Here is a 121,501-nt window from a genome sequence, read left to right as displayed (position 1 = left end):
ATTATAAATTCTGTACCTGCGTTACGCGTGGCGGGAGATGTAAAATCAAAAATAATTGTTAGCATGATAAGTTCGTCTTTGATATTTTTTTTTTCAACATTGATGTCTTACAGTTTTTGTAAATTGTTAAGGAAAAAGAAGCATATATATATATATATATAACCGAAGGCTGACAATATATGGATTAGGAAAGAAGAGAGAGGAAAGGGTAATTACAATTTTGTCCATTATTAACGGGCATAAATTTATTTGACATTGTCTAATTGAGGGCATTTCCAAGGCTTATCTTGAATTGTCAAACGGAGACACTAAATCCATCCCTTATGGGAAGTACTATGGAAAAAAAAATGGCGAAATAATTGATTTTCCTCCTTTTTTATATTTATTTATTATTTATTAATCCACTAACTTTTATGATAAATTATAAACAATTGATTAAAGATTTGATTTTCGTGATAAAACTATTTATATTTCATATCATTTATTAATTATTAAAATTTTTATTTTATTATATCAGATTTCACACGACTCTTTACCGTCGAAAAAAAAAGCATTATTAGATAGCCTAAAATAAGTGCATACCGATTTTCGTAATGGGTATTAAGCAATATTTGCTTATCCATAAAAAATTAAATTTAAGCTACGGTTTCCCTCCATTATCCACTATTTTTTGTCACCTGGCTCACTTTCTTTTCTCCTTATTCTCACATTGATCGACAAAGTTTAGTTCGCCATTTTGAACAGATGGATATAATTCCATTTATTTGAGCTAACATTCAATAAAACATGACATTTTTTTTTTGGGGATAAATTATTTAAAACGTGATGGGAGTAATTATATCTTATCCTGTTAGAGCAACCGATCTTGGTGGGTCCCACCGTGCGGGTGTCTCGTTGTTCTCTCCAACTATTGGTCTAAATCTAGTGCCCATCTTTTAGCAGATGCAGATGAACTTTCCTCCTCTGAGAGAAGGAAGAAAAGGATGAGATGAGATCGATTGATAGTCCCAAGGCTCACACATTACGAGGTGATCGCCTAATGATTCCACCGAAATTAATTTATCCTAATGAAATATATATATATATATATGTATATTTCTTTTTTGGGCCCTTGAGTTTCATTTCAATCCAATTTTTTTACCAAGGATTTCCTGTGTAGCCAATTTGAGGGGTTGGAGTTTCAAAGGCGGCCTCGCCTCATATTTTCACACCAAAAGCCTACATTTGCATCCCCTGAGTTTAGATTTTGTCTTCATTTCATATCAGACCAGCCTCTAACACGGTCCCTCAAAACCTCGACGGAGAAGATTAAGTTGAATGCACGTAACTTGTGTTTTTGAATGCCATATCATACTCCATGATCTTTGTTTCGTCACAATCATGTGCAGAGTCAGTTGGCTTCCACATGCGAACATTAGATGGGAGTTTTACTATATTATTTATATTTTTGCAAAATTGATTAGTTGAGATATATAAATTTATTAGTTATGTTGTTATTATATATATATAATATATAATTAATGTTTTTTGGTTAAAAAAAGAAAAGACATAGGAAAGAATTGTGGGGTTGGTTACAATCCAAGATATTACAAAGGACAAATACTCTGACGTTTCACTAATGCCCAATTCACGAGTATACTACTATTGTCGCTCCCCATTTATTTATTTTCTACCATTTTTATTCATGATATATTTTTGCCACCAGTTAGCCCAAAACTTTAGTATTCCGTCTAATATTTATACCTTTCCGTTAATTTCCGTGACGAAAAATTCATGGACAACGTTTTATGTCGTGTTACTTTTCCGTCACGGAAGAGTATAAATGTTAGACGGAATGGAAACGTTTACGGCTAATTGGTGATAAAAATATGTCAGTGACAAAAGTGGTGACAATTTAATAAGTGGAGGATGATAGTAATAATCTACTCTCAATTCATCATTATTTTTTTCACAATTTTTATGAGAAGAAAGGTTGCACTTAAATACATGTGTATATCAAAATGATATTATTCTTCACTTTTTATAAGATGTGACAATTTTTTCGATGTGCACACTGATATCTAAAAATTCAAATAAATTCAATTCGAGCTCGATAATTTTCCACTAAGAGAATAAAAATCTCTCAAATACAGATGTAATCTGTTTTAATTAATTGTATATATAGATGGATGGATGGATGAGACATGCTAAGTTTGAAATTCTTTGGCTGAATGTGAGAAACGAAAAAGAATCGATAAAAACGAAAAAGAATCAAAGTTCGTAGGTGATTTAAAAAAGGAAAAAAAAAATAAAATTGTTGAAAATGAAGAGAGAGAGAGAGAGAGAGAGAAGGATAACATGTGGCTGATAGTCTTTTGCATGGACAGATTTATATTATTACTATAATATAACATAACTTGACAAAATACGGGAAGTCTTGCAGCACATCTCAATCTCCCTCATTCTTGCCGTTCACGCAAAATCGGGTCGGGCTCAATAAGCCAAGTTGGATCCAGGATACCTGCAAGCTGAATCCTTTCTTGTGCTGCTGCCACACTCCCCTTTCTTGGTCCCAAATAATGAGCTAGGACCAGTAATCACCATCGTGGGATTCGATGAAATCATGCCATGTTGGCGATACATTGAGCCTCTACTCTTAGGCTACGTTTGGTCGTCGGGTTTAGAATAAGAATAGGGGTAAGATGGAGTGGGATTTTAAATCCCGTATATCTTAAATCCCATAGAATTACAATATTCTAATCAAGTATTTGGAGAACGATTATGATATTAAAGAAAAATGACTAATACATCCTTTAGAATAAATATAATAAATTTTTAAAAATAAAAATAAATTCTGAAAAATTAAAAAACTTTAATAAAAAATCAAAATAAAATAAAAAAGAAAGAAAGAAGGTTTCCAAAAGAAGCAACAAAGGGAGAAGTAGCAGCAATAGTCGCCCCGCACCAACAACTATCGCCTCGGAGAGGTCGCCGGCAATCTTTGTGGGCATCGACAACCTCGCCTCGCTGCCCGGAATTTAAAAAAAATAATAATAATAATAATAACACGAGAGAGAGAGAGATTGGGACTGTGGTGACTCGAAGCCAACCACCACCGCCCCAATCGAGGTCGTTGAAGACCACAGAAGCCACCGATTACTCGACTGGGGCAGTGGTGGCCGAAGTAAAGCCCCCACAGCCCCTATCTCTTCCCCCTCTCTTTTTTTCAATTTTGGGCGGTGGTGACCAACGCCATGAGAGAGAGAGAGATCGGGACTGCGATGGCTCGACACCGGCCACCACTGCCCCAATCGAGGTCGTTGAAGACCACAGAGGCCACCGGTTACTTGATTAGGGTAGTCTCCTCTCCCTCTTTTTTTTTTTTTTAATTTTAGGCTATGATAGCCAACGCGCACAAAGGTCACTGGCGACTTTGCCGCCGCCTCTCTCATTGCTATCCATAGTTTTGCCATGTCAAAGGCATTTTTCGTAAATTAGAAACAAAATTGGGGGTATTTCAGTCCTTTTTGTAATAATTATATCCCAATCCGGATCTAACTCACTACTCCTCGCTGCTTAATGTTATACGTGGACATATCCCAATTCCGTTGTTACCAAACACCATATTAGGATTTCAGAAATCTAATCCTCCTTCTAATCTGTTCAACCAAACGTGGCCTTACAGTCTATTTTGTAACACGCCACAAGTTCATAATTCAGCGAAGTGCGAAAAATAACGTAGACGGTTTGAAAGAAGGAATTTTGCTTACTCTGAATACTCATTTTCCTTTTCCTTGAAAATGAGTATTTAGAGTAAGTTTTACGCTCTATGAGTATTTCTAAGAGCTTTCGTTTGCAATAATTGTAATCGAGTAAGTTTTACGCTCACTTTAGAGGGCCACGCAGTTAGTTGTATTCTTAGTAAATCTTTTAGTCGATGTGAGAAACTTGTTTCAGATTGAAACTAAAGCCTAATCTTCAATGAGCGCCAGAGACCTGACGTAAAACCATCAGGGGTGCAATTTTGGCACAAAATATATACTCTAGGGGGCAAATTGCACGAATTGTAGAACTTTGAAGGGGCAAGCTGATGACTGCCTGCGGTCCATCGGTCCATCTTCAGGGAGACCGCAAACCCATGAAGCCCATCCAAACGTATGGGCCGGTCTAGGCCCTACAAGTGGAGCAAAGGGCCTAAAAGTCAAGCACATATGTAGCCCACATAACGTCCAAATGGTGAAACTTGGGTTTATTAGGCCCAAAGAGTTTTGGCCCAACAAGAAAGTTTTGAGGGAGTTAGTGGCCCCTGATGTAGCTGAGCCCTTATATTATGTTGGACCTTCGTTCAGTCCGACGATCCAGTTGACCAATTATGTTTCCTATCATCCTATGAAAAAGAGTGCGTTGGATGTGGCAAAGAGAATTTGCAACATATGTATCCATAAGAGCCTACTATTGCGAACAATGATATCGCATTTTCGATGCGATTGAAAGGACAAGATTAACCATTTTTATGATGATGCAGAGTGTAGGCTCTAGGGATCGAGAAATATCACTTCTTGAAGGAAAAATTGGCCGGTACAATGGGCAGGATGAGTCTTAATCCACAGGGTCGTTTATATATGATGGTACCAAGCTATATATAATATATAATAGCGAAACGAAAATGCATGTTCAATGTGACTGTATCATATGTCATCACAGGATTAATAAATAATGCCAAATGTAAAGGCTTTACCTCTTTATTGCATGACTTCACCCGTAAGAAAGTCTCATTCCAGTTAATTATAAAAACAATCCCTAAAAATATTAAATAACCATTTAAGAAGTTGATATTTTTAAATTTATATAAAAAACTTTAGAGATGTTAGAGAAAATTAAAGAAGTGGAAATCTCTCATCACATAGAATTTGCGACAATTCCCTCCCTCTCTGTCTCTCTATTTTCTCTTTTTTCTTTTTTATAATTCTCTCTCCATCTTCAATTTATTCATTATTTGTTCATCCAATAATATTTTTCGTAATTTTCCATGAAAATAATTAAGCACCGAAGAGTTTTTGGTTGGGGGAGATGGTGTTTTGTCTTTTGATGCAAAAACATAAAACGCTTCACCAAAAAAAAAAGGAACCCCTAAAATGAGAACAAAAAGATAAAAGATAACGAAAAATAATTAATTAGCTCAATAATTAAGAGGGTCATTTTCCAAAAATGAGAACAAAAAATAATTTGAAATAAAAACCAATGAAATATGTGAATGTATATATAATAATTAATTTCCAAAGACAACAAGTAAAAAAATGTTAACGCAAACTATTTTTTAATATATATATATAAATATATGTATGGATTTTTCTGAATATATATTTTGCCACCCTAATGTTAATGGGTAAGATATCATAAATGGATCTAAAATGGCAGCCACAATTCATCACTTTTTTTCTAAAAATTAACTTGCATGCCTTTAAAAAAACCATTTTCATGGATTATTGAGGAAAAAAACACTATATTTCTCATTTTTTATCAATTTAAAACGAGTATTTCTTTGATGTTAAATTAATTAATACACGTATTCATCATGATAAGCTATGTCCATTAAACTTACTATTTTACTAAGGGCATTGGCCAAAAATAAAATTCTTAGTTGATATATTTTCTTTCATATCTCAACATGATTTTCTCTATTTGGATTTCTCTCTGACATTTTCATTAGCATAACTCTCTTAATAACTAACTACTATCATGTCCCGGACACCATACAGGTGGATACTCCCTATTGGGCCACCTGCATGGCTTGTGATCGGACTTACCTGTTCTGTGGGCTTACATGGTGTTCACATAGACCGTAGGATTTAGTCGGACGAACCCCGGACGCTCTAGTTATCAAAAAAAAAAACTATTATCTGTTGCTTAATTTTTTTTCATCCATTTTTTTATACGTGTGCCGTTGTCAAATGGAAAAAAGAAAGACCATTAACCACTAAAGATTATTGTGATGTCGACTCTAAGTTACACCTATATATATCTGTATATTCTATACAATATCTATATATCTATATATTCTATACAATATGAATATGGCCAAATACAAGCCTCTACATATAATGCCACCTAAATTTTAAACTCAGAGTTCCAAATGCGTTGATCCTTTCACTTGGTTGAAATTTATCTTTTATTGGTCATGCAATTAGTTACTTTTATTATTTAATTATTTTTTTGAAAAATATATTAAATTAAAATCAAATTTTCATAAAAATTAAAATAATCTAAAACAACTTTAAAAAATTCAATATTAAAACTAGCCTTACTTTTCGATATAATTTAAGTTTTATAATATATAATAGCGAGCGATTCCTCATTCATCATCACATATTCTAAAATCTCAAATCATTAACTTCTCATTAGTCCATTCCTCACAAACCTGCACTTAGGATTAAATCAACACCAATAATAATTAGATAGGCCTTCAAATTAATAATCCACAAAGTACAATGAGTTTTTCCAACTTTTTGTTTCTCATATTTTGTTGGTTTGCATTGGAATTGCCCAGTATGACCATAGTAGAGCTTCTTTCATATTCCTCATTTTCTCTTTCTCCCTGCAAGCATCATGTTAAACAAGACTCTTCAAAATTTTATATCAATAGAGCAAACTCAATATGATGAATTTAATATTCTTTTAATATGGCTTAGATTAAATTATGGAAATAGAAAATTTTTGACATTATTTAAAGGTATTATGACAACACAAACTAAATAATATTTTCAAATTTTAGGCAACAAGTTGCATAATATATAATATATATGAAAGTAACTCTTAGATAATAATTAATTCGGCGCAATGCGAGTGTAACTGGCTGGTTATATGTAATCTTTCTTTATCCTCATGAGACTGACAATGATGTTGCGAGGGGATTTACGTGAGAAATGAAACATGGAGGAACGAAACCCGCCTCCATCAAAATTTTTTGTTTTCAGTACTAATAAGGATTTCATTCATTAGCGGAAGGTATAAGGAAAAATGCTAAAAGAAATTTCAAAACAAGAACAATTGGTGGAACCGCCTGGTCTAACCACAAGGAAAATACAAGACGAAAATCCCCTAACAACTCAGGTCAAACTGCACAGTTAAGCCCACTAAAGCATTGGTCTGAACCTATTGTTGGCCAAAAGGATCCCTTCTAAAGACTGGGAAGGGTCTTCAGATGATCCATAAATTATTCTTCAATCTCAAGATTCTGCTCTAGATCTTCAAGGAATTTCTACAGTAGAGCTAAACAGTAGGGGCCTTGAGCATACCTCAGGCCATATTGAGCTTACCATACCATCACAAGAAGACAACGACAAAGGCGCCTCGAGTTCTTGCACCCCAACCACTAGACTTCGTCCTATGTAGTCATTTGCCTCCATCGAGATATGTACGTACATATCTCATTTCAGTTGGTATGAGAAGATAATTTCAGTCCCTCTAACTTGTAAGATTCACAATCGCATAGATCAAACCTAAGTTATTTTGGTAGTAAAATAATATTTTTAAATCAGCATATGAACGCTAGAACCTAGAAAGGTAAACGTAAATAACTCGAATATCACTAATTTTTTTGAACTTTCCACCCGACAGTTACCTGAAAACAGCAAAGAATATATAAGATTGATCACAAGATCCTTCCAAAGAGAAACAATGAGTACATATTAGCTGTAGAAACACACTGTAAATATCATTTATTATTATTATTATTATTATTATTATTATTATATATTATTATATAAGCTAAAGGAAAGTCCTAAAAACTCTCCTTAACTTGCCACGTGTCATGCTTAAATGGGTTTATAGATTACATGCATATAAAATTGATATGATATTTTATTTGAGACCTCTATCACTGCCATTCCCGAATTTTTTCGAAACCAGCACTTTAGTCCTCAAATTACAATTTGCATCGATTTAGTCCACTAAGTTGCATTCTGTCTCTTAGTTTGGTCTTGGCGTTAAATGCCGAGACGAAAAATCGACATGGCACTTGAGAATTATTTAGTGATTGAATGAGTTTAGTTGTTCTTGCAGGGAGTAGGATATGTGTGGTAATCCTTGTAGTCATGTAGTGGCTTGTATATCCCACAATGGATTACAGCCATAAAGATTTATTCATGCATAGTACTCAAAGGATGCATGGGAACGTATTTATAAACCTTTCATTCAGCCAGTTAGGGGACATATCCATTGGGACAAGATTGGAGAGGAGCCAATCCTACCACCACAGTTTGGCAAGGGCTGTGGTAGACTTAAACAAAAAAGAAATAAGTATAAGGATGTCTTTCCTGATCCTTTCAAGGCCAAAAGAAAGTATAAAGCCACCACATGCTCCAAGTGTGGTCAAAAAGGTCATAATAAGACTTCATGTACTGGTACAATGGACAAGCAGAAGAAGCAAATAAAGAATAAGGTATCACAATCACTAAGAAGCTAGATTGATGGTTCATACCCTATGGACATAACCTTTCCTTTTTGTTCATTTTAGGCAAGGCAAATATGTGGTTGGATCAAACGAAGCTCAAGGACAAAATAGAGTTGCTAATGAGCTAATTATGCAGTCACAACAGGTTTGTGAGCCAATGGTGCAGACCAATGAGATCTCAAGACCAACTCCAACCATTCATACTTAGAGTACAGGGCAACCATCAGAGTACATACAAGTTTTCATACCAACTCCTACCATTAATGCTCAACGTGTGGTATAACTTATATTTTGTGCTCAACAAACCAGTTTCCATTGGACATGTAATATTAAACTAGGTTTATGTTCACTGTACCTTTAGTTGAAGGCAAACAGGGCTCATCTAGTACCTACTGTAGCAAACAGGGTCAAAGCTCTTCTAGCTTTATTAGTAGAGCTACTGTAAGGCCACCTCCATGCAAGCCTCCAACATGTGCACCAGTCCCACAGCTACCAGTGCCACCTCTAGCTCATGTCCCAACAACAATGCGATCTCTAGCACCATTTGTTTCAATTGGTGCATGATAGACATTCCAAGGAGCTTCAAGGGTGACAAGGAGCATCAAAGCAAAAAAGAACATCTTAACTCAGGAGTCATGCAACAAAGAAGTTCAGAGGAAGCAAAAGTAGAACGATAAAGTGAATGAACACTTTTTTGGTTACTTTTCGGTATAAATTGCAGACTTTGATGTGCAGACAATTTTGGTATTCTCAGGATGAAGTGACTGAAAGTGCTTTTGTATACTTCTGATTACTTTTTCTTTTGTATAGGTCACTATCTATTACTTGGTGAAAGTGCAACTATAGTGATGGTCATGTGGTCATTTGTAGATTAGTTGGTGCTTCATTTTGTGGTCTTGTGAATGGTTATCTGACCGTTTGAACACTTCTATTTGTGACTATCAATATATAAAAACAGGTTAGTTTGAACACTTATATTTGTAAATGTTGTGTAGTCAAAACATGTTGATGCCAAGTACAGTTGTAATGTTCAGTTTGCCAAGTTGTAATGTTCAATTTGCCAAGTAAAGTTGATGCCAAATGTTTTGGCTAACAAAACGATAAACCAAACACAATGATATTGAACAAATGATGCCAACCCAAACTTCATTACATATAGCTACAAGGTTTACACAACAATCAATTCATTTCAGCAACTAACAAACCGCTATCATCACCAATCCTCCTGTAATTGCTTTAACACAACATACCTTTGTCTCCACCACTGCCAAAAGACCAAACTCCATCTAATTTCATAATTTCATAGCTAATACAATAACAAACATTGACAAAATTAAACATAGAACCATAAGCCCCTTCAGCTCTCTTTCGTTGGCAACATTCTGTTGGGAATTGATGTGTGCCCTAGAGGCAATCTATAATCAGTTCTGTAATATGATATCTATTTCATTATATTACGAGGCATATCTGTTATTGTGTAGATTGCGCTAAATATGATTTTACACAATAATGTCCTTGGAATAGTATGTTCAATAGGCATCAAGTGTGACTTGATTGTGAGATCCTATAATTACCGAACATTATTCCTAAATGTCCATAGTCAAAGTATTATCGTTAATTAGGACAACGATAATACGGTTAGACTAGTGTGGGTGTTGATTGATGACCAAGTCTCACAGGTCATGGATATGGAGATATCAAATCACACCACATGTATACATTAAGAGTAATGTGTATTGGACTGATCCGCCATGAGATTGCTACATGGGTTGTTACGTGACTGTCATTAGCATATCTCAAAGTGACTTTAGTGTAATGGTCCTTTGACTTGAGGTCACCATGGATTCCTACATGTAATGTCGTATATTTTGATACTGTCAAACGCCACCGTAACAGGCTGGTTATAAAGATAGTTATTGGGTATGCCACAAAGCATGGAAAAAGAATGTGAGTGACCAAGATAGGATTTGTCCCTCCTACGAAACGGGAGTGATATCTCATGGCCACTTGGTGGTTAAGTCTAAAAGTGTATGCATACCCAAATGAGTCGATATAACGATATCGAGCTCATTTGTTCTGATAGACTTACCCGGTAAACCAAGAAAGAGAGATATTGAGCCATACAAGGATGTCATCGACCATGCCTTGGGCTCAATAGAGATATAGAGGACAATGGATTATATTACACAGTAATATAGGTCACAAGGTTCGTCGAGAAATTGACTTTCCGATTACTTGAGTAACAGTGATGCATTGCTAGATGCCGCTCACTGTTTATAATATTGAAATAGAGATTTCGATATTATTATCAACGTAATTGGGAACCTACAGGGTCACACACTACGACTAAATTGACGAGATATTTTGAAATAATAAAAACGTCTAATTGAGATTAGATGATTTATGGTGCGACGATTAATCGGATATTTAATGAGATTAAATTTGTCTATTAATTAGACTCGATTTATTAGATTAAATGGACCAAAATTGATGCACGATTAATACGGTGACACATGGCTTTTATGTTAATAGACATGTGTATGGACACATGTCATGTGAGGAGCAATTTAATGCTAATCCCACATCGGTGGGAACTTCAATTTGTTCCCCCCATATTGCTTATATAAAGGGGATAGTGTGCATGTACTGATATATATAATGTGTGTGTGAATGTATGCATGTATGTGTGTATATGCATATACTTTTATATATATAAAAGCACACACATATAATTATATGTGCAGAGACATATATGTGTGCGTGCATATATGTGTATGCATATAAAGTATAAATAATTTGAATTGAATTGTTCAATTCAAATTAGGTCCATTAGTCTAAAAATTTCGGGTGTTGCATCGGTATTTCTTTCGAGTATTGGTCGCTAGCACCGCCGATCTCGAAAACTCGTCGACAAAGTCGGTGTGGATACCAGTAGAGGCGTCACGCGTGGGACGCTCGGTCGACAACTTTAAATATTCCAGGTACGCTTTTATTTACTCTTATTCTTCTAGTAGGTCTTGGAATTAGTTTCACGGGTAGGAAATTTTGAATTTCTGTTCCTTTTCGCTTCCGTTGACCCCGTGGAACTAGCACATTCATCGTTCTAAGCTGACCAATCAACCTCTCATTTGAGAAGCTTAGCTGATCCTCCCAAAGAAAATAGCCGCAGCACAATGCATTGTTTCCCCACAGTGGGCATCTATAAAATGCCCTTCCAGGATTCAATTTTGTCCTAAAAGTAATCCTCAGGTGCTATTCGGCCACAATGACAAATGATACTTTCATTGGAATTGGTCAAACTGCTATAGGGAGTGCTCTTTGATTAGGAGGTCGAATCTCTAGCATAATCATCATACCTGCAAGCTCGATTACAACACTGACACGGTGATTGAGAGTGGCAGCTCATGGTTATCGTCAATTTGTCGATCGCAATGCTCTTCTCTCCCTGCTCTTTGATGTCGGGCTTTGGGGGTTAGGGTTTCTGATTGAACGAAATTTGGGAATTAGGAGAGAGAGAGAGCAACGATGCCGTTTTTGATAGTGTTGGTGTAGCAAAAAACGACGCCGTTTGATGAGGGTGTATGGAAGACCGAGCAATGGTGTCGTTTTGCCTTAGCTACGTGGGCAGGATTATAAAATGTTATATTCTTAACGCCGTGAGTGCCAACTTAGTTGCCATGTCTATTGTAATTTGAGGACTAAAGTGCTGGCTTCAAAAAAATTCGGGGATGACAGTGATAGTGGTCTCTATTTTATTTCCTTCCCTTTCAACTACTATATTGATACAATATTTTATTTTTTTCTCCCCTTTAACCAGTTTCTTTTCTTCTATATTTTTTTAATCACTTTAGCTATTATAAAGCCTAAATTTGAGAAAATATATAGTATGGCTAATTATTAAATAAAAATTTCCATACTTGATTAGTTCTTAAATCCTTAGCGATTCAAATTTTATCCACAACTCCTAAACTTTTCTCTCAGTATCTTATTTATGAAATTACATTGTTACATCTTTTTGTCGTGTGAACTTTCAAAATTATGAAAGACATTACTCTTGCAATTCCGAAAGATTTAGTATTAAATGTTATTTTCTCTCTCAATAAGTATACTTTCCGGGACTTGAATTCCCAGAATACTATACGTCATTATATTTTTAACATTATTCTTATTGAAGCATTTTATAAGTCAATATAAAAATTGCCTAAATTCGATAATAAACACATTTAGAATTCTTTTATATTTTTCTATATAAATTTGACTCTCATTTTTAGTTATACCAATTTAATCTATCGTACTCTAAGAATATATTGCGAACTCCTACTTTATCAAATGTCTTCAATTTAAAATTTATTTTATATGTAAGTTTAATTTATCTTAAAAGTATCATGATATTTGTATACGAGACAAAAATTATGACAAATTTATTCAATTACTTCTTCTCTTTATAATAATAATTGGAGAAGAGTGACATATCAAGTTAACGAATTATGCTGCCACGAAGCGTGGGATCCATAACTAGCAGTACTAAAAATAGAATGAAGAATAAACTTAGACAAGGAAAAGTTGGCCAAACATCCGTTCTTTCTTATATTTCCATTTTTTAATATCTTTCCTAACACAATTGTTTTTATTGAAACGGTCATGAGAATTCTTCATATATCCACTACAAAAACATATACAAGGGAAAAATGCCCAACCGAATATTACAAGAGTGGGATATAACAGTTTATCTACTGGGCAATTTACAAAGGAAAATATACATCGAAAAAAAAATGCAACACAATTGAAGATTATCATCTTGAAATCGTTAATCACAATCATGACCTATTTGTAACATTTCACCATGGATCCCAGTGTACACCAAGAGGGGTCCCCAGCCTTATCCATAATCCATAGAGAAATTCCACTTTCACGAAAAAAAAAAGTAGAACAGACAGGGTGCATTGGGCCGATATCTAAACGCAAGATCTCACAACAGATCACAAATTCTAGACAATCAAACCTTAGGAGCTAGAACAACTAAGCAGTCAGCTAAGAAGCTAGAGCACCTAGATCGGTTCAAACCAGCGACTGTCAATCAATCTTATTAACATAACCTTAACAAGACAAACCAAACCCAAGACAATCGAACCTAGGGAACTAGAGCGACTAAGCAGTTAGAGCTCCCTCAATCGGTTCAAACCAGTGACCGTCAATAGAAGAGGCGAACCTTCTCAAATCAATAATAAAAAGACAAGCCATAAAATAATTGATTTGAACTAGCAAAAGGAAGATCAGACTGAAGGAATCACGATCCTATTCGTGGTGGTAGGGGACGTTATCATTGAGATGAATGACGGAGTTGCGAAGATGAGAAGCCGCCACTGAGGAGAGGAAGAGGCTAGGCTGGAATGGCATGATGTAGGGCGCGCGTCCACTGTACCATTTTATCGTCTCCACCTCCTCTGAATCTTAGCCGCCGTCGTCAAAGAAGAAACAAAGCGACATTTGCACTACCCACAATCTATGCTGTCGGAGAGGGATCGAGCGCGACTTGGAAGGGAAGGGGAGGTCGCCACCATACGTATCCATTGGAGACCGAGAGGAGGAGGGGGGAAGGCCCCTACGATTGTCAGGATGCCATCAACACGACTCTATTTTTGACAGACTCGGCATGCTCTGAATAGATTTGCTCGACCCAACCGAATCGGGTCCAAGTCGGAATCGAGCGGCTTTCCTAACACGGTTTCCTAACAAGAAATATGAAAAATGAAATTTTCATTTTCGCCAGAAAAATAGTTGTTCCCCACTTTCCACCCTTCGACTTCAATTCCCTTTATTTTATTTGGACCTGACGGCCCTGACACATGCTAACATTTTCTTCCGGATCCTTTTGATTAGTTCCCGATCTATTTTTATTCGATGTGTGCGCATATAATCTTTGTACTTTGTGGAGCCTTTACACTATTAATCAAATGCGAAAATCATCGCATCTAAAAAGTTTCACTAGATTTATAACCGAAAAAGAAAATTTTCCCTAGATTTGATATACAGGCAGTGGCGGCGAGGATTTATATACTCAAAAATCACTAACTTATGTGATTTTGATATATGATATTACGAGAAAATAGATATGATATACCGGCAAGGTTGTTTATTAAGTACATATTTTTCAATTACGAGTAAATATCATGAATCTAGTACGATAAAATAGATATTTTAATCCTTATAACTATTTAAGGAACACAAGTAGTCCATAAATCGAATATAAAATTTCTTAATCACTAAGTAACGTGCGCTATATTCTCTTTCTCATTTAGATACACGTATTTAATATGATAAAATCTCTGCTTTAGTCGCATTATATATATTTTTCACTTAATTTAGTTTCTACGATCAAAATGCCAGCAAGCTGGTTAGGTCCTTGTTGGTGCTGAAATTTAACACATCTACCGTCTATTTTGTCCGAGAGGAAGCACTATGTGGAGCAAGGCGAATCGTCCGAATTCAATGGCCAGAATATTACGTACATACCTACATATATATATATATATATGTAGGTATGGGAGCCGGATGATTACATATCAGAAGAAAGAAGAGAAGAAGAGAGAATTATGTGTTGCGGATCTGAGTCCCCCCCTCGATGCTGGAGGAAGAGGCCTCTTATAGGCAGTGGTGGATGCCTTGTCGCTGTGCAGCTTTACACTGTGCACTCACATGCGGGGTACTGTTGACTTCAGTGGAAGAACTGTAGCTACAGTGCCTTTTTTGTCGCAAATAGTGACAGGTTGCTGCTTTATGTCGGGCACGCTCGCCGAAAGGTTTTTTGTCCGTAATGGTACCACTGTGAGTAGTGGTGGGACGCTTCCGGAGATTGCGCTGATTATGTCGGGGCATAGCCTTTTGAGCCGAAAGGTTTTTTGTCCGGTAATGATCCACGTGTTTGAACAGTGGGCGGACGCTCTCGGTTGCTGGGGCTAATCAATAATATCTTTGGGAATCCGACAGAAACTCCTCGTTGAACTGAGAACTGGAGAATATGCTCTGGGTATTTACGCCAGTGCCATTCGTTTACCTGAACCCAAGCTCGCCACTTGCTGATTTGAGTAACAATTTGTCCATCTGCTCGCCAAAACTTCGCCTCTGGGGTGAGAACACTTCTGGAACTTACCGGAGAGATAAAGATGTAATGTATAGCAGGCTGGACTTTTATGGGGGAAATCCACTCTGGTGGAGAAGATTCAATGCCGATGAAGAGGCTAGAAGATCGGTGCAGGGACTTTTTGATGAGGTCCCAAGCTTTGTTCCCAAAAAGGGACTGATACTCTGGCCGATATTCATCCTCTGGTCTCATAATTATGGATTTGAGAACTCCGTATTTCAGGAGATCACAGAAATCGAAATGGTGTTTAAAAAACTTATCTTTGAAAGGAAAAACATAAAAACTTATCCTGGGGATCGAGAATTCCAGGACATGTCTGCAACCATCCATGAGTAAGATGTCAGCCCTTTCAAAAGCATCATCTTCACTGTGTTGATTGCAGGGTTGTGGAAAATTATTTTGAAAATGGTTTTTTCTTTCCCAATTCCAAAACCATCCGTCAATTCCTTTTTGTGAGCAAGCACAGAACTGGAGGAGTCTCTGAAAGAAGGAAATCATGGTTGTAGTAAAATCCTGAAGACTCGTCTCAGAAATTTTTAAGACAATATCATCAGGAAGTTTTGAAAGGAACAGGATTTCTCCTGCTCGAGGGAAAATGCCACTGAGAGTTACCTCAATGGGTTTTTTCGAAAACATTTTTTCAGTCATACTTCCGATGAGGGGAAGTATAGACGACTGATTTATCGATGGAGTTGATAGGGACTCCAAATCCTGCTTTAATTTTTTATTTTCATTATCAAGAGCGTCTTTTTCTCTGAGGCAGGACTCAGAAAACTCTAAGACTTCTATTCTTTCCGCACAGAGGCTTTTGATTTCTTTTTTAAAGCCTTCATTTTCTTTTTCAAGAATACCTCTCCTTTTTTCACTCTTTTTCAATTTTTTCAATAGAGCATGATTTTCTCTCTGCATTTCTGCAAAGTGCTCTGTGAAATTATCGAACTCAACTAACCTGTCTTGAAGGAAAACTTGAGTCTGAGCTTTTTGGAGGGATAGCTCTTGTTGCAGCGAATCGATTTTCAGGCAAAGTTCCTGTTGCAAGGATGCTTTGCTGTTGCCTTGTTCCTCCATGTGAAGGACCAATGCGTTTATGGATTCCTCACCCTTTTGAGGATTCTTTATGGAAGCCCATAAATCATCCAAGATGAGTTGTTGCCTGTGATCAGGCCGCCAAGCCGTGAGGTTGGACTTTATGCAGAATCGCTTTTTTGGAGGCAGATCCTGATGATTATGTTTTTTGCTCCTGGAGGAGGAGCCATTGTCAACCTGGTCGAACCAGGGGAAATCCATGTTCCTGTATGTAGACATGAAACAATCGTTATGGCAAATTTATATTTAAATCGACCACCACTGGTTCTTGGTAGAGATAATGGCCAATGACTAGCCCATAATCTCCCCGGGTTTTTAAAGTGGAGTTTATATGCATAAAACAGGGTTTTTTATCGCAAGGAGGAACTCTCTTGCAATGCCTGTCGAAATATGCACACAACACAGAGGATACAGGATGATTGATGAGGGCACAGATATTATGGATATATGACGTATAAATACGATCCAGACAGTCTGTTTCCCCGTCCTGTATATCATTTTGTATTTTCTCAAGACTGTCGTCCTGCAACAGTTCAAATAGCCAATTGTGTAACCACTCTTGAGCAGATTCCACGGCCATTTCCTGCATTAGATGTATCAGTCTATCTTGTAAACACATTTATCAGAGATGAAATGAAATTTTATTTTGTTTCCAAGCCTGTGCGTCTCAATGCCAGATGCAGTGACAAGAAACGGTTTTAAAAGCTGGATGAATGGGGTTCCTAGTATGACCTTATGATTAAGGTTTTTTACCAGGAGGAATGATGTTTTGTACCGGACTCTATTTTGTTCAACTTCTACCTCGCTCAATTTATGCTGGATGTCGAGCTTAGTACCACTGACCGAAGAAAGTGATTCAGTTGTTTTTTCATAGAATCTGGCAGGAATGAGTTGTTCATTAATGCAGTTTTCATCTGCACCTGTGTCAAACAGAGCAGTTGCATCGATAAACAAATTATGGTTTATGACAAGCGTGATTTTGATCAACCATCTGTTAGGAGAAAATTCTCCTATCATGGTTAGATTTTTATGCTGGTCCAGGGCCAGAGTCTCCTCTGGGTTTTTATCCTGTTTCCTGAGGATTTGTTCAGAGCTTTCTGAGGGTTTTGCTGCCTCAGCAAATAGCTCTTCCAATCTTCCAATTATGGTAGAGTGCTGTTGTTGCTCAAACTTGAGACAGACAATTTCACTCTTCAAGTTATCGATTTCCTTTTGGGCATCAAACGAGGTTTTATGAGCTCGCTTCTGATCATGCCTTTTAAGGATTTCAGAGAGGTTGTAATTAGGGGTTTTGATCTCGCCTTCGAGAGTGCCCTGATTCAACTTCTCAAGATATTGTGTTCTCAACAGAGGGTTCTGGATTTCTTCTGCTATTCCGAGCAGGAATTCTTGATCCCTAGTTAAGACATTTATCGATTTTTCATCTGACGAATGTTCATCAGACGACCAGTCAAGTTCATCCATCTGCAAACTCTCCTCGCTGGCAGTTGAGAAGTCTGTCTCAGAGTCGGAAGACTCTATCAACAGATTGCAGATTTGGTCTTTTATGGCATCATCAATTTCGAGTTGATGAATCTTTTTGTTGAGGTAGCAGTACCTCTGGGTATGGCCAGTTTTCCCGCACTTGAAGCACTTAAAAGAGGAGCTGGATTTTTCTCACTCTTATCAGTGGTTTGTGGTTTTGAGGGAATCCTAGACTTTTTATGAAATGTTTGGGCTTATGTTTTCTGCTGCAGTCCCCACTGCAGGTTTTGGTTTTTTCGACCTTTTTGTTGACCTGAAAAGAGGGATCGAATTGCTGGCAAAAACTGCCAAGTTCTTTCCTGGTCTGGGCCTTTTCCATTTTCAATTGTTTTTGGAGTTTGTGCTGAGTACACATTCGGATACCTTCTTTATGGATGAAGCTGATGAGCTCTCCATAACTCAGTTCTTTGTAAGGTATCTGGCCATGATTTATGGATTTGATTTCGTTTCGGACTTGTTCTCCTAACAAGGTTGGCAGACCTGCTAAGAATTTTTCTTTCCAAAACGGCTGGTTACAATCCTCCCTAGACATGACCCTAGTGAGGAAGGTATCTTTGTACTGTCTAAAATCAGACAGTCTTTTGCATTTTAGATTTGACAGCAGCTCTAGGTTTTTGTCTTTGAGGTGAGAGGGGTCTCCTACGAAGTGTTGGGAGATGGCAAAGACTAGAGTTGCTACGGCGTCAGGGATGTCTTCGTTGTTAGCATCCCAGATGATCTCACCAGATTCATCTGTCTTGACGCTGGTCAGGATTTCATTATGTTGAAAAGGCGATAGGTAATTATCCCACCATCCTTTCAGTTGGCCGGTGAACCCTGCTATAAGCATGTGTGCTATGGCTGGGTCCGACAATCGGGTCTGGGTCTTGTAGGCATTTGACACCATCGTCATTTGCTGCAAGACGCTCAGTATGTTGTACTCAGACTGCCCATCTATGTTCCACTCATAGATGGCATTGGCACTATACCTATTCTGGACAATATTGGGTTTCTCTTCCAAGACTAGGTCTGGTGCACTTATGGTAGTGTAGGAGGGTTTTTGGGGTTCCTTCCACACTAATGTATTTAAATCTCCATTTTTATTGATGGCGTTGACATTCGAGCCCTGAGACTCTTGTGCCTTGATTTTTGTTGCTCTTAATGGGGTTCCTGGCTCTATTCCTGTGAGGGGAGTTTTCGGGATGACCATTTTGGGCAAACTTGTGAATGTGGAATTTTCTTGGAGATTTATGGCTTTTATTCTTCTCTCTATCTCCTGCCTAAACTCTTGTTTCCTAGAGATAGGAATTTCATGAGGTTTAAAGGGAGGTTTTCTGAGAGGCTCTATGGGTGAAGGTCTTGATTGGCTTGGACGACTAGAGGTCCCTACCTGGTAGGCAACAGGCTTGGTGACTTCTTGTTCTATCCTATCCAACTGAGAACCTATGGTGTGGAGACACTGGTTTGTGAAATTATTTTGTTCAAAGACGTTTTTAATATCTTTGGGGTCCAGTGAATTGTCCACTTTTACTTTGAAGGGAGAGGCCTTGACCTCTGCTTTTTGATGGATTATTTGGATGGTACCTAAAGGTGGGTGCGTTGACTCAACCGGGTCTGCGTTCGCAAGATCCCATTTTATGGTTTTCTGAGTTACACATACCATTCTTTTAGGTGCGAAATGATTTTCAAACCAATCCCAAAATAGGATATTATTGGAGTTTTTTAGCACGAATGCTGTCCAATCTGCCCTAATATGAGACTTGGTATATTCTTCAGAGAAAGACTCATGGAGCCATCTCCTTTTATGGTCATTATGGGGTGCTAGGAAGTCACTCCTTAACTTATCGTAATCTATCTTAAATTCCTCAACCACTGTGTCTACCCTAGGGACAACTGACACAGATAGTGCTATCTGGGAATTTATTTCAGATATTTTTTTGTCTAATTCTATCTTGAAAAGATCCTCTTTTATAGACAGAACAATTATCGATTTTATGGTTGGAACCTACGCATGCATATGGAGGAATCACTTTGAATAAACCCATATTTCAAAAACAATAAACCTTCCAGTCTCTCGAACATTTATCAAGACTTTCTATATTTTTGCATATCAGTTCCCTATCCTTAGGGTATTCCATACCTATCCTAGACGAAAGCTCTACAGATCTATAGAACCATTAGCCTAGAAAGCAGTTCAAAGATGCTATACCGTATCAGATACTCCTACCCAGCTTCACTCAAGATCAAGATCGGTCTAAGACATACCTTATTGGCAGAAATCTCACCTCACACAGTGTTTCCCTGCAGCGTACCTTAATCATACCTCGCCCAACTGCTGTACCTGGATTTAACAATAATAGTAGACAGACAAACTCAGCAAGACTCTCTATCGATCTATCTCCTATCCCAACTGCTGTTCCTAGATGAACGATAATGCAAAGGATAACTCTACTCCAGCCGATAACCTCCATCTACTTAGACGGTGTTCATAACACTACCGGGCCATCGCATCCAATTTTTCCCCTGAACACTGCCCTATCCGTCGGGACTTACAAAACGGGGACACCTTAGGACTTCCCCCCGGGTTCCTATGAACGGTGAATGTGTAGGGTCCATTAGAGCGACTGGATGGACATTAGAGCCTATTGCATTACTTCTTATGCTAGTATCAGTTCATTGTGATATTGGATCTAGACTTCTACAGAGTCCTACGCTATGGCTGCCTAATTACTATGTTTACCAGCTTCAGTTCATTGTATAGGATATGCAAGAATACACTATAGGAAGAACACTACATGAGTTTCTACCAGCCATGAAGGCGGTCCTAGATGATATGACCTACGAGTTTTACTGAATCTGAGAATCTTAAAGGAATATACATCCTATCCCTACCCGCTCTTGGCTCTGATACCATTTTAACCCAAGACCTGTCGTAAGGGATAAACACAGGAATACAGAAAGAACAAGGATCTGATATGCATAGACTGTCAAGATAAATATAAGATCAACATGGAAGATTTATTCAAACACTTAGCCCATGATGGGCCGAAGGGAGTACATGATGTTTATGAAAACAAAAGAAAACATGAAAAGAAAAGAAGAAATGAGTCTGAAAGGACTCAATCCATGCTTACACTGAAACTTACACACAGAAAGGGGGGACTCAGATCCGCAACACATAATTCTCTCTTCTTCTCTTCTTTCTTCTGATATGTAATCATCTATATATATATATTGTACCCTCTATTTTCTGAAAACAGACAAAAGATTGTCTCTGTGTTTCAGACTTTCAGCCATCCGCGGGGCTTCCGATTAAGGGCAAATCGACAAATTCGAGATGGGAAATGTGCCTGGTTTGATTCCTACGGCTTTGTCTGCTTTCAACGTCATAATTTTACTCTATTTTACTTTAATTTTTTTAATTTAATAATATAATTATTTTTTTTTATCTTTTTCTTAAATTTAATAATAAATTTTTCCGTATACTTTTTTCTTAACTATTATTATAATTAATTTTTTAATATTAAATTCTTTCAATTATTCATTTTTTACCTTTTCTCTAATTTTATAATATATTTTCTCACATACTTTTCAAACAATTATTAAGATCAATTTTTTAATAATAAATTTATCAAACTATTTTGTCTTCATCCCGTAGAGTAGAGTAATTACCTTATATTTTTCATATTATTTTTTAATTATATATTTTATAATATATACATATTCACCAAATTGTTTCTCGACATATATATAATAATTTCATTTTTTTTCGTTTAGAAAGAATATTCATGAGCATAATACAATGAAAATAAAAATCTTAATAGTTAATAAAGAGGCATGGATATTCCCGCTAAAATCGAACTTGGACCTTCTTAGTTATCAAGAAAGAGTATACATCACTGCACTACCCCTCTCTTTAATGAATAATTTTATTTTTCTACTACAATCAAAAGAAAATTATTTTTGTAAAGGGCATATGGTTTGATGTAAAGACTTTGAATCATATTTTACCGCATTTGCAAAGCTAATCATTATAATCGCTATTCTAAGTCAAAACTTTACATCTGTGATTGATAGATATTTTAAATTCAAAACACGTACAATTTTCGTATTATGATGAGATTATAGTTGTGAGACTCGCATCAATCTTAATTCAGGGAACCAAACACACTCTAAACATAATCGACATCCTCCATAATGTCAATAAATAAAGGACCTGGTAAGTTTTTCAAAAGAACATTCAGTACCCATTTCTTTATTGAAATCGGGCACAATGGTTTTTCAATAAGGTCCCGTTTGGTACGCTGAAATTGAATGGAATGGATTTTATATAGTGCTATGTAATGATATTGAGTGAAAATTTGTAATTCCCTTTAATAACCATTATAAAATGAATGAATATAATTATAATATTGAATGTATTTACCAAGATATCATGTTATATATATTCTTAGATTTATAAATTAAAAGTACATATATGTTACTTCACAACTAATAGTATGAAATGATGGAATGACCATTCCCTTTGTTTTATAAGGGAATGCTCTTTTCATCAAAATGAAGGAAGAATATGATAATGAAGAAATGTTCTTTCCAACTAACACAAGTGATACTATATAAGAGAATGGAGTGAAATAAAGAAATAAGCATTCCATTTCATTCAATTCTATTCTCGCTTACCAAACGGGACCTAACCTATTTGAAAAAGTAAGTTTCATGGCACGAAATCGAAACCAACCACTGTTGCTTAAATTCGGTCGGGTGGTTATTCTAAAGACATAGTAAACTCCAACAAGCTGTGGGGTCGCTTTCATAAAAGAGATTAATATTTCCATTTTTCTATGATTCTCATAAGAAATTAGCGATAATATTCTTAGTCGGGACCATATGCTAATCGGGTTCGATTCCCAAATGCAGGAAATTCTCCCTAACTTCTAATCCATTCAATTGAAGGCATTGTTCTAATTAAAAGGCTGCCTGCCCCCACTACGTAATCTTTGCCAATCCCACCAGCACTTGTAAGATGCCCATCATTTTCTATGAAACTTTGCATCACATATATATATGTGGACATATATATTCGAGTACATTGCTTTTGCGGCTCACTAAAAACTCGAGTATCGATTTAATAATTGAGTTAGGCCTCCTTTGTCCTTTTGAAATTTTGCTAGTTAGCACCATGGTTCTTATATCACATCAAAATTAAAACGTTAACTTTTAAAGAACTTCTAAAAATAATTAGAAAGAAGGAAGTTATTTCTATGCAGAGGTAGTTGTTAAAGGGTTGTTTTCTTTTTTCTTTTTTTTTAAATAAAAATTGCAATGTGATACTAGTGGGTTGATTCAAGTAATTCAACGTTCGTTCCCTTAAGTAAGTTTTTGAGTTTGAGTCTTGTGAATAGAGAAAGTCAACACTGAAAGAGTTTTACCCCTTAGCGGATCGACTTGGCTCGATTAGATTAGTTGTGACTCAATTGGATTTTCTGATATCAGGTTTACATCAAAAAAAATTGCAATGTAATCGATTTTTTAAACTCAAAAAGTGGGAAGTTTTTCTTTTCCAAATTAACCGAATTTTTAGGAGAGAATTTTTTCTCTTTTTTTTTAGAGTAATAAGGTTGATCTTTGGAAACTTTTCTTACGGTTACAATATGAGAAATTCCTTTTTCCCTCTTTACGGAAAATTTCACTGAATATAATAGATATATGTATAGGTGATTATTAAAGTATTCAACTAGAACATTTAATTAATTTAATTGATTGATTTGGTATCTTATGCAAGAAGAAGTACGAAATTCCCACCATTTCTTGTCCCAGATAATTAAATGGACGTTGTCCCCCTTGAACATTAGTCCGATGATTCCCGAGTTGATTGCCCAAAAAGTTTTAGGAAAAAAAAATCCTAGGATGATTATAAGTTATAATCTTTATAGCATGACATTGAGTCATTATAACACATTTGGTATTTTTTGTTCAAGCATTCAGCATTTCAGTTAAAGGATTTCGTATTTTTAGTAATCGTGATTAGTACAAATATTTTTTACTTCTACTTCTGATTTAAGTGTTTAGTATTACAGTTGGAGTGTTTAGTATTTTCTATAATCCATCACAAATAGCAAAAGTACTAAATATTTAAACTAAAATAATAAATATTTGAACTAAAAATACCAAGCGTGTCATTCTAACTCGACGTTTTGTTAGAATTTTTCATAAGTTATGACATCATTCTTCACTAACTTATTATTTATCGAATTTTTTTCAGTGAAATATATGGAACGAAAATTCCAAAAGCGAAAGGAAAAAAATAAAAGGGGAAATATTCATTTGAAACTATGAGAAAAATCTCATCTCACTCGCTCGTCTATCGCATGCAACAGTAAATAATGCAACATCTAAAAATGATGCGCGAAAAATAGAACTTATGACCTTACACGCAATTAAGATTAGTTCATACATGTCCTGTCGCTAATGTAACCGTCAGATATTATTTTTATTTAAAAAACATCATAGGGGAGAAAGAGGTGGATGCATGGGCAAACGCATTGACAAAACCTTTAACTCGAAATATGAATATTCACAGAGAATTAGAACTATGATACTGAAATAGAAAAGGCCATATCCCAATATGACGCCGTGCTCATATGCGTTGCCGCGTCGCAGTCGAACATTTTCGAGCACAGGGTAGGTTATATTTCATTTTAGACATGATTTCACATATGATTCGTAAATTACAGCTTACATTGCTTGAAAGTTGAAACTTCACCTCTTTCAATTGTGCACACAATGAGTATGAACATTATTGTTTTCCTCGGGGAATTTTTTTTTTTGGGGGTGAATTAAGAATTATTATGGAATTGGTGTTGGCGATAAGCAGCAGTCCGCAGTCCGCACACGTGAAATTTAAAAAAAAAAAAAAGAAGAAATTATGAGAGAAGTTTTTTATTTGTTTTAATTTTCTTTTTTGGTTGGTCTAACCATTAAAAAAAAAAAAGAGTCAACCGACCAATAATAAAACCAACGGAGGCTCACACTCAGTCACTAATACAGACAGTCCGTCAGTCAGCAGAAAAAGTTAAAACGTCCTTTTGGCTTCATACCAGGAAGCAGATATTCCGCTAAACGACAAAACAACCTTAGGGGAAAAAAACAAGAAGAGGGCACCGGACTGGGACACCTCCGTCATTACAAAATCATGCCAGGGGTAAAATCGGCAGACCACCTGTTCCTCCGTTCCAATCACAGACGAAACCCCCAAACAAAACAAGCAAAGCCCGAATTTCTCTTTTTGGAGGTATTTCAGAACTCTGATCAAATTTCCTTTGGGTCTCAACTCAAACACTTATATAATCACGCACCGCATCATCAGTAAGCGAAGCCGCCAGGGCGGTGGTTCCTGGCGGGTCTGCGGTGGCGGGAGGACGCCGGGGAGGAGGGAGAAGAGGACGTCGAAGAGGCGGCGGCGGGCTTGATTGCGGCCATGGAGCAGTTCTCCTTCTTCAGGGTCTCCTCCTCGTCCATGAAAATCTGGCGGCACCGGCACTCCACGCTGCAGAACGCCCTGTCCCCTCTGCCCATCCACCCATCAGCAAAAACATCGTAAATCGGTTTCCGGGTTTTCCGTTTCCCATCCCGAAAAGCACGAACGAAGGGTGAAAGGAATGTAAACGGATCACTTACTTGTACATGTAGATGTCCTTGCCGGGCAGGAGCTTGATTTTGCAGAGGAAGCATTTCTCGAGGAAAGCGGGGGCGGGGAAGCTCGGCTGAGAAGGAGAAGAAGATGAAGACGACGATCGAGGAGAGAGTTTTGTGGAGTGAATGGCCATGGCAGACATGGAGGTCTTGTTGATGACCTGCGGGTGGCTGTTGCTGGTGTCGGGCTTCGTGGTCTTGCTAAAATGGCCGCCGCTGGTCTTGTGATGGGGGTGGGGGTGGTGGTGGTGACCTTCCAATACCACGCTCAGTCCGACCATCTTTCATTATCGTCCTGTCCTCTCCCTCCCTCCCGCTCTCAATCCTCCAATCTAATAATCGAAGCAGAAGAAGAGGAAGACGGGGGGTTTTGGGCGAAGAGGGAACCGGACAATTATATATATATAGAGAGAGAGAGGAGAGAGAGTGGGGAATGGGGTTTCTGTGGGTGGGGGTGGTGGGACCCATTAACAGCTATGGTGAGAGAGAGCGAGAGAGCGAAGGGGGCAGTAAAGTAAAGTGAAGGACGATTAGCCATTTAACTTGTACTGCTTGTTAACTGCCACGTACCCCCACACCCACTTCCATTTTCTTTTTTCTTTTTCCTTTTCTCATTTTTCCCCTTATTCCCCCCGCCCCCCGAATTTTCTCCATGTCTTTTCTTTTTCTTTTTTCTCCAATCGCATCCTAATAATCAAAAGTTCGATCAACTTCGATTAAATCAATTCGAATCAGACTCGCCTATTAAAAGATAAAAGTCTTTCAATTATAAATTTTATTCATTTACAAAATCTTACACCCGAAATGATGCTTGAGAGAATAGACGCAAGCTCATTTAAATCGACTCATGTCAGTCTTTCAATTTTTTTTTTCTTTTCTTGTTTCCTTTCTATAATATTATGAAAAGGCCAAAATCTTCCCTTTAATACCAACGGTTCATTTCTTTCTCTTTAATTGCGACCATTATAGGGAAAAAGTATAGATTTAGCCTTCTATCTTTTATTACTTTTCTATTTTCATCATTTTTTTTCCTACTATTCTATTCCTTTACTCCCTTTTCTATTTCAAGCCTTTTGTGACTCATACAGTTACTGATAACAAGTTATACGACCTTAGTTGTCCACATCAGAAAACGCTAATAATTGAAAAATATATGGCATTTTTTAAAATTAATTGCTTGAAAAAATATAAAATTTTCACATTTTATCAATTCTAGCATGAATTTTTTATCTTAACCCAAAAATACATTTAATTTTATATCAATGTTAGCACGATTTTTATTTTTTTTATTGGTGAGCCTCAACGACAGTCACTGTCCACCTAATTGGGGTGCCCATGATGGAAAAGGTCTTCAATGACTCCAATTAGGGGATGGTGACAGCCAATGAAACTTTCACCACCTACCTCTTTAATTTTTTTTCTCGATTTTATTTTTTCTTTCTTCAAATTCGGGCAATGAGGGCCTCATCAGGGCCCACCACTACCCCTATAAGGTCACCAACGACCTCGGCTACCTCGAGGAGAGCGTGTCTATAGATTCTTGTTTAAATTAACGGAAAAGTTGAAGCGTGCTAAAATTATTTTTAAAAAAAAGATAGTTCGTGCATTTTTAGGTCAAAAAAGTTCCTGCTAAAATCGATAAAATGTGAAAATTTTATGCTTTTTTCTGCAATTAACTCTTTTTCAATATATATTATTGTTGAACTGAATCGGCTAGTGGTTCAATGACTTCAATTCCAGCTTTTAGTTGTCTCCTTCTCCCTCCATCGATGGACGGTAAGAAGCTCTCTCCACTCCAGCTCCCGATGACATCTTCCCCCCTCTTCGTTGCTTCGGGCTTCATCGATCCGCATCTCTTCAATTCTCTTTAATTTCTCTTTATTTGTGTTTTAATATCCTATTAGACAAATTTGGGGCCACTTCAAAATCACTAAAAATAGCTGCTAAGGCATGGTTTGTTCTGATGTCGTCGACATCCAGTAAAAAACAAGAGCATTTATGTATTGAAGAGGCCAACATCTCCAAGCTTTTCAGCGAAACTCTCAATTCATGATCGAGTTAAACAAAATCAACCAAACCCTTGGCTCTGGCTGCCTGGGGAAGGAATTAATGCTCAAGAAATTGTTGGTCTTGCCCACTTTGTTTTGGGATATAGAACTCGATGATAGGAGTGAAAAAGAAAGATATAGTTTATATAGATAAGGGAGGAAGAATAGAGAAGGTACGTTTGCAGAGCTCTGTTCTTAATGCAAAGGGCCTATGAATGCGGTGAGAGAAGGAAGAGCTAAATATTCCGACAAAATGATGAAGTAATTTAGGAGGTGTTCATAGTTGATTAGGAAGTTAACACATAATCACTAACACAAGCACAAGTAGTTTTTTTTTCCCCTTCTTCTTGTCTCCTATTATTCTATGCTTTGCTCTTGAGTCAAATGAGCATCCTTATGCTGCGTTGGTTTCAAGATAGAATTTTAAAATTAGATTTTGATCTTGAAAAAAAGTGATATAAATGAAATTCACCATTTGACTTTGTATAAGTTATTTTGTTTCGTTGTGGAAAAATAATGATATAAATAGGGCCCACTATTTAAATTTATATAAATTATTTTATTTTGTTGTGGGTAGAATTAAGTTAAAGTAGAATTTTAAAATTCTATTTTGAAATCAAACAAGTCATTAATGACATATTACATTAATAAAGAAAATCCAATCATGTGTTAACATGAACACAAAGATAAAGCAACGAAAATAAGAAGACGAGGAATCTAACACCTCGAGTGAAGGCAATAAAATGAAACCTCGCACTTTCTTATTTTTCTCCAACCATAAAGAAGGAAAAGAAGACAACGCATTTTGGATTCAATATCATGGGTAAATCGGGTCTGAGCCGGATTTCATTATGGTTCGGTTGGTTCAAAACTCCAAACAACAATTAATCTTATCTGGCAATTTGGTCCATCATGGGGCCCACATATTTCTTCTAAATCAGCTTTTCCTAACGAAAAAAGTTAAGAAGGGCAATAATAGAATAAATATAAAAAATGTAGGTCTGAACCATTGTTATTAGAACCGGACCGAACCGGTTGATCGGTTCGATCGGAAATCGGTATCCTCACTGGTCCGATTCTCAATACAATTGGATATGCAGGATTAAACCGTTAAACCCAAAAAACGGCGGTTTTTAAGCAAAATCCCTTTGAACCGGCATATTTAATGGGTTATGTGGCTTTGCTTTTTGTGTTTGAAAATATTCAAAATTAAGATGTTTGGGGCAAGAGTCGACCTCCCATTACCCGCCATTAATGCACCACTCACTAACCACACAAGCCATGCTTCTTATTTGGTCTACGTACTCGACTTTAAAAGCTTTATAGTCATTGAATAATTATGTTAAACATCAAATTTCTTAATGATATAAATAAAATTTTAATTTTAATTAAATTTACGGTCCGACCAGTCGAACTCCCGGTTGAACCCGTAAATCCATGAACCCATACTCCTTCCGGTTCAACGTTCGATCCGGTTTTGATAATACTGGTCTGAACAGAAAAAGTAATAAAGGAAAATGATGAAAATAGAAAAGTAATGAAAGGTAGAGGATTAAGTCTATGCTTTTCCACCATTATAGTTTGGACAATATAATAATTTTGTTAAATAACTTTTAAGTTTACTAGCTCATTTTTCTCTTAACCTCTCACTCTCTCTCTCTCTCTATTTTTCTCACCTGTCCCTTTTCTAATTCTCCTTTTTTCCTAATCATTTCTTTTTTTTTTGTCCGTGTGTAGTATGGGTCCATTTGCCTAGTACTATTTGATTCCTAAAGACCTAATGAGTTCGACTGATTTGGATTCGAACGCAATTGTCCTATTATGAAGTAAAATTTTTCGAATCATAATATTTTTTTTATTATTTACAATAGAATCTAAAATCTTATTTTGAGGAAAATAGATGCCCAAGCCCAACCACCATCCAGTCTTTTCTATTTTGTCTTTAGTGCCTTTCTCCTTTTATTAATTCTCCTCTTAAAAGGAGTAGGTTGTTGAATCAATAAACAAATCCATATTGGTCGTTTCTTTACTTTTTTTTTTTTTTGCCTTTCTACACTGCTTGGTATCTAAAGACACAATGAGTTTAGACTGATCCAGAATTACACAAAGTCACTCTATCTTAGAGTTTTTCTTTTTTTAGTTACAAGGGTTTAAGGCTAATATAATAAAAGATAAATATTAAATAATTAATAATAGAATACGAATAACCTCATTATGTATCGTACTGTAATATCTAAATTAATAAGTAAGAATACGCTCCATTATATTATACTTTTTTTGAACTGTGAGACTTTTCTTTTATTCACGAGAATTTGAATCCGACTTTCCTCTTTAGGAAAATATGTATTGAATCGGGAAATTCTACCGTCCTCCAGTCCTTTCTATTTTGTCTTTAGTGCCTTGCTCCTTTATTATATTTCATCTTAAATAACCAACGTTAAAAAGTAGAAAAATAAATTTGGTCTGAGAAAATGAAAATTCATTTGCTTACCAAAAAGATTCTCTGACCGTTTTCTCACCTAAAATCATGAATGAATGACTAATATCTGTTTAAATGCCAACTTGATTCTAATTTCAAGAGACGTCCAGTGAGTTTTGAGATTTTTGTATTACAAGTAAATTTTGCTCACAGTGGTGCAATTTACCATCTGCACGGCATATTATAATTAAGTTCTCACTGTTTTATTGAACAAATTTTGACCATTTCTTGCATTTCTCTTAATTCCAATTTTTCGAATGATATTATTATCATATCAGCGTCAAAGGGGTTTCCCATTTAATTAATGGGAAAACAGGGGCAGATCAATCTTGCGTAGGCGGCAAAATGTGCTTCTGCTTAAACATGGTTAGTAGCTTCTGCGATTGTAATAGGATAATTGGAAGTATATAGAATATATTTCACATCCATATATATATATATATATATATATATATCCAACCTGATATCCTGGTCTGTTTATTGTTAAATATTTAATGCCTTATCATTAGCAAAATGTATAATACTCTCAAGACTGATTTAATACAAAATTAATATTATCTATATTATTATAAAAAGATGATAAGGAATTCCTTCGTCTATTTTTTTTTTCATTTTTACTCCGATAATTTATATTATATTATTTAGTAATCATTAGATTAGGACATAATTATAAAGTTACACAAAAAAATGATCCACTCTTCCACTCTCTCCCTCTCCCTTTTCTCTCTCTCTCTTCCCACTAACTCGTCAATCGTGGCTGTGATCTTTTTTTTTATTATTAATGTCGAAAGCTGGCAAATGAATGGATTTCACATAAATTTATTTTATATTAGACGTGCGGCTATATAAAGTTGAACTACATAGAGGAGCTTATTCATGTTATCTGGTTCAACTCATCCTCTTATAAATATGTTTTTTTTTTTCGAGATTTAGATAATTAGAATCGACACTCATGTTCAACTATAAGTCAAATGATAAATATCTGAACAGTTGTAACACTTATACATGTGTAATCAACGTCTGTGAAACCATTAATTTAGAAGTGCGTAGTGTAAGTAATGTTGGTTGTCAGTTTTTACACCGATTGATGATAACTTACTCATTACGTTTTGCCCCTTTTATGTTCGTTTTCCTTCCCCTCCTTCGGTGAGGAAGAAGTAGTATGCGCTTAAGCAAAAGAAGTAAACACCTGTCACCGGAGGTTTTTATTGCAATTACATGGATTTAGGATCATAATAATTGAACGCAACAAGTTAGGAATTCGGAGATGTAATATTTTTCTATGTTCGTTTGTTTTTTTCCCCTGTTTTTCTATTACAAATGAGATGAATTTGATATAAAATTAATAAAGCATTTAATAAAAGAATACAAATAATCTTATTACGAAAATTAAACTTAAAAAAACATTTTGATACAAGACAAGACGAAAACACGTGTGCTGCACTGTACTTCTATTTCTCTCTTATTTTCTTTATTTTTTTCCTATGCCTTGGCTGGATCCATTATCAATTTTCCTTTGGGGTAACGGACTTTTTTGGTTGGCTGCCTCGCCTTCCTGATTGACTGTTAATTGCCCGTCGATTTTTTTTTTTTTAACAATACAATACTCCATTTTCCCACCGGAAAAATCAAGATGGGAGTCAGAAATCAGAATAAATTAGTACAAGGAATTGAAGACGAAGATAGCAAACCGAAAATTTTGTAGTTTCAATTTTTTTCTGGATCCGTCTCCGACCTCTTTAATCATAGTTTGAAAAAGAGTCATCCATTGCCAATTTTGTAACAATCCAAAGTCACAAAAGTCACCCTCAATGAAGCCGGAAGAAAATGGCAGCTGCGCAACACGTAACATCTAGATGCTCTCAAACGCAACTTTGGACCATCCTCCTTCCTTGTTGCCTTCATATTGCTACCTTAGAGTCGATAGATACGTTTGCAGAGCTTACATGATTATCAATCCGGGTCCCTATTAAACGTCACTTCGGGTTATAATGCTGAGATTATGACTCCTCTTATCTAGTGTGTTTATCTCTTAATATCCATTAGCAAAAAGAGCAACAGATGGACGACTCATATGGACAATTGTACAAAGATTAGATCTCATAAGATCAAACCACCTAGCGCATCATCATTTGCCGCCCTCTTTGACCCCAAGACTCTTGGGATTGACAACGCGTACGTACCGACATGAACCAATGCTTTGCATATCTTTCTTATAATTCAACCCATACTGATCTAATCCGCAGAACAAGATTTCTCCTTCTATCAATCTGAACTCGAAAAATCTTAGCCGCAAACACAATCGGAAAAACAAAAAACAAAGAAATATTAGGACTACAATGGAAATGATTGAATTATATGCATACGAGTACGACCAAATTAGTAATATGTAGTACGTGCAAGTAAACTGAGTGGTGAAACCGTTCTTCAATATAGAAGTCTCTTGTAAAAGCACATCTTACTTGGACTACTCAAGTTTAGGATAGACTGATAGTCGACACCCCTATTTGTGCAAAAAAATGTACGCACGTCACTTCCGATTGCATACTAACTGAAATAACGGGGAATAAAGAAGCTCAGTCGCTTCTTCCTTTTTCCTTATTCATTTTTACGTGGGTTATTTGTATGGGAAAAAAAAATATGGTCAAAATATAACTAGAAATGGGACATGGCATTATTTTGAAACAATAAATTGTAGGAATATTCTCCCTCCATCTTCGTCCTACAGCCAGAGTAAAATAATGTTTTAGTTAGGTTACTCGAGAAAGTGCATTGGCGGTTTTTATTTTATTTTGATATTGTTGTATTTATAAGTATGAAATTTATAATAACAAAAGATACGAAATAATAAATCTACTTGAGAACATCCTCTAAATAAATACATTTTGAAAGTTTTAAAAAATATCTAGATATGTATTAATGGGGAGGTTCGAATGAACGATCCATCACGAGTCGAAAATTTATCCAAAATGTTTATGTAACATGCTCTTCTTTATCTCATAAAAGGGAGAATTCCGTACAAGAAATCCAATATATATATATATAATGGGAAAGGGCATCCGTTTATTCTTCGCATTCCATAGAAGGGACCCTTCAGAGGGTCCTTCCAAAATGGAGCGTCACGGTCAAGCAAGCAACAAGACAAAACCACACTAACTCGTCAGTCGTTGTTCTGATCCGATGATCCATTTTTGCCAAAAAAAAAAGATCCATTGAAGTTTAATTATTAATTTTCAAGAACAATTATTGTCAAGGTAAGAATTTTAAAAATACAAATATGAATATATATATATATATATATGCACATATTATTGTATATAAATTGCAATGGCCGTCGATTAAGGTGCTGATCAATAAAACTAAAAGGACCGTCTATTGTACACAGGTGTCGGCGGATGGGAGCAAGCAGTGAATTGTACTGTACGTATCCCCGGAGCTATCCTATCCTATCCTATCCTATCCTAGTGGAAAATGAAAGCGGGAAACGATGCATTTTATATCTAAATCGATTCAAATATGATAATTATCTTGTTCGTCATCAGTGCTAATTCGTTGCTTTTACTATGTCATCGAGGATGAGGCCGGGGATCAATTATTTTTAAAGAGTGGGTTTCGAGACGAGACGATGTGATGTGAGATAAAAAACTCGAACTCCTTTATTTATCTTTTTCATTTTCTATGTTGGGCCCATAATTCTCAAAAAGGAAAACTTTCTGATCAGCATAATCTAGTTATGGAACCAATACTGTCTTCTCATGCATATGTCACGGGCTTGCTATTTTATCTAGCGTTTCCTATCCGTGCGGTCCTAGAATCGCTATTTTAGGCAACCTTTCCCTTCACAGAACTTCTAGAGAGAGAAACTCTGGAGAATGATACTTGTATCGCTTTTTCAAGTGTATCTACAATTGAGAAGGTGATGTCCTTATATAGGCACTCCGTATTTAATGTACATCCAACTACTTCTACCATCTACTGGTATAAATGCAATTATCCTAACTATCGACATTAATTACAGAAGGATCGAGAAACTTCTAGAAGGTTCGGGGACCGAGGCTCTCTAGAAGACTCCATCGCACGCATTCCCTAGCAAACCTCAATAACTTTAGGCTCTCTTGATCATTTTCGATGTTAGGAAGGTCCGTTCGTAACATTCTCCCCCACCTATTCTGGCGACGCCCTCGTCGCATCCTCTGCATAAAAAGCCTCGATCTGCTTTATGAACTACCACAAGTCTTCGACAGGTTCTCAACTTACCTCACTCTCGGGTAATCCCTTCCATTTGATGAGGTACTCATGCTTCGGCTTGCACCAACGTTTCCTCATGACCCGATCAGCCAAGATTTGCTCGACATCCTGGTCGTATGCAGCCTTAGCCCCAATTGGTGCACACGAGGAGTCGGCCCTGCTCGGATCTTCCTTGTCCTCCTGGAACGGCTTCAGCATACTCACGTGGAATACCGGGTGGAGTTTTAGCTTCTTAGGGAGTTCCACCTTGTACGCCACGTTACCTACGCGCTGGAGGACTTGGAATAGGCCCTCGTATCTCCATGTAAGGCCCTTGTGCACGTCCTTGTGTTGGAGAATGTTGTGTAGCTTCACCAATACAAGGTCACCCACACTATACTTGACGTGGTGACGCTTCTTATCGGCCCATTTCTTCATTCGCTTCGTCGCCCTGTTGAGGCAAGACCGTGCCAAGTTCGCCTTTTCTTGTCAACTCTTGGCAAGCTTGTGTGCCCCTGGGCTATTCCCCTTGTAGCCCGATGCCACCGTACTCGGGGTTGATGGCTGCTGGCCCGTTACAATCTCGAAGGTACTTTTGCCGGTGGACTTGCTCCTTTGTAGGTTATAGGAGAATTGGGCTGCATCGATCATCGTCGCCCAATCCTTTTGCGTTGTGCTCACGTAGTGTCATAGGTACAACTCCAAGAGTGCATTCACCCTCTCCGTTGGGCCGTCGATTTGAGGATGGAGACTTGTAGAGAAGTTCAAGCTCGTGCCCAAAAGCTTGAAGAGTTCAGTCCAGAATCGCCCCGTGAATCGAGGATCACGATCACTCACTATCATGGTCGGCACGCCCCAGTACTTGACCACATGCTTCACGAAAAGTCGAGCTGCCTCTTCCGCTGGGCAGTCTTTCTTGGCCGGGATGAACGTCGCATACGTCGAGAATCGATCTACCACGACCATCAACGTTTCACATCCCTCCGACTTCGGAAGATTGACTATGAAATCCATCGAAACACTCTCCCAAGAACGCTCTGGAATGGGGAGAGGCTCGAGGAGTCCTGCGGGCGACTTCTGCTCTGTCTTGTCCTGTTGGCACAAGACAAGTCTTCACGAAAGTCTCCACATCATCCAACAGTTGGGGCCAATAGTACCGCTATTCGACGAGTGCCAAAGTGCGGTGAATCCCCGGGTGACCAGCCCACTTCGAGTCATGGCACACACGTAGAATCTCCCGCCTGAGGTTGTCATAGAGCGGCTCGTAGACTCGACGACCCTTGGTGTAAACAAGGTCGTCCTCGCACCAAAATTGCCGTGACTTCCCTTCGCAAGCAAGCTCCAAGAGAATGCGGGCTTTAGCGTCATGCTGCAGCCCTTCTCTGATCCGACCCAACAATGGACTCTCAAGTAGGCTGATCGCGACGAGTTCCACTCGTCGACTCAGTGCATCAGCCACGGCATTGGTCCTCCCTGGCTTATACTCCATCACGAAATCGAACTCGGCCATGAAATCTTGCCAACGAGCTTGCTTCGGGGATAACTTCTTTTGCGTCTTGAAGTAACTCGTGGCAATATTGTTCGTCCTCACAACGAACTTTGAGCCCAAGAGATAGTGCCTCCAAGTCCGGAGACAATGCACCACCACCATCATTTCCTTCTCTTGGACCATATATCGCCGCTCAACGTCACAAAGCTTTCGGGACTTAAACGCGATGGAGTGGCCATCTTGCATGAGCACCCCGCCGATAGCGAAATCCGAGGCATCCGTCTCCACCTCGAACGGCTTCCCATAACAAGGCAACGTGAGAACGGGCTCATCCGTGACAACCCGCTTCAAGCGATCAAAAGCTGCTTGACATTCGTCTGTCCACTCCCAGGCTCGAGCCTTCTTCAAAAGGTCCGTGAGTGGCACGGTGATGTTTGAGTAGCCCTTGATGAACCGTCGATAATAGTTGGCGAGACCAAGGAACGAACGCAACTCTGTCACCTTGGTTGGCGATTCCCACTCCATGATCGAGGCTACTTTTGATGGATCCATTCGGACCCGACCTCCACCAACATTGTGGCTGAGGAAAGGGACTTCCCTCTTAGCGAATGCACACTTCTCCCTCTTCACGTACAAGGAGTTCTCCCGAAACACCTCGAACACCTGTCTCAAGTGCTCGACGTGGTCCTCGAGTAATCGGCTATACACAATGATATCGTCAAGATAAACCACCACAAATCGATCAAGGAACGGGTGGAGTACCTTATTCATGAAGGTACAAAAAGTGGCCGGTGCATTAGTCAGCCCAAAGGGCATGACGAGGAACTCGTAGGAACTATATCGCGTTACGCATGCGGTCTTAGGCTCGTCCCCTTCCGCGATCCGCACTTGGTAGTACCCCGACTGCAGGTCCAACTTGGAGAACCACTGAGCTTCCCCAAGCTAGTCAAAGAGATCCGCAATCAACGGTATAGGGTACTTGTTCTTGACCGTCAGCTTGTTCAGTGCCCGGTAGTCTATACACATCCACAGCGATCCGTCGTGCTTCTTTTAGAAAAGCACCGGGGCACCGAACGGGGCATTCGAAGGTCGGACATAGCCAACATCAAGCAACTCCTTGAGCTGCCTCCTCAACTCCGCCAACTTTGGCGACGCCATCCGGTAAAGAGCCATGGCGGGTGGCTTAGCATCGAGCACCAACTCGATCCGATGATCCACTTCCCTCTTAGGTGGAAGCTTCTTCGAAAGTTCCGTCGGCATCACATCCTTGAAGGAATAGAGGACTTGGGCGACCTCCGCTGGTACGTCGTCTCTCGAGCCCGCATCCTCATCTACCTTCAAGGCCGCAAGGTACGTGACTTCTCCTTTCTGGATCCCTCGCTTTAGTTGCATGGCTGACAAGGTCTTTTGCCCATTTCCCATCGACCGCTTGACCGGCACCACGCATTGGCACTTAGCATCCAACACACAGATGCAATCCGCGAATGGGATGAGTAGTGTATCGATCCTGTCGAGGAAATCCATCCTCAATAGTTTCCTTTCCGCTCCACTTCTTGATTCGGCTATCCACATCCTTAGCAACACCGTATGTCGGGACTTCTTTGGAATTCACCGTCTTGAGCCACTCCCTTGTCCTTTCAACGCGAAGTCCTAGCTTCTTCGCGCCTTCTTTGGATATGAAGAGGTTGGAGGCTCCTGTGTCAACGAGAGTGCTAAATTCCTTCCCAGCAATTTCAACATCCGCGAACATGAGCCCTTTCGACCGATTGGCCTTCCTGATCGTAATGGAGCTAAGGATATGCAACGAGCCCAACTGCGTCTCCTCTTCCTTATCCTTATCGGCTTTCACTAACGCCGCGAGCTTGGCTTTGGTAGGGCATTCTCGGGCCATGTGCGGACCCGTCACATAAGAAACACTTGAGTATCCACTCATCCTTCCCCTTTGGCTTGCTCGACCCTGCCTTGTCCTTGAAAGTTGATTTGGCCCTTTTGCCGCCATCGGATTGGTGGGACTTCTCTTTATCTCCCCTACCTTTAGGCTTGCCCTTCTCCTTCGAGTCAAACTTGCTTGATGAGCGGAATTCCACCAGCGACTCCGTCGTCGACATAGTCTTGTGCAGATCCTGTACGCCGAGGCATTGCAGCTCCTGCTTAGCCCACGGTTTCAGCCCATCCATGAACTGGAAGAAGGCTTCTTTGTCAGTCAACGACGGAATCTGAAGCGTGAGTTCCGTGAACTGCCACACATACTCCTAGAGTTCACCCTTGTGCTCCAAGCGTCGAAGCTTGGCGCGAGCTTCATCCTCCGCATACTCAGGGTAGAACTGTTGGCGGAATTCAGCCTTAAACTCCTCCCAAGTGTTGACCGTGTTGCAACTTCAATCGTCGCACCTCCGACGCCACCATAGCAAAGCGACATTCACAAGGTACATGGAGACCATCCCCACACGGACAACATCATCCTCTACTCCCGTCGTGTAGAAGTAAGTCTCCATACTCCATATGAAGTTGTCCACGTCCTTGGCCACCCTAGTTCCCTTGAACTCCTTGGGCCTAGGGACATTTGGACGTGCGCTAAGCTGACCCATGCCACCCCCGTCGACACGAGTCCTCCGCACTTGCACGAGCTCGGCCCTGAGCTCATCGATCTCAGCACGCATGGCCGAGACAAGGGCTTCTAGTGTCTCGTCCCGCTTGGTCAGCTCGTCCACTGCAGTGTTCAAGGCGCCCTGCATACCCTCTTGAAGCTCCTCGCCCTTATATAGGCACTCGATATTTAATGTACATCCAATTACTTCTACCATCTACTGGTATAAATGCAATTATCCCAACTACTGATATTAATTGCAGAAGGATCGGGAAACTTCTAGAAGGTTCGGGGACCGAGGCTCTCTAGAAGACTCCATCGCATGCATTCCCTAGCAAACCTCAACAACTTCGGGCTCTCTCGATCATCTTCGATATTATGAAGGTCCGTTCGTAACACATACATGTCAAATATGGATTCAAGACCAAGCTCACTTTAAATATAAAATGAGAGAAATAAATATTCGAGAGCATCGAAATAACACATAGATTAAGATACGATACGATGTCTTTTTCCCTACCTTCAGATAATTTACGACTAGTCATCATCTGCGATTGGCACGTCAAGCTAGTTGTTGCCCGAATACATAAACCTGATGGAACAGTGCATTCAATGAAAGATGGGGAAGCTAGCGGCTCGTGAATTTATTAAGGATCGTAGTCTTACTGTGGTACGATTGTATGTGTGGTTTATTAATTATTCTTTTTCCCCTTAAAAGTGTCCGATAGAAGCAATAATTATTTGTGTTGTGCAGAGCGAAGAGGCCTTTCATAAGAGAGGCAAAAGGCAGTACCAAAAGATTCTTTAAACAAAGCCGACGCCACTAAGGCTTAGACGGCAAACGCCATCTGTGACTCTGGCTCTCTCTGGATCTATGCATATTAATGCTCTCGTTCTTCTTCTTCTTCAAACATTATTATGCTCCGTTTGAATTCAAAATGAGATTTTAAAATCTTACTTTAACTTAATTTTACTCACAATAAAACAAAATAATTCATACAAAATCAAAAGGTGGGCCCCATTTATACCACTCTTTTTCAAAATCAAAATCATATAATTCATACAAAGTTAAAGGGTGTACCACATATATAACCATTTATACCACATTTTTTCAAAATCAAAATCTGATTTTAAAATGTTATTTACAAACCAAACGCACCATAAAAATGTATTTGTAAAACCATTTTTTATTTTTTTACATCGACCTAGTAAAAAATATACTATAGTGCATGGGCAAGCAACCTTCGCGTCCTAACTCATATCGAATAGGAGATTTAAGCCTTAGTAATTTGGTTGAGGCTATCCATAAGCTAAAGTGGATGCCCTCGCTAAAGATGGGGACGGGGTTGCAAGAGCATTTTGTTCTTTTCTTATGAGTTTTCCGTGGATATAAGAGTTCTCTTTGTGAAATTCTGAATTGACCACAACCTCTATTTACGCATGACAAAATTTACTTATTTATTTACTTATTTATTTTTGTCATTTCAAAAAATGACAAAATTTTTATTGAATGAAGCGTTCGGTTTATCATAAAAAAAAAGATAGGAGAAGAGAAATAAAGTAAGGAGTTTTATTGGCTAGAATAGAATTTGAGTCTTCTTATTATAGGCGAGAGCATCTGTCATTAGACTACGACATCCCTCTAATTTTGTTTTTTACTCTATTATTATAAATTTCATTTTGTCTGTTACTTACAGCTTGTTTAGATATGCGAGTTGTTTTGTATAGAAACTCTTATAACCCTCCATGACTCGCTCATTTATAACCTTCCATAAACCTCAATCCAGACAACCAAAGGACTCAACTGGAGAACCAAAAAACATTAAATTTGTTAATGATCAGGAGGGTGAAAAGAGGGACAGCTGGAAAAAAGAGAGCCGGAAAAAGGACAAGATAAAAGAAAAGGACCGTTGGCCCAAAGGAAATTAGACCGGGAGCCCATAAAGCAATATCAGTGGGGCCTGTCCATTAATTTAGGGCCCATTTAACCTGTGGGCCCACCAGGGTCCCACGGGGGAACACTAACTAACAGCTAGCTTCTGCCGGTGACTCATCACCAGAGCTGGTCCACGTGTCCGCCAAGAAGGACAGGAGCTTGAATGGTGGGCCGATGAAGTTGGCGCGGGACCCACAGCTTTACTCGGCGTTTGGCTACCCTGTTCCCGCGCTGGGCTGACAGCTTCAGTTATTACCGATATAAAAGCTTTGCCAACGTAAAAACGAGGAAAGAAACGAACGAGTCCTTGCCCTGATGGCTACAGGGCAGGAATTTTGTCGAGACACTCGCTTGGCAGATGGGGGAAAGCCAAACGATCCCACGGCAAAACATTGGTTCCGTGCAAGTTGTCGGGAAGTCGGGATTCGTCTAGCTATGGACACCTTCAACGCCACCTTCCGATATACTTTAGATTTACCGAATACGCGACACGGATAGAACATTGATATATCATTTGAATAAATTCAGGCTCCACTTCTGAGAATAATAATAATAATAATAAAATCAAGGTCTTAAAAATTTTAATGCATTACTATGTATTTCGGCATGAGTTGTTGATATACTTTGAGAACGTCTGTCTGATGATGTCATGAAATGAACCTTAGTTTAAGATGCTGTGGTGTTTTATCTGGGAGCATAGTTAACATCAATGGCATTGTCTAATTGATTTGAGACATTTGAAGATAGGATTGGCATCGATTTGACGGTGCAAATTGTGATTGACAAGCCGAATATATACCATTACGAAGAAATCCTCTTGGAACCAAAATGGGAATTAATAGTTTGAAGTTGTCTCTCTCCAATTTAAATTATGGGCCTACCCTTAGAGAGTAGTTTGACCCAGTTTCTGAAATTCCGGGCTGGCCCAAGTTTTTTCCTTTCTGGTTATGTTTTTAGAGCAATTCTTTCGATGGGATCGCGAAGTGTTCTTAGTAATTTATTGACTTAAATTAATTTTCATTCCAGCATCGGCTTGGCCCTATATGCTAAGCATTTCGATCAGTTTCAAATCCTTCTACTACAGATAAAGCACGGCCACATTGGGCCACATCTCGTAATTCTTATAAATATATATATATATATATATATATATATATTTATATTTAATGCGATTTAGAAGGTCTCATTGTTGATTTTGAACCAGTCCTATGTTATGATTATATAGCGAACATTTCGTGCTTTTCTCGACATTGGATCCAGTTCAAATTTTCTTTCCAGAAAAACCTATACTTCAAGATGAACTTATAGGATCTGTCTGTATACATGTCATTAGTTCAAGGAAGGCCATACTTCATTGGAAATCTTAAACTTTCACCAAAGGTCTATCCCAGGCCATACTTCATTGAAAATATATGCAAGATGTGTGCTGCAAGAAAGCAACAGGGAAGCGGCAAGGCAAAGGTACTGCGGTGTATGAACAAAATAGTACTACTATATATGATGCTTTATACTGGAGGAATGACTATTATCTATGGTCTGCCTATGTCCAATTTAATTTTCCTGTTCATACAAATGTAATAACCGGACCTTCCTCATCCTTGCCAGCAAATTTTCCGACCAATCCCTTTGCCTTGGCCCATTCGATCTCCCAATTCGTCCTGTAAATGACCACCAGAATCGACACCGCGCAAGCAACTTGGGCTGCCAGAAGCCCATAGCACAGGCCCACGAAGCCCATTTTCCAAACAAAGCCCAGGGCCACAGCCGCCGGCGCACCGACCAAGTAAAATGAGCAGAAGTTGATTGCCGCTCCGGTTCCTGGCCGGGCGCTCCCTCTGAGTACCCCACAGCTGGTGGTCTGTGGGCAGTTCGCGAGCTCGCATAGCCCAATAACTGGTAGAACAGCCATTGTCAAATCCAGAATTTCTCTGTCACTGGTGAAGACTCTGGTCCAAGCCTGCCTCCCCAGAGTTGTCAATATCAGCCCAAGAGAAGAGCCCATCAGGGCTAGCCCTATGGCCACTATCGCTGCCAGACGGGCCAAGTGCGGCCGGCCTGCCCCGAGCTCGCTCCCGACCCGGGTGGAGACGGAGGCGCCCAATGCTGCTGGGAGTGTGTACATAAGTGATGTAGTCTGTATGACAATTGCGGCTGTGGCAAGTGCAACGTGCGGGCTGGGCAGGTAGCCTGCGAGGATGGTCATGAACTCGTACCACCACCATTCCAAGCACACTCCCAGGCAACTCGGAATCGCTAGCCCCAGCAGCCGTTTCCAGTCCTCCATAACCGCACAAGTGCTGGAATGATCGGACACTAATGGTGTCAGGACTGTGTCACTATCAGGCTCATAAGTTGCGACGAGTTTAAGATCAATACTATCTTGTGCCGCCCACGGATTCATCGATTTCCATTGACAGCCGGCCCATGTTGAATCTACTTCGGGGGAAATTGTGCTTATGGAGAAAAGGTATAATACTAGGAAAAGGACGTTGCAGAAGTTGGTGATAAAGTTGGATATTGCGATTCCGGGGACCCCAAGGCGTAAAGTGAAGGATAAGAATACGGCTGTCGGAACGTGCAAAAGCGATGCAAAAAGGGTGCACCACATCAAGGGCCATGTCGCTCCGTTGCTGCGGAGGTATATACGCAGCGGGTGGAGGAGGCTGCTGGCAACGAGGTCAGGCAGGGCGAAACGGCAGTAGACACCCGCCATATTAGCTATATCTGGCCTCTGACGGAGGGCTAGCATTAACGGCTCGAGGTTGGCCCATAAAAGGCCGATCAGGGCCGAGGCAAGGAGAAGCATGAGGATGGTCTGGCACAGTGTATGGCGGGCCAGCTTGGAGTTGCCAGAGCCGATAGCCTGGCTGCAAAGCGGGTCCATCCCCATGGCGAGCCCCGATAGAACAGAGTAACCGGTGATGTTGGTGAAGCCGATGGCGAGGGCGCCGCCAGCAAGCTCGAGAGTCCCGAGCCGACCCATGCAGGCCACAAGCACGAGATTCCTGATGTAGCCCACAAGGCCAGCCGCCAGTCCGGGAACGGCTATGTCGGCTGTCCTTTTCAGCTCCTCTGCTACCTAGTACACGCAAATTAAATAATGCAAAGTGAAAACGGGCCATCCATCTCGCACGCCTTGGGTCGATATAAATTAAGGATCCAGTTGTTCCTCGCACAAAATGTACTTTAATTTCCTTGGGATTTTTTTTCGAGTTTTTGTGATCAATTCAAGTCACACCATCGATCATCGACACAAAAAATGGTGGCTTAAGATATTATTGAACATGGCTTGTCATAGCTAGAAACTATGAAGACCCAATACATGTGATAATCCCCATGCTCTTCGACCGTTGTTAGTAGATTCTTTGGCCAAGGTGTAGAACTGAACATGAGGTCGATGGTTACGCACGTAGATCATTTTATCGGGTAGAATATTTTTTGAACAAATGAGAAAAGTTGATGGGGGTGTGAGGATATAGTGTAGTACCTGTGGCACTTTCAGGTACGGTGGAGACTCTGCGGCTGCGACCATCTTATTGATTTTCTTGCTTTCGTTTTCTCTCTGATATGAGGGATTGACCGTGATTGAGTAATTAAAAGAAAGAGTGTGACGGAGGAGGAGGAAGGATTTCTTCAATGTGTGGGCAAGGGAACTATATGGTCTCACTTTTATAGTGAGGCTGATCATATATTATTGTGTTAATTATAAAATAAATGTAAGAATACACCTTTTAATTTTTGGGTTAAACTTTTGAAATTATTGATGAAATTTTTTTCGGTTATAAGGGAGGTCGGTGGGACTAATACAATGAAGTAAAGATTTTAATAACAAATAAAGGAACACGTGTTTGTATTCTCAAGTTTCGGCTTCTCTTGCTACCGAAAAAAATAAAGGTGCATGAGTAGTCCGAATTTGAAATCTCTCGATTACTATGTAAGAGTGTGCTCCACTGTATTACGCTTTATTTTCATGAAAAATTATGAAGGGAGAAAAAATATCTTCCACCGAAAACAACAATTATGAACGCAAAAGGTTCTTTATGATTTTTCCCTTTCCAGCTGATATATTCAGAAAAAGACATTCTCCATAGCTAAAAATAAGTTTTTCTTCCTAGAAATAATTTGGAAGTATGTTAATATTGGAGTTTGAAGCTGAGACGGTTTGTCTACACACTATCAAATTTTACATTGTAATCCACACTCATCTGGAAGTAGCTTGACGCTGATGTATTTCGTCGATATTTCTTTCCTTTTACGTGGCAACCATTTTAATTCAAGAAGGTATGGTATACCACGTAGTAGTATAACATGTAAATAGTGCAACGGCCAATTAGCGCATAATCGCGTGGATATACTTACTCTGGATCGTACGCATGCATTTTCTAATTGGTCCGTTGCAATACGTGTACCATGCACAAAAAATGAAGATATTTTTTCTTTCAAGATTTCAACTAATTAAGCGGAACAGAATTTTATCTAAATATAAAAAACCAGTACCTAATTTCTGAAAATCAATAAAACATATCGACTAGGCTCATCAAGATGTTTATCATTTATCAGTATTATTGCATGTTAAGATATTTCTATAAGTTCAACGAGGCACCGCCTAAATGATCATAAATAAATTACTTCGCAAAATCATGTCGAGGCTATCGTTACGTTATATTAGTAGAGCAAGCAGTTCAAGCCCACGTTCCACACGGCTGCTTGAATCATACTTTGTCACTTTTCAGCATTTAATGAGAACATGCTCACGTTCCCAGTTGGAAAGATTAATACGCACGTTGTATTTCCTCATTGGCTATCTCCACGTGAGTAAAATGTGTGTTCTGAATGTCCATCGACATTTTAGGTTTTCATGCTTGCTGTCGGGCAGCTCTCTCACTTCTTCACCAATAGCTGGAACTCTGCATGTGGATAAATGTTCTTCTTTTCCGGCTGCGAGGGACTTATAAAGGATAGAGTAACGAGAATCAAATGGAAATAGGGAGTCTCAATGACAAAAATCGAATCCATCTTGCTTCCGCATGCGTTATCCCTTTCTCACTTGTTTTACTTTTAGCTCTTCTTATTTGGAAAAAAATATGTTCAAGAAATTTTTACAACAATTTTCAAAGAAAAATTAGTTGTCAACACAAGGATGGATCAAATCGAGATAAGGGTGACGGTTGATTATGTATATTAGGTTTTTGTTGCTATTTAATTGTTTCCAACCTAGGTCACATTTCATCATGTCATTATTGGGCAGAAACTTAATCAATTTCATTGGTAAATATGACGTAGCACGGCTCTTAATTGGTGAGAGCATTATTCATAATCCAACCGTGTAAATATATGTAGCTAGGGAGACTGGTCTTAATCCTCAAAGTATTTCTAATGGACCGTCTCGAACCATTCCATGCAGAAATATCGCAGTGTTAATTTGTAATCAGACTATCCTTATCTATGGGTGATGAGCATGGAGATACACTCATGCCTGAATAGAGAACAATCATCAACATATGTACCATATTTATCTAACCGAAGAATAACTTCCTCAAAAATATTCATTGAATTTGTTCACTGCATCACTCCACCGAAGTAAGGAATCCGAATATTTGACTTTTTTCTTTTAGCAAAATGCTCTCTACACATGATTCCAATAATAGCATATAACCTGTGCAGATGAATCCAGAAAACTATAATAGGACCAAAGACTACCTTACACGTTTTTTTTTTTAGTGAATCTTAGTGTTCGAAAACTCAATTAGGCCACGATTAATTCAGTCGAGTTAGGTCGGCTCACTAAGAGGTAAATATCTCCCAGCACATATTTTTTGCATTCACAAAAACTCAAATCCGAGACCTTATTTAAGCGGAACAAGCGCTGAACTGCATGAACCAACTCACGTCAGTTGACCCGACTAATTTAGTCGAGTCAGGTTGGCTCACTAAGAGGTAAAGATCTCAGAGTGTAGATTTTTGCATTTACAATGACTCGAATCTGAGACTTTACTTAAACAGAACAAGCGTCGAACTGCTTGAATCAATCCACGTTAGTTTACCTTACGCGCATTTAATAGAGGAGTCACACTCCTTTGTCCATAAAAGCTTTTGCATCTTAATCTTCTTTCTGAGTGTCTGCCTATTTCCTCTTTTAACTTTGATTTTGTTAGATGAAATAGCAAAATCAATCTCTCTCATGCTAGCACATGCTTTATCTCTCCATACCATATCCTCTGACTAGTGATATTATATAGATATGGAGAATATATACATGTACATATCTATACATATATAACTAATCTTCAACTTATTTGGCTTTACGTTATTTCTAAGGATTAATTATTTTTGCGAGGTGAGTAGAAACATAAAGATAGTACCATACTTATTCAAGTGATTGAAAACAACCCTTAACGGAAGGACGTCGTATGAAAATGACTGCGATATTTTAATCGACCATTTCGAGAAAACGAAATGCATTTCCATCTTTTTCTAGATAAAGAAACTTGTCAATGTTGATGTGAGAGACCAGCCCAACTTGAAGTCATTTCTACATGCTCCTTTTCCACACACTAACAATTAAATGGAGCCATATTGCATGTGCGTCCAGTTTTAGGATTTACGCTCCAACTAATTAAAGGAGAAATAATTATAAGACCTTATAAAACACAATTAATCATTATCCCCACTTTTCTAATAATCTCTTTTTTTTTAGAATTTTTTTCCTCAACAGGTAGCATTTCGATCACTTTTTCCCCATGTTATCCCATCTGCCTTTTGGCCCTTTTGCTCTAGAAAATACAATAAAGTTTATTTTCCTTCCCTTCCATCCCCCAACACAGTTCATGATAAATTTAAGCCATTCATTCCTCTTACCGGTCGAAATTTCTGAGATGAACATCAGGATTAAGGTCCCAGCAAGAGAGTCTTAGGGGCTCAAACAACCGACAAGTTCCCTATTGAATTTCTCCCTCAACGTTCGACAAGGGTTTTCCCGTTTCTTACTCTCTCATCACTTCCTTAATTCAGAAGTCTCAAAGCCCAATTATTCATACCTTGACCAAAGGAATTTAAAAGATCTTGATTGGAATTAGTAGAGATTTTCTTTTTTTCCTTTTTCATTGCCAAAGACGCCTATATAGATCTCTTGCTTCTTAGGCGAGAATACGTGCACCGCACTATTTCAGCTTTTAATTAGTAGAGATTTTTTTTTGATGTGAACTATGGTATTCAAAAGCCAAATTGGACCCCGACTAATCAAGTCAAGCTGGGTCGGCCCATTAAGGAGTAAAGTCCTCCCAGCGTGAATTTTTTATATTTACAAGGACTTGAACCCGAGATCTTGTTTAAGCGGAATAAGTATCGAACCGCTTGAACTGACCTATGTTAGTATTAGTAGAGATTTTAGTTATGTTAAAAACAAGCTTATCCTTTTTCTTATCAACAATGAGTTTATTCAATTTATTCAACGCATGTTTCTCTTGAAAAAGATTTCAACTTGGAGAATTGTGGATGGAAAAAATCCACGATTGGAAGAATTTTACTCCTTAGTAGTTAGGTGGTCCCGACTCGAATATAAATTAGTCGTGATTTATTGGACATTTGGATATCAAGTAGTGCACACTGAAAAAAGAAATATTTCTTTTGTTCTTTTTTTGTACGTGGTGAAAAATGCTAGAAACAAATTAGAATTAGTAAAAAGAAATTGAGGAGGACCAACGGGGTTATGAAGACCATATATATGGCCTTGGCCACATATAGAAACTTGATCGTGAAAGCAAAATAATCCGAACTAAGTAAACAGACATAGAGAATGGGGCTTGGAGTTATGCCATGAGTTGGTGACTCCAAATCATGTGGTATGGGATTCAATCCTCATAAGTGGGCCTTCCATATTGTTTATTTAAATTTTATTATTCTTCTATTAAGTCATGGGCATCTTATAATGAGGAAAAAAAAACAAGAAGATATAAACAATCCAAGATATTAATGAAGAAATGATACTCTGGTTTCACAAGATACATACTGTTGTTAACTTTTCTGAACAAATTGGCGGTTTTTCTATTAGAATTATTATAAGTTTATCATTCCAAAGACCATCCATACTCTACGACGACAACTTCATGATATTTTCTTTGTATGGTTCGCATTATAATACATTATTTGTTAGATCTTTTTATTCATTTATAAGGAAGATTCATTCTATAAAAATAGAGAAAGTAAAAAAAAAGAGACATAAGAGTTCCACTAGTAATAATCGAATTCAAAATTTCTTAATTCTGAGTAAACAACTTATACCACTGAGCTAATTTACCTTCCTCTCTTTATTGGGAATTTAATATTGCTATTTGCACGCTGGAAGCTAGTTGGAAGAATTTATATATATATATATATATATATTCTTAACAAATAATTATTTTCTATACTCTTTTCTTTTTCTATTTACATAGTGAGAAATCTAGCTAATTCACGCCAACTGATCCCAGTGATTTGTGTGAATAAATTGATTGGACAAGGTAAGTACGGATATACAGGCCATGCAAGTAGTTCAATAAGAAATACTCTTTTGTATGGATTCGCGGTGACTCGATCTTGGTTAAAGATGTCACACCACATTACTTCTAGGCTGATAAAATAGCAAGTGCATACTCACGGTGGTATGTAATAATAATTAATATATCAGAGCGAGTGCAAGTGCATATTAAAGATGATATCTTTAAGGTCTTAGTACCCAAATTAGGTCAAAGAAAGTTAAAAGAAGGTTGAGTGACTAGTTTGACGTGTTTCATATCAATCAATATATAATATATTAAAGCAAGAAAGTAGGATTGTGAGAGCTCTATTTAAAATCCCTCAGCTCCTTGTAAAATTGGAAAATTTCTCAGCTCCTAGTTGAGCAACCTTTCACTTGCACGTTTAGGAAGAGGTTGCTTCATGCGCAAGAATGAAAAATATTCATCTCTCTGTCTTGGGGAAACAAAAAAATTAATAATTAATAATTAAATTCAGTTTAATTAGCAGCTGAGACGAGATTTTGTTTGGGCTTAGATGAGGGGGTTGTGAGCTTTATCGTGATGATACACAAAGTCGGTATTTAGTGCAAGAGTTCTTTCGTTTCATTTGGTAGCAGACGGCTGATAAATTTACTCATTGCACGTCCTAATCAAGTTAATTCAATCTCACCAAAATTTACTTAATAGCATTTTATGTAATAAAAAAAAAGTAGAAATGAAATGGATTATTTGCTAGAGTTGTGGATGCTTGTGGGGCTATATATTTTTCGGACACACAGAATCACATTGTTGTGCATTCACTTGTGAAAAATTACAAATAATTAACGGAATGATTGCTGTACAATAGTGAAAGTGAATATTATAGCTATAAATAAATGTCACGTGAATATGTATACAAAATTATAATAAATCACTTTATATATCTCAAATCATTCAATGAAGTGTAGATAAAGAATGAAATGAATCTACATATAAATATATAATGACGAGATAAAACAACAAGGATGAACGTGGCTCCTTCAGTTGGATCACTGATGCTGTCTCATTTCCGTTGAATGGCCAAATCCTCAACTTATAGTTGATTGACTTATCATTTGCCTAATGGAGATAATTTGGCTCATAGGAAAAGAAAAATTATTCGTCTCTCTATCATTCTGATTGGGTAAAGATAATTTTTCTTGAGAAGTGACGCACGATCTTTAATTCATCTCTCTCTATCTCGTCTGCATGGATCAACACGAAATGATACATAATGTATTTCATGATTCCGAAATGGAGAAAAAGGACATGGATTGCCGCAGCCTCAAGTCCAAGAAAGCCCCTTCAGATCTCATTTTCTCCACCTCTCTTTTACTGTTCGAACTTCTCGCCGACCTTCAAGAATGAGAAGTTTCATCAACCGAATCTTGCCCGTACAGTTCCATCAGCTTCCTTTCACTCCCTGCAGTCGTGGACTCACCCTATCCTTTTTTTGGCTGAGCAAGGTGATGATCTACTCACCCTCTCCTAATTCCTCTTCAGTGCTTTCCAGCATGAGCACATTTCCGAACAAAGAAAAACAAACAGAATATGGTGATTCCGACGCTAATCTACGTAAATCATTGTGCGGGACTTCGCCATATCCGGGTGCTGGCGTTCTACATCATTGTGATTTGGTCCGCCTATATTTTCGATTCTTCATGACCCTGTGAGTTGCTTGAACATTATTACTTTTTCAGTACTTATTTGAGGATTGGGAGTGATGAAATAGCTGCAGGTAGGTTGATTGCAGTGTTACGTCAACACGCTGAGATCTGGATTACCTTAGTAGGTTCGATTAATGGCCCAAAAATCAATCATTATCGGGGAATTGATCATGGAGTTGAATGGGATTTTATGGGAGTATGTAAGAAATTCCTTCCAAGTTGTGTTGAGGAAAATGAGAAGGTGCAGAGGATACATTGTATTGTAAGAATTCCATTAGAAACATAGCTTGTGTGCATTAATAAAAGATCATTGCGCTACTATTTTTCTTTTTGTTGGATTCATTGCATTTCTATGTTCTACTGTAACCCCATGCATTACTTTCTTAAACAGTTCATGGAAATCATTGGCTTTTAGGAAGGTGAAGAACAAGGATTTCCGAACCACATAGTTCGAGTGGCTCAGTTGGATATGCAGAAACTGTGCTGGCCGAGTGGTTTGGGGAGGGAAGGGAAGGAGACGAGTTGGAAGGTGATATGGTCTGGATGGCAGGAGGGGGAGGAGGTGGGGTTTGCTCAGTGCCAGAGGCTGCAGATTGATCAGTCATGGGAAGAGGGGAAGGTCGGGATAGAGTCGGCAGAAAGGGAGAGAGATTGAGAAAATAGGAATCCTACAAAATCATGGCTCCGATACCATGAGCGATTGAGGCGTGACCCAATATGGTCATTGCGATTTGTATATACAGACACAATTTGGTACATTGAAGTGTTTCGATACACAATGATCTATACAAAGAAATAATATCCCGAAATATATTCTAATAATATCCTTTGTTACTTATATATTCTTATCATCGATGTTGAGAGATCCTCAAATATTTTGATCGTCTTTATGTAATAATGTAGTTGTTCCATGTAATTTGATTATTTGGGAATAGCTTAACCTTTTTGGGACGGTTAGGTCTTGTTAGTTCTCTCATGGGGGTTATGGTAATAATGATGATGATTTTGTTTATAGTTGACTTGGGGCCCGAGTGAATGAAAATTAGCAAATATTCGGTGAGTATTATTCAATTATTTGGTTATATAAAACCCAATTATAATGTTTAAAAGTGAAAATATGTCCTAACAACTGACCCACATATTTCCATTTATAAGCATTCTGATAGATTGTTACTCATTTAAAATGGATGAGGAACACTCAACCAATATTTTTTTAATAAAAAGAGATCTTAGATTCATGTATTTGTTCATTTTTATATTAATATTTCGTTAGTACATTTGTCTATAATCTATGTATGTAAATTACCGAGAAGACATTTTATATATTGAATATATGTAGGATATCGAGAAATTCATTATATGCATAATCTTTCGTGGTTCATGGAACTACCCACCCAATTCTCGAGCAAATGGCCCCCTCTTCTTCTGGTTAAGGAATTCTCTCAATGGACTTCAACAATTTTTATTTGATAGGAAAGGGGCATAATGGCAATAGAACTTCTTGAGATGTTAGTTTATATAATTTATATATTAGAATTCTTTGTCCTTGGAGAATGTCTATATATTTTATTCTTCATAAGGTGTTCGTACTTCAATTCAATTTTTTGTATTTCATATACACACTATATTATTCCTATTATCTCTTAATATATGTGTTTTCGCAAGTAAATATCGCCTATCAATATATTTCTCTCTCTCTCTCTCTCTCTCTCTTTTTAACTCGCTCGCAATTTGTAATAGAATGTTTGTAATATTTATTCTGTAAAATAAATAATTTTGTTATGTATTCTTCTATCTATATTAATCATATTATTATACATGTCGATTTCCCAATTATGTCATAAAAATCAATGTACATTAAGATCCCGTGCAACGCGCGGGTAAAAGACTAGTGTAAATAAATAGCACTACCTTTATGTTTCACTTAAATCTAATTTGCTGCATACCGCAATAAGGAACATTAATGGACAGATATTAAAATTCCTGATCATAGATCATCCACATTATTTTGTCTCACCACCATTTGCTTCATCGCACCAGCTACGATTAAAATAATGCCAACATGTTATCTTCAGTCAAAATCCAAATATCCGTACATGATACACATAATCATATATTGGGGCATACTCTTTAGCTTATGCATTAATAAAAAGGTATTTTAAAGATGAGAAATCACAAGTTGAGGAATTCTGAAAGAATGATTATTGTCACATTCTCGCCACTCCCCAACTTTTATATATTATAATTGATATGATTTGTGAGGATAATATTTTGGAAATTAACAATTACTATGTCAGTGATGAAAATCATCAATTCTATGGATATTATAGTCCGGCCCATTAGGGTCACACAACATAATTGCCTGGAGCCTCTAATGCTGGAATTCATTCTGTCCAATCTGAATCGTGGTGGGCCTAAGGAATTTTACATGTTTTGCACTCTTGCTATATATATAAAGCCCATATGAGGATTACAAACTTTACAATGCTTAGTCTAATTGATGAGGGCACTCTTAACTCTAGGTTAGTATATTTATCATCTTAATTTGTTTTAGGATCCAGAGTCATCGGGATATCAAAATTCAATTCTCATCTTCAATGTTAGTTAAAGGATTTCGATTCCACCCTTCAATTACCAACAAAAGGTGGCATGTTTCAATTACCAACAAAAGGTGGCATGTTTTTTAATGGGGTATTTACCTAAAATGACCCATGATTTATCCGTTTTGTCAAATCTATCATATGTTTTTTTTGTTAAATTTATCCCATGGTTTACTTTTTGCATCAAATTTATCCCGGCGTTATTTTTTCCGTCGACATCTAACGGCCGTGCTGACGTGGCAAGTGTGGCCCACTATCTCTCCACGTACCACGTCAGCACGGCCGTTAGATGTTAACGGAAAAGATAACGCCGGGATAAATTTGATGCAAAAAGTAAACCATGTGATAGATTTGACAAAAAAAAGAGCATATGATAGATTTGACAAAACGAACAAATCATGGGACATTTTAGGTAAAAATCTCTTTTTTTAATTGATGAGGCCTAGTCTAGATATATGTCCGCTTACGCGGATTTCATACACTTGACGAGATCAGCTGGAATTTGCCCCATTTATTTTTCCTGGCTTTTTGTTTATTTATTTAGGGATCAATCCATCACAGGTTCCTTTTCCATTCTAGGGATTGTAGTTTTGCAGAGATATCGGCCTCTGCGATCAACTTGAGGCTGGGGAAGGTGATGGGTGTTCAAATAAGTGCCCTCTTGGTTTCTTGAAGCAATAGCAAATGGATTTTGTTAGGATCTTGGTTTTCGGACCTTAATCACGTGCAGATCACGAGTCTCGAGTGACCTGCAAAAAGGGAGAAGAATGGGAGGAAATTCTGATTTTCCTTTTCAATATTTAAATGAGAATGTATCAACGAAAAGTAGAAGAATTGAACTCAGAGTTTCTAGGTATCTGGAGATGTATTTATAGAAATCCCGAGATATTTATATCGAGATATCATAATCTGTATAGAATATTTGATAACAAATAATAAGTATATATACTTTTCGTATATGTGGTTAGAGATAGGAAATAATATCTCGTAAATAAAATTATATATCAGTAGAATATTCAAGAGACAATATCAAAGGTATTAGGAAATATATGAGAGAAATATCCTCAATAGGATTTAGTTACTCAATCTGAAGTATCAATGTGGTCATAGAACAGTAAGTCGGGGCAAACGAGTCGAATCAATTTTATGATTCTTAATAGGTTTGTTATCTTACACGGAAGAATCGAGCAAATATTTTGTGAATATTACTCAGCAATTTTCTGGTCCATATATTTTCGGTCCTATTAATTTCTTTTATGAAAGTTAACTAAATATATTGAGTAAAAGGGGACAAAAGCAAAACAAAATTTTTTAAAAAAAGATAAGAGAGGTGATGCTGCATGGAGTAGAGAGACAGAGACAGAGACAGAGAGGAGAGAGAAGAAGTGGTGGAGAGAAAATTGTGACAGTTTTTTTTTGTAAAATTACCATAATATCCCAATTCAATTATTGCTATTAATTGTAAATATTTTACTAAGCGTCTTTTTGGAAGTTAAAAGTTAACACCCCTAGAGATTCTCCGGTACAAGTATTATAGATTATAGATATATACACAAACAAAGAGTGGTAGATATACTAATATGTGTTCTTAAAGTGGTTCCACACTTTTTCCCTTTAAACAAGGTTTGAGTTCAAGTTTTGTTAATGGAGAATAGTATCCGAAAGCCTAAAGGCCCTAACTAATCTTGTTCGAGCCGTGTTAGTCCTTTAAGATGTAAAACTTTTCAGCGTAAATCAAAACTATTGTGAATTGAAAGATGCTGTGTAAAATGAATTTTTAAGTTTTCTTTCTTATTTCTAGATGAAAATGCATTGAACTTGGAAAAAAAAGCTTACATGTTACAAGGAGTTCTATTCAATCATCTGAAAAAAAAAAAAAACTTTTTCAAAATTTCTATGTTTAAATATTACCATGTACTAACAATATGGACACGTATATCCAAAATTCATTGAATATGACCCAAACAAAATATAGTGAAGGTTTAGTAATTGGGAATATAAATGTCAATTAACATGGAGCTAAAGATTTTAAATTGGCTTTACATGCCATAACCAATTTTTACTGGTTGACTTTTACAATTATCTACATTCATAAAATCAGTTTTTAAAACTTAATTAGTGCTTCCCCTTTACATATTTCTCTATTTATTGAGATATTTTAAGGCTCCATTTTTTTAAAAAAATAATAATCAAACTTTCCCAACTCAACTCTAATCTTCCTCAAATTCAATAATATAATTATTACTGTTTTATTTTTTTCTATCATTTAATAATGTTTTCTTACTCATATTTTTTCGTAACTATTTTTATAATTAATTTTTAATAATAAATTCACCATTTACTTTCACATATATATATACGTACATATGTATATTCTCACACATTAATATATTTGTCAACACTTGCAATTATTACGCAAAATCAAATTGAGTTGGATCACGATCCAACTCGAAAACCAAACGCAAGCTAAAAGACCTTCTTCTTCACAATAATATTAAACATTATTCACGATTTTTCATATAAGAATTACATCATAATTTCACTTAGATTAAAGTAATCATATTACTTGAGAGATTGTATGAACCGGTGGGTTACCAAATTGAGCTCCCAAATTTCGTGCTTCGATTTTAGACTTATTTTTGCATCACATGCTTCCGTCTGGATTTAGACTTGTTTATCAGGCAGTTCGGAATTGAGGATTAACTTCAGTGACGTGGCAGAGATAAAGCGTCCACATCATCCGACAATACCTCTTTTTTTTTTAAAAAAAAATTATTTATCTTTTATTTTAGCAGTACTTTTACACGTTCCTCTATCAATTTATGAGGAAATTTGTTAACTTTTTTGTCATATTCTCGCACATTTCATAAACACACGGAATTTGAAAAATAAAAAGTAAAGCGGAAATTCAACTATCACTCCGGGACGCACCGCTGAGGGCCCGCTCGGAGGATGATGATCGGCCGGAAGATTTGTCGGAAGGCGCAGCTGATCGCCGCCGCCCAACGGTGGCTGTGCCCGCAAGCCTCGCCGGTTCCGGTGCCGGCGAGTCCTGCGCCTCTGCGGTGCTACTCTCAGCTCAGCTGCTCTCCCTCTGCCATGGCGCCGTCCAGCTTCCCTGCTGCTCGCGTCCGAGTATGTCCACTCTCACCATCATCCGTAAATCAGTTTGCTTTCGATTCAGCACACTGAGTTAGCAAGGGAATCTCAAGTTTTGGTTTTGAATTTATTGTATTACGTTCATTGACATCTTTGGTCTTGTGGAATGGTTACTATCGAGAAATTTTGAGATATATCTGAAGTTCAGACAGACTCAATTGGCTTTAGCAGGAATCTATGAAAAAGCAGAGGACTTTATTCTGTTCTCTGGGCTCTCTAGGTTGTTTAGAAGCAGACAGTCATGTTTACTCGACCAATCATATCTGTGAATGTAAGGATAACGCCTTTAATGCTGGATATGCTGATTTGAACAATGGAGCTAACATAATCTTCTCTGGTCCGAGCCGGCCTTTTCCAAAAGTCCTTTTCGGAGTTATGGTTAATGCTTACTTTTGCCTACCTGTTCAGTCCCTGTCCAACAACCAGTACACAATGAAGAGGATGTGGTTTTCGAGCGATGCGTTGGAAGATGCTTTTTGTGGAGGGATCGTTGATGTTCCATTAGCACAGACAGGTGAAGGCATCGCTGAATGTGAACTGCTTAAATGGTATGTAAAAGAGGTGAGTCTATGGATCATTGTACTATCCTGTTTTGTGCATATAAATTGTCTAATATGTTATTCTCAAAATAGTTCAGAATTTCGATCATTATATCGGGTTGCCTTTTCTGAGAGAATTACAAGACCCGTGGTTTTTGTCCTCGCAGGGGGATCAAATTGAAGAGTTTCAGCCACTTTGCGAAGTTCAGAGCGACAAGGCAACAATAGAAATAACGAGCCGCTACAAAGGAAAAGTTGCTCAGATTCTTTATGCTCCTGGTGACATAGTGAAGGTGAGAATGTTCAGTAAACAAATCGTTTCTGGAATGCCCTGTCGATGGATAGTTGTTAATCATCCTGCACGTTCTGCTGCTACTTTGTGCAAGAATTATCTCTGGAATGGAATGCAGTAAAACAGTGACTCCAGAATGATACAATGAGAAACTTATAGATCGGAATCATAAGTCATAAAGAGAGAGGCTAAATATGTGTCGCTGTATTGTTGTTTTGCTTTTGCTGTTTTATATAACTTTCTTGATTAAGAACTCATCCAAAAAAAAAAAAATCTTGATTCAGCAAAAAAAGCAAAATTCGCCCTGTATGATTTAGGAGGTCAGAGCCAATGATTTGTCCAAAGAATTTATGATTTCTACTATATAAACTGTAGGTTGGTGAGACTCTTCTGAAGATGATTGTTGAGGGATTTCACCTTCAACAGGAGGCTTATGATGGTTTAGAAAGTGTAGATTCTCCCACTTCTGAGACAATAAAGAGCAGAAGTTGTGGAGTGTTGTCCACTCCTGCTGTTCGAAGTCTTGCAAAGGAATATGGTGTAGACATAACTGATGTCCATGGAACTGGTAAAGATGGCAGGGTGCTGAAAGAAGATGTGCTTAGGTATGCTGTTGAAAAGGGAATCTTAGAACATGCTCCACCAGTCACTGCTAAACCAGAGCAGCAATTTTCGGGAGGTTTGCATGATTCCCAATATGAATCAGCTAAATTTGGATATCAGTTCAACGATGAGACACTGCCCTTGAGGTAATTTTCAATTAAACTTTACTTATTTAGTTCCCAGTGTTGTTTCTAATGTAAGAGTTGTTAGAGCTTGCAACGATAGCGCTACTTGATGGGTTTTGTAGCATCTCTCATGAACTGTACATTCTTCTCTCTCTCTGCCTCTGATATTTGTTTCTTTTCAGGGGTTTTAAGCGCACAATGGTCAAAACAATGTCCATGGCAGCAACAGTGCCCCATTTCTATTATGTAGATGAGATAAACTGCGATGCCCTTGTTGAGCTCAAAAAATCTTTTCAGGAGAGTAACAGCGACCCAAATGTTAAGCACACTTTTCTCCCATTGCTGATTAAGTCTCTTTCAATGGCTCTGAGCAAATGTCCCTTGATGAACAGCTGTTTCATTGAGGAATCACTAGAGGTCATTCTCAGAGGTTTGTCAGATACTGAGTTCCTCTAAAAATATGTTCTTGATTCTTACTTTTGAGTTCTCTGGTGTCCATCTACAAAGTTCTTCCGCTCGTGTAGGTTCCCACAATATTGGGATTGCGATGGCTACTCCGAATGGTCTTGTTGTACCAAACATAAAAAATGTTCAGTCACTTTCCATCTTGGAGGTCAGTTTTCAACGATTTCTTATACCTACACAGACATCCACCTTTTAATTCTACAGAATGTTTATCAGTATCTGGAGTGCTCTCTGTTCTTCTGTCTCAGAATGCTAGTCTAGCATTACTTGAAATCATAGATTGGTTCAGTCCGTGAATGTGTTTTTTCTTATGTAATCAGATAACGAAGGAGCTCTCGAGGTTGCAAAAATCAGCTTTAGATAATAAGCTTAGTCCCGATGACTTATCAGGTGGAACAATAACGTTAAGCAACATTGGAGCCATTGGTGGAAAGTTCGGGTCGCCCCTTCTCAACCTGCCTGAAGTTTCCATAATCGCAGTTGGCCGGATCCAAAAGGCGGCACATTTCTCGGATGACGGAAATGTCTATCCTGTATCTATGATGACGGTAACAATTGCAAACTTTCTTCGCATAATTCTGATTTCAGGATCAGTAAAAGAGCAATCCTCAATTGAAGCCCGATTCTGACAGTCTTCTTTCCGCTTCTATCTCTCTTTTGGTTGCAGATAAATATAGGTGCTGATCACAGAGTCCTCGATGGGGCTACGGTTGCTACATTCTGTAATGAGTGGAAGCAATATATCGAAAAGCCAGAGTTGCTTATGTTGCAAATGAGGTGACCCTAGCCTTCTCCTGTTCGCAATGGAGCAAATGGGAAGCTATAGCTTGGGTCGTGAATCGTGGGGGAAAACTTCAGCTCGTTGACGTTGATAAGTAATCAACTTATACTCCGGCATGGCCATTACATTTGGATGTACAGTCAGAAATAAATGTTACCATTTGAATCAAAGAAACGAAAAGAGAAAATGATAATGCCATGTAGAATATGATCGATTTCGATGATCTTCCTAATTCGAATTTTTAAGCTCCATAACTGGAATATGATTGAATTGAACTTCCATGCGATAAAAAATGGGAGCAAATTCAGGATTAGACTTAATTTCTTAACCTTGCCTAGGTACGACCTAATTTTACAATTAGACCTGAAGTCTGCAAGAGTGACCCTGGGAGTTAACCTCTCAATTCTTATAACCGCCAAGACATCCAACGGCCACCATGTGTCTCGCGCCAAAACCATTCCATCGCCACCGTCCGCTCCATCCACCAACCGCACCCTTGAGGAAGAATCATCCAAACAAGAACACAACTTTTCCCCTCAGTTTCTCATTCTCCTCTGTGTCTGCAGAACTCGAAAAATGGCAATTCATTTGCTCCAGCAGCTCCTGCTGGCATCCCTCGCTTCCTCGACTCTCATCAACCCCTGCGTCTCTCAACTCTCGGGTTTGTTCTGTAATCATATGTGGAAACCTCGATTCTGTTTTTGTAGCAATGAATCGTGATGGTAAATAGGTCTGGTTCTTGGCAGAGAACGAAGAAACATTGCCTGCATTCGCTTTTAGTTGGCCGAACAATAACGGCACGTTCAGAGCGGGAGATGTTGCTGTCATTGACATTAAGGTGCTTGGGAATCTAGAGAACATGAGCGATTTCAAGCCCGTTATTAGCGTTAATGAGAAGCCCGGAAACAGTTGCTATGTCTCTGGCGTGGGGTTGGAACATTTTGGGGAGGGTCCAAGTTTCAGCAGTTGGAGGATCGTCTTCACTCCAATTAGGGTAGGCATGTTCAATGTGATCATCACCGAGGACCGATTCAAAGTTCTAGATTCCTCTCTTCATTTTGAAGTCTTACCAGGTTCAGTATCAGGAGCATTCTCTCTCTTCTTTTATGTTCCTTTCGTTGGAAATTTAGTACTGCTATGCTTCACCGTTATTTGCGGTTTTTGCTATCATGTGAAGATTTAATCCGTTTGCGTGTTTTGTTTCATATTTGTTGTTTGACCAAAGGTCGTATCTACTCATCAGTCTGCTCCGTGTCGTGGATTGGCCTCGTGAATGAGTTTGCTGCAGGGACGAAAGCTACTGTTAGGATTCTCCCCAAGGATGCATTTGGGAACAATGTTTCTTCAACAACTGAGCCGCTGGACTCGTACAACTTCACAGTGTCTGCGCTGCTCGAAAACGGTTCAGCTGCAAGCTTGGCAAACACCACTTACATGGGTCAGAATGAGTTTGGATACATTATTATCGAGTTCGTAGCATCTGCTGCTGGAAAGTTCTTCTTACAGGTACTGGGACAAGGAGCAAACCTGGACGGATCCCCCCTCCCGTTCCAGGTGAACCCAGGTACTAAACTAATTGTCAAGCTTTTATAAATGCGGTCACATGCAGTGACTGCTTCCTAGGAATATGTCACGACTGGATTTTCTGTCAGATGCTCTGGAAAAAAAAAAAATGAAATTCTGTGGTTCATACTCTCAAATGTTACTGCGGATCATTAATGAATGCAAACCATCCTGCAACTGCTCCACATCCACATTGGATATCCCATCGGTAATTTATATCGGAAACTTAAATTATATCTGCATCAGGACCTCTAGATGTTCCAAGCTGTACGGCTGAATGGAAGTTTGAGACAAATTCTTGGCAAATATTCTCCAAGGTGGAGATATACATACGTCAGCTCGATCGATATGGGAATCTCATTCCTGGATTGTATGAATTTGATGCCGATGTCATTGAGAAAGAGATGAACCTGTCTATTCCCATTCCCGATCTCTACTTTGAGGAAGTCTCTCCAGGAATTCAGCTCTTCTCCTTCAGCGCAGTGGAGTCGGGCAACTTCTCGCTCACTATATTTGATGAGGAGCACAACAAAAGCATTTCTAATATGCCATATGAATTTACAGTTTTTGTAGGTCGATCACATTTTCCCGAACATTACCCTTTGTGTGTATGTTTTGCTGAGGTTTCAGGATTTACTGGCAGTGGTTTTAATTTGATAGGATACTGTGATGGATCGAACAGTGTTGTCAATGGCTCGGGTTTGAATAGTTCGGCCCCGGGAAAAGTTGCGGAGTTCTCTATCTACTTAATAGACCTTTTCCAGTACCCATCTCCAGTTGAAATTGAAAGAGTTCGAGTCCAAATCATACGGGAAATCGATTCTTCTTATGTAGAATCAAGTATATATCCTCTGCAATTTACTAATGGTATGTACTACGTACCCAACATAGGAATAATTGAATTTCCGGTTCATTTTCTTTGGATTTTTCCGTAATTATACATAATTGTCCTAGGAAGTACACAGAATAGAGCTTTGACAGTGAGCTCCGCGAATGAGACAACTCTCGGTCCGGCACCATCCCCTAACCTCAGAAACAGTGTAAGAATATTGGGCTACAATAATTTGTCGAATTAGCTAATGTTCTTACACTTTTGACAAGATCTCTTTTGGTGTTTTTGAATAATCAGTCAACTGGGGCCTGGAGTGCTTGGGCTAGTGCTTTCATTGTGGTCTATCTACCGGAAAAGAGTGGGACCTATCAAATTAGTGTTTTCTGCGGAAATATATTACTTAACAGCGGAAGTCCCTTCAGAAAGGAAGTCATTGCAGGTATGGTTCTAATTCAACTCGTGCCTTAGTTTGCTGCAACAATTTCTTCTTCTAAAAGAAATCAACTTTGCAAGTGAATGAGATAATTTTGATTCAGGGGAGGTTGATATGACGCTTTCAGGCGTCGTGGAGCTCCATCCCAAGGTTCCTAAGCACATAAAGAACGAAGTGGTAGTGAGGTTAATGGATTCGTTTTATAATCCTGTCCTCGGGCAGCAGTCAAGGCTAAAGCTCGAGATCACTTCAAAGAACAATTCGGATTTTCTGAATTGGGCATTTGTGAACAACAGTGACGGGTCTTACAGTGGACACTACGTGGCTATGGATGTCGGAACTTACGAGCTCTGTGTGTCATTTGATGGAAACCCATTCAAATCTTGCCCTTCCATTGTAAACGCGTATAGCAGTAAGAACCGAACTGATGGTGAAATGATTTTAATGTATCATCAGGATTCTTTCTATATTAATGCTCATTGTTCATTGTCTTCTCAGGTGAATATTTTCCACAAGCTTACAATGATACAGCATCAGTTTGGGAGGATGAGTCAATTGCTTTCGATGCTTTGGAGAACGATTTCTTTGCTGGGGACAATGCAAGTATTCTCAATTTTTCACAGGTAACTTACGAGATTCAAGTTAAACTTCTACAAAATTGGTGCAATTTTCGACAGAAAATTGAGGATAGCAATATACTCATCTTACTTGTCAGCCAAGTCACGGTTCGCTTCTCCAATATGAGCGGCTGCTTAGATACACACCGTTCCGAGATTTTTATGGAAATGATTCTTTCTTGTACACAATCGCCGATGTCAATGGCAATCAAGCCACAGGGTCTGTAAAGATAAACGTTCTCATAATACCGCCCCAGTTCATCTCCTTTCCGACTCTATTGGAAGCTACTGAAGACATCATAAGTCCCAAGTTTGGGTAAGAGATATTTTCCCATTTTTCGGTGTTCTTATGGGGTCTTCGCTGTTTAACAACTTACATCATCTTGTTGACAAAATGACCCTTCATTTTCCATCTGCAGTGGCTATTCAGGTTTGAGGGTCACATATTCAGATCTCAAGGAAAATATATCGGTTGCGCTGAGTGCACAGTCTGGCAGTGTATCTCTCTCCCCCATGATGATGGAGTTGGGCCAATCGGAACTTTCCATCGAGATAGGGGATGGAGAAAAGGATGATTTAGTTCTGCAGGGTCGTGTTGAAGTTGTTAATGCTGCTCTGCAGTCATTCCAGTATCTCGGGTACATCTTCAGCTTATTCAACTTTGCATAACATTGTAACCTTAATAGAATTTTCCTATGCTTTTCTATATTAACACTGCTCATGAATCAGGAACGAGAACTTTAGCGGTGGGGACACCATCCGAGTTTCCAGCTGGAACAAGAATGGAAAAAATGATTTGGATATTCCTATGTTTGTGGAACCCATCAATGATCCTCCCTTCATCTGTGCTCCCGGATTCATCATCCTCAATTACAGGAGTGATGATAAGTCGCTGATATTCGACAGAGAAAGGGATGAGTTTGACTTCTTTGTCGGGGATCCCGACGTTCCTCATTTTCCAGGTACTTGAAATCAATATGCTCTCTCGCACACATCATAGTTTGTCAGGTCACCCTGTTGTCGCCAGAAAGCATGAGGAACGTCAGGCCAATAACTGCAGCAAATGAAGGCATGGCCTGCACAGGGAGCACGTCATTTGTAATTAGGATCCGAATATTTCTTCCTCAAAATTCGGAAATTTTCCTTTAGCACAGTCTACAATAGGCATATCACCGTCGGCAATTCCATTTGGAAAACTTTTTCCTAAAATTCATAGCTCCTTCAATGTGAAAATATGTTTTCCCATTTTCAGGTGGCGACCCCCAATTTCTGGTTGCATTTTCGTTAGAAGTCAGCAACGGTTTCATTGTAACCACTTTGCCTGCACAGCTTGTGAACACGACCGAACTGAAGCTGAAGAGAATCTATCAGTGGCAACCACTTCAGACTTATGTTTCCATCTCGAAACATTTCATGGTTCAAGCAGTCGGGGTTCGGTTCCAAGGAGCAATAAACGAATGCAACGAAGTAATGCAGCAGCTGTACTATCATGTGAGTGATTCTTTACGAAAATAAGATAAACCGTGCAATATGGGACAAAATGAGATATCTTTTCACCTTTGTAGGGTGGGGACGGTGGCGCTGTGTTGACGCTGAAGCTCAATGATTTAGGAAACTACGGCCGCTTTCCCGAATGCACTGAGAAGCTTTCCCAGCCACTGTATGCTGAAGCTTCGGTAAATCTGATTCGGAGAAGTCCCATGAGTTCGCTGCTAGCACATTGTGAGCATTTACCTCACCTTTTTTTTTTTTTCCATGCTTAGTGTTTCTGTTTACTCGGATTCTGAGGAAGATACAATGCAGCACTGGGAACAGCTATTATAATCGAGCTCGTTGTGTTGCTCTTACTCGGGGTCCTACTACTGTTTTTCACGTGCAAATGCGCATTTCTTCTTGTAAACGAAAGGAGAAAGCGTCGCGCCAATGCTACTTCTGGATCATCAAGCATCCACAATTCCAGGAAATATCCTGTAAGTAATTTCATGAACCTGTTTTCCATATCCTGACATGACAATTTTTTGATACTCAATGTTATACCTACTTGCCTGGCCATGACATATGCGTCTTTGTTCAATCGCAGTCGACCACGAACTCACCAGAGAATGCAACCTACTTCTCTGCCCGTTGCTTAAGCCGCTCTTTGCTAGGCGGGAAGCTCCAGGAAATTCGCCAGCGGTAATACTTTCTTTCCATAAATTTCCAGAAGATTTTACCTATTTGGTCTATTGAACAAGGGAGTGAAATGTGATGGCAGTCTATTAAATGGTCAGGTTTCGAAGACGTTCAGGAAATGAAGTACGGACCAATGATCACTCGAGTCAAGGTCCCATGCTCACTGTCTCTCCGTTCAATATCGAGAAAAACAGAGATACTATAAGCCCCTGAACATATTAGACAACCTTTTACTCGATGTTGAACCCTCAATAGTAAAGGAAACAGCAGATGACGCTCTGATATATTTCGAATTAGAGGCATGCTCATCTCCACAGACGTGCTGTTTGTTACTTTGTTTTATTTAACACGAAATCACAAGCTTCGCAAACACAATGGAGCAACATACACAGTACTAATTCCATAGCTATGGCTCCTTGCCTTTGCACTGCACCGGTGAAGCAAGGGCCATCAGAACTTCTGGAAGAAGTCGTGGATCTGGGCATTGATCTCGTCGGGCCTTTCCTCGTGGATGAAGTGCGCCACACCTTCCATGACAACAACTTCCTGCAGAAGTGGGACAAACTTGTTCATCCCTCCCTTCTTAAGGTAGTCCTTGGTGCCGAAAGTGTTGTAGGTCAGGTCGAGGTCTCCGACTATGAACTTTGCAGGCACCTTTATCTGTGCCCCTGTCCATGGAGCTGTCAGTTCCCAATTCCTGCAAGTAATCAAAACCATTACAACAGAGGTTTCGCAGAAGGAAAACTTCCATCACCACTAAATGGAATTATAACATTCAAGCAGATTCCGGGACGGAAATGATTTTTGAAAGATTTTGCTTAGAAGGACTTGCTCCATTGATCAGTCGAAAGATGTTGCAAGAAGCTCAAGTACTCTTACAGGTCCAGGGCTCGGTAGTAGTTGAATCCTCTGGTGAATCCCGTCTTCTCATACTTGGAGGCGTAGTAATCGACGTCTTCTTCTGTAAGCCAAGAGGGCAGCTCGACCGGGGTGTCTGTCGGGTGGCCGAACAAATTCCCTTTGGTCAGAAAGAGAGGGCCCGGCGTTCGGTACGTTAGGAATTCTAAGAGGACTCTCCTTGTACCTATCTTGGCAAACTCTGCTTCCATTTCTCCATTTTCCTAATACAGAAATCCAATCTTCACGCATGTAAGGAATTATCATAAGCCTAAAACAACCTTTTATTTTACAAATTTTGCTCATATGACTGATTCTTTTCTCCCGATTTATTACACTTAAAAAAAGGTCTTTTATACGGGTCAAATTTTTGAAAATGTGATTGATTTTTGAAATGAAACATGAACACGAGATTGGTTTGTGTAACCCATATAGTTAAACATCATGTTGTTTTCCTTCAGAGAATCAGATGAAAAAGGACATCTATGACGAAGTTTATCCAGCAAAGAAATTAATGAAACCCGTACTTAAGGTGCCTAATCTGGTACTAACAATATATTGTTATTAAATTAAATGATGGGGCAACCTTAACTAACAAGAGATTATGCCAAAAGTTAGCCTTTCTGTCTTTCAATTATACCACTTATTGGAAAAATCATCTTCCAAAATTACGAAACGAACTTCTTCCATTCTACATCATCCTTGTATCGATGCTTATATTGCCGTGGGAAGGAAGGAATCTTGGGATCAATTGGTAAATGGAGGCAAATGATCTACGAAGCAAGGTATACCGATATTTAATAGAGGATCGAGAAGAAGGTACACTTGCTATATATATATATATATATGTAGGTTGCTTTCTGATGGAAGCTAGTGATCTTCTAGAAATGATCAACAAATAGTATACATCTCCTAGGCAAACCAAGAAGGGAATCCCCAACTTACCGGACTTCTTAAAATAACTATTTCGAAAGAAAATTAAATGCTCAATTATATAAATACTTTTTTTTGTTGGACTTGTATAAATACAAACCACTTATTATAAAGATTTTTTAGGAAATCATTAAGAGAATATAACAAAATCAGACTTCAGGTCGCGATGATGTCATTGACTGGTCAACTCATGAACCGGATGACCATCTCATCGAAAAGCCAAAAACATCCATGAAGAGTAAGACAATATACTCTTTTTTTTTTTGGGTAAGACATTATACTTTTTTTACTAGCTTCAAATTTAATGTTATATAGTATTAGATACCATGGAAAATGAAGAGTCATGACGATGATTAGAAAACCACTTGGGCCATATTTTCCCTGCAGACACATGAGGAGCAAAATATGAAAGACACATAACTAATTATTAAATTGATTATATAGTGTGTGTATATATATATATATATATAACATTTAAAGGGATCATAGTAATAATAAAGGACAAACTAATTAACTTAACAACATATTTCTAACCCTTAAGCCACTGCACAGCTGAATTAATCGATAAATGTCCATGCGGTGCATCGGACGACGGCATCGACGACGACACATGCTCGGGACTAGTCGTCGACTGTTGTCTTGTTAGCTAACTCGAAAGAAACGAAACAATAACTTTGCCGTCAAAAACCATTGAAATTAAGACACGAAATTATCTTAATCATCAATATAAATGAATTAATTAATGCTTGAGTCCTTTAAATATAATCTTTTCGATTATAAATGTATAGGCTCCGTTTGGGATCGGAGTTTAATTTTAGAATCGTTTTGATTTTAACTCTACCCACTACACAACAAAAATACACGTTTCCCAAGTCAAATTTATAATACAAACTCATTTGTCTTTTTCCAGAATCAAAATCAAAATTAAAATAAAATTAAAATCAAACTCTGTTTTTCAAATGCACCCTAAATATATGAAAATTAATAAAGTGAAGTGAACCTGAAAGCGGCAAATGTAGTAATTGTCGCCGTAGACGGCCCGGAAGGTGTCGATGGGCTTCCGGGCGGGGTTCCGAGGGGTGAACGGGACGCTCAGGTTGATGAGGGCCCTGACCCGGTCGGGGCGGTAGAGGGAGAGGTACCAGGCGATGATGGCGCCCCAGTCGTGGCCCACGACGAAGGCCTGCTCCCCGGGGCCGACGAGGGCGTCGAGGAGGGCGACTAGGTCGCCGACGATGCTGAGGGACGTGTAGGAGGCGGGGGAGGGAGGGGCTTCGGAGTCGCCGTAGCCGCGGAGGTCGGGGGCGACGGCGCGGTAGCCGAGGGAGGAGAGGGCGAGGATCTGGTGGCGCCACGTGTACCAGAGCTCGGGGAAGCCGTGGAGGAGGAGGACGACTGGGCCCTCCCCCTTCTCCGCCACGTGCATGCTTATTCCGTTCACCTTCACCGTCTTGTGCCCTATCGTCTCCATCTCTCTCTCTATGGTCTGTACGTGTGAAATGAAGAGGAGAAGGGAAGACGTCCGGTTGATCAATTATATACTATTGATCGAATATCGAACATATATTTTGTAGATGTTATATATATATATATATATATAAATGTTTATGGACCAGCGTGATGTCTCATTAATGTATTGCGTTTAGAAAAAAAAAATCATTGACACGACAAGAAGGGGACCATGTGCAAGATATAAGAAAATAACCAATGTATTGCACGGGAACGAGGCTTATATAAAGTGCTTGAGAGTCGAGGGGCCTAAATATGTATGTCGGTGGCAGTCGGACTTTACTTACAACGTGTTGAGCTCGAAACCAAATGGAATCATGGCATAACTAGGACAAGCCAATGCTCGATCGGGATTAGTATCTGGGTCAATTAGTCTGACAAAATCCTGTGATCTTGCTGAACGGTCCTTAACCTGTATCGGTTCACATTGATCCCTGCACGGATGCATCCTGTCCTATCCCCCGGAATTAATGTGATTTTGAATCGTTAGATATGATAAGTCTCGAGTTACTAACATTACAATTCGTCTGCTAAACGCGCATCACTTTTTACATGCATTTTTTTTGCTCCTATCGATATGCAATGTGAATCATATACTTCAATCTGTGAGAGGGGAAAAAAAGTTATTTGTCTAACTTTTCCTTCTCGATATAACTTTTACCACGAGTAAAATATCAACTCTTTTCACGCATTTCATATCCTTTATTTAATTTGGGAGTATTGTAGATGTCAGATGAGTACTTTTCTTATTAGTTTTTAATCAATGTAGTATTTGATGTATCTTTTAAAACTATAATTTTATCAATTTTTACGATTAAAAATGTGATTTTTTCGATAGGTTAATATATGTTTATAAAAATTACTTATATTTATTCTTTATTTTATTAATTTTAACAGCTTTAAATTTTTGCATCCCAAAACACTTAACTTATTCGAAACCAACACTAATTTTTCTACAACGATGTTCTCTTTGCTTTTATAGTCGAAGCCTAGCTTTTTTAATAAGAAATAACGTCCCCTTATTTCCAACTTTTTTGTTCAATTAGTTATTTTTATTATTTTATTATTCTTTTGTTTCGACTATATTTTTTGATATTATGATAAAAAATTTCATTTATCAGAGGGATTGTATATATGCTTTTTTTTATCAATGACAATTTAATTTTCAGTTAAATTTATAGAGTTCATGTATTAAATCATATAAATTAATAAACATATTATCTGTTACATAATTTCACAGGTAGTAATAAAAATCATACGTCTAGTAATTAATTACGTGCATAGATCTCGATGCACATATTAAAAGAGAGTATATCCAATTCCTTGCGTGGAAAGGAACATGTGAAACAATTAAATTGGATTACAAATAGCTGAGTTTAGTCACGCTATAGCTCTCTTGATCTTTATCTGCATATAATATAATACAAATGCACATTGTTATTTAGGCAATACTTTATAAATTTTAACCATTAAGCTTTTTTCATTTGCATATTTAATGGAAATCCAGGGTGTCTAATATTCTCTTCCTAAAGTTTGCCTTTCCTCTGGCTCTGAGTAATGACTGCTTTCTGACGACAAACGTGAAATGTTATCATTTTTTTGCCTTTTGAAATTAGTGGAAGATATCTTTCAAGAAGCAAAGCATGGGGTGTCAGATTCAGCATCTTGCGTTTCCGATTTCTTCTGTCAAAGGATAAGACAAAGTTTGTGAGTGCGGATTGCTTGCCAATGGTGCTCCAAAATAATTAGCCCTTGGAAATCAACCAATATGGTCTTCATTGACATCTTTGTGGGCGCACAAAATCCTCCCCCTAGCACGTGTTTTTTTTTTCCGATTATAAGAGAAGTTCATGGTTTAGTACATCAATCTTAACGTGTATTTGGTAACGCAAATTAAGTGTTGAAAATTTAATTTCAACACTTAATTGCATTTAGCGTGCTTGATAAATACTAAATGAAATAACTTAATAAATTTAAGTCAAAGGAGAGTTTAGTGATTAGTCATTTAGTCTTTTTTCCCCCTCCAATTTGCCCGGCAGCAGAGCCTTTCTTCATTTATTATAGCAGTGCCCCTAAACTTTTATGATTTTTCAAATCAGTCCATTTCAAACTAGAGGTAGAAGAGGATAGAGAGAGAGGGGCTAAGGTGACTGAGGGGAGAGTTGGCCCCTATCCCAGTCGATACCGCCCTAATCGAGAGCGCTAGCAACTTTGCCTAGTTGATTGTTGTTGGGATCGGGGTCACCATTGCCGTGAATCGTCCCTTTCTCTATTCGGAAATCTAAGAGATAGAGTGATAAAATCGGAGCAGTGAGAGCTTCGTCTTTGGCTCTTACCGACATAGAGGAGGTCATCGAGACCCCATGGCTCGAATTGCATCCCTCTCTGTGTTTGATTTTCAAAGAGATTGGGGGATGATTCACGGCTGTGGTGCTCTAATCTCGGCCACAGGACGGAGCCGAGATCTTTTCTCACGGGAGCAAAATACATATCATTGCATATATGCTTTTTTAGCTGGGAAAAACCTTAAAAAGTTCCAATTTATGGGGGTAAAATTTTTAAAAAGTGCAATTTATGAGACAAGGTTTAAATAAGGCCCCAATTCCAGGGGGCAACTCAAGTAACAGTGGTTCATCACTCTTTCGCCACCATCACCCAAGCGAGGTCCCTAGCAACCCTTGATGTCATTGACGATCTCGCTTAAGGTGGTTGTCATGGGGATTAATTAGACGTGTCTTTGACCTATTTTTATATCATGAAATTCTATAAAAGAGTATCCCATTATGACCTAATAATAGGCTTATACTCCGACGACTTTCTATCCAAAATGAACAAACTTCTTGAATCTGACGATGTTTATTAGGTATTTTATTTTATTTTTGTTTAAATAATATAAACGGTTAGATATCAAATAAAATATGTGAGTTCACATTCTAAGAGTGAGATTGAGACGTGCATCTTTCGATTTTATATTTTCCTCATTTCTATCGCTACCTAGTTTATAAATAGGTCAGTCTGTGATTTATAATATCTTAACTCGTTAAATATACATGTAGAATTTCTTTTACTCGCGTGAGTTAAGCTTTCAGACCACCACGTATATTAATTTCTTCTTCCTCCCTTCATAGAATTTGTCAATGTCCAAGAGCATCTTCCGTGACCGACAAGTCCAACTAAATATCATGGACTGGGCTTATTCCATTTCCGGTTACATCGATCGCATTCTTTTTTTGTTCTCCCATGAATAGGTTTATTCATTTGTTTGTGACCGTAAAAGTTATCCCCGTTTGATAAGCCGAAATGGAACCGAAATGAAAGGAATAAATTTTTATATAGTGAATAATATATTTCGAGAAAAATAGTAATTTTTAGAATGAACTAGAGAATATAAAGGAATAAATTTAATTAAATGAGCTTAGTTTTCATGATATCATATGTTTGGATATATAAAAATAAAAGATAATATAAGATATATGTAAAATTTAGTTTTCTTGAAGGCCCCATCGAACCTCGGCACAGGCCGTGCTTTTTGCCTAGACTTTTGTCCGGCTCTTGCCCTCTTCTTTGATAAAGACCAATGTGAAAAACGACCAAGAATACGAAATTGCATTAACGGCGTGCACTAGGTTGGGCTTGGATCATGAGCTGTTGAGACATGGTCAGAGCTTGTGAACGGGCCCATAATTATTTAGCCCGGCCCATTTCGCCATGGAGGCCGAATCGGGTCGCTGGGTAGGTGGGGCTGAATATGATGTGTATAGACCCTTTCATATTGAGTCAGTCCCGTCTCCACAGATGGCACTGCACATGTTACATAAGATCTTGAAGGTGAGTTACTTATACATCACTCGAGACAATAAAGGGCCTTACTACACCGGCACGGGCTGGCTGGCGCATTCCATAGAATCGGGGCATAAGCCATCATGAAATTACTTATGTGACAAACTTGAGTTAATACTTCCGCCTCGCTCTACAAATCAAAAGAGTTTGGCCGTAAGTTTCCACCCAAGATCGCTCTGGAATTAATACAGTAATAATCTACTCGAAGACAAATGATGTATCCAGGAACTATATAATTCCAACAAGGACTGAACGATGAAGAATTTACCGGCAACATTGTAAGTACCGGTAGGTAGGTGCAACATGCCAAGGTGAACTAACAAACTTGTGGGACACTGTAAATATCGTATCGAATCGAGTCAATACAAGGGATTCATTAATAGAGATGGTATTCTTTTTAACTTTCAGGGCGTTAGTGACAGTGTGAGGTTGGACATAAAGCTGTACAAGGCAGATGGAAGCGTATCTTCTAATGCGTTATAAAGGAGACGAGGGGAGAGTGCAGGTCCCGTATTCCATGCCTAAAAATTAGTACACGACATGACAAGGACGAGACGAGGGGGAGAGAGAGAGAGAGACATGGGAAGCCACGGCCACACCCCACATGCAACGTTAAATTGCTTGCAGCCGAGACAGCGGACAACCGACGAAGGACGAGGACGGACGTCAACGTCGTGAGCCCTAAAATCCTGACTGGGCTGACGGATTGAGGATTGGGTGGGAGAGAGATCATCAGAAAGAGACAGAGGAGGAGCGCAAAAACATATATATGACGACTTTCGGTTTGTCGCTTTGTGCCATTCTTTTTGACGTTTTATGTTTGGGAATTTTCATCCATATGGCTTCGCCCCTTGTCCCCATTAATACTCCGGTTAAGATTTAATCGAATTAATAGCTTCTGATCCCATCCAACCGGGAAGTCTCGTAACTTTGCCACCATAAGTGTCGCAAAACTTCGTGAAAGCAATAAGTCGTATGTATCGTTCACGCATAAGAATTTCTCGACTCGAGCCCCGTGTTTTCCCGCATCGATCCTAGTGCTTATGATGTGGAAAAATAATTTGAGATGAATTTTCCCTCTACATAATGAATCAGCTGGTCTTCACGTCCTCCTCCATCTCGAGGCCTCTCTCACTGATTTCCCCACTAGAGTTTTGCGTTTCATGTCACTCTAGTAGTGACCCTGAACCACAGGACTCGGGAATTGTTTTTGAGGAACCACTCTCAAATCAATATCTTTTTAGGGAAAGAGAACCAAATTTCGAAGAATGAAACATTAAACTTACCAGATCTACGTAAGAGATCCACATTTATAGGAGAATCCAAAGGAATATATCTAATAATAACTCCACCGTCAAATTATTATGTAGGCCTGAGATGCCTGAAGCCAAATCGAACCCATGCTAGTGAATTGGGTAAAGAACTTATTAGACTAACTAGGACTCGTCGGGCCTTCCCCCATGTGAGCCTCCTAATTTGTGAGAGAGGCTTACTGAGCCTTCTCCATGAGGGGGAGGTTCGCCGAGCCCCCTTCATGAATGGGAGGGCTCATCGAGCCTCCCCACATGCATAGCCCCTTGATGTAGGAGAGGCTTGCCCCTCTCCCTTGGGGAAGAGGCTCCTCGTCAAGCCTCTGCCTTGGTTGAGAGGCTCGTTGAGCCTCTTCGGACGAGGGGAGGGCTTAATTCAAGTTCGAGCCAACCGGTCCATTAGGAGACAAAGTTCTTCTAATTGTAAAATTTTTTTCGTTCATAATATTTGAATTTAAGATCTTACCTAAAAAAAAGAGGCATTAATCACCGACATCATTTTGTCTTACTTTTAGTCGGTTTTATTTTGACACTGTGGAGAAAGGTTGCAGCAACTATATAATCATCAGATCTCAGTTAATGACCATTTAAAAAAAAAAAGGCCCCCCAACGGGTCACTGCCGCATTCATTACACTGCACTAACAACGTTAGATTATCTAATCATTCAATTCAATATTATATTCAATTAATCCTCAGCTCTTATGGTTTTGTGAACAGATTAGTGCCCTTCAGAACAGAGAGAAAGAAAGCTAAGTGGAGCTCTTGACTGAAAGAAAAGCAACTTTTGACTTCGGTCAAACTATCGTTCCACGAGCTGCAAAGCAAAGTCCATCCCCATCCCCACTACTACTCACTCACATCTCCAACAAAGTTAGCAAGCAAAAGCTGCAAAATATCCATTGGTGGATGATAGTATGGAGGGAAAAGACCCATTTGAGCTTCTCTTCCTCTCCCTCCATGGAGTCATGGACAGAGACTACAACTGGACTGGGGGCTGATACTAAAAGCGCCCCCCACAAATATTTCCATGAAAAACACCAATAAAAAAGAAAAAGAAAAAAAGAAGATAGATAGTTAAGCAATGCTTCATGACATGACATAACCCCGTTGATTAGCAGAGGATTTGTTTGATCCGAGGATGGTCAAAGGGTGGGTTGGTCGGTCGGGTTCAGGTCACCAAGTAAATGGGCACGGCGGCAGAGGTGGACACCCTGTGGTTGAGGTGCTGCTCCTCCATGTTGAGCTCCCTCAGGCTCAGGTACGGTATCTCCGCGTCGCCCTTCCTCGACGGGGTCAGCGTCCCCGACGACGGCCTGCTCGCTGTCCGGTACGGGGTGCCCTCGCTCCTGCTCTCGGATAGGTACACGGGGCCGGAGATCGACGCCCGGCAGGCCCCGCTGATGTCAAGGGGCTCTTGTTGGCCGGCGGAGGTGGTGCGGCGGCTGCGGGATGCCCAGCGAACGCGGAAGAAGAGGAGGGCGTTGCGCCACCACTTGCGCTTCTTGAGGGGCGGGCGACGGGAGTGGTGGTGGTGGTGGTGGTGGTCGTCCTTGGAGATGGGCTTCTGGAGCTTGAAGTGGATGGAGTCTATCGACCTCGACGCCTCCCTCTTGTGCCTCCTCGCCTCTCCTAGCACCTGCCAGTTCCCAACAAAATTTACAACAAATCACAAGAAATGCCAAAATGAGGAAAGGGATCAAATGGACCGAGTCAACTGATGTCTGAGCTGCTGAATTAGTATTGAGGATACTGTAATCTCACGGACCTGGAAGAAATCGATCTGTGGGTCGAAGCCGTAGTCGCTGAAGTGTTGGGGCTCAAGCATTGGGAATATTGGGGATTTGGTGGACATTCTTCTTCTTGTTTCTCCTGCTGCCTCTGCTTGGTCTCTATGCCTCTGGAAGGGAAAGTGTGAGGGAGAGGAGAGGGAGAAAGGGATGTTTCTTTGGGAGGTGGGGGGCTCAAGGTGGGAATGGCCGTTGCTGCCGAGAAGCCTTAGTAAATGCTATGCAAATGCTCTTCCCCAGGCACACTACTACTTCCATTCCCATGGACATGGACTAATTTATTCATTCAACCTCCCCCAAGTTAGGGTCACGCACGTGCTGTCCTACTACCTATAAAAGTTTTGAAAATTAACGAGTAGGGTCTTTCTCCCCCTTTCCCGTAGATACCGCCATATTCGGTCGAGAAAATATCAGGTGATAGTAACACACGCGGGTGATATGCACTAATTGCAATCAAAAGTCAAAAAAAGAAAAAGAAAAAACGAAACGAGTGTTGTTAACTCCACAGAATAATGTGTTAGACATTGAATGGAGAGACATATGTGTTAATCTCAATTAATATTCGGTCTTGGAAAATTGTTTTGTGTCATTAACCTTCTTCCTCATATCAAAGACTATATGACAATCAACGTTAGTACAAGCGGTTCGACGTTGCTCCCCTGAGTAAGATCTCAGTTTCGAATCTTGTGAATGAAAAAAATTTATATCGAGATAATTTTACCAGTTAGATTGGTCGGGGGTCATTGGCTTCTCGGATACTATGGTGCATATTGAGAAAAGAAAAGACTATACAATAATGCGATAGCCGTATAAATATGGGATCGTTTGGATAGTTCAGTTTAAACAATTGTTCTCCTTAAATAATGTATTGAGATTGAGTTTAGTAAACATATAAAATACTTGGTAATAAGAGTTTCACCTCTTAATAGACCGTCTCGACTTGAACTTGAATTATTGAGACTCATTGAGTTTTTGGATATCAGACGATGCACACCGGGAAAAACTTAAGTGATACTATGATAACCATATGATATCGAACCTTTCATCTTGCAAAAGGAAAAAAAAAAAGAAAAGAAAAAGAGCACGTGAAATCAGTCAGGGGTACATTTTTTCAGTGTAATCTCTATATTTGGAAAACTAGACTAATTTAATTGGATTGGATGATTTTAGTTCGATTGGATGATTGGATCAGCCCACTATAAAGTAAAGCTCTCATAGCATAAATTTCTTCCATTTACTAATGAGCTCTGAGAAACAACCTCTAAACCACTTGAACCAACTCGTATTAGTCATTTATGTACAATTATATATGAGCAATTTGAGACGGCTAGGCTTATCATATTTTTTTTTCCCTGTTACAAGACAAGTCGATGGGTCTAATACAAGAAAAAAAAACTAATATAGAGATATTAATAGTCCCACAATAAGAATCGATTTTGGAATTGCTTGATTGTCATACATGATCGTGTACTACTACACTATACGTTTCTTCTCACTAAAATGATCTTACCGTGGAGTAAATCCTGGTCATTAGTCAATGTGGAATCCAGCATTGTTTTTTTTTTTTCACCCACAAAACTGTTGGGCCGGTTTCTCTCCTATATGGAGAATGATGAGGGCGGGTGATGGAAGTAATCCCACATGGAAAAATTGAGAGGAAATCCATAGGTTTATAAGAGATAATGGTCTAGCAACCCATTGGCTTAAGCTTTTGGGTTGCGGATGGGCCCGAGTCTCAAGTAAGCCCTGTGGATTTTTTCCTAACTCTGGTATCAGAGCCCAAGGTAACGATCCTGGAGAAGTGCACACGCTATGCGTGGAAACCCACACCGCGCCAAGGCCCGAGTGTGGAACTCGTGGCTAGTGAATGGCCTAACAATTGGTATCCGAGTTCGGAAGTAAAAAGCCCGGCTCGAAGTCCTCCATATAGTCCAGAATGGGGGGGAATTGTTGGGCCGTGACCTAACAATTGGTATCCGAGTCCGGAAGTAAAAAGGCCGGCTCGAAGTCCTCCATATAGTCGAGAATGGGGGGGAATTGTTGGGCCGGTTTCTCTCCTATATGGAGAATGATGAGGGCGGGTGATGGAAGTAATCCCACATGGAAAAATTGAGAGGAAATCCATAGGTTTATAAGAGATAATGGTCTAGCAACCCATTGGCTTAAGCTTTTGGGTTGCGGATGGGCCCGAGTCTCAAGTAAGCCCTGTGGATTTTTTCCTAACAAAACAACACCCCCCCCCCCCCCCCCCCCCCCCCCCCCCCCCCCCCCCCCCCCCCAAACAACCTGTCAAGAATTTATCATGTAATTAACAGGAACCATACTGATGAATTTGGGACGGTAACCATGACTTCAGTAGTATATGATCCAGTAGCACTTACCAATCTAAATAAGCTTCAGCTTCTTCCCCCAGTGTTCGGTGACTGATAGGACTCATCGAGGAGGCTGCATCAACTGATTCGTAATCTTAACTGATATGTATTTCAGCTATCACTGTCACCCGTCGCGGGTCCAAGTATGATTTTCATTTACTATACTGCAGAAAAAAACAGGAGGAGGAATCAGTCAAAGAAGAGGTGTCCATTGAACTACCGACGGTCTTTGCCTCGTCGGAGGTAAACTATTGGCGACACAGTACTTCCAATTCATTCCTACCCCCCCATTGGTCTGACTCGATTAGTATATTTCATAAAGTCTATTAATTAATTGATGACCCTCGCAAGTTGCTGGGGCTCGTCCAGCAGATAAAAATGCGATTTCCCTCTTACGACAATTTTCCCATTATTGTCAAACCTGAACTTCCTCTAGCTAGTGTATTCAAACGGCGGGATATATGAGAAATAACAGGGCATAAAAGTCGTCTAGCTAATCGAACTCGCAAGTTCTTGGTCTCGAATGAGAGTTCTATGTCGATCGTGGGAGTTAATTTTCGCAGCATTTCTCGCAAATCAGTAGCTATATATCAACACCCATAGCGTGCAGCCTGAGCGACAAGCACAGGCGCCATGTGAGACCATACGGAGGCTGGTTGTGTTAATGATACCATCGAATTCACGGGCGTCATGGAAGGGAATTAACGGAGATCTGACCTTTTTGTGTCCATTGCTTGAATCCTTTGTGTCACGAGCGCTGGCCCCGACCTCACGTGCAGCTGCGTGCTGCATTCAATTCTCTCCCCCCCCCCCCATTGGATATTATTAATTCATCTCCACTCCAATCGGTTAGTTTCCCTTCTATTTCATAAAATCTCAAAGTTAGATTCCATCTCGTCTCACCATAAAAAGTTAATCCAACGGCTCGCAGAGAATCTTGACGGTTTCCTCAAAGAATACGCTTTTAGAAAAATAGCAGTCCTCTTGGTTCATTCTCGTTGCTTACGCAAAGATAGGAGTCTCTAAACAATGCTTTGATTAACGTTTGTTATCGTTCCATCTGTTAGATTAGATTGTTAGTTAACTCGTCTCTTTAAACAGATGTGTCGCTCCACATTGCTACCAAGAGTGAGACAATATGGAGCTGCACAGCCTGACCGATTAATCAATCGAAAATCGGAATGCAATCTTAGGGGTCGATTACGATCAACCTCGAGCGAGATTCTTCTGAACTGGGAGTCAAATCTTTGTTGTATAATACACCAACATGCGTTAATATGACCAAAGGCAGTCGTCTCCGGTGACAAATCTCCTGCACTGGTCCGGTCTAATATTGAAAATAGGCCCTAGTAATTATGGAAAGGATGATGTGGACCGTAAGGCCCATCAAATTAGGAGGCCCGTAAAATGGCCCAGTTTGATTGTCAGCCTCCCAATTCTTAAATCACGAGAAAATTCAATCTCCTCTCAAAGTCCAATACGGCCCAATGTATAGTCCATGAGCGAATGGAAAGAGCCCACTAGTATTTTACATGACATTGAGATAATCTGACTGGAAATAATATGGTGAAATTGCTTTACGAGGTTGCTGTGATGCAACCAGAGAAACAACGTTCAAAGGAAAATCGTCTTTATCGTCGCAAATTAGGACTCTTGGGTGCTGTTTGTCGGCCAGCCAACGTTCAGTCCTTTATCTCCAGCGGACGGGTAAAGGATTGATAAGGCGATGCCTGGTTGCGCACGTAGTCGAACAAATAACCCTCCTTGAACGGGGACCTTGAAGCGAAGAAGCAGAAAGATGAAGAGTAAATACACAAATTTTAAGGGATGTTTTATCATACAGGTCGTGACAGGTCAAGAATAAAAATATTTTGACACGATAAATCAAAACTTCATGCGGTCGCATTCATGTACATGCCGGTCAAGCAACACCGCGTGGTCTCCCATCCATCACGAGACAGTGGAAAAAAAAAGCATACGAGTCTTCCATTGCAGCGACAACAAACTACAAGCCGAGAAGTGCAATTTGCGTAGGTTCAGTTTAGTTAGTTACGGCAGCTGAAACGGAGGGCAGTTCGGTAATTACAGGAAAGAAGAAATCCCGCGTCAACCATGGCGTCTGCGTTCAGACTCCAAAGTCTGATGATGACACAATAGCCTTTAGCCATAGCCCATAATAGTTTCCCCTCCACCCCTCCCCGGAAACCTTCACGAACTTTCCCAATCTCTCTCTCTAACTTTTTCTCTCTCTAAAACGCGCTCCCTCTCCCATATAATTTTCGGCTCCTTTAACCCTAATCAGCTCGCAGCAGCAGCAGCAGAAGAAGAAGAAGAAATGAGCGATTTCGGAGACCCCGACAATGAACTCCCCCGCGTGAGCTACTCGGGCCCGAGGGACTACGCCCTAGGCGGGCGGATCATGCTCAGCGCCATCATCATCCTCTTCTTCGTCGTGCTCCTCATGGTCTTCCTCCACCTCTACGCCCGCTGGTACCTCCTCCGCTCCCGCCGCCGCCGCCAGTTCCTCCGCCGCAACCGCCACAACCGACGCACCCACCTCGTCTTCTACGTCGAGCCCGTCCCCGCCGCGTCCCGGGGCCTCGACTCCACCGTCCTCAGGGCCCTCCCCGTCTTCAACTACTCGGCCGCCGACGGCCGCCGTGAGCCGCTCGAGTGCGCCGTCTGCCTGTCCGAGTTCGAGAAGGGCGAGAAGGCCCGCCTCCTCCCGAAGTGCGGCCACAGCTTCCACATCGACTGCATTGACATGTGGTTCCAGTCCCACTCCACGTGCCCCCTCTGCAGATCGCCCGTCGAGCCGGTTGAGTCGCCCGAAGCCAAGTCCGAACCGGCAGCGTCCGTATCCGTGTCCGTGCCCGATCCCGATCCGTGCTCCGGCCTCTGCGCTGAGTGCCAGTGCGATGAATCCGTGACAGCTCGGCCCGGTCCCTCCAGCTCCCGGAGGAAGCCGCAGGAGCTCGTCGGCGTGTCAATAGAGGTGCCGAGGAGGACAGAATTCGACGACGAATCAAGCTGCGATTCGTCGGCGAGTCAGTACAGATCTCCGATGAGCCGTATGCTGTCGTTCAGGAGGATCCTCAGCAGAGACCGGAGGGGAAGCGTCTCGCCGTCGGCGGCGAGCTGCGCGGCGGCCGACCTGGATCTCGAGCGAGGGAGGGAGGAGACTCATCAGCAGCAGGGCTAAACTCGGGTCCCCGACTCACTGAGCCCGCGCCTGTCCACGTGGCAGTTAACTCGTTGAAAATGTCCTGTAAAGAAGAGGAGATATCAACCGACGTGTTGAGGTCTCGAGTTCGCAGAAAATCCATTCACACCGAAGAAGAGGAGACATTCCGGAAGGGGTGTCAGCAATGGGGCCCGGTTATCGAGGTTAATGCTTGACAAGTTGGCCGACACGTGGCAAATCATAGTGTGTGTAGATCCGTGGCAGCCCTCGATGACCGAGAAATATTTGACCTGTGTATAATAAATCAGAAGTTGAAAAGTATTTATTTTATTTTATTTTTTTGTTATGGTAATTTCTACGTTTGTATGTTCATTCCGTCCTTTAATTGAAAGGAGGGGATATTTTGAGGATTTTTTTTAAACCTTACTAGCAGCCTACAGATTTACAGCGTGTTTAATTTGCAAGTAATATTTTAAAATTAAATTTTAATTTTGAAAAAAAGTGATATAAATGATTATGTATGAAGTTCACTTTTTGATTTTATATGAGTTATTTGATTTTGATTTTAAAAAAGAGTAGTATAAATGGGGTTCATTTTTGACTTTGTATGGGTTATTTTGTTTTGTTGTGGATAAAATTAAGTTAAAGTAAGATTTTAAAATCTTATTTTGAAATCAAACGGGTAGTTAATTTGCTGTTATATGAAATTATTTAGTCTGAATGTCCTCTACAATCGCTTGGTAGTTTGATGCCCGTGAGCAGGAGAATGCTCTAACTTGATGATTTGCATAAGTTTATTGTATCAAACGAAATGAAGGGTCGAGTGTCGCGGAGTGAGTAATTGTGTTATTATATATTTGGTGGAATTATAATGGCTTGTTTGGTTTGCAAATATAATTTTAAAATCACAATTTTAATTTAATTTTACCAATAATAAAACAAAATAACTTATACAAAGTCAAAGAGTAGATTTCATTTATATTCTTTTTTTCACAACAAAATAAAATAATTCATACAAAATCAAAGGGTGAATCCCATTTATATCATTCTTTTTTAAAATTAAAACTTAATTTTAAAATTTTATTTTGAAACTAAACATAACATAAATATCTGCATGTGATTCTATGACAAATATGTAATGTATTTGCAGAAGCAAAAGGCACTGGGGAGGCACATAATTCATGTGCCGCACGTTCTCTCGCGCTTTCGATTTCTGAATTTTATTATTCTGATAATTCATTATTGCCTGAATAATGAGAATAAACACTTTATTTTATAAGCCATTAACCACGAACTACCAATGATTAGCGTGAACTGCGAATGCTAATCTATTCCATCTGCAATGTGGACCCCGAAAAACCATAGCAATCGGGCAAACACGTAATATGAAGGCATGATTAAGATGAGCAACTTTCGAGATCGGGTTACGAAGATAATATTATCACATATGATAGATGGAGTTGGAATCTGAATCTTTTATTACTCGTTAAGTAATTTATAATTATTTCATAAAAGGATGAGTATCTATATATTTTTGGTGAAAAATTGAGCCGTGCATTGACTAACCAACTGAACCGTGATAGGTAATGAATTGGATCAGGTTAAGGTTTTGGTATTAACCTGCCGGAGGGTTTGAACGACTGTCCTTTCAACTGTCCCATGTTAAATAATTATGTCACCCGTACGTTATTTCTTGAAAATTCCAGATTTATCCCTTGCTCACGCCCCTCTTCTAAACCGGACCATCACGGAATTAGGTTCAAAGTGTCTTAACCAGGGACGGAGCCAATGTATTGTCGGAGGGCAATTGCCCCCATGACTTTTGAATTTTTTAAATTTTACCTTCAAAAGTATGATTTTTTTTATTATGTAAAATTAGTATTTTGTCTCTCCATCTCCTGAACTTTGAATTTTTTAAATTGTTTCAAAAGTATGAATTTGTACCCCTGAACTTTGAATTTTTTAAATTGTCTCAAAAGTATGAATTTGTCCCTCCGAATGAAAATCTTGGCTCTGCCCCTGCTATGAACAATTACAAAATTATTGATATGAAACAAATGGAAAATTAAGATTTAGGTTAATGATGCGAGTGGACAATTTGGTATTGTCAGCACACGGCATAGAAGTCGGTTTATCTCCGAACCGTTGTTGATCCTCAGTATCGTATGATAGGCACTAATCTTTATTTTTTAATATCGACCAAATAGTCAGATATTTTGTTTAGTAACATTCCGTCGGACGATTCTTTGAGACATCGATTGATCGGACTTAAAGATTGAGCTAGAAAAAGGGAATCTAGTCATCGATTTGAAAATTGGAGCCATTGACAACTCATCTTGATGAAGACATTAGGAGGGAGCTGGGGATTAATATGGGTAAATTGCCATGTTATCCTATCTAGTACCGTATCAGAGCAACAAAACATTAGAGACTCGACTCGAATACTACCGTCTCGATATCGAAGATGAAGTGTCTCAACCAAGCATGTTTCTATGAGCTCGCCATGTAATCGAAAGGATCAAGAACATCATACACGAAAAGATTTCATAAGAAATTAAAAGGATGATCGAGAATTTAAACGGATTTTCCGACGATTCATCTTCGGTGTTGGGTCCTTCGTGTTCAGATCTGCTAGTAAGAGTGCAAACGTATGATTGCACGAAACAAAAACTGTTCCTCCACACGGTTTCTTTCTTTTTCTTTTAAATTTTTAGGCCCTTTTTTTATTCTTTATCTCCCCAGTCAGCATCCACTCTCATTCCATATGCTTCCTCATTTGACTTAAACAGCCGCCAGAGCCAAGTCCACCAGATTTTTTTCCTAATTTTTTATATATATAATAATGAGTTATGACTAATTCAGATTCGAGTCGTGATAGTTAATTAGATAGAGCTCTCTTAACCGTGATTTTTTTTATTTACATACTAAAAATTAAGATCATATTTGAAAAAAAAAGACGTCAAACTATTTAAACTAAATCCCTTTGAAATTTTTTATTTCATCAACAACAATATGTTATGGCCGCGTTGTTATTAGGTCATCTTGTCGACATCTCACTCGTGGTTTAATTTTCATTTCTTTATTAGGCAGCACACCCTCTGATTCGTGTTAAGAGACATCAAGATCAGTTACATTACCTACCGTGCAAATTAAACAACCGACAACAAACATCCGAAAATCGTGTACCGACAATTATTATGAAGGAAGTATACGACGAACCATGGTTCATAAACGGCAAGGCCGGTTTAGCCGTGAAGGGAACTTCTCGTATCGGACCCTCAGGTGGATGTTAACATTGTCTCCTTAAAAGGCTTTAAGTCACGTATTCTAAGTGTAGAATACATATATTATTACAGTGCTGGAAGCAGTTAAGAAGTGGAAACTTTACAAATTCTTGCACTTTACACATCACAGTAGGGATCTACAGCAGTTCTAGGCTGACGACTACAAATAATGCTACATTCCCACATATGACCTACCAAAGCTAACAAATAAACAAGGAATACATATCGCAACTCCCGCCCCGTTAGAGATCTCGAACTACAAATGGGAAAAGAATTTTCCTGTCCTAATCGGTTCTGATTCTGAGAATCAGTTGTATCATCAGCTAGCAGAGTGCAAATTGACTGGCTCCACGAACCGTGACTTTCGTCTCTTCTTGCCTTCAGGAGTGCACCGGACGCCTCCTCCCTTTCCGACCTTAAGAGTGAACTTTGGTTGTGATGGTAACTCTCTCGGTCTGCATTTCGAGCGAAGACTAGCTGCAGGTTCCTCTTCAATGGGCCCATTAATTTGGGCTTTCTTGTGAACTCTCCGAATCGGTGATGTCACTCTCTTCTTTCCAGACTGGACCTGTGCTTCCCCTGGCCTCGTATTACTGCAGAGGCGGACATAGAAAGGATTTACAGCAGTAAAACACACTGAAGAAGCTCCAGTTTTGCCTTTGTCCAAATCAACATCTCCATTATTCACCTGAAAGAAGACATCAGATCACAGGCTTCCTTTCTTATCCACGCACCAGAAAAATCCGGTAGAACAATTAAGTAGAATAAATAGAGCAACAGTATATCATGACAAGATGGAGTTACCAATTGGAGAAGCGCAGAAAAGGATCGAGCTACATCATGCTTCTCTTGTCCTCGGACAATATCGGCGAAGGACATGGCATCTCCTTGGTCTGCTTCAGGGGAAAGTTTCGAGATGATTCTTTCACCATATTCATGGATGTCAAATGGCGGGTGAGAATCCTATCAGAAGGGGCACAAAGTCGCGTTGATTCAGATTGGCAGGTTAATAAGAGGTTTAGAAAGGACTGACCATGATAAACCTGAAGAGTAAAGAATTCTTACTTGCTCTTCCAAGTTCTGCTCAATTTTTTGTTTCCATGTAGAGACACGTGCAGCCAATTCAGTCTGTTTCTCTGTCTCAGCTATGCTAGCGAGAAGAGCATCCTAAAACAGGTCGCAACGAATACTTTGTGAATAATAAGTAAACAAGGAGTAGGAAAATTGAAAGCAAAATATTGACAAAGCCTACTATTTCTGCTTCTTTTACATGTTTCCTGCTATATCTGCAACTATTGTTTCAGTAAATTTCGAGATGGTACAGGCAGACAGGAACGAGGCATTATAAATGAGATGCGCATAGAAAAATATAAGTTCCATGATGGCAAGAAATCAGACATTAAGCTTGCCAGTATTTAATCTAACATGAGTTATGTCCTATAACTAATACAAAGAACAACAAAAAATCAGCAAAATTCATATCAATACCAAAAGAACGACAAAACTGAAAAAGAATTTACCAAATAATGAACCAATACTACTTGCATAACTAATATACAAATACAATTTCCATAGCTAAGCATAACCGACATCTAACACCGTTATCCCAAATATATGGAAGGAATGGAGATTTAATTTGAGATATCAACTTCTACTTGGACTTCTAAGGAAACTTAGTGAAGACAACCAGGTGAAGTGACGGTTGCAAAATATAGAATACATGAGAATCATTGGCATGTGCTCACGTTCACTTATAACCAACATGAGAGCAGGAGATGACAAGCTTGACCATATTTTTTTTACTGATCTGAATTAGTAACAACAGTAAACTGCAGTCTCAAAGGAATGTATGCTTACTAGGTGAGAGCGACAAAGGTCTTCCAAACTAGTTTTAGACAGCGGATCTTCATTTCCACCAGCACCATCATTGTCCAAGGGCGCAGCATCGTCATTGTCAAAGGGAGAATCCTCATCCATATAAGTGCCTTCTGGCATGTTTGTATCCGGTCCCCCAAAATCAGCAAAGCCACCATCATCCCCATGGTCTTCATCAGCATCATCAGAACTACCAAAAGGAACTTCACATCCTCCATTGATAAGTGATTGTCGAAGCTGAAATAAGAATTCATTTCAGACAAAAGAATAAAACATGGGTCAAATTAGCACACTATCACAGGAGAGGACATACCTTTTCATATAGCGGCAGCGAACCCGTCTCATGCTGCTTTTGACGTGCAGCACGTATTTTCTCCCACATATCATTAAATTCTGGACTGATAGGACCATCGGTTCTCGCAAGAGGAAATTGTGTCATTATGGAGACTGTTCTCGGGGATCTAGTCATAGGCTTCCTAATACCTTTCACTGCTCCGAAACAGAAAGGATGAATATGTCAGGAAAGTTGCAAAAGAGAGCAGATGAATTTGATGAAAGAAAGTGGTATTTTGGTTACCTTTCTTGTAGGGTTTCACCTTCAGATTCCCAGATTCATGGGGATTCAAAGGCTTCCATGGATCGTGATTGTCATCGTCATCTGAATCATCCCTAGGTTCAGCATACCCATTGTCCATATTGAAACTAAACTCTCCATTAGCAAAATCATCAAAAGCAGGAGGATCAGGTGCTGCATCGAAATTATTCACTTGAGTATTAAAGCCAGCATCAGGGGATTTGTTCATGTCAACTCCGTGGCTCTTTCCTGCTGATGACCTCGAACCAGCAGCTCCTGACCGACTTCTTGGAGATTGAAAGGTCTTCCGAGCTGAGCTGGCTCGCTGCCCTCCATTTTGTACCTTGCCATCTTTCAAGAAGTCATTCACTGCCACTGCATCACCCGAGTCCAACAGAATAAAATCCTCAAACAGATCGTGGGTGGCCAACTGCACAAAGATTTGCACGTCATACAGTTAGAAGACTCAGCTCCTAAAACCAACTTTTCACCAAAAATGCACCGGTTTACCAAGTAAGACTCTAATTCCCCAGAATCGCCAGAAGCATCTAGGCGATCGCCTTCAAGTACAACTAGATTTGCAGGCGGCCTCACAAGGTGATTTGATGGAATATCCTTATCAGTTGAACTGTCCAAGCTGTTTTTTGCATCCACTGCAGCAGGTACGAGTTTAGCAAATTAATAAATGTTATTTCACATAAGCTGAAGCAATGCACATGAAAGTCTATCCACCTGGTATATCATCAGACAACCAGAAGGGATCATCATCTTCATTCCGAGTCCCACTGGGCCCAGCCTCTTCGGGCTGGATTGACGCACCCTCTACCTGGTCCTGCTGCCTGTTTAATAAGACATTAAATGGACAACAGTTATAAGCAACACACTCTCTCAGCGAAAAAATCCAACTATTCCAGGGTTGCTCAAGCATCTCAATAAAATATGCCACCATAAAAAGAACAAATTTTACCGTAATACCCATCGAGCTGATTCATCAATCTAGTGAAGAATATTATAAACAATGTCAAATAAAGAGCAAACTTTTGAACAGAAAAGGACACACCGCTGCTGAGAAATGAACTCCAACGCGTGCAGAACCAGCGAATAAAGATACTCCACCTTCCGGCTGTAGACCTGAACCGAACCCTGAAGCAGCAAAGCAGCTAAAGCACCCCCGACAAGAAACGCAAGAAGAAAATCCCATTAGAATCCGTCAGACAGATGAATACGCTCTAAAAGAGCAGAAATTTCAAGAAATTATCGAACCCCAAACCTTCGGCAAAGTTCACACGAATCCGGTGGTCATCGTCCTCGCTCGGGATCTCCCCGGAGCAGACTTTCACCAAATACTCTTCGAGAAGCCTGTCAAGATCGACCGCCCAGTTGGATTCAGGGTCCCGCTCGGCGTGCACCGAGTGGAACCCGCTGCTGCTGCTCGGCTCGTCCCCGAAGTTAGTCATGCTGCTGCTGGGACTGAGGATACGGGAGCTGAGGCGTCATGACAACGGTTCCAAAAGGGGTCAATTTGGGAAAGGGGAAAACCCTAAAGAGCTCCAATTCTTGGGGTCAACGAGGCAATCAGGAACCTTGGGGTTTGAGGGTGCGAGGAATTTCCCGGTAAATGGGAGAGACTCCGACAAAGTCGAGGTTGGAAGAGCTTGAAGCCTCTGTCTGCTGAAGTTTGGGATTTGGGGATTTCGCAGGCAGAGAGAGAGAGAAAGAGAGAGAGAGAGAGGGAGAAGAGAAATTCAAAAATGTCTCGAAGAAGTCAGCGAAGTTTCCCGCTTGCGGCTTTATGGGCTCTCTGATGTGATCGCACGCCCAAATTGTTTTGGGCTGCAAGTTTCCTATTGTAGTATCGTCGTCTTTTTATTGTGTCAACACTGATTCGAGACGGACCATTGTGTTTGGTTTTAAAGTTGAATAGAGTTGAATTTTGGTTTTAATTTATTTATAATGATTGTGTTGTTGAATTATGAAAAAAATGTGAAAAAGTAATGAATAGTTGAGAGAAAGTAATGTCTGTATTGTTGAATTGTGAAAAAAATAGGGTAAATTATACTGGTGGTTCAAAAAGTTTTACAAATGTTTCAATATGATACAAAAAGTTTTTTTTGCTACTTGATGGTACAAAATGTTTCAAAATTGTTTCAGCATAGTACAAATCGTCATCTCATCATTGACGCCGTCAGGCCGTCTTTTACAAGACTGTAAATTTTACACCATCATGTAACTTACGTAAAACATTTTGAACTATTAAGTTACAACTTCAAAACATTTTGTACCATCATGTAACGTCTCACAAAAATCGATTTTACACTATCAGCATCGGTTTGACGGCTTCAATAGCGAGATGACGGTTTGTACTATACTGTAACAATTTTGAAACATTTTGTACCACCAAGTAGCAAAAAAAACTTTTTGTACCATATTGAAATATTTGTAAAACTTTTTGGACCACCAATGTAATTTACCCAAAAAAATAATGAATAGTTGAGAGAATTTAGTATTAAAAATTGAATTGAATAGTTAAAAAAATTGAAAAAAAAAAGAAAAGTAATAATTGTATTTTTGAATTGAAGATAAATGGAGTTAAGTGGAGTAGAGTTAAGAAATTTTGGTTTACCAAACAGGTTTGTTTGGATACAATTGTTTCCCTTGATTCAAAGGGAGGGTAAGTGCTTCTTAAGATTACATTAATTCACCGAACTGATCTATGAACACCTCTTAACTTCAAGAACATGCTTCTTTCTCGTAATCGCAATAAAATGATTTATCGGCTTCTACTAACTTATTCAGTCATTCCTTCCTTCGGATCGTGAATACTAGTTAATAAGTTCAACTCGATTAGATATGACTTGTGAGTACACGACTCTTTTGGATATGGAAAGGAAAGTCCACAAAAGCCTCGTATAAATCCAATACAAAATAGCTTTTTATATCTCAGCGGGTCTATATATGAGCAATGGAATCTATACATACTATATTCGACCAAAATGCTTATTGGATTAAAACCTTCCGTTCTGCCCATCCTTATCATAGTTAATTCTTAATTAACAACAAATTAATTATATCAAAGCAGAGCAAATTAACCCTAAGCTATCTGGCGGTGTTGGGGAAAAGACAGTGTCCCATAATAATTAGCAGAATCATATTTTCCTCCAAGACGCTAGAATAGAATCTAAGCCGTTCCCATCTACCGAAAGAAAGAAACCAGTACGCCTTTTCTTTACATTTCATAACAACTTAATGGATATCGATAATGCCTTCCGGGCCTCATAATGTCCCGAACAGGGCATATCAGTGGAATATAAAATCTGCCAAAGTCAGGAAATATATCAAGCAAGATCTCATTCATAATATCTGCTGTGCATCCACTAGCTAGGGACATCTAGATAACGGTCAATATGAATAAACGCATGTGTTTTTGAAACCACACATACTCCCTCCATTGCAGAGCCAGCATACAATGAATTTTTGCATTGTCGTATCACAATGATCTAGACCAAATGATACTCATGAAATGATTCGGGATGATAATCTAACTTGTTGGTTGCTTTTCCATTTCGAGCATGGCTCAATACTCTCCCCCAGGTGGAACCGGGGGGGGGGGGGGGGGGGGGGGGGGGGGGGGGGGGGGCGCGCATAAGCATATATACCGAAAGTAATACGAAATTAAAATAGGCATATTAATTAACTTAATAGGTGTTCCAGGCAGATTGGCGAACACAGCAGCTTGTCTGTCAGCTTCGTTCATCTATATTAAATCGTCCAAAAACGAACGATCAAATTTTATAATATTTTCAGGTTTCAACCCCATATTTCAGCCCAAAAAATAACGAACATATTAATTTTTCAGTTACAACTTATTTGGATTTGAATGGGTGAAAATAGATAGAAATGAACTAGTTTATTATGGAAGTGAAATTCAACAAACATTCAGTTTTGGTTTTGTAGTCACTCTGTGATTAGGTCACGCCCCTGAATCAGTGGGATTTGTGGGTCAAGGTCTGCCTGATATCATATGCACACCCGACAATCAAGAGTATTAGCTGCTAATGAGATTATTGGCCTTTTTATATAAATCGTAGATCTCCTCTTTGCCAAACCGATATGGGATTATGGGGCATGACAGATTAGCAGGCGATCAAGTAGATCTAATAAACAGATTAGCAGAAGAAACCAAGTTAGTTCTTATCTCTTCAACATGTGCCTCACGGTCTGGGGGAAATGAATATGCCCCACAAGTAGAATCCTCTTTTTTCATAAGAATAAAAAGTATGAAATCATGTAACTGCATCTCTTACAATCCTGCCTATAAGTAGATCGTCTTTAAAGTTCAAGAAGACCAAGACCAAGACTTGGAGACCATTCGACTCCGATGCATTTCATATTTATCGATCCTTCCTTTATCAGACAATGTTCTGGGCTGGAAATTTCCTTGGAGAAGTACATATCTATTACTTAGGAAGGGGGATTGAAGAACAAGGAATCTGTATGTACGTGTGGTCTATTAGGTGAGCAAATTGAGAATCGACGGTCCATGATCTAGTAGAAAATATTCCATTGCATCTGTCAATCTGAAACATCTATTTATATAATGACAATGAAAATGAGCTTTTTTTGAAGGTGGATATGTACCAAACACACAAAAAAATGGCTAATGATATTGCCTGATTTTTTGGGGAAGGAAGTTAGGAGTGGTTCTTCTGTAGGAATTAATGATCGTAAACTCGAAACAGGTGAAGTCATCATCTAGTCGTATGATTAACTTGTTTAATAAAATAAATTGTCAGAAACCATTCCAGGGCTCGAACATGACTAACTTGCTTAGAAGAATCAGTCACACCGTCCATGTTATCTAAGAAGTCGTTGTGAGTAAGAAACTTCACGGTATTGTTTGTAATATTCAATTTTGTGTTTATACTACTTTTCTTGACTGAACTGCCCTATAAAAAGTTTCATTGCCAAAAGGGGATTCTCACATGATTGCCATATAAAATTGAGGCTCCTCCTCAACATTTTTTGCCAGGAAACCACAGACAATAATTGCTCCTATTCTAGTAAGCCACTGCTACAACAGAGTTTCCAGCCACTAGCTCCCGGGATAGTGCTCCATGGCAACAAAGGAAGAGCTTTATCAAATTGGGCAAGCAGGTTTCGAGGCCATAGATAGATTCTTTGGTCCTCCTCCACCTCCAAGACCACCTCGTAACTTCCAGTACAGCCGCCTCTCCCCAGTGAAGCAGCAGAATCCACCTAAAAGGGTGGCCGAAAGGAGAGAGCTTCCACCACTGGGACCTTATCAGCTCCAGTACCCGCCTCAGGAACTATATGGGAACTGGCCTGCGGGACGTGCTCCTGCAGCGGAGGCAGCGGCCATAGATAACATCAAGGCAGCTCAGTTGTATGGTGGAATCACCAGGATCGACTATGGTCGGTTTAAGCAGGTGAATAGCTTGTTGTCTCGAAATTAAGCACTATATTCCATTATGTGTACCCATGGAATGGTGCTATAATTTTAGTCAAATATAGTTCTAAGATGGGATGGGATTGTAAACAATTTACAACCTGGTACACTGCTAATCAGTGTCTTATCAAGCTCTTCTTGTCTTTTCTTTTCAACTTTGTGATTCCGATAAATGCTTTTTTGGAAGATTCAAACGGATTTATGACCTGAACTAGAAGTAGTGAACTAAATGAGCTGCCGTCTAAAGAAACAGAGCAAAGCTCCACCCAGAAGCAAGCAGCAACTATTCAAGTCCATGAGTTCTTAGAGCACGAATTGTTTAGGCAAAATATTTCCATAACAGTAGGTAATGAGCACACTAAATTAAGCAACCCTAGCTTCGTGTTTATAAAACGCCTCAATTCCTCTGAGACCTCAAACTAGATAGTGTTCAAACTTGGGCATGGGATCACCAAACACTGATGAAATCGAGACAGCTATTTTGGGATGGACAAGGAGAGGAAACCTGGGGTGGAGCCTGCCGTAAAGGCAGCATGCATAACGGCATTCCTACAGTGAGACATTCCGTTAAACAAAACCATATCAATTCTTAGTTCTTAATCAACAATGAATTAATTATCAAATGAAACCAAATCAATCCTAATCTATCTGATGCATATGATATGCAGCTCAAAATGCTTCATAATAATTAGCAGAATCATCTTTTCCCTAATGATCTGAGAATAGAATCTAAAGCCATTTACACCTACCAAAAGAAAGTCTTTTGTTTATATTTCCTTAAACTTGATAGATGTCAATAATACGCCTTAATTTGGATTTCTAATAAAGCATCGAACATGGAATCCTCGTGTGGAATTTGTAATGGCAAAAGTTGTGGAAAAAATCAACTAAAATCTCATTTATAACATCAAATTGCGCATCCACTCGGGACATCTACCTCTAATATCGATCAATATGAACAAACACAGGTGGGTCACCCCGCCTGGCAGAATCAAACGGCTACATGAACTTATTACACTCTCTGGTGGAGAAACTTTGAAAATGTCTCCCTGTATGTAGTAATTACCTGAACTTAAGAACAATTCACAACATATACTTAATCACTACTTCCTCGCCAAGGGAAAAAAAAAAAGGACTCACCACGTTGTTCACTTAATATATTTCCTTCTGTTGTTTCTAACACAACAGCAGAAACTTTGAAATTATTGTCTAGTTATATTTTATGTTCATTTATTTTCTGATATTTTTAACTATTGCAAAATAGTATTTAATTTCCAAAAGTTAATTACTTGAATTCGCATATGCAAGAAATAGGAAAACACTTCAATTATAAATGAGATTATTATATTATTTTAGATTCAGATTTTAATAAAAGTAATACATTAAAAACCTGCGTGTAGCGCAAGAAAGACGCTAGTAGCTTTATATCTTAGCAGGTCTATTAAATAGCAATAGAATCTGTACTTTGTTCGACCAAACAGCATTGGATTGAAACCTTCCGCTTTGCCCTTCCTAATCTTAGTTAGTTCTTAATTAACAGAAAAATCAATTATCAAAATAAAACCAAATCAATCTTAATCTATCTGGCGGTGTTGGGTAAAAGACAGCGTCCCCAAAATAATTAGCAGAATCATCTTTTCCCCCAAGACATGAGAATAGAATCTAAGCCTTCCCATCTCTAACCGAAAGAAAGCCTTTTGTTTACATTTCCTTACAACTTGATGGAGGTTGATAATGCCTTCTGGGCCTCGTAATGTCCCGAAAAGGGAATATCGGTGGAATATATAAACGGCCAAAGTTGGGAAATATATCAAGCAAAATCTCATTTATAAAATCTGTCGTGCATCCACTAGCTTGGGGACATCTACATAACGACTGATATGAATAAATCCACGTGGTTCGCAGTTCGGCCCGTCTGGGAGAATCAACTGGGTACATGAACTTATTACATTCTTTAGCAGTAGAGAAAGTTTGAGAATGTGCCTGATTGGACATTGTTGCCAAATCAGCTAGAGAACACTCAATAGATCAAATAATCTAGAAAATGAATACCGCACGAAGTCGAACCTTAACCATCTCTTGGACAATGTAATGTGTAGCATGGCAAGAGAAGTCCTTCTACAGTTTTGAAAGTTCAATTGTCTGTCCATACAACTTTTCCTAAAACAACTAACCTGGAAACTAACCTATATGGAAATGGGTTGGCCCTAAATTTGATTCTAAGGATTGGCTATATAAATTGAGGCTTCCCTGGACATCTTTTGCTAAGAAAACATAGACAACCAACTCCAACTGGCTGGTCTCAAGAAATCATTTCATGGCATCAAAGGAAGATCTTTCAAAAATGGGGCGGGAAGGTTTCGAGGCCATTAGAGTGTTTGGCCGCGCGTGTACCGTCTCAACTACTCAGACACATCATTATAGCTAACAGCATAAACAAAATGCTCCTGGAGACTATTCCATCTCCATATACTTTACCACAGAACCAAAATTTCTCAAATCCTTAGCCTACTCGTTTCTCATTATCCTCATCCTCTTCCAGGAGAACTTCCTAGCTTCCAACTGAGCTGTCCATTCCCAGTGAAAAAAACAGAAACTTCCTAAAGGGGTGGGCGAAAAGAATCAGGTTCCTTACCCTGTCTCGGGAACTGTATGGGTGTGGGACAGTGGGTCGAGTTCCTGCAGCAGAGGAGGCAGTTATAGATAACTTCGGATCGGCGCTGCTCAATTGTATGGTGGAATCACAAGAGTCTATTACTGGTTCTGATCTACGGTCATAAGTATGGAGTTCCAGCAGCAAAGAAGGCAGTTTTACATAGCTAAAATGCCACTAGTTGTATGGCAAAGTTGCAGAATAATACCGATACTGAAGCTCACACGATCCAGCCTACAATAAAGAATTTTCGCATTCTCGTATTATATTGATGCGGACCAAATGATACTCAGTGAAATGATTTGGGATCATAATCTACCTTGTTGGTTGACTATTGTGCACATCCCATGTCGAGCACGGTTGAACACTCCCCTCAGGTGGAAACCGGCCACCTGGGGGCATAAGAGACATACCAAAAAGAACATAAAATCAAAATAGGCACCTGCTGCGACACACAGAAAGGGTAAACATGGCAAACCATCGCAAGTGACCTCAAGGGGATTCAAACTCTGGATCGGGTGAATACTTACGCTCCTCCTTACCATTAGGCCAATCCTCTTGAGGTTGCACTATCAGTTAACTTAAATAGGTTTTTCAGGCAGATTGATGACACGTGGCAGCTTGCCTGTCAGGTTCATTCATCTATATCATATCATAGTAAAATGTCTAATTGAATTTTATTATATTTTTAGGCTTTAGCCCTGTATTTCACCCCAAAAAGTAATCAAGATATTAGTTCTGTGGTTACAACTCATTCGGATTTGAATGGACAAAAATAGATGACATGAACTAGCTAGTTTACTGTGGAAGTGAAATCTTCATAAAAAATTCAGTTTTCGCTTTCTTAATTACTCACTCTGTGATTTTGTCACGGCCCTAAATTAGTGGGATTTGTGGGTCAGGGTCGGTCTGATACTATATGTAACAGCACGGACCCAGTACTCAAAAGCATTAGCTTTACTTATAAATCCCAGATTTCCCTATTGCACAACCGCTACAGAAATAGTTTACGAAGAAACCAAGTTAGTTCTTATCTCTTCAACATGTGCCTCACGGTCCGGGGAAGAAAGAACATACCCCAAGAGTAAAATCCTCTTTTCCCATAAGAATCAAAATATCAGATCATGTAACTGAAGTCTCTCACAAGCTAGCCCATAAGGAGATGGTTTTTAAAGTTTAAAGTCCAAGAAGACCAAGACCAAGACTTGGAGATCGACTCCGATGCGTTTCATATTTATTGATCCTTTCATTATCAGATAAAGCTTTGGGTTGGAAGCTTCCTTGGACAAGTACATATCTATTATTTAGGAAGGGGGGCTGAAGAAGAACAAGGAATCTATACGCATGGTATTAGGCAGGCAAATTGAGAATCAATGGTCCATGATCTCGTAGAAAATATTCCATTGCATGTGTTGATTTGAAACATCTATGTATATAAGTAGGAATTAACTATAACAACAATGAAAAATGAGCTTTCTTTGAAGGTGGATATGTACCAAACACACAAAAAAATCGGCTACATTATCTTGCTTTATTTTTTTGAGAAGGAAGTTAATCAGAAGTGGTTCAATAAGTAGGAATTAACTATAACAAACTCGAAATAGGTGAAGTCATCATTTATTAGCCGTATGGCTAGGGTCCTAACTCATTTAGAAAAATAAATTGCCGAAACCAATCCAGGGCTCGCACGACGAACTTGCTTAGAGGAATCAGTCACACCGTCCTTGTTATCTAAGAAGTCGTTGCGCGTAAGAAACTTCATGGTATTGTTTGTAATATTCAATTTTGGGTTTATACTACTTTTCTTGATTGAACTGCCCTAGAAAAAGAATCAGTCCCAAAAGGGGATTCTCATGATTGCCATATAAATTGAGGCCCCTCCTCAACTTTTTTTCCCAGAAAAACACAGACAAGAACTACTCCTTCTAGACTACTAAGCCACTGCTCCAACAGAGTTTCGAGCTGCTAGCTCTCAGATTAGTGCTCCATGGCAATGAAGGAAGGGCATTATCGAATTGGGCAAGCAGATTTCGACGCATTCGATAGATCCTTTGGCCCAGCTCTGGAAGAGAAGCGTTCTCTTTACCACCGAAATGAAATCCCTCTGGAGACAGTTCCCTCCCCTTATATGCTTTATCGAAGAACTGTAGTCTCCCAAGTCCCTGAATGGCCCTTTGCTCCTCCGCCACTTCCAGGACCGCCTCTTAACTTCCAGTTCAGCCCCCTCTTCCCAGCGAATCAGAAGAATCCTCCTAAAAGGATGGGCGAAGGAAGAGAGCTTCCAACAGTGGGACCTTATCAGGTCCAGTACCCGCCTCAGGAACTATATGGAAACAGGCCCGCGGCAGAGACAGCGACCATCGATAATGTCAAGGCGGCTCAGTTGTATGGTGGAATCACCAGGGTCAATCGATATGGTCGATATAAATAGGTGAACAGCTTATTTCTCGTATTAAGCACTGAATTTCTACATGTGTACCCGTGGAATGGTGCTAAGAATAATTTGAGTCATAGTATAGTTCTAAGATGGGATGGGCTTGTAAAACAACTTACAACGTAATAGACTGCTGGTCAGTGTCTTATCATGCTCTTCTTGTCCTTTCTTTTCTACTCCGCTATTCTGGTAAATCCTTCTTCGGAATATTCAAACGGATTAATGACCCGAACTACAAGTAGTGAGATAAATGAGCTGCAGTTTAAAGAAACAGGGCAAAACTCCACCCAGAAGCAAGCAGTAACCGTAAGAACTTACGTCCATGAGTTAATTAGAGCATGAAAGGCAGATGTCCGAGGACTTCAATGGCCCCGAACTGCTTCAATCCCTCTAAGACCTCAAACTGGAGTCTTCAAATTCGGACATGGGATTACCATAACCATTAAAATCAAGACAGCAATTGTGGATAGACAGGGAGAAGACACCTGCGGTGGACCCTGCTGTAATGACAATACATTTAACGGAATCTCTACGGTGATATATTCCGTTAAACGAAACCATATCAATTCTTAGTTCTTAATTAACAACAAATTAATTATCAAAGGCAATTAAATCAATCCCTTCAGGTTTCTTTCTGTTTCAGCTCATTTATGATTGGCGAAATGCTTTGCCCACCCAATATACTTTATTCTTTCACTCCTAAGTGAATCATTAGTAACCATCAAAAAGACAAAAAAAAAGGGGGTAAATGAATCAGATTACCCTGGCCTTATCCAAATTAATCAGATTACCCTGGCCTTATTTTTTAGTTTTTATAATATTATTTAATAATTATGATATTCAAATTATTTTTAATTAAATAAATATTTTATGATAACATGTGTTTAATTACTAAATATTTTTAAATTCTCTACAACCTTAGAACAAACATAAAAAATTTCAAATTTTTGAATCGTTAAATATTTTTTTTTATAATTTTTGGAATATTTTGATATTTTAGTTTTTTGAATTTTTTTAAATTTAATTTATAGCTAGAGGACATTATATTTATAAAATATTTTGTAAGATTTATTAACTAACTCCATCTCCCATATCATAAATAAAAATATTACCCACCAACTGTGACTGATGTCGCTATTAGACAAATACTATTATCCAAAGACTTCCATTTTATTGATAAATCTACAATTTAATGACATACTAATTTACATATGTTATCCTCTTCAATAAATTTTTCTTACCTTATTATTGAAATTCAATTACTATCATTCATATATACTTTTCAATATATTTCTATAATTGATTGTAAATTATTATTTTTGGGATAAATAACTATCTATCGTTCCACCATTTGCATACTAATCTTTTTGATTTGAATGGGCAATAATAGATCTCAGACTCCAAGAACAAGTTTAGTTTGAAATGGAGTTTGGTGAAAAGGGAAAATCAACGCTATGAGAGTTTTACCTTTTAATGGACCGACTCGGCTCGAATTGAATTAGTTAGGTATACACCAAAAAAAAGAAGATTATGATTAGCAATTCAAGTTGATCTAACATATTAATTAGCAGAAGAAACCGAGTTACTTCTTATCTCTTCAACAAGTGCCTCACTGTGTGGGGAAGAAAGAGTGTGCCCCGCAAGCAGAATCCTCTTTTTCCATGGGAACCAAATCATGTAACTGAGCTCTCTCATTAAAGCCTGCCCATAAAGACGGTCCAAGAAGACCAAGACCAAGACTTGGAAATTCGAATTCGATGCGTTTTACATCTACCGAAATAATGCTTCTTTTTACACTTCTTTGGCGATCCTTCCCTTTTTGGACGATGCTTCGGGCTCAAAACATCCTTGGACAAGTACATATCTATTTAAAATTAAAAAGATTAGAAGTGATTCGATAAGAATGACTATAATCTTGAAACTGGTAAAAAGTCATCTACTAGCCATATGTCTTGGTCATGACTAGCTCGTTTAAAAAGTAATTATCATCAATACCTGTTCATGGATAGGACATGACTAATTCGTTTAGGGGAATCAGTCACGATTCCATTTTATTTAAGATGTATTACGAGTAAGAAACTTCCTGGTATTGCTCATGGATGTGCGTGCTTACACTGCTTTTCCCAATTGATCTACATAACCCAGCAATTAAAGAATCAGTCCCGAAAGGAAGACCTTCGTCAAATTGGGCTAAAAGGTTTCGCGGCCATCAATAGATACTATGCTCGTCCTCCACCTCAGGGACCACCTCGTAAAAGGATGGGCGAAGGGAAAGAGCTTCCACCAGTGGGACCTTATCAGGTCCAGTACCCGCCTCAGGAACTATATGGGAACAGGCCTGCGGGACGGTTTCCCCCATCAGATGCAGCGGCAACAGATGCCGTCAAGGCAGGTCAGTTGTATGGGGGAATCGCCATCATCGAATATGGTCGTCGTCCACATCCAGGACCACCTTGTAATATCCAGTTCAGCCGCCTCTTCCCACTGAAGCAGCCGAATCCTCCTATAATGATGGGCGAAGGGAAAGAGCTTCCACCAGTGGGACCTTATCAGGTCCGGTACCCGCCTTAGGAACTAGATGGGAACAGGCCATCGGGCCAGTTTCCTGCATCAGATGCAGCGGCCACAGATATCGTCAAGGGCCTCAAGGCAGCTCAGTTGCATGGGGAAATCGCCAGGATCAACTATGGTCGGTTTAAATAGGTGAATAGCTTGTTGTCTCGAAATTAAGCACTATGTTCCAATATGTGTACCGAGGAATGGGGCTAGGAATAATTTGAGTCATAGTATAGTCTAAGATGGGATGGGCTTGTAAACGATTTACATACTACTAGACTGGTAATCAGTGTCCTATCAAGCTCACATTGTCTTTTCTTTTCTACTTTGCGATTCCGATAAATCTGAAGATTCAAATGGATTTATGACCTTAACTAGTAGCGAACTAATTAAGCTGCAGTCTGAAGAAACAGAGCGAAACTCCATCCAGAAGCAAGCAGTAACCATTTAAGAACTTATTAAGTCCAAGAGGTAATTACAGCATGAATTGTTTAGTAAAAAATTTCTGTAACAGCAGGTAAATGCATTCAAGATTAAGCAATCCTTCAGGTTTGTGTTCGTAAAATTTTCATCCATCAAATTCGAGGTGTGACCTGCTACTCAACTTAAGAACCGTCACTGTATTAAGAACTTTTCAAGCATTGGTTCATCCACGGGCTCCTGCTCCGAGCCCGTTGGTTAAGCTTCAGTCCACGTATGTTTGCCACACAGCCCATTTTCGACTAACAGGAATGTGACTGGCCGCTCACTAAAAGGTCAAGACAAACCTCATAGCAAGTGAAGCCATCTAGCAAAAATATCTACTTAACAATCCAAAGTTGTCCTATATTAAAAACTAATAAAAACATAATCTCCAAATGGGTGGATACGCAATGAAATCTTAACAGCTCCATAATCCTAACAAAAATGAAAATATCTCGAAGGTACGATATCCTCTTAGCAATACGATCCTTGAACCACCTAGTGCCTTAGCTCTCATTTTCTCCTGAATCCAAATCTAGGGGAAAATTATAAAAGGGTGAGGGAAGTGCTTAGTAAGTAACCAAAACTCACTCCTACCGGATCAAGCACCGTATAAAATCTTATTATAAACAATTATATTTATTCACTTTACATCAATAATAAGATTCGTACCAATATTCTGAATGAATATTCCAAAGATAGAATAATTGTAAACTCATAACTTAAAATAAATGAATATTCCGAAGATAGAATAATATGTTCAATATTCACATGAGATTAAACACTAGCATCACTTTCAATTAATATTTTATATCAAGTAAATTCAATAGTTCGATCACTACATATTTTTGTAAAACAATATCTCGAGCCAAATGAGTTCAATAATTCGATCAATAATTACTCGTGTCAACAAATTATCAAAATAAATTGACTAAACTTCATACCAATAAATCATGTCAAAATATTGCTTTCAAACATATTCATATAACTTCAATTCACTGATTAAAAATATCGATATCAAAACATCGTTCATTGCCTCAACTCTATGGTGACGTCTAAGAAATCCCCAAACAACAAGGTACAGATCAGAATCAAACAGAATTCCAAAGGACGAAGAAAACAGATCAGAAAACTGGCTCAAAAATCACTTTTCATCATGTTTGCAGAAACTTCAAAACCGAATATCTTCCAAACGATTCAACCAAATTCGGTTCCGTAAAATCCTAGAGCATTATAGTGATCTGCACAGTGAAAACATTGAGAAATTTGGGTCAGTAAAGGTTCCTATGAAGAGTTGCCACTAACGACCCTATGAGTTTTATCTCCCAAAGCCTAATTAAACCAAAACTAGAACGATGCAAATAACTCAGAAACGAGAACAAGAACTTACTGAATAGTATGAAAACGATGTTATTAAGATCGTGCAGCCTCTACCTTACGATCTAGGCTTCTGCTTCGGTGGTCCTTTGTCTCACGTCCAAGTTCCTCAATCTCCTCTTGTCACGACCCGAAATTTCATCATCGTTTCCCCTAAATTTTCTTGATATCTATTATCACATAAACTATTAATATAAAATTGCGTTTCACAACTCCAAAAAATATATAACCAATCCAGCAATATCTAATATACATATCTACATCTCAAAAGAGAGTAAATTTTTTTTCTTTCTCAACCATATCACTAAACTAACTAAATAAAAAATTCAGGTCGTAACATATTCAAATACATTCTATACAAAAAGAATACTCATCAAATAACTAAAATCCCTACCTAGTCCTCCGAGCTGATCCCCAATATTCCAAAAAGTTCTCCTGTGCTGCTAGTATAACTCCTAGCTCATTTGAAAAATATATATTCAGAGTGTGAGCTGCATCTCACTGAGTACTATATTCCAAAATAAAATGACTTATTATTAAATAAATATTTAATTTCAAACAACTAAATATTCAAATAAATAATACAATCTCATCCAATCCAACTATCAGCTCACCCGCACAATTACACAATATATATATATATATATAGATACAAACTACAATAATAATCATATCCAATGCAGTAATTAAATTTAAATTCTACTAATAACAAATACATACAGCTCTTCCAACTATTTCTCTAATATCTAATATTACATAAATATCAAATATCCATTCATTAGCATTCCATAGAACCTCACAAGACAATCACTTGACAGATCAAACTCTAGCAACAACACGGCTTTCACAGAACATCTTCAGAGAATCTCAACAATCATCACATCTCCAGCAATCTCAGCAATGATTACATCTCCAACAAACATACCAGACAAAAATATACAACACAACTAATCAATATAGCCATAGGGTTGCATTTTCTTGCAACAGAGTTATGACGGCACTGTGACTCCGCTCATCTCATTCATATCATCCTCAACTCCCAATATCCATGTCTCATAAGCGGTGGCCGCCTATTAACCTATGGCAGTAAGAGTTAAACTCAATTTATATTCTGCCAGGTCGAGCTGCCGATCGGGTCCCTTTTTCTATTCCGCCGGGTCCAGCGGCTGATCTGGCCCATGTTTATACTCCGCTGGGTCCAGCGGCCGATCGGGCCCCAATTTATATTTCGCCGGGTCCAGCGGCCGATCTGGCCCATGTTTATATTCTGCCGGGTCCAGCAGCCGATCAAGCCCCTATTTATATTCCGCCGGGTCCAACAGTTGATCAGGCCCATTTTATAATCCGTCGAGTTCGGCGGTCCCATGGCTATAGTTAAACAACAACACAAGCATAATCGATTGCAACCATGCAATCCCACCTCATATATCATCATACACAACCACAAGCCCAATCACATTACAATGGCAGCATGTTATCATAACATATCTCATACACAATCACACTGCATATCTCAAATCAAAATGAAACATAAAAGGACAATATCTCTCAAATCAATTCACACAACATGGCAAGACTGATTTCTTAATCTCTAACTATTACAATATTTTTCCTAAATAATTTATATAATTATAATACATCATTTTACAAGAGAATATAATACTCACATAACATATATATATATATATCATTTCATAATGGAATGAAGTACTCACCGTGCTCCCAAAAATAAATCACCATGTTCAAGTCTTCAAGCTGCATGGCTTTGGTATACTCCATCCCTGACGAATAATAAATTTAACAAGAAACCAATTTATAAGCATATATCACATCCCCAAGTAACTAATTATACTCTTTGACAGTACGTTTATTCCCCTAAAAATTATATATTATATTGCAAGCTAGTTCTCAATTTCAATATGACTTAGAAAAATTTTCATTAAAAAGCAATCCAATACTAGTCTCTATTATGCTTATCTAGCACTAAAACTAATGAAAGTAACACCTTATTAACCCCCATGATCTTTTTATAATTTTATCTTAGATCAATCTACAAAATAATGCTTCATGGAATGATGCAAGTTGGTACCCAACATATATTACAATCTTGTTTATTAAACTACATTAATTTACTAAAGCTATAATAACAAATGATAACTTAGCAGCCCAACAAAGTTGAGAAATAGATGTATTGGCCATAACTAGCTAGGCATTTTAAAGCAAAGCATGAGAATAATAACAATTTCCCCTTGAAATTGACCCATTTCCCCAATTCCTTCAAATTCAGTAATTTATCTACCTCACAACCCCCTAGCAATTTGAGAAGCATACTGCAATCAAATATAGTGAAATCTCAAACAAACAACGGGAAATAATTCAATAAAATTACCTCAAAGCTTTACCATATTCTCATAGCAAAGAGCCAAATTTTCGGGGGCTCTTAAACAAAATTTGACAGACATTAATGGAAGCTCCACCATCTCTCAAGAAACATATTAAAAGAATATCATCAATAGAACTAGCTCAAACCAACATCAATACAACTCCGTATAACGTATTAGGTAGTCCAAAAACATTAAAACTCATCAAAACACATATCTTCCTTTTCCAAATATCAAAGATGCGTGGTGTGTTTGTCTATATATAGATAAATTCCAGCCATATAATCAAATCAAACTCACGGTTTAATTACACGATCTCACTATCCAATCAGTAAACCACACCTTAGACTAAAGTGTGATGGGAAAAATGCGCATAAATCTTCCTGTAAACATCAAAGTAAGTTTTGTTTCGAAACCTATTCTCAGCTGAATGAAATCGGACCAACTATGCAACCCATGAAATTAGAAGAATCAGACTACGTAACGAGAACTAAGCCACATCCGAACCTACTCGATTTGTGAGTACATCTAACCTCAGACCGAACTGAAAGGAAGAGGAAAATGGCTTAATTCGCACCTAAACTCAGTGAATAAGAGTGTCTAGGGTTAGGAGAATCAACTTACTAATCAAGAACTCAAAGCTTATTGTTTTCCTCCTTTTCTTCGTCCATTCGGTTTCTTCCCCTGGTGTACTTCTAGTCACCTCACGGTGCTCTGTCCTACGTAGTACAAAAGAAAATAATAGAGCTCTTGCTCCGTTGCAAAGCTCCCCGAAGCTCAGCCCTCTTCGCCTTCGAATTTTCTCAACTCCGCTGTCTCTCTCTCACTCTTCTTCTTCTTCTTCTTCTTCTTCTTCTTCTTCTTCTTCTTCTTCTTCTTCTTCTTCTTCTCATCTCTATCCCTCTCTCTCTGTTTCCTCTATTTTATTTGCTCGAAGAACACAGCCCGAAAATCGGCGGTGTCAACCAGCAGCAATATATAGACATATATACATATAAAATACATATCACGTATATGATTAGTTATATTTGAATTGAAATTGCCGGATTTCACAATCTCCCCCACTAATAAAATTTCGACCTCGAAATTTATATATGTGATACCAGAAAAGTTAGAGGATCTATGATTTATAGCATCCTCACAGTAACATCAACCTTGACTGGTTGCAGATATAAAGAAGAAAATAAATTGGAATCAATATTAGCTGGAACTGGAGAACGCCGGATGACAGACAACATTGAATAATTGATGCTCCAGAAAATATCTCAGTGAAATAAATCCGGCATATGTGCTGAAAAATCGCAGGAATTTCTTGAAAAGAGTACCTCTGAACCTGATCTATAAGGAATTCTTGTGAAATCATATATGCTTAGTTGAGATGCATCTCGTCTTTAATACTTAACTGATTTCAATACTCGTTTGGAACTCAAAGAATAACTGATCCTGACGATGATTTCATGAGAAACTTGACCAATGGGGTGCCTGAGGTGCTTCTCACTTACCAATGTCTTTAGTGAACTATACTTATGTAAATTTCAATAAACATACCTAAGACCCACTACTTATTCCTTAACCCAAGCAAAAACTTCTCAAGGCATTCACAAACACAAAACTAAAAAATATCCCATTGCAAAGTCTCCAAAATTTCAAAGAAAATCTTCGAGAATCGAACAACAACTCAATATTTGTGACTCATCCATGTTCTATGAAATTTAAGTCTAAATCATGACAATTATGTACAAAAGCAAGTTTGAAATAGAAGTCATAAGTTTAGTAACTCAAGACAATTAAATACAAGCTAAAACAATTCTTTAAAACCTTAAACCAACCATAAGTGCGTACACCAGTCAGTCATGCATTCCCGAACCTAACAAAGGATACCAAATTTGTGACTAGCCATGGCCTACAATTATCAATTGGAAATAAGTCAAATAATATATCTACTTCACCACAACAACACGATGGCCTCTGCCAAACAATCATTTCCAAACCGTACTCACTCCTCAACTGCTTAGTATCAATTTCGCTATCGTGCAATGTATATGTAAATTTCGACAAGCAGACATAAGCCTATGCTTATTCACTAATAAATTCAAGCATAAACAACTCAAATATTTACAAGCAAGGAATTCAAAGAAATCCTAGCAAAATCTCCACAATAAGCCCATGCTTATTGTCAGCACCCCATTTTGGTCCACCGGCTCTAAGATATGACATCAACAAGGCTCCCGACTAGGGTTCCACAACTCTAACAAAAAAATGGCGAGGGCAACATATGGAATTTTGTAGCACACACAATTGATCCCGAAGAGTAAGGCACGAATTATCGATATTCGAATTGAAGGAAGTGGACAAAGGGGAAATCATGTCTCTGTACCATTTTCTTCTGTGAGAACAACTATCTTCGTGGATCCTAGAACCAAGTTCGATATTTTTAAATCAAGGTTTGGTGAGTCGAGGACATTTCAATGGAAAAATCACGTCGAGAGCCCATTCGAGCAAAAAGATAAAATTCGTGGGAGCTGGGGCGCCCAAACAGTGAATACAACAGCTCGAGCATGGGATTCGACGCATTATATCATGCTCAATCCTGAACCTAAAAGGGTGAATTCCATATGCTCGACCTAGGAAATCGAGTTAGGTTCAATTTGACGGGTCATTCATTCCAAGATTCAATACGGAGAGAGAGAGTTATGAATTTTTGAGCTCACCATGCCCGAAACTGTTAAACCGTGATAGACTCTGCCAGTCAAGGGAAAAAATCCATAAAAAATTCAATTCTTCGTATTTTCAAGCACGGCCAACGTTATTGGATTCCTAATTCACTTAAGATTCAGAAAAAAAAATAGGAGATGTTTTCGGCTAGATTAGTACAGAATCGAATATATTCTCACAGATCAGAACCAAATCTCCGCGTTCGGGCCAGCTGTCAAAAGAAAAATTGTTTTGGGAACTTCCTAAAGTCGAACGATCTTCAAATTTTACGAGGATGTGCCCAGCTCATGTAGGAATTAAGGAAAAATAGCATATAGACCAAAAGATTCATGAGCAATTCAGGAAAATTCCGGATGTTCAGATCATCCCATGGACCACTGGTCACAGCTTTGTTTTCTTCTCTTTTCTTTTCTTCTTTCTGGTTTTTTTCCTAAAGAGGAAACCCTAGGGCACCCTCACCTCTCCTCCTCCAGCTGGTTCGCACTCCAAAAAAAAACCCTAAGGCAGCCTCTGAAAAATCGGAGCGGCACAACTCCCTCCTCTGGAAAAAAAAATTGGCGGCTGCTCTTCTTTTCCTCTCAGCTCTAACCCGACTACCTCTCCCTCAGCTCCATCGGACGACTCCCCTAACACCCTCACTGAGAAATCACAGAGCAGCAATCCCCTTCTTCTTCAATCTCTCTCTCTCTCGAGCCTTTCCACCATGGCACCGAGCAACAACTTTCCTAGAGCATAAGAGGAGTTAGGTGAACTTCTTTAATCTCAAATGAATTGTTCCTGCTTGGGTTGTGTTGTGGAATGATTATACGGAATATTGAAGTAGCCTAGCTCAATGTTGACGGTTACATATTAAGCCCGAAGGTGTGGCCGAACTTCAGGATTTTTTTTTCTCACTCGATTCGGGATGCGTGGGAACGAATTTTAGAACTTGCTGTGACACTTGAGGGCATGGCTGAGATTGCATTAAAGTTTCATTCAATTCATGGCCGATGCACTTGGTTTTGCTCGGGTGAAATGATGCTGGAGTTATGGGCTGACTTAAGTGCTGATCCATGGATGTGTATTAGCATGTTCGACATGATTTTCCGTGATTTAATGCTGCGTGCGTGTATGAGGCTGAGTTATCTGCTGATTGTTCCATTGATTGTGAGTTATTTCATGCAATCTTGAGAATCTTGGAACATATGCATCATATGGGCTGAGTTACGTGGCTCTATGTTGATTATTTCGAGTGTGTTTGGCATGGTTTTGATGAGATCGTCCCATCTGAATGCTGGATAGAGTTGTGGGTTGATCCTTGGTCCGCTCGAGGTGATTCTAACTTGACTTTTGATGTTTAAAGACCAAGCGTGAGTTAGTGACTTAATTGCATGACAATTCTTGTATGAGTCAGATGTTTTTTTTTTTAGTACGACCTTGAAATCGTTGTATTATAGCAAGCACGTGGCTGATTAAATTTTTATAGTTACTTGATGGGGTCATCCTTAATCACTTGAAGTGGGTCTCTGTTGAAGCTAGATGCCTTTGGATTTTCTTTTCTCATGTTCCATGACTTAATAGTCTCTTGAAGGTCAATGTGAAGGACTTTTACATGCTGATCATCCTCTGTTGAGGGCCTTAAAGGCTCGATTGGGCTGCTTTCGAGTCACTGGATGAGTCGTTATCATGCTTGGATGTCAAAGTATCGATTTTCTTGGCATTTCATGCCATTTTGGATGTTATGAGGACTTTAAAGTCATGATCAGATTTGAATTGTGGTCTTGGAGCTCTTCTTGTTTGTTTCATTCTCGATCTCGTTCATAGACCGAACATTTGGTTTTGCCTCGATTCTCCCGTGTTCGTTTCTTGTTTACATATCCCTTCGAGTCTTGGAGTGAAGAGAAGAAAATTGAAGAGACGAGAATACAATAAGCCGATGTTGATGGGGCTCGAAGACGGTGTGGAGGTCGATCTAGGCTTAGATCGATCCCGACTTGAAGGCCACCTAAGTCCGTGGTTGTTGCGGGATCTTCCGAGCTAATCGATCCCAGGAATCTCCTAGGATAAGGTATAATTCTTCAATCCGAGTGGCATGTCTAGGACTCCCATTTGATGTGATTGCGCGATACCTCGGGAAATGAATAATAAAGTGGGTCCTATGAACTGTGATGATGAGCGGGGCCATTTCAAACTTGGTTTAATAAACTTTTCAAGCTGTCTTAAATCAGTCCTCGAGATTTTTAGCCAAATTTCCAAATCAGTCCCCATCCTTTCAAAATTACTTTAATTCGATTCTTGAGCAATTTATGAGATGTGTGTTATGATCGTGAGTGATATATGATCATATGCGACCGTATTTCATTTTTGGTTTTGATTGAATGATAAATCGTAAGTCAAATGCTTTAGATTTAAAGAAATCGCTCATAGATCCATAATTTCTAATGCAAAGGATACATCAAATGGTTTAATTAATCACTTGGACTTAAAGTCGACAAATTAATTCTATTGTGATTATTTTGTCCATATTCGTGTTCTTGGAATATTTAAAATGTGTCTTTGATCAAAACCTCACATGAATCGGTTTAATAATGCAAACTCGGCCTAAAAAATAAAAAAAAATTTAAATTTCAAGACGGTCAGAAATTAGAGTTTACTGGGCGGCCCACTAATGGCTAGTCCGATGACTTGAAATCCTCAAACTAAAGCATTCGGTAAATTTCTAATTAACCCAAAATTCTACATATGGGATAATGGGGACGTTAAATTTGGCTAAATTAAATCACTTGACTCCTTTAATGAATTGTACGAACCGATTAACAATCTGTAATCACGTCGACAGTTCAAGAACTGTTAGCCATGCCCTTTTCAAATTCACAATTTCAAAAGCACCGAGATACGTGCAACGTAATCTTGATTTTTATATACACACATATTTACCGATTCAAGGGCGTGACTATCGGTTCTTGTCCTGCCGTAATCTTAGTGTAGGTTTGGTCAAAACATGGGAAAACAAATTAATCACAAACTCGGCTTAATCAAGCATGGACAAATAGTCAAGTAGAGGGTTAGGTTCTGAGTTTTAGGTGAAAATACTCTTAATATGTAAAAGCCATATTGTCACGATACAAAATAATTTAAAAATAACCCACACATTCAGGACTTGACTACAGACATCATGTCTGTCGGGTCCGTTAAAGTAATGTCGAATGCTACATACCCTATCCATCATCCCTTTTGTTTGTTTTAAGGTAGGATTTGTATGCCAAAATATCTCGGTTAATAATTAGTTAATTCACGTAAATTCGGCGATAACAAGAAACCCCATTGTTTGTTTATTTGAGCTTGCTTGTAACATTTTTGCACTTGTTTGTTATGCGGATCGAGCCCGATCCTTTAGGACTCGATTCACACTGGATCCAACGCCCATAACCATCGATCACGGGGTCCAATGCCCCCATACACCGAGTACGCATTTAATTTAATTTTCGGTCTTTTCCAAAACCATACAGTGAGCATGAGTGAAATCATGGCCGAATGCGAACCGACCGGGATTTAGTCATTGTAGCTTGTCATTTATTTATTTGAGAGAACAATATAAGGGTTTATAATGTATATTTATTCATGTAATAATCCCGGTCGGAGAGTGGACGGTTCGAGCGTCTCTTCGAATTTACGGTGTCAAAACGGGCGAGTCGAGTGCAACTCTAAATCATGCGGTAAATAAATAAGATGGCAAGCCTAGCAAGCTAGAGTACCGAAAGGGCGTGTGGGATATAGGCCCACACGTAATAGAACCCCCGAATTCGGAATTTTCGATTTCGTACAAGACCATTGCCTTAGCATACTATGTGTATCCATACCCCTAGACCCGGGCGACTCACCGGCCCTCGACCTTCGGGTCGTAAACAGGTAGTGGTGACTCCTTCTCATGTGCGTCCGTCGCGCGTCCCCGGGAAAGTGGACACTCCCAAGTCGCGTTGCATAGGCGCGCGCATGCGTGCCCCGACGAGACGAAATTCGGGTGCGCACGCTTATCCCTAAATTTTCTTGATATCTATTATCACATAAATTATTCCCATAAAACTGCTTTCCACAACTCCCAAAAACATATAACCAATCCAGCAATATCTAATATATATATATCTACATCTCAAAAGAGAGTAATTTTTTTTTCTTTCTCAATCACATCACTAAACCAACTAAATAAAAATTTCAGGTCGTAACATATTCAAATACATTATATACAAAAAGAATACTCATCAAATAACTAAAATCCCTACCTAGTCCTCCGAGCTGATCCCCGATATTTCAAAAAGTTCTCCTGTGCTGCTAGTCTAACTCCTAGCTCATCCGAAAAATATATATGCAGAGTGTGAGCTGCATCTCAGTGAGTACCATATTGCAAAGCAAAATGACTTATTATTAAATAAATATTTAATTTCAAACAACCAAATATTCAAATAAATAATACAATCTCATCCAATCCAACTATCAGCTCACCCGCACAATTACACAATATATATATATATATATACAAACTACAATAATAATCATATCCAATGCAGTAATTAAATTTAAGTTTTACTAATAACAAATACACATAGCTCTTCCAACTCTTCCAATTAAATTTATGTTTCCATTAAAATCCCATTTTATTCCTCTCATCCCTTTCATTCCTTTGTCCAATTTTCAAAACAAAGAGTGAGGTCGCGAATGGAGAGGCAACTGAGAGTGATTTGTGTGACAAAAAAAATCAAGAAAAATAGAAAACGTTCATTCTTTGATGTTTTAGGCTTTTGGGATCACTTATTCCTAACTTGGTATTTTTATCGTTATTATGATGGTATTTTTTGCATTGATTTAGTTATGTCATCGTTACAGATTATCTATGTATTTTTATATGGTGAATTACAATATTTGAAAAATGAGTTAGTGAGGTTTTGAGATGTGAAAATTGAGATTGATGTAAGTTGACAAGTCTTGTGGCGCCCTGAGTCGGAAGCTACCTTGAGCATAGAGGATGCCAGTATGGAGCCGCACTGTGGTCGGAAGCTGGGAGGGGGCACATGGACAATCTGAGTTTGGAGTTCTTGACGATATTCTTATGATGTTATTGAACCCGTGCTATAATCTGACAAGTTTAAATTGTGGTTATTTAGTGGACTTCGAGTTCATTCCAAAAATATATTATGTCTGCTGTTTTACTGGTCCAAATGTCAGTGGAAGCGTGAGATTTTTACTACTCGGTCAATTTTGTATTTATGATATATTTGGAAATTTGTACAGCAATTTGTATTATATGATGTATTTATGAATTTTATCGAATAAAATTTTTGGGATTTTACATCATCATGGAACTGTTTCAGCTCCATGAACGGAGCTTCCAAATGGATAGATGCGAAATATATCTCAGATATTAATGAGTAGAAATTAAAAATAAAACAAGATGTAGTAAAGATCTCATGGATGCACGAAGCTGTTTATTCGATTTTCCGGATGAACTTTCAGGCATTCTTATCAGCATAAGAGGAGGCGTTTCCACACCCAGGTTAGATCAACTTTCCTCGTACCGGCACGAGCATTCTTTTCCTGTCAACTGACAATTCCTAGGTTTGTGCCGCAACGACGATTCCCCAATGGTAAATATCCAAGGACTTCAGGGGGGCCCAAACCACTTCAATTCCTGTAAGACCTCAAACTGGATAGTCTTCAAACTCGGGCATGGGATTACCATAACCAATAAATTTGAGACAGCTACTTTGGATTGACAAGGAGAGGAAACCTGGGGTGGAGCTTGCCGTAAAGGCAGCATGTGTAACGGCATTCCGACCAGTGAGACATTCGGTTAAATGAAACCATATCATTCTTAGTTCTTAATTAACAAAAAATTAATTATCAAACGAAACCAAATCAATTCTTATCTATGTGAGGCATATGATATGCTGCTCAAGGTGCTTCATAATAATTAGCATATTATATCTTTTTCCCTAAAGATCTGAGAATAGAATCTAAGCCATTTTCATCTACCAAAAGAAAGTTCTTTGTTATATTCTACCAAAAGAATAGTATTTAATTTGTAAAAGTTAATTACTTGAATTCGCATACGCAAGAAATAGGAAAACGCTTCAATTATAAATGAGATTATTATAATATTTTAGGTTCAGATTTTAATAAAAGTAAGACATTAAAAACCTGCGTGTAGCGCGAGAAAATGCTTGTAGCATTATATCTTAGCAGGTCTATTAAATAGCAATAGAATCTGTACTTTGTTCGACCAAAAAGCATTGGATTGAAACCTTCCGCTTTGCCCTTCCTGATCTTAGTTATTTCTTAATTAACAGAAAAATCAATTATCAAAATAAAACCAAATCAATCTTAATCTATCTGGCGGTGTTGGGGAAAAGACAGTGCCCCCAAAATAATTAGAAGAATCATCTTTTCCCCCAAGACATGAGAATAGAATCTAAGCCTTCCCATCTAACCGAAAGAAAGCCTTTTGTTTACATTTCCTTACAACTTGATGGAGGTTGATAATGCCTTCTGGGCCTCGTAATGTCCCGAAAAGGGAATATCGGTGGAATATATAAACGGCCAAAGTTGGGAAATATATCAAGCAAAATCTCATTTATAAAATCTGTCGTGCATCCACTAGCTTGGGGACATCTACATAACGACTGATATGAATAAATCCACGTGGTTCGCAGTTCGGCCGTCTGGGAGAATCAACTGGGTACATGAACTTATTACATTCTTTAGCAGTAGAGAAAATTTGAGAATGTGCCTGATTGGACATTGTTGCCAAATCAGCTAGAGAACACTCAATAGATCAAATCATCTAGAAAATGAATACTGCACGAAGTCGAACCTTAATCTCTTGGACCATGTAATGTATAGCATGGCAGGAGAAGTCCTTCTACAGTTTTTGAAAGTTCAATTGTCTGTCCATACAACTTTTCCTAAAAGAACTAACCTGGAAACTAACCTATATGGAAATGGGTTGGCCCTAAATTTGATTCTGAGGATTGGCTATATAAATTGAGGCTTCCCTGGACATCTTTTGCCAAGAAAACATAGACAACAACCAACTCCAACTGGCTGGTCTCAAGAAATCATTTCATGGCATCAAAGGAAGATCTTTCAAAAATGGGGCGGGAAGGTTTCGAGGCCATTAGAGTGTTTGGCCGCATGTGTACAGTTTCGACTACTCAGACACATCATTATAGCTACCAGCATAAACAAAATGCCCCTGGAGACTATTCCATTTCCGTATACGTTACCCTAGAACCAAAATTTCTCAAATCCTTAGCCTACTCGTTTCTCCTTATCCTCATCCTCTTCCAGGAGAACTTCCTAGCTTCCAACTGAGCTGTCCATTCCCAGTGAAAAAACAGAAACTTCCTAAAGGGGTGCACGAAAAGAATCAGGTTCCTTACCCCGTCTCGGGAACTGTACGGGTGTGGGACAGTGGGTTGAGTTCCTGCAGCAGAGGAGGCAGTTATAGATAACTTCGGATCGGCGCTGCTCAATTGTATGGTGGAATCACAAGAGTCTATTACTGGTTCTGATCTACGGTCATAAGTATGGAGTTCCAGCAGCAAAGAAGGCAGTTTTACATAGCTAAAATGCCACTAGTTGTATGGCAAAGTCGCAGAATAATACCGATACTGAAGCTCACACGATCCAGCCTACAATGAAGAATTTTCGCATTCTCGTATTATATTGATGCGGACCAAATGGTACTCAGTGAAATGATTTGGGATCATAATCTACCTAGTTGGTTGACTATTGTGCACATCCCATGTCGAGCACGGTTGAACACTCCCCTCAGGTGGAAACCGGCCACCTGGGGGCATAAGAGACATACCAAAAAGAACATAAAATCAAAATAGGCACCTGCTGAGACACACAGAAAGGGCAAACATGGCAAGCCATCGCAAGTGACCTCAAGGGGATTCAAACTCTGGATCGGGTGAATGCTTACGCTCCTCCTTACCACTAGGCCAATCCCTTGAAGGTTGCACTATTAGTTAACTTAAATAGGTTTTTCAGGGAGATTGACGACCCGTGGCAGCTTGCCTGTCAAGTTCATTCATCTATATCATATCATAGTAAAATGTCTGATTGAATTTTATTATATTTTTAGGCTTTAGCCCTGTATTTCACCCCAAAAAGTAATCAAGAAATTAGTTCTTTGGTTACAACTCATTCGGATTTGAATGGACAAAAATAGATGATATGAACTAGCTAGTTTACTGTGGACGTGAAATCTTCATAAAAAAAATTCAGTTTTCGCTTTCTTAATTACTCACTCTGTGATTATGTCACGGCCCTAAATTAGTGGGATTTGTGGGTCAGGGTCGGTCTGATACTATATGTAATAGCACGGACCCAGTACTCAAAAGCGTTAGCTTTACTTATAAATCCCAGATTTCCCTATTGCACAACCGCTACAGAAATAGTTTACGAAGAAACCAAGTTAGTTCTTATCTCTTCAACATGTGCCTCACGGTCCGGGAAAGAAAGAATATACCCCAAGAGTAAAATCCTCTTTTCCCAGAAGAATCAAAATATCAGATCATGTAACTGAAGTCTCTCACAAGCTTGCCCATAAGGAGATGGTTTTCAAAGTTTAAAGTCCAAGAAGACCAAGACCAAGACCAAGACTTGGAGATCGACTCCGATGCGTTTCATATTTATTGATCCTTTCATTATCAGATAAAGCTTTGGGCTGGAAACTTCCTTGGACAAGTACATATCTATTATTTAGGAAGGGGGACTGAAGAAGGACAAGGAATCTATACGCATGGTATTAGGCAGGCAAATTGAGAATCAATGGTCCATGATCTCGTAGAAAATATTCCATTGCATGTGTTGATTTGAAACATCTATGTATATAATAACAATGAAAAATGAGCTTTCTTTGAAGGTGGATATGTACCAAACACACAAAAAAATCGGCTACATTATCTTGCTTTATTTTTTTGAGAAGGAAGTTAATCAGAAGTGGTTCAATAAGTAGGAATTAACTATAACAAACTCGAAATAGGTGAAGTCATCATTTATTAGCCGTATGGCTAGGGTCCTAACTCATTTAGAAAAATAAATTGCCGAAACCATTCCAGGGCTCGCACGACGAACTTGCTTAGAGGAATCAGTCACACCGTCCTTGTTATCTAAGAAGTCGTTGCGCGTAAGAAACTTCATGGTATTGTTTGTAATATTCAATTTTGGGTTTATACTACTTTTCTTGATTGAACTGCCCTAGAAAAAGAATCAGTCCCAAAAGGGGATTCTCATGATTGCCATATAAATTGAGGCCCCTCCTCAACTTTTTTTCCCAGAAAAACACAGACAAGAACTACTCCTTCTAGTCTTCTAACCCACTGCTCCAACAGAGTTTCGAGCTGCTAGCTCTCAGATTAGTGCTCCATGGCAACGAAGGAAGGGCATTATCGAATTGGGCAAGCAGATTTCGACGCATTCGATAGATCCTTTGGCCCAGCTCTGGAAGAGAAGCGTTCTCTTTACCACCGAAATGAAATCCCTCTGGAGACAGTTCCCTCCCCTTTTATGGTTTATCGAAGAACTGTAGTCTCCCAAGTCCCTGAATGGCCCTTTGCTCCTCCGCCACTTCCAGGACCGCCTCTTAACTTCCAGTTCAGCCCCCTCTTCCCAGCGAATCAGAAGAATCCTCCTAAAAGGATGGGCGAAGGAAGAGAGTTTCCAACAGTGGGACCTTATCAGGTCCAGTACCCGCCTCAGGAACTATATGGAAACAGGCCCGCGGCAGAGACAGCGACCATCGATAATGTCAAGGCGGCTCAGTTGTATGGTGGAATCACCAGGGTCAATCGATATGGTCGACATAAATAGGTGAACAGCTTATTTCTCGTATTAAGCACTGAATTTCTACATGTGTACCCGTGGAATGGTGCTAAGAATAATTTGAGTCATAGTATAGTTCTAAGATGGGATGGGCTTGTAAAACAACTTACAACGTAATAGACTGCTGGTCAGTGTCTTATCATGCTCTTCTTGTCCTTTCTTTTCTACTCCGCTATTCTGGTAAATCCTTCTTCGGAATATTCAAACGGATTAATGACCCGAACTACAAGTAGTGAGATAAATGAGCTGCAGTTTAAAGAAACAGGGCAAAACTCTACCCGGAAGCAAGCAGTAACTGGAGGATGAAAGGTTGATGTCCGAGGACTTCAATGGCCCCGAACTGCTTCAAACCCTCTGAGACCTCAAACTGGAGTCTTCAAATTCGGACAATACATTTAACGGAATCCCTACGGTGATATATTCCGTTAAACGAAAATATATCAATTCTTAGTTCTTAATTAACAACAAATTAATTATCAAAGGAAATTAAATCAATCCCTTCAGGTTTCTTTCTGTCTCAGCTCATTTATGATTGGCGAAATGCTTTGCCCACCCAGTATACTTTATTCTTTCACTCCTAAGTGAATCATTAGTAACCATCAAAAAGACAAAAAAGGGGTAAATGAATCAGATTACCCTGGCCTTATCCAAATTAATCAAGGATCGCATCAAGTCAGTTAGAACGGGTCCCGTACACCCCATAAATATGCTCTTTCCAGACATGAATCTATATATACTCTATTGCAAATGGTTTTTAATTAGCTTGATCACCATGAGCCTTTCTTTGGATCCCAACATATATGTGTTGATGATCTCTTGAAACTTCGAGGTACTGCCATGGTGAGCTTTTATGGTCAATAATCTTCAATATCTATATGAAAGCGAGATATGGTGGGATTGGCATGACGGCCTCAGAATACCCAAATTACTGAATAGAAATGTCTCGGATTTTTTTTTCTTTTTCTAGAAAAATTGATTTAAAATTTTTTTAATCTTAAATAGATATTATATGATAAGATCTAGATAAAAGAATTTTTAATTACACAACATTTAACAAATAAAGAATTTCTAACATAATTGTGAGACCTGAGACCTTTTTGACATACGTACGTACACATATATACTTACATATGCTATATCTGTGTATATTATATTACACTTGTGGCTGGAGCATAAAAAAAGAAAAAGAAAAAGAAAGGGGTGAAAGGACCCACGTGGCCTTATTTTCCCCAGCAATTCTTTTCCACCGCCATTCCTGATTCCATTTCATTTTGTTTCTTTCTTCCTTCTTTTCTTTTGCTCTGTTTTCGGCTGGGATAAGGGGAAGAAGAAAACAGAGCTGTTGAGAGAGAGACAGAGAGGGGGGAAAGAAAAGAAAAAGAATCAGCGGGTGAGATAGAGCGAGAGGGAGAGAGAGAGAGAGAGGATCGAGCTGAGCAAACTCAATGGAGAAGAAGAAGAGGAAGGATAGGGTCGAGGAGAATTCGTAGGTTCCGAGTTGGATTGACGTTGATGGTGGATGAAGTTGATCTTATCTTTTCCCGTGAAGTTTGATCAAGCTTTGTGGAGAATCAGCCGAGTCTAGAGATTCTGAGAAGCTTTTCTTTGGCCTGGATCCTCCTTCTTTTCATTAACTGGATTTGGCTCTTGATTTTGGTAAATTTTCGTGATTGTTGATTGCTACGTTACCTTGGAGGATCTGATTGGTCCATCGCGTATTCATGCAGATTCTTTTCCAGTAAACGCTTGAGACAGGAGTTGCTTACGACTGGGGTTGGGATCGGTTTTGTGTTCTAATCTCAGCTATTTGGTTTCATACTCAGTATGTGTTTATTGGCGAGCTATCATATTTGGTCAAATGGTTGCCCCCAATTTTGGTTGTGTTTTCTTCATCAGATTTAAGAGTCAGATGGATGAAGTTCAACGAAATAGATCTCATGATCAGTGAAGACTTTGGGTGATTTGGAGCTTTTTGAATGATTAATGGATGCTGAATGACTGATCATGCGTAATGAAGCAAACATGGGATAGTTTAGTTTACTGCCGCTGAAAAATTGATGTTTATATAATGTGATGCTGATTTTCTTGTTTCTTTGACCTTACTTCATGCACAGACCTTTATTTGGCTTGTATCTTGATGTTATTTGCATTTGGGCATTCTTCTTTTATCTGTTTCTTTCTTTTGTTTGCTGCCAGTAGGACCTTTCATGGCGCGTGTCTTGCTGTTATTTGCATCTACGCATTCTTCTTCTATATATGTGTCTGTCTATTGTTGAGCATCAGCAGGAAAATGTGCGTCTACTGATCTGTTCATTTAAGTTTTGTAATTTTGCAGTGGAGGTGAGGAAATTAATGCAAGATGGTACTAGCTACAAAGATTTCAATCACTTTATGTTCACCATGCATGTTTTATATTTTAAACTCACCGACATCCTATTTCTGCTGAGGTTTCCAGTTATAGTTGACTTTTGTATTAGGATATTTCAGAGAGAAATGAGGTTGATCCTCTGTACCCTTTGGCCTATAGCCAATCCCCTGGAGCACCATATGGTTTTGTCTTTCTGGTAAGAATTTGGCGGATGATATTTAAGGTATGGTACTATAGGGCAGGTAAATTTTATTGCGGAGGATTATTAGGTTATTTATTGGGTAATTAATTTCTTGCCTCTTTAAGCACTGTGTAGCCATCTGACTTTTATCTTAAGCTAGAACTATGTAACTCTGGTGACTTAATATAAGAGGGCTGCTATTTGGGAGGTATTAAGGAATATTATTTCCCAAATCTGCAATTTTTTCAGGTTGCTAGCCTAGGAAGCAGTTTTCTGGATGTTCTAATGTTGATTTCTTGTAGTCATAGTTGATTGTCTTCCCATTGGATAAGCGGAGCTAAAACAAGTTCTAGTTGTTGCTATACTCATGATGGATAAGAGCTGAGGATATTGATTGTGCACTCTGAAGGTCAAGTTTGGTGAATCATTTTTTGGTGTTAGGTGAGTACCTTATTCTATTATGAAATGATATATATATATATATTATATGAATACAAATTATACGGAGTATTACTTAAGGGAATATTGTGATAATTCAGGAATAATAATTTTGCATGGATATATGAGGTGAGAGGATCTAGTTGCAATTGTTTATACTTGTGATATTATTGTTTATACCCATGAGACCGCTGATCCGGCGACATATAAATTGGACGCCTAGACCGCTGATCTGGCGAAATACAAAAAGGGACACTCAGACCGCTGATTCGGCGGGATACAAAAAGGGACGTCTAGACCGCTGATCCGGCGGGATATAAAATGGACGCCTAGACTCCTACTGCCGGAGGATAATGGGCAACCCCTGCTTATGAGATATGTTGACGAGAACATGCAAATAAATTATTTGAGATGTGTGGGGTCACGGTTATGTTACAACTCTGTTGCGAGGAAATGCAACCTTCTGACTATATTGATTGATTGTGTTGTATATTGTTTGCCTAGTATGATTGTTGGAGATGTGATGATTATTGAGATTGGTGAAGATGTGATGATTCTTGAGATTGTTTGAAATTATTTTGTGAAAGCCGTGTTGTTGCAAGAGTTGGATACGTCAAGTCATTGTGTTGTGAGTTGCTATGGATTGCTAATGAATGGATATTTGATGTTTAAGTGATATTGGATATTAGAGAAATGGTTGGAAGAGTTGTATGTATTTGTTAGTAGGAGTTAAATTTAGTTACTATATTGAATATAATTATTAATATAGTTTGTATATATATATATATATACCGTATATGTGTGCGATGAGTTGATAGTTGAACTGGATGTAATTTTATCAATTATTTAAATATTAGGTTGTTTGTAATTAAATATTTATTTAATAATAATTCATTTTGCTTTGGAATTCAGTATTCACTGAGATGCAGCTCACACCCTGCATGTATTTTTCCAGATAAGTTTTTAACTGCATAGGAGAATTTTTTTGGACATCGAGGATCAGCTCGGAGAACTAGGTAGGGACTTTAGTTATTTGATAGTTATTCTTTTTTGTATAAAATGTATTTGAAAATGTTACGACCTAAAACTTTTGTGTGATTGGTTTTAAGGTATGGTTCTCTTAGAATGTGTATATATATATATATATATATATATGCGAGAGCTTGCTAGATTGATTATATATATATAGATTGGAAAATGTATGGAAAGCAGGTTTTTATATGACTAGTGTATGTGATAACGGATATTAAGGAAATATAGGGAAAATCCAGCTGAAATTTCGGGTCATGATGAGAATATATAGCTTCAAATTTATAATAGGATTTTATTATCACGTAATATTAAATTTAACTTGAATTTCTATTTTTCAGTTGTTACAATATTATTTAATAAATTATTATCACATAATAGAGTTGATGAATGCCTAGATTGCTTAATGAAATTTTCTAGGATTGTTTAGTTTTTATTTTTAAATTTTTACTAGACATAAACTTTTTAATTTTAAATAGATATTATCTTGTAAATCTAGATAGAAGATAATATATTTTTAATATTCTAAACAAGACAAGGTTAGTTACATAATGTTTAATAAATCATGAAATTTTTAACAAAATATAGTAATTTTTTAATAAGATTTTATTATCTACACAACATGGTTACTTATTGTCTTATAGTGTAGTTTTGGAATATTTTATTTTCATAATGTGTTTAAAATTTTTCAATTTTCAAATGATAAATATTGTTTTTTAGTTTTTATAATATTATTTAATTTAATTTTCAAATGATAAATTTTATTTTTTAGTTTTTATAATATTATTTAATAATTATGATATTGAAATTATTTTTAATTAAATAAATATTTTATGATAACATGCGTTTAATTACAAAATATTTTTAAATTCTCTACAACCTTAGAACAAACATAAAAAATTTCAAAATTTTGAATCGTTAAATATATATCTTTTTAATTTTTGGAATATTTTGATATTTTAGTTTTTTAAATTTTTTAAATTTAATTTATAGCTATAGGACATTATATTTATATAATATTTTGTAAGAT

The 121,501-nt window shown here is 38.7% G+C and overlaps 8 protein-coding genes and 3 long non-coding RNA genes across 14 annotated transcripts; 5 read left to right on the top strand and 6 right to left on the bottom strand.

The window, feature by feature from the left end:
• Positions 1 to 25,165: 25,165 nt before the first annotated feature.
• Positions 25,166 to 26,240, bottom strand: LOC116208852 (FCS-Like Zinc finger 15-like). Its single transcript, XM_031542417.1, has 2 exons — positions 25,839 to 26,240; positions 25,166 to 25,728 (listed from the first exon to the last, which is right to left on the bottom strand). The coding sequence occupies exons 1-2, from the start codon at positions 26,132 to 26,134 to the stop codon at positions 25,524 to 25,526; spliced, it is 501 nt and encodes a 166-aa protein (XP_031398277.1). The 5' UTR covers positions 26,135 to 26,240; the 3' UTR covers positions 25,166 to 25,523.
• Positions 26,241 to 41,952: 15,712 nt separating this feature from the next.
• LOC116209632 (protein DETOXIFICATION 55) lies at positions 41,953 to 44,270 on the bottom strand. Its single transcript, XM_031543331.1, has 2 exons — positions 44,107 to 44,270; positions 41,953 to 43,698 (listed from the first exon to the last, which is right to left on the bottom strand). The coding sequence occupies exons 1-2, from the start codon at positions 44,149 to 44,151 to the stop codon at positions 42,184 to 42,186; spliced, it is 1,560 nt and encodes a 519-aa protein (XP_031399191.1). The 5' UTR covers positions 44,152 to 44,270; the 3' UTR covers positions 41,953 to 42,183.
• Positions 44,271 to 50,270: 6,000 nt separating this feature from the next.
• Positions 50,271 to 51,633, top strand: LOC116208820. Its single transcript, XR_004157129.1, has 2 exons — positions 50,271 to 50,598; positions 51,191 to 51,633. It is a non-coding gene; the product is annotated as an uncharacterized LOC116208820 (long non-coding RNA).
• A 4,616-nt stretch (positions 51,634 to 56,249) lies between these two features.
• LOC116207451 (lipoamide acyltransferase component of branched-chain alpha-keto acid dehydrogenase complex, mitochondrial) lies at positions 56,250 to 59,577 on the top strand. The gene is made up of 8 exons (XM_031540396.1): positions 56,250 to 56,534; positions 56,967 to 57,119; positions 57,265 to 57,390; positions 57,765 to 58,138; positions 58,300 to 58,547; positions 58,642 to 58,730; positions 58,903 to 59,130; positions 59,250 to 59,577. Exons 1-8 carry the CDS (start codon positions 56,352 to 56,354, stop codon positions 59,361 to 59,363), a joined length of 1,515 nt encoding a protein of 504 aa, XP_031396256.1. The 5' UTR covers positions 56,250 to 56,351; the 3' UTR covers positions 59,364 to 59,577.
• On the top strand, positions 59,560 to 65,390 carry LOC116207450 (protein GAMETE EXPRESSED 2). Of its 3 annotated transcripts, XM_031540395.1 has the most exons (17): positions 59,560 to 60,024; positions 60,110 to 60,436; positions 60,589 to 60,927; positions 61,173 to 61,499; positions 61,587 to 61,793; positions 61,881 to 61,966; positions 62,056 to 62,197; positions 62,295 to 62,603; positions 62,690 to 62,814; positions 62,907 to 63,124; positions 63,228 to 63,446; positions 63,538 to 63,770; positions 64,061 to 64,299; positions 64,374 to 64,530; positions 64,612 to 64,778; positions 64,889 to 64,983; positions 65,079 to 65,390. In XM_031540395.1, exons 1-17 carry the CDS (start codon positions 59,583 to 59,585, stop codon positions 65,191 to 65,193), a joined length of 3,747 nt encoding a protein of 1,248 aa, XP_031396255.1. In that variant the 5' UTR covers positions 59,560 to 59,582; the 3' UTR covers positions 65,194 to 65,390. The 3 variants fall into 3 exon arrangements, with proteins under 3 accessions (XP_031396255.1, XP_031396253.1, XP_031396254.1); XM_031540393.1 differs by having other exon boundaries at positions 61,173 to 61,793; XM_031540394.1 differs by having other exon boundaries at positions 61,173 to 61,793; positions 65,063 to 65,202.
• Positions 65,236 to 68,373, bottom strand: LOC116207452 (epoxide hydrolase A-like). 2 transcript variants are annotated; one of them, XM_031540397.1, is made up of 5 exons: positions 67,811 to 68,373; positions 67,345 to 67,456; positions 67,136 to 67,191; positions 65,860 to 66,101; positions 65,236 to 65,677 (listed from the first exon to the last, which is right to left on the bottom strand). In XM_031540397.1, the coding sequence occupies exons 1-5, from the start codon at positions 68,279 to 68,281 to the stop codon at positions 65,431 to 65,433; spliced, it is 1,128 nt and encodes a 375-aa protein (XP_031396257.1). In that variant the 5' UTR covers positions 68,282 to 68,373; the 3' UTR covers positions 65,236 to 65,430. The 2 variants fall into 2 exon arrangements, with proteins under 2 accessions (XP_031396257.1, XP_031396259.1); XM_031540399.1 differs by lacking the exons at positions 67,136 to 67,191; positions 67,345 to 67,456 and having other exon boundaries at positions 67,811 to 68,361.
• Positions 68,374 to 74,214: 5,841 nt separating this feature from the next.
• LOC116207005 lies at positions 74,215 to 75,539 on the bottom strand. The gene is made up of 2 exons (XM_031539853.1): positions 75,236 to 75,539; positions 74,215 to 75,106 (listed from the first exon to the last, which is right to left on the bottom strand). Exons 1-2 carry the CDS (start codon positions 75,320 to 75,322, stop codon positions 74,639 to 74,641), a joined length of 555 nt encoding a protein of 184 aa, XP_031395713.1. The 5' UTR covers positions 75,323 to 75,539; the 3' UTR covers positions 74,215 to 74,638.
• A 4,295-nt stretch (positions 75,540 to 79,834) lies between these two features.
• Positions 79,835 to 81,349, top strand: LOC116208671 (RING-H2 finger protein ATL2). The gene has a single exon (XM_031542212.1). It carries the CDS (start codon positions 79,965 to 79,967, stop codon positions 80,829 to 80,831), a length of 867 nt encoding a protein of 288 aa, XP_031398072.1. The 5' UTR covers positions 79,835 to 79,964; the 3' UTR covers positions 80,832 to 81,349.
• Positions 81,350 to 84,098: 2,749 nt separating this feature from the next.
• Positions 84,099 to 88,324, bottom strand: LOC116209589 (condensin-2 complex subunit H2-like). The gene is made up of 10 exons (XM_031543277.1): positions 87,817 to 88,324; positions 87,607 to 87,706; positions 87,279 to 87,385; positions 87,057 to 87,199; positions 86,550 to 86,976; positions 86,286 to 86,461; positions 85,955 to 86,209; positions 85,163 to 85,264; positions 84,902 to 85,060; positions 84,099 to 84,785 (listed from the first exon to the last, which is right to left on the bottom strand). Exons 1-10 carry the CDS (start codon positions 88,001 to 88,003, stop codon positions 84,417 to 84,419), a joined length of 2,025 nt encoding a protein of 674 aa, XP_031399137.1. The 5' UTR covers positions 88,004 to 88,324; the 3' UTR covers positions 84,099 to 84,416.
• A 12,708-nt stretch (positions 88,325 to 101,032) lies between these two features.
• LOC116207348 lies at positions 101,033 to 104,752 on the bottom strand. The gene is made up of 5 exons (XR_004156909.1): positions 104,501 to 104,752; positions 103,211 to 103,276; positions 101,890 to 101,950; positions 101,509 to 101,665; positions 101,033 to 101,359 (listed from the first exon to the last, which is right to left on the bottom strand). It is a non-coding gene; the product is annotated as an uncharacterized LOC116207348 (long non-coding RNA).
• Positions 104,753 to 117,725: 12,973 nt separating this feature from the next.
• Positions 117,726 to 120,349, top strand: LOC116209445. Its single transcript, XR_004157234.1, has 2 exons — positions 117,726 to 119,445; positions 119,544 to 120,349. It is a non-coding gene; the product is annotated as an uncharacterized LOC116209445 (long non-coding RNA).
• The last annotated feature ends 1,152 nt before the right edge of the window (positions 120,350 to 121,501 follow it).

This window comes from Punica granatum, chromosome 5 (genome assembly GCF_007655135.1).
Source record: "Punica granatum isolate Tunisia-2019 chromosome 5, ASM765513v2, whole genome shotgun sequence".
Lineage (NCBI taxonomy): Eukaryota > Viridiplantae > Streptophyta > Magnoliopsida > Myrtales > Lythraceae > Punica > Punica granatum.
The sequence above is the reverse complement of the archived record's forward strand: the minus strand, read 5'-3'. Positions and strand labels throughout refer to the sequence as shown.

What these genes read in the sequence shown, in the direction of transcription:
- LOC116208852 (XM_031542417.1), bottom strand. Translation starts at nt 26,134, where the DNA reads ATGGTCGGACTGAGCGTGGTATTGGAAGGTCACCACCACCACCCCCAC. An exon ending in AAGGACATCTACATGTACAA is followed by an intron (nt 25,729 to 25,838) that starts GTAAGTGATCCG and finishes GTGGATGGGCAG; the next exon opens with AGGGGACAGGGCGTTCTGCA.
- LOC116209632 (XM_031543331.1), bottom strand. Translation starts at nt 44,151, where the DNA reads ATGGTCGCAGCCGCAGAGTCTCCACCGTACCTGAAAGTGCCACAG. An exon ending in CGTACCTGAAAGTGCCACAG is followed by an intron (nt 43,699 to 44,106) that starts GTACTACACTAT and finishes TGCGTGTACTAG; the next exon opens with GTAGCAGAGGAGCTGAAAAG.
- LOC116207451 (XM_031540396.1), top strand. Translation starts at nt 56,352, where the DNA reads ATGATGATCGGCCGGAAGATTTGTCGGAAGGCGCAGCTGATCGCCGCC. An exon ending in CTCCTGGTGACATAGTGAAG is followed by an intron (nt 57,391 to 57,764) that starts GTGAGAATGTTC and finishes TATAAACTGTAG; the next exon opens with GTTGGTGAGACTCTTCTGAA. An exon ending in GATGAGACACTGCCCTTGAG is followed by an intron (nt 58,139 to 58,299) that starts GTAATTTTCAAT and finishes GTTTCTTTTCAG; the next exon opens with GGGTTTTAAGCGCACAATGG.
- LOC116207450 (XM_031540393.1), top strand. Translation starts at nt 59,583, where the DNA reads ATGATCTTCCTAATTCGAATTTTTAAGCTCCATAACTGGAATATGATT. An exon ending in TCCTCTGCAATTTACTAATG is followed by an intron (nt 61,794 to 61,880) that starts GTATGTACTACG and finishes TAATTGTCCTAG; the next exon opens with GAAGTACACAGAATAGAGCT. An exon ending in CGACGTTCCTCATTTTCCAG is followed by an intron (nt 63,771 to 64,060) that starts GTACTTGAAATC and finishes TCCCATTTTCAG; the next exon opens with GTGGCGACCCCCAATTTCTG.
- LOC116207452 (XM_031540397.1), bottom strand. Translation starts at nt 68,281, where the DNA reads ATGGAGACGATAGGGCACAAGACGGTGAAGGTGAACGGAATAAGCATG. An exon ending in ACTACATTTGCCGCTTTCAG is followed by an intron (nt 67,457 to 67,810) that starts GTTCACTTCACT and finishes CTTTCGAGTTAG; the next exon opens with CTAACAAGACAACAGTCGAC. An exon ending in TACTACCGAGCCCTGGACCT is followed by an intron (nt 65,678 to 65,859) that starts GTAAGAGTACTT and finishes GATTACTTGCAG; the next exon opens with GAATTGGGAACTGACAGCTC.
- LOC116207005 (XM_031539853.1), bottom strand. Translation starts at nt 75,322, where the DNA reads ATGTCCACCAAATCCCCAATATTCCCAATGCTTGAGCCCCAACACTTC. An exon ending in CACAGATCGATTTCTTCCAG is followed by an intron (nt 75,107 to 75,235) that starts GTCCGTGAGATT and finishes GGGAACTGGCAG; the next exon opens with GTGCTAGGAGAGGCGAGGAG.
- LOC116208671 (XM_031542212.1), top strand. Translation starts at nt 79,965, where the DNA reads ATGAGCGATTTCGGAGACCCCGACAATGAACTCCCCCGCGTGAGCTAC.
- LOC116209589 (XM_031543277.1), bottom strand. Translation starts at nt 88,003, where the DNA reads ATGACTAACTTCGGGGACGAGCCGAGCAGCAGCAGCGGGTTCCACTCG. An exon ending in GAGTTCATTTCTCAGCAGCG is followed by an intron (nt 87,386 to 87,606) that starts GTGTGTCCTTTT and finishes CTTATTAAACAG; the next exon opens with GCAGCAGGACCAGGTAGAGG. An exon ending in ACCTTTGTCGCTCTCACCTA is followed by an intron (nt 85,265 to 85,954) that starts GTAAGCATACAT and finishes GACCTGTTTTAG; the next exon opens with GATGCTCTTCTCGCTAGCAT.